General features: G+C 41.3%; 5 protein-coding genes across 9 annotated transcripts; 2 read left to right on the top strand and 3 right to left on the bottom strand.

The window, feature by feature from the left end:
• Positions 1-32458: 32458 nt before the first annotated feature.
• On the top strand, positions 32459-33627 carry atoh1c (atonal bHLH transcription factor 1c). Its single transcript, XM_038735088.1, has one exon. The coding sequence runs from the start codon at positions 32525-32527 to the stop codon at positions 33155-33157; it is 633 nt and encodes a 210-aa protein (XP_038591016.1). The 5' UTR covers positions 32459-32524; the 3' UTR covers positions 33158-33627.
• Positions 33622-67560, bottom strand: LOC119915530 (wings apart-like protein homolog). The gene is made up of 20 exons (XM_038735087.1): positions 67233-67560; positions 65979-66484; positions 58391-59114; positions 56771-57144; positions 56067-56188; positions 49617-49712; positions 49202-49372; positions 48347-48483; positions 48101-48212; positions 46955-47206; positions 45954-46065; positions 45748-45845; positions 44485-44561; positions 40839-40975; positions 40592-40707; positions 40341-40514; positions 38430-38652; positions 38223-38311; positions 37635-37730; positions 33622-36384 (listed from the first exon to the last, which is right to left on the bottom strand). Exons 2-20 carry the CDS (start codon positions 66460-66462, stop codon positions 36319-36321), a joined length of 3660 nt encoding a protein of 1219 aa, XP_038591015.1. The 5' UTR covers positions 66463-66484; positions 67233-67560; the 3' UTR covers positions 33622-36318.
• Positions 67561-69609: 2049 nt separating this feature from the next.
• Positions 69610-71972, bottom strand: LOC119915461 (tripartite motif-containing protein 35-like). The gene has a single exon (XM_038734995.1). It carries the CDS (start codon positions 71563-71565, stop codon positions 70159-70161), a length of 1407 nt encoding a protein of 468 aa, XP_038590923.1. The 5' UTR covers positions 71566-71972; the 3' UTR covers positions 69610-70158.
• A 6175-nt stretch (positions 71973-78147) lies between these two features.
• Positions 78148-106858, top strand: plekha1b (pleckstrin homology domain containing, family A (phosphoinositide binding specific) member 1b). Of its 5 annotated transcripts, none has more exons than XR_005447065.1 (13): positions 78148-78234; positions 83650-83835; positions 86635-86691; positions 87055-87100; positions 88163-88260; positions 90021-90146; positions 91386-91523; positions 93094-93162; positions 97697-97761; positions 97890-97953; positions 98332-98421; positions 101103-101277; positions 104391-104527. XR_005447065.1 is itself a non-coding variant. In XM_038735929.1 (13 exons), the coding sequence occupies exons 2-13, from the start codon at positions 83695-83697 to the stop codon at positions 104629-104631; spliced, it is 1176 nt and encodes a 391-aa protein (XP_038591857.1). In that variant the 5' UTR covers positions 78148-78234; positions 83650-83694; the 3' UTR covers positions 104632-106858. The 5 variants fall into 5 exon arrangements, 4 of the variants coding, with proteins under 4 accessions (XP_038591857.1, XP_038591856.1, XP_038591854.1 ...); XM_038735929.1 differs by lacking the exon at positions 101103-101277 and adding an exon at positions 100002-100042 and having other exon boundaries at positions 104391-106858; XM_038735928.1 differs by lacking the exon at positions 101103-101277 and adding an exon at positions 100002-100075 and having other exon boundaries at positions 104391-106858.
• A 23416-nt stretch (positions 106859-130274) lies between these two features.
• LOC119916272 (ecto-ADP-ribosyltransferase 5-like) lies at positions 130275-132280 on the bottom strand. The gene is given in 4 exon segments (XM_038736231.1): positions 130275-130837; positions 130840-131449; positions 131913-132012; positions 132147-132280. Coding segments are annotated over 3 exon segments (819 nt in total). The 5' UTR covers positions 131991-132012; positions 132147-132280; the 3' UTR covers positions 130275-130706.
• Between the last annotated feature and the right edge of the window lie 11899 nt (positions 132281-144179).

Raw genomic sequence — 144179 nt, 5'->3', positions numbered from 1 at the left:
TTAAATTGAATTCAGTGATGGAAAGTAAGTGGGCATATTTGCTTTAGTACAGTACAGCTACAGTTAAGATTGTAGTTATAAATAAATGAGTTTATAATTATTTATTACAGGGAACTGACAGACGCTTTCTTTTTCAGTACTTCCTTTTGGATGTTTAATAGAGAGTTTGAGAGTGAAGTTCCTTTCACACCCCCCCGTACAGGTCACCGCTCAAAAAAGAGTTAGATTATGGGCTTTGCACGCATGTCTCTACTTTTACATAAGTAGATTTGGAATGCAGGACTTAAACTTGTGTTTTTATTTTGCAGTATTGCTTATTTACGCCAGTAAAGTGTTTCTTTTCTTTTTGATGGTCAGAATATCAGCTGATAAAAATAAGCTGTGGTTTATTCTTTCACAGAATGTAGGTTTTTGTAAAAAGACTCCAGACAGCAATAAAACAAAGATCTAATCCTTCAATAGCAAATCACTTGGCATAAATGCGTGTTAAACCTCTGAAAATACTTCCTATTTGCTATCCGTTTCTACTGTATTAGCGCTGTGCTTGGCCTCTAGTAAATAAATTAATGTTGTGTGTGTTTTAGTTCCCACCGGGGACCAACAGCATCGTCTCAGGCTGTTATTTCTATGTAAACAGATTAAACACAGGTTGCTGCCACAGTCAAACAAGATACTGTCGGCTTTGCAGAGCAGAACAAATCCTGAAAATTAATTATTGATTATTGCACTCGTGTAGCCTCAGCTCTGTGTGTGTTTACTTCCTCTGTGGTTCATGAATCCTCCACCAAACAAGACGCTTTGACGTTTTGTGTCAGTTTCTATTTTAGCTTTTTGATTCACCGACAGCTCTCTTTACATTAAACAACAAGTTAAATGTGCCTCGCCAATCAATCCATCATTAAACATGATGTTTTATCACACCATAATTGATGATTTTATCATCATCCTTTATATAACGATGATGTTCATTAAGAAGTTACCGGCTGTCAAAAGTATAGAAGCAGCAGAAGAAGAAAATTCTGTTCTTCTGTGATCTTTTGTCTGGATCCACCGTCAGAACAAACCATCACTGAGAACAACAATATGATACAGAGCCAAGTGTCAGTGGGAACATTTTGACAAGTAGTGAACTTGTTATACTTATTTCAATCCATGAAAGGCCAAATTTCAATCTTCAAAATATCAAATCTTACCCTCAGATTCTTTAAAACTGTATTTATTGACTTTTTCGGATGCTTGGAGGCTGAAAAACAAGCTGTTAGCAGGACACTAACCTATCATCTTATAAAGTTTAACATATGAGGAATATTTTAGAAAACACTTGCACATTTACACATCCAGCAGACATAGTAGCAACATAAGCATTAATTTTACTCACCAAGTAAACATAATTCCCATATTAACTCTCCATTTTATATTGGTAAAATATCTGGCCGCTCATCTGCAAAATGCTCCACTATGTTTACCCACTGGTTGGTTTGCCATTTGTTGTCATATAGTCTGTTTCTCAGCAAAAAACAGCAGTGAAACTAGAGCTAGACCGATAAGTCAGCAAGCCGATTAATGAAATTTTTTTTTAAAATTCATCAGAAAGACAGAAGAGGGATCCCTCAATTGTGTTATGCGTGTTGTCGTTGCATAGTTTGTCCATCAGAGGGCACTCTGCAATGCTTTCGTAATGCTGCAAATCCGCCACAAAACACCGCAATCAGCTGTACTTTTGTTCAAAATAATATTCATAACAACAAATAGTTTATTTTTTAAACTATTATATCATGTTATCTTGGTGAGGTCTCATAACTACACATAAGAAATGTTAGTGATAATCTTTGTTTATGTTATGTGTTTCTGAAAAGAAGGAATTTTAAAATCTTCAAATATAAAAATCTATGGTCTTAATAATCCCATATCAGTCGGGCTGTAGATGAAACACAAGCAGTAAAGTTGTGGGCCCAAAAACCAACACGATGATCAGAAAACATCTGAAGAGCTAAGAGGAACTGCAAGTGCAGCTTTAAGTTTCCCCTCTCGCTTCTGTATTTAGGGAGGCAAGAACAGACTTTTATCAAAGGTTGTGAAAGAATACACAACACTGTGATAATAAGTGTCATTAACAAAACATGCACTTTGTTTTTGGTGAAAGTACTTTGTGAGGTAGCGGTTTGAAAGAATGAATAAATGAGAGCCGACTCTGAGCTCTGAGTCGGCATCGAGGAGGATCAGAGCGAGCAATGCCGGTTGGCTGGAGCTGCACTGTACTGACTGACAGGTGAGTAGAGCTGCAGGCCTAAAACAAGCACAACTCCAGATGCACGCGCGCACACACACACACACACACACACACACGCGCGCATCACAGTGAGATATTGATGACACCTGTGAATAGAAAATCCTGACCTTTCCTCGGCACCACCACTGAACTCATCCAACAAATCATCTATCAACCAAAACATGTCAAAGCAAAGGAAAACACAGCGCACACACACACACACACACGTTACTCTGCTGCTGTTCTTCAAGTATAAATCCACTTTATAAGAACACAAAAGTTAATTGCAGAGATCTGTCAACATGGTGACATCAGTAAATATGGGTCCAGTGGATCAAGAAATGCGAGCAGTCTGACAATCAGACAAACAAACCTGAAAAAAAACTTGGTACAGGTAAGTGCCTTGAACTAGGTCTTTCTGTAGCCTGTGATGCATTATTACCAACTAACAACATCTAATCGTTGTTGTATAACAGCTATAACACTGAAACAAACAAATTCAAAATGAGTCTTTAGTTTCATTCAGTGATCACAGCTGCTCTTCAAATAAGTTCTGCCAATCAGGTGATATAATTAATCTTGTTCACAGTGCAGTTTCATGTGTTTAGGTAATCAAAAAGAGAGAGCGAGAGCTAGAACCCTTAAACAAGACTGAAGGCAGATTTCTGCTCTACAATGAAGGAAAAAAAAAGACTTCATTCCATTCCTTCTTATTAGGAGTTGGGTGAGAAAATCTGTTTCATTTCTGTATGTCCAGTAGGTGGGGGGGGACTACCAGAAAAAATATACTTAACTTGTTTAACTAACCAGTAACATATCCAAGAATCCCCAGTAATTTAATTTGTGAAAGTTTGCAAATAACTGTAGAAGTGACCTTGCAGACATGCAGACTTTTACCGATCTGAAAACAGCTCCACGGCATTAGATAAACCTAACTTTGTTTGTTTTTTAAAAATTCATAAACAAGCAAATGAGGCTTTTGCAGCATGTGCATATCTGTATTGTTGGATTGCATATATTTCCCCTTACTTCCATTTATGTGCAAATAAAGGCTTACAAAATATTTCATAGATTACAGATATTGTGAAAACGTAATAAGGTGCCAACACTGTTTGACACAAAATATGTTAATCTGTGTATCAGTAACAGGAGCAGTATGTGCAGTTTAAGCTAAAAGGAACAAAACGTCTTAAACAGTTAGTTTTAATAAAGACAAATCTGCCTGCGTTAAATACCCAGAGCTCGTTAAAAAACACTCTGCAAAACACAGAAACCACCCTGGACTCACAGTATACAAATTAATAAATCTCTCGCAGTGTGATGAAAACACACACAAGCTCTCAACTTCATTCAAAGAGAATACAATGTTTGATATTGTGATATTATTCAGGCTCAAACCTACAGTGTACAGTTAGTGTTCCAACCCGACCGACACTCGACTCACATCTCATGTTTATTTCATGTGAAGTAGCAGTCAGTCAACACAATGATGCTGTTTTTCTGCAGGAGTTGAAAACAGAAAGTGTTTTTTTAACACCATCTGTTGGTTGCATTGAAAGAAAAACTTAAATCGAGGTTCACTCTAGTGTTGGATTATTTTAATTAAGTGATATTAACGTTGTTACTTGTTTATTGTGATAGAGATTGTTTGGCACCAAGGCAGCTGTCCTTTTTGATGGAAATTTGATGGAAGTGGAGGGTGGATGTGACTGCATGTTCGACTAGTTTTAGAGAATTTCAACATAAACCAGCAGGACTACAAAAAGAACAAGAATGTCGTCTTATGTCAGCATAGTATCTCTATGAATCACTATTATGTTGGATGAGTTAGAGGAGACACGTCACTAAATCGCATCCTCAGTACAACTCTATGGGGAAAGCCTGTAACGGCAAAGATGGCTGGTTATCCCGCCCCTCCTGCTAGAAAGCCAATTGTCTGTTTTTAACAGCCAAAGCGGGAAACATTTTAGCCAATTTTGTGGTTCCCCTGACGTAAGGGTCAGTTTTACTTTTACAATAAATAGTATAACCGGTCAGTTTTTGTGTCCTGGTGACCAGTGAAAGTGCAGTTCTGGCTCTCTCCCCATTCATTCAGATAGGAGCCCTGTCTTGTTTTCCGAAATAGCTGCCAAGATGGCTGCTGAGTGGCATGACTTGCCTATAAGGACTTTGACGAGTCCATAGTATACGATTTATGTACAACGCCAATGCAGTAATGTGTCCTTTATGTAACAAGGTGTAACCTCAAGGGTCAAGTATGCTTTAAACAAAGTGCTTTTTAGGTTCCCCATCCTGACATGTGCATTAGGAGGCTGCGTCTGACAATCTTTCCGAAACAGACAACCAGACAAACATGCCAACTTGACACAGTGATCAGCCAGGTCTGCAGACGTGCAAAAGTAGGCACGGTTTGAACTAGGGTGACCATACGTCCTCTTTTTCCCCCAGAAATGTCCTCTTTTTGTGACTGGGATTTCTAAATCGCCCAAAATGTCCGGGATTTGGATTTTGCAGTACAATAACTTTGTGTTAACATACAGTATAAAAAAGGTAAAGCAACGCTCAGAAGCAAATCAATTCAGAGTTCTAATTTAACATGAGCACGGTGCAATTTACAAGGCCCTTGCTTTTTTGTTAGTGAAGCTACAAGAAAATTGAAAAACAAGAAATTACACAATAACATGCATGAACAGTTTTTAGAGAAAAATGCTCCACAAGTACGCAGTTGAAGACGGTTGAGGAGGGTTTACACAATACATAATAAATTGAATAGTATTTTTGAAGCAATGATCATGAACACAGGCCACACAAAAACACAATCTGCTCGACTGATAAAAAGCCAAAATCTTTTCATGCAGTTTATGGGCACTGCCATAGGAACAAAACCCATTCGACTTCTGAGCTCTTTGTTTCCCTCACGCTATTGACACCTTAATTATACATGAACACATACCTGAGACATGCAAACACACACACAGGCACTAAGTACAGGTTGTTTCGAGTGGTGTTGGATGTGTCATACAAGCATTTGTGCGCTGATGTCACTCTCTGTGAAAGCTATTGTTGTAGCAGCTTTCAGGAAAAATAATTTGTTTAGACCATTTCAATTACCACAATCAAGTGTATTCAAAGAGCTGCTGTGGGAGAGTGGTGTGTGTGTGAATAGAAATCTGAAAAACAAAAAAAAAAAAAGACCTGCGAGAGAACAGCAGACAAAGGAACACGTGTAGATGTAGATAAATGGGCAAATTATTAGTTTTCTTTTGTGAACTATGGCTTGTTGAATTAGAAAAGCTGAATGAAAAAGACAAAATTATTCTTAGAAAAAACGACGACTACGTCCCTGAAAGCCTTACCAGTAATTAAATCTCAAGTTTGTCCTTGTGTCACTAGAGAAAAAGTCATTCAAATTAAAAAGGGTCGACCTCAAGGGAGCATAAATGTGATCAGTAAATTTCACAGCAGTCAAACTAGGGAACGGATTTTGAAATTTCCTGTGTACAAGAGGCAAGAGTCCAATATTTACTCCCCCTTTCAGCTCCAACAACCACTGAGAAAAATGTCTAGCTCTTTGGCAGCCACCTTCTCCATCAGCTAGTCAGGGAGTGGACAGAGCCTTTTCTCTAAAAACAGATGCATGCTGCTGAAAACGATGCTGATGAGAGCTGTGAGACTGAACCCAAACACCAGGGTTGAAGTTTGTAAAACCAAAAAATAAAATAAAATAAAAAAACACTCCATAGAGATGAAGAGAACTGCAGAGGCAGGTGATGAGTTTCCTTTCACATTACATTCTCTTCTGTGTTAATATTAAAATATTAATCAGCTTTTCAAATGCTCATAATGTGGGAGAGTCTGCACTGGAGGTGATGCTGGTTTCTACTCACGTATGTGACGTAGACAAACAGATGTATAAACTGATCTTCGGGCTCGGCCGACGCGTGCTGTTCAGCAGTCAGTGAACGTGATTGGCCGAGCAGAACCCTGCTGGCTCGTCAATACTACAGAACGGATGAGACGGAACGAGAATGCTGAACACATCACCACAACAGTATCTGCTCTTTTCTTCTCCGTGAAACAACACACTCCTACACGTCTTAGGACCCTCACTGTCATGATACATTCACTAAAATCAAACCCCAACTTTAACCACTGAACACAATTCACTGAACCAGCTGTAACACCCACAGTGTGTAGACTGTCTGTGGTTGTACTGATGAGAGTACTGGAGAATCAGGTGGTATCACAGAGATGCCACATGCTGAGAAAATTCAACAAGAAGCTTCAGCTCGTCTCCTTGGTAAGTGTGTGCGCGTCGGGTTGGCAGATGAGAGAGCTAGAGTGCCAATGTGGGTGTTGTGAACTTGCAGGCTGTGAAAACCTGAGCGAAGAAGGAGGCAGAGGAGCAAAAACCTTTAATAAATAAACATATTTATTGAATGACAGAAAGAAAGATGAAGACAGATATCTGCTCGCTAGTAATAAAAAAATAATCATTTCAAGGCGGCAGGCCATGCCTAGAGCAAGTTAGGCTTTCAATGATAAATTTATCTTTACACCAGTAGTGTGCGTGTGTGTTGCCCCATCACAACCCCCACCCCCCCAGGCATTATAGTGAGCATGCAGTCCCATATCACAGAATGCACATCTGCATACATGATTTATAGTAGATACATTGCGCTCATTTAGAAGATAGGGCTGAAAAAATCACACAATATTTTCTGATTTCCTGTCTGTGGTTCTCAACCTCAAGGCCACTGGATCCGACTGAAGATGTAAAATCTTCAACAAACACCTCACACATAGTTTATTATAGTATCTAGTTATAGTTTTTTATGGCTTAGTAATTTCCTAAAAGTAGTTTTAGAACAAATTACACTCAAACAGAAGGAAACATCCTTGCATCCTTTGGGGACCATTTTCAGCGGTGGATGAATCCAGGTGGCGCTCTGAGTGTTTGGGGCAGCAAGACGGTGTGTATGGGACTGTGTGTGTTTTCATGGTGGTAAAGGAGCATGTGAGTGAGGCTCAATTATGCATTTTTAATAGCTTTTTGGACAACAGTGGAGCTGGCTCAGAGGAAGAGGATCTATTCAGGCTGTGATGCAAATACATAAAATAAATAAGAGTCAATTCCTCCACCAAGGCTGCACCATCCACTGAATGTTATTTTAATAACATGCACAAACTTGCATGATATTTTTGATCTACACCTGGATCTGAATCAAAGTACACATAATGATGACTGAATCATGGCGGCCATTATTATCCTCACTCAGAGCCTGAAGCTCAAACTGCTTCATATAGAATTTGAAGTACAGGAAGCACAGATCATCCTGCTGCTCTGTATCTGGGATTTGTCTTACCTGGAGTGCAGCTCTGCTAAAACCTTATCCCAAAACAAACAATCAGTGGGCAACCTCTGTTTGACAGCCTCCTTCCAGCTCACCTTCAAAACTTCCCTCTGCTTTCGCAGCACCGCGGCCGTCCTGCTTACAACACTCGTCGTCGTCCTCTGCCAGGGGTTGAACTTCTCTCTGAAGCTTTTTCACACTTTTCACATGAACAACTGACTGCAACACAATGAATATCTTTGAGGAGAAACCGTCTGAAAACGTCCGTTGGCATTATCCCCATATATTTAATTACCTCAACCCCATCCAGCTCCTTTGGGATGAGCTGGTGTCCACATATGGTGTGATTGCAATGTGATTCTCTCTTTCCAGTTCAGCCTCACTGAGCCACCGTTTCACTTTTTGTTTTTAACCTGACCTCTCTATATATGTTCTCGTAACTTATTCTTCTTGCAACACTTTCAAACAAAGTTTAAGAATTCCCTCGACTCTTCTCGTCCTCGTCCTCCTCCTCCTGTCTGTCTGTCTGTCTATCGCTCTGTCTGGCCAGGCTCTCCCTCTTCAAAAACCATGAACAGGTGGGAACCTACTTTTCCCCCCACATGGGGGACAGATTTCAACATTGCATGTTAAATTATTAATAAGGCGCCCCTTCCTCTTCTCTTCTATCCCCTGAGGCTTTGTGCTGAGGGATGCGGAGAGAAAACAGAAATCTCAGAGGACACCTTCTGCATCTCAACACACTGTAGTGTGACTGCAGACACACATATGGACAGGCTTATCTGGCCTTTACAATGACAACACACTCACAAATACACAGTATTTACTGTAGAGTAGATAAAAAAAAAAATTCAACAAAACTTTACATGGTTGAATGATCTCTGAGGAATCAATTCAAATCTCTCTGCAAATTCTGACTTACACACACAGACACACACTTGATGGTTGGACAGGATGAGGTGAAGTTTAATGTCCCAACAGTGGCTCCTACAGGCTGCAGAGGTCATTACACTTAAATAAAAAAAGTGTTGACAGAAAAACTTCAAGCTCCACTTGTCTCCATCTGCATCTCATGGGAGGTGGCTCTGTTGAAATGTGAGCTCAGTAGGTTTTATAATTTCATACACAGCACTTCCTTCCTGTTTGCTTTAAAGCTAATCATCAAAGTTCATTCTTGACCTCAGAAACGGTTTCCCAAATCAAGGTCCACTCACTAGCTTTTCTAGATCTTTTTGTTCGGTGTGGTACTAAAATGCACTAGATTTCCATGAAGCCATTCATTAAAGAGTGGATTAATATGGAATATGAATATGCGGTCTCAAGAGTTCTGCATTACAAAGTTTCTCACTTTGTTATTTATTTATTGGAAATATGAAGCCCATCAGGCATGTGTCAGGAAAGCTGTCCATGGTGCTGCAAGGACACATGGGCTGTTCAAATTTATATTTCAATATATTTGTATTTAGAACTGGTATTACCTCAGTCTGACAGAAAACCAATAATTAGCCCAACCTCAGACTTCACCTGGAAAAATCTTTAATAGGAATGAAAACCTGCATCTTATCGCCACTCTATGTCTGAACGTTTTTATCACTTTATGTGAAGTTACCCTCTTTTTAAGAATAATTCAGCTGATTCAAGTCAGGTAATATTTCTACAGCCCATCACATTAAAAGGTAGTTTTCAGCTAAACCAACTTCTACCAGAAAATTCTTAATACAGACGGGAAAACATGCAGAAAGCTGCAGGAGATAAAATTCAAAGAAAGATGCTTCTTCTATCACATTGTTGAGGTCATTGAATCTCATTGGCCGGTTTGGTTTCACCGTTTTGGTTATTCCCCTCGCAAACCAACAGAAGACAGTATTTAACAAGAAATAGCATACTGCTGCCTCAACCGTTCCAGCCGGTGCTCACCAGAAAAACGTCCCTATCGGTCGATTATGCAGCAGCTTATTAGGACCCATATTTAAGTATTTTGTTGGGCTGTGACCTTTAGTGGCGGGAGAAGTCATGCAACTAGTCTAAAGTAGGGCAACTAACAGTTATTTTCATTTTTATCAACCGCCGACTATTTTCACAATTAATTGACTAATTGTTTAGTATATAAAATGTTAAGATTAAACCAGCATGTTTCACATTTTTGCTTTAAAAAAAAAATGAGCAAAACGATTAATCACTTGTCAGAATAGTTGTTGATTTAGTTTCTTTCAATTGACTATTCAATTAATTCTTGCAGCTCTAATATAAAGAGCAACAAAGTCTGTAAGGAGGTGGTGGGGTGAATGGATGAATCAAGTAAACTCAGGACTGTCAGCGCACTGGTACTCGCCAACGCTCGTACATGTCGTTTTGGAAAACGGTCATATAGGACCGTGGGAAAGTACACTGTCTTTTTGGGACAACTGATATTCGACCTATTTTGTTGTTCAGGTATGAGGACGTGTTGACCCAAACTACAGAGTCGCTCATTATGAAGTTGGTGATGCAGGTAGTTGTAAACACCTACTGCTGTGTTCACTGTACAGTTAGTCAGTCAGGTGTCAGCAAAATCCCTAAAACAGAAACTGGTGCATTTAGACCAGCGTGTGTGCGTGTCCCTCCCTGCTGAGTATTAAAAGTGGAACAGCAGCTGGTTTGAGGTGCTGTCTCAGCCTGGTTATTAGACAACACTGCCTGACTAACACACTGCTGTGCAACAGGGGAATACAACACACACACACACCCCTGCATAGACTTCTTCTTCTGCTCTTATCAGCACAGAAATAAAATTAAAGTAGATCTCTTATTCTCACCGTGCAAACACATTACTCCACTCACTTTTAAAAACACTGTTCCTTCAGCAGACCCACTGCGTGTTTATGTGTAGAAAGTTGTTGGATTCATTCAAGTTTACAGTAATTCATCATAAAAATATAGAAGTAAAGAGACTCCGCTGACTACCCTGATCATCATTTTACATTCTTTCAATAAGCCATCAGGTCCTTCATTTACTGTAATTGTTGCCTCATACTGTCACTTTTAGCTCTGGCAGCTTCAGACCCAGAATATCACGTAGATCTGTGAACAACACTGCAGTTTTATTCTAATCTTACCATCAAAAACGTGGTGAAAACTGGTGATAGACACAAGCACATAATCCCACAATTCAATGTGGGGTGGTGATGGGGCAGTGGATAAGACATGTCTTTGGTGTGAGAGACCCGGTTTTGAATTCCACTGTGAGACACCACTGTGTCCCTGAGCAAGACACTTAACCCCTATTTGCTCCAGAGGCATGCGACCTCTGACATGTATAGCAATTGTAATTCGCTTTGGATAAAAGCGTCAGCTAAATGAAAATGTAAATTATCACAAAGTCTTGTTTGCTGTTTTGCCGGGAGAGGCTGCTCAGTTTTGCATAACTGTTGGTTTGGTTTTGGAGAACCAAATCAATGCAATCAACAACTAATATTTATATTCAGTATTGATTAATCGGCTGCTTATTTTTTTTTAAATTAATTAATGGTTGTCTATCAAATGTCAAGAAATTGTGAAGAAATGCCCACTACAATCTCTGAGAGCCCAGGGAGACATCTCCAAACTGCTTATTTTGTTCGACAAACTATCCAAAACCCAAAGATATTTAGTTTTAAATGATTTATAAACACAGACAAGCAGCAAGTACTCTCACCAGAAGCTTAAAATAGACTGTTTGGAATTTTTGTTTGAAAGATGACTGATGTGGCTGTGTGATCGACTAAACAATGAATCCAATTGTTTCAGCTTTAAAGTACTTCAAACAGGGGCTAAAAGGTATAATCAGCACTACAATTCTTCCAACAGCATCTCTTTCTCATTATTAACTCTTGTTGAAGCATGGACAACTGCAACTCCAAAATAGAATGAATTATTCTCAGTGATTGGATGTTGCAACTCAAAGCGACCGTGCAGTCAGAGAGTCCAGTTTTTATCTTGAAGGCCACATGTGGAGGTCAGTGAACCTCCACTGTATCATCTCTCTACAGTATAGAAACTGTTCAATTGTCAAAAAATCTACGATGTAAATGACAGCAGCAGGAGAGAGACTCTAGGAATTCTTTAGTCAATGAATAATGTAGGCTTTGGGGAATGCTTTTGACAGGATGTCAAAAAAATGTAATTTTGAATTCACCTAAAGGTTTGCTTCGACTGCTGAAAAAACACCAGCTCCGTTTCCTTTGTCGCCACCTGACAGACACGTAACCATCCGAGCTACAAAAAGAACAGTTTTCAATCAAATCTTCTGGACGGTATAAAGTCAGTCAACACAACCGAAGCTGCAGGAACCAGACCCTGCAGTCTGAAACTTCTAAATCATCAGCAAACATGACAACACTTAGTTATCTACAGGAAGAAATTAAGATCTCTCTCAATCATCTTTTTAACCAAAGCACTGTTGATCTCAAGTAAAATCCTAAAGTCAGGGTACAAACTGATGGGATGTCTCACAGTCCACTAGGAGCACAGCAGAGATGCAGTCTTAACGCCGTTTCTTTTCAGATTAATCAAATCATCTGAAAATATACTGGGCCTAGGAGGACACACCTGTTGATGATTATGTCACGCCCCTCGTGTGTGGTTGCAAGGTTTTGAGGACCCAAACGCAGGACACGGAAACAGGCAGGTAGAAGTCCAGAGAATCTCTGGAGTCCAGAGAATCCAAAACAATAAAACAATCCAAAACGGAACAAAGTAAACCAACAGAAAATACAGCAGGGCACAGATCAGAGTGGCAGGCTGAGGAGGAACAGACAGAACACAGGTTACAACACACAAGACAAAAATCCAACTGGAACCCAAAACACATAACAGACGAGGCAAACTACTGAGACACACAGGCAACGCCACAACAAGACAGAACAGACCAAGATTGAAAGAAAATGGCAAAAAACCCAAAGACCCTGCCGAACTTAAGGGCTACCAATTGCTCCTATCCTCCTTCTCAACAAGCATCAGTGCTGCCAAAACAGAATTAGCAGTGCCACTGAATCAAGGAAATTTTCCACTTTTAAAGCACTACTAAATCCTTCTCCACAAACTTGTCTGCTGATACCTTTACTGCCTTCTTCACAGGCAAAGTGGAGGCTATAACTAGCCAATTCTCTGAAACATTCAAACTCAACCATTGTAGCAGTCCTACTACATATTTTCCCCTGCCCTCCCAGGTCAGTGGTTCTTCACTCTCCTCGTTTACTCCTCTCACAGAGAGCGAAGTATCAGAACTCCTGACCCATAGCCGTCCAACTACATGCCACTGGACCTGATTCCTACAATTCTCCTCCAAGCCATATCTTCTACCTTGGTCCCCGCAATCACTCATTTGATAAATACTTCTCTGGCTTCAGGAACCTTCCCAACCACTTTCAAAAGGGCTCGGGTTACACCCTTGCTAAAGCTTCAGCCTAATCCTTGGTTCTTATCCTGCTTGACCTATCAGCTGCCTTTGACACAGTCAACCACAGGATCCTCAGCAATGGGTATCTTGAGTAAAGCACTCCTGTGGTTCGAATACAACCTCTCGGGGCGTTCCTACAATATTTTGTGGCAAGGACAATTATCCTCTTCCCACTGCCTCTCTACAGGGGTACCCAAGGCTCAGTCCTAGGGCCCCTTCTCTTCTCAATTTACACCACCTCACTGGGGCCGATCATTTGCTCGCACAGCTTCTCTTACCACTGCTATGCAGATGATACGCAACTCTACCTATCCTTCCCGCCAGACGACCCCACCGTCTTGGCGCGGATCACGAACTGTCTCTCGGACATATCTGCATGGATGAAGGCTTGCCACCTTCAACTAAACCTCTCTAAGACTGAACTCTTGGTCATTCCAGCCAAGCAGTCTATCCACCATAACAGCAAACTACAAATTGACTCCTCAACCATCACTCCAACCTGACAGTTTCAGCAGACCTGCAGTTATTTGGGAGTTTGTACCAGATATACGGAGCATAATAACTAAACGCTGCTTCTCCTTGTTTAGTTTTGACTCTGGGGACAGAAAGCAGACTTGTCCCAGATGACCTGAGAAGTCTGGATGGTTCATAACGAAGCAGAAGATCAGAAATGTATTTTGGTCCTAAATCATTTAGTGCTTTATAAACTAACAGCAGGATTTTGAAATCAATTCTTTGACATACAGGAAGCCGATGTAAAGACCTCAGAACTGGAGTGATGTGATCCACGTTTTGGTCTTAGTGAGGACTCGAGCAGCAGCGTTCTGAATCAGCTGCAGCTGTCTGATGGATTTCTTAGGGAGCCCTGTAAGGACACTCTTACAGTAGTTGAGTCAACTGAAGATAGATGCATGGATAAGTTTTTCCAGGTCTTGCTGAGTCCTGTAATCCTTGATATATTCTTCAGGTGATAGTAGGCTGACTTTGTAATTGTCTTAATGTGGCTCCTCAAATTTAGGTCTGAGTCCATGACTACCAAGATTTCTGGCACACCAAGATTTCTGGCCAGGGTGGTGAGAAACTTGGGTGTCATGATTGATGACCAGTGGTCCTTTTCAGACCATGTTGCTGCTGTCTCTCGGTCGTGCCGCTTTGCTCCACATAACATAAGGAAAATCACTCAGTATGCCACCCAGCTTCTGGTACAGGCCATGGTTATCTCTCACCTCGACTATTGCAATGCCCTCCTAGCAGGTGTTCCAGCTTGTGCGGTGAAACCCTTACAAATGGTTCAGAACGCAGCAGCGCCTCTGGTTTTTGATTAGCCCAAAAGGACTCATGTCACTCCATTACTCAGTGACCTCCACTGGCTCCCCGTGGCCTCCAGAATCAGATTCAAGTCACTAATGCTTGCATACAGAGTGACTACTGGGTCTGCACCCGTTACCTAAACTCCATAATACAAACTTATGTGCCTTCTCGGACACTACGCTCCTCCAACAGACGCCGCCTGGCTCTGCCATCCCTTCACACAAAACAATCACAGTTCTCATCTGTGACACCATGATGTTGGAACGAGCTACCACACGGGGCGTCCCTCTCTAACTTCAAGAAGCTCTTGAAAACTCATCTCTTCTGAGAACACTTCCTCTTATAACATCTCTAACTCGTAACCTTTAACAAGCACTTGTGCTCTTCTTCTATCCCCTTACAATTATCTTGTATTAATCTTGCCGCGGGGCGGCTGTGGCTCAGGAGGTAGAGCGGGTTGGCCATTAATCGGAAGGTCGGTGGTTTGATCCCTGGCTCCCCCTGGTTGCGTGTCGAAGTGTCCTTGGGCAAGATACTGAACCCCGATTTGCCCCTGGCGGCTATTCCGCCAGTGTATGAATGAGTGTGACTGGTGAATGCAGATGTAGTGTAAAAGCGCTTTGAGTGGTCGAAAAGACTAGAAAGGCGCTATACAAGTACGGAGCATTTACATTTACATTTAATTGCACTTTGTTAACTTACTTCCTTTCCTAGGTATTTACCCCATTGATGTCATATGAACTATGAGCTCTTACTAGTATTTATTGTCAGTTGTAGATCTGTATTTGATGCTCTGTTGATGCTTGTATGTTGTTCCTCAAATGTAAGTCGCTTTGGATAAAAGTGTCAAAATGAGTAAATGTAAGGTAACTGAAACAGAACAGACTAATACAGAATGATCAATAATAATCAAATCAATAACAAATCAGGCATAGATCACAAATTAACACCTAGCAGACAGAAACCAAGCAAACTATTAGGGAAACTAATAAACAGAAGACAATAACAGAATTAAACAAGAACTAAGACCGGCACAGATCGGGATGAATGAAACCTAACTGGAAACACAGAACTAATACAGAGCCAAAACCCTATCCCACGTCAGACTGAGACAAGAAACACAGAACAGACTGACATCAAACAGGCAGAGGTCAATAAACTAACACTGCACAGACTGAACACAAGACAACAGATGGACGGGACTGAAACTGAAAACTGAAACCCAAAACACAACGGACTTAATGACAGATGACCAAATAACTACAAAACAGGTGGAGAAATAACTTAACGGAGCAGACAGGCAGAATTGTGACAGAATATACCACACCTGAAACTAGTGTTCAGTCCCCACACTCTGGACGTGGATACTTTTACTCTCACCTGTCAGTGTGTAGCCGCTACAAGCCAAAGTCTGATTGGTCACCAAGCAGCCATTGGCCTTCTGCTAGTGGGTGGGAGCCAATCACATCTCATTAAGCCTTCTTGCTTGTCAACTTGCCGCAAGACACTCACAAATGTCGACAGACAGCCTATCACACAAATCACACATGCACAGAAGCAAACACACAATGACCGCCAAGGCTATTCAACCCTGTGCACACACACACACACACACACACACACAAGCTGCCAGTGCAGAGCCACAGCACACTTAATGAGTAGGTGTTGTATAATTTAGCAGACATCATCGTCTCTGTGTGTATACAAAGTAAAATGATCCCTGCCTTTACCAGCTGCAGCATTAAAGATATACACCGAAATACATCACTAATTGTAATTCCGTAATTTCATACACAGTATATTATTCTGAAATGGGCCATTCTGCATGAAGAGAACTTTCAGTACTTTAAGTATATATTATGCTAATACATTTGTTCTTTTACATGAGTAAAAGTTTGAGTTCAGTACAGAGAAGAGAATTATTTTACACTGTAGTATTAGTGCTTTTTCCACCACTACTTTACTGACACATTACTGCATATCTTGGAGTTACCGCCATCTGTTGATTGCTGAAAAAGTGTGAAACCATAGGAAGGAATGTGTACTGCGCATGTGGACAAACAAAATGGGGACCCACTCAAAAACCCAAAAGAGAGGGCTCTTCCATTAAAGTCAATACAAATCATGTAAAATCAAATATCTCCTATCTCTCTCACCAGCTGGATTGATGCTCAGGCCGTGAGTTCATTGCTGCCAAATTAAGCATCGTAAAGTTGTATCAGCAATAAAAACACCACAACAGCTGCAGCCCACAAACACACATAAAGACAAGAAGAGCCTGCACAGCACATCATGCAAACAAACTGTTGATATGAGTTGCAACCAATCAGCGACAGGAAAGAACCACTGTAGTACAAGTTTGTTGTTGTACTTACATTCTGCAAGTCATGCGTTCAACAAAGTCCTCCGCAGTCTGTCAAATAAGATCTCTGCTGGTTCATTCTTTGGTTCAGCTGCTGGAAGATCCACCATGAGCTGCTCAACCAGACTCTGCAGTCACCTGTTGGCCATGGAATTACATCAAGTGTGTGTTTGGTTTGTCTCACTAAGATTTATCCCTAATTTTATTGCATTGTTTTATATTTTTACTGTGAAAACTGCTAAAACCTTGACTCTAAGCTGCGTCACGCACACTCCCTGACATGCTGGCTTTCTGTCACACAGTAGCGGTTTGCTGAGACACTTGAATAAAACTGAGTCATCGTTACTGTTATTAGTAACACCTGCACTTTTCCTACTATGACAAGTGAAAAAGGGCAGCTGTGAAAAAGACCAATTACCCACAGTCTGCACCTGCACACACCGCTGTGAGAAGCTCGTGCCTAGATGCTAACCCTAGAGTTTTGAACTCATGCACTTGATTTAGTAGGGGAGAGCTGGGACGAATGAAACATCTGATATGCCAAACTACCTCAGCACATACAGTCCACAGTACTTGACAGAACTGTGAATTAGTGATTAGTTAGTACTTTAACACATCCTGAAGTTTTAAATGTCAAAGTTTTACAGTTTAGAAACTAGTTAAGTTTAAACGTCAGGAGTCACTGTCGGGACGATTGAAACACCTGTTGTTCCGACACGCAGCCATTCTACCTTATTTAGATATGGCGCGAGGGGGGCAGAGTCCAGTAGGCTGCAGGCTGGACCACCAGGATACTCAAAGCCAAATAACAGGATCTTCACAGTAGACCAGGAAAACAGGCTGCAGATGTGCATAAAAAGGGCAGCCGATATCTGATCCAAATGTGCGTTAGCTGTTGGATGTTCAAGTTAGCTAGCTAAGTTATATTTATACTATTCTTTATTAAGAAAAAGGACATTATGAGAAGAAGGGCAGTGTCAAGCTTTCTAAATAAAAACAAGAATAACACAAACTATTTAAATGTATATCGTGTTTCTTCCATCCCGCACAGTAGGGACGAATGAAACAATGCGCACCTTTCGTTCAAAGTGAAATTATACTGAAGTCGTTCCACATTTTAACAAGGTAGCACCTGGTATTGATAGAACACACACAGTTGTTGATGACAAAACCAAATGATTTCTGTCTGTAACGTTATATTTTAAAATGACGTATATCTGAAAAGTGTTTCAATCATCCCGGCTCTTCCCTACACTGTGACTCTGCAATGGCACAAACGGGGAGCCGCTTCAAAATATTCTTGGCTTGCTGAGTTTGATGCACATCTGCAGTTGCACAACAAGAAAACCAAGGCTATATTTGTTGTTTTTAAAGTCAAATTGTTGGGACTTTCACCCAGGAGACTGGAATACTTGAATTTTTAGACTCAATTTTCAGTTGCAGTTTGGTTAAAAAGATCCAAAACACCTGTTAGTGTGGAATATATGTGTGCAGGGTCACCTATGGCTGCACAATTAATGTAAATATTTTCAAAATTGCAATCTGCAATATCCAAATCACAGAAGCTGCATTTTTAAATAAACGTCACATCACCATGATTTTAATAGTTGTTTTATTGAAAATCAAAATTATAATGCAAAACTGATCATTCCCACTAATCATGAATCATAATATCTGTCAAATAATGGCAATATGCAATTGTAGCCCATTGGAATTTAAAAATATTCCCCTTTAACTGATGTGTTTCTATATATCTTTAGTGAAAATAGTTTTTATTTACAATGCAAACAGAGTATTTCAATTTATCAAACTTGTTTTCCAGTTTCTGATAATTCAGTCACCCCCAGTTAAAGGTTGAGTGGTGGGGTTCAGAGAGGGAGAGATGAAAAGTACAGTATGTATTAAGTGAACTGGTAAATCAGACTTGGACATGGACTTTGTGATTCTAACTTGACCTTGGCGACTCTCTGTGACGTGGACTTGGAGTGGTGTTTACTCAGTATCTGATACTTTTACTCAGTATCTGATACTTTGACATGATATTCATGACTTTATTTTACAGTTTGCTGATTGGATTTGAACTTGAACTTATTCAAGTTAACCTTTTGACATGGACCTGGATGTCTTTGACCTTAATTCAGACCTGACACAGTGAATCTGCTTTGACTGATGTTACTCCTGCTTCTTTGGAGACTTGGACTTGACCTCAGAGCTTCAGAGCTGACCTCAGTGTCTTTGACCTTGGTGACTTGGGTATTACTTTGCTTAACTCACACTTAGACATGGCCGTGGTGATTTGTATTTCAAGTTTGTGAATTGGATTGGTGACTCACTGTTGGACCTGAGGTTTGTTAACGGAGGTTTTCAAAACAAATAATTTACCCATCACAACCTCCACATTAGATTGTGAAAAATGTAAGTTGGTTGGTTTTTAAAATTAACATTTTGAATGCTGTTTTTGCTAAAATGGTTTCTCGAATTGCCGCTGCACACACACACACACACACACACACACAAACAGAGGATTGTTGTTGACCCCAGCCAAGTGATCACTCCAACGATGCGGCTTGGTGAGCCACTCTGCTAATTAATCACCATAATTCAACAGCTAACACTCTCATTAGACCTATGGATGTGTGTGTGTGTAGCTGTGTGGAATAGGCACCCAGAGGCTTGTATGGTCCACTACTCCGCCTGTGATGTGTGTGTGTCATAAAAAAAATGACTCAGCAAACACTGTGCCTATTAAGGGATTTCTGGACTTAATGGGAGGTTGTGCAATTACATCTCCTATTTTTCTCTCTCCCTCTTTTGTCCTGTGTGGCTCAAATGGTCGAGCAAGGCCCCAACACTACCGCGGTTGTGAGTTTGATCCCACTGTCTCCCATAAATGAGAGTATAACAAACACAGTGTAATTGGTGTTCTGCCTGTTTTTGACACATCTGAGTGTGTGAGTGTGTGTGCTTGGTTCCCAATATTCTGCATTCCTGCTGAAGGTTAGTTAAAGCCAGCAGGGTGGCTGAAAGCAGTGAGCCAGAAGCTGTGTGTGTGTGTTACCTGCTGCCAGACTCCAGCTGTGAATGAGATGCTCATTGCCTGACAAAACTACCTCTGTGTATGTAAGTGTGTATTCTGAGGAAAAGTGAAGCAGGAAAATCTTCAGGAGTTCTGAGGCGACATTTTGTTTTTTGAGAGGACAATCTAACAAATCTAAATTTGTATTGAGTGCAGCAGTGTTATTTTCTGTGATGAAAACAGAAGATTCAGTGGAGTGTTTTACAGATCTCTGAAGGTTTAGACTTGAAAGGTCTGAGCCCTAATGTTCAAACCAACAACAAATTCCATTTGTATATGGACAGATTTTGAAGCCTGTGCAAACCACTGATTATGAATTATAAATACACAGCAGCCTTCCTCTGCATAGTCTCACTACAATTAACAAGAAAAAGAGACAATTAAACACAAATGACCGACAATATATCAAGAGTTATGGACACAGCGGCGGGTGCAACAATTGTTATAAACCTACAGGAATGAAATAATTGCTACTTTAACAGCTGAATTAAAACAAGCAGACATTTAAAAATAATCTAATCTCCACGTACGCATACCAAAGCAGAGAGAGCTGCACAGTTTTTACACACCGTAAAGCCCACACACACACACACACAATGCTACGTTGGTAACGCAGTAGTTGTACTCACCTGTCTGAGCATCATTATGTGAGTCTCGTGCGCCCCAAAGTCCACACATCTGCTCTTGGTTCAACTTATATGCTTGGATCTTTCTTAGTCCACAATAACCAGTCTGCTCAGCCTCTGTGTCCCAGTATGACCTGTCCAGCTCTCTGTCCCACTGCGCCCCTCAGAGTTTCCTAACATGTAGCGCTGATGGAGGCTCCACAGTCACAGAAAGCACAGAAAGGCCTCACACAGCTCACTGAAGGCAGAAGATCCTCAGCAATATCGCAAATCAGCATGCACTTGTTCATCACGCAACAACTTGGGTGCGTTTGATTTTAGTGTCATTTAGCGTGGTCACCCTGTGGTGCATTAAATCAGTGATTAATTAAGGTAGATGCAACCTTTTTTTTTTACTATGCCCACGGACAATAAAAAATACCCAATATTACGTCTTCCTTAATTTTAGTTGTAGCTGCTGTTCACAAACTGCCCCAAAGGCCCTGCCCAGGTGAGACTGCATGCATCCCCCTGAAGCTCTCTGCAGCCACAGACACACCAGCAGCTTCAGACAGACAGACAGGTGAGCAGACAGACAGATGGACAGCAGCAGCTTCTTCTCTGCTGCAGCTGCGGATTTAACAGTGTGAAATTAAAGCAAGATGTTCAATTAACCCCGACCTGCCTGTGAGACTGACGTCAACTTTTCAAGACACCAAATCCAGTTCTCTAAACTCACATATGAATTACTGTGTCAACAGCGTGAGACACAGAGGTCACCAGGATCTACCTCGACTCATCAAAGTCATTTTCATCAAGGTAATGAGGTGTGAAGCGGCCCTGAGATAGCAAGTCATCATTCATATCACCAAGGTCATGTTTTAGACACTAACATCAGCTCTGAGGCACTGAGATCCTGCCAACAAGGACAATGTGGAGTCACAAAGGTTGACAAATCTCAATTAACACAAACTTCACCAAGGTTGTACTTGATGCACAAACGTCAGCTCTGAGTCATGGAGGTCTAGTCAGTCACTTAAGAGTTGCTGTGGTCATGTCGGAGTCACCAAGGTCGAAATCTCATTTGATCCCAAACACACTGAAATCCCAAATGTTTTAGGCACGTATGGCGTCACATCCACTGAGTCTAGACTCAAACCTGCATTTGAAACGAGGACTGCAGCTCTGACAGTCAGTGAAGGCATCTTAGGTTTTTAATCGTTGTATATCAATTATAATAAATATAAAAACAACCTGCATTTCATCATCAACTTTTGTTCTTTACTAAGACAACATCCAGCTCTACCAGCGGAATTACACAAATACACACAATTACATAATGAGACATGATTATTTAATATGGACACACACACACACATCGGATAAAAAATAAATTTTTCTTGAACTTGATTTTGATTAAGAATAACTGCATCCCCATAAACGCTTTATTGGAATCCATCGATCATAACTCACTGACAGTCGCCCAAGGAAAGGTTGCCAAATATCAGCATCACTAATCCTCATATGCTCAGCCCAACAGTCAGAGGGGGCTCACAAGTGTCTCATGCATTAACTCTGAGGAAACAGTGCCCTCTATTGACCAATAACCAATAATGTGTGTGTGTGTGTGTGTCCAACACACACACACACACACACACACACACACACACACACACACTCTCTCTTTTTGCCTCTTACATTTTAGTTTAATTCAACTCAGTGCTTTATCAGCATGAAAGTCAATGAACAGCGGTTTCAGGTTAATATACAGCAAATACCTGTTTGCGTGCATTTAAGATTTTATTGCTTCTACGTGTATGTGGATAAATGTGTGTGTGTGTGTGTGTGTGTGTGTGGATCAGAGTCATTACATATTTGGTTTCCATATCTAGAAGAAAACATTTGAGTGGTAAATATTTAACTGTTCGTTCATTCATTCATTCATTCAGTTCCTTTTTTGATTTATTATTTAAAGAGATGACATTTGTGTGTATTTAAAGATGTACACCTTCAGTAGGAACCACTGGGCTTTGGGATTGAGAACCATGGGGTGGGTGGGTACATCAGAAAGCATGAACAGGATACCAGCAACCTGATTCAGCTACTATTGTTAGACGTCACAGTTCGTAAACATAGCACTTTTTTTTTCAGCAGCTGACCCTTTTCAATCTTAGAGTTTTAAAAATGGTCCAGGCTCACAAAGACAATGTTAATGTGAATTTGACAAAATCAGTGTCTACTTTATTGGATTATCTGTCCCTCTCTCTCTCTTTTTTCTCCAGACTCTCCTGTTTTCAGTTTCTCAGAGCCACAGCTCCATCCATTGGATCATTGATGTGCAGCACCAAGCAGCGCGTGTATCTGTACTTTTATGAGGGCCTCTACTAAAATATGCATTAATTCAGTAGGGCTCCTTAAGCCAAACTCTTAACCTCACATCAATCTAAACCTCATTCTAAAACCATATTTCTAACGCTCAAACACAGACTGGTCGAAATGTTTCAAAAATGACCTCACTTTCCACTTTCTTAGAGAGCCGGACTAGCACAGTCCTGGTTTTGGTCTTTTCATGGGATTTGTTGACACTAAGAGAAATATTAGCAACAGCAGCCGTACCTTTTTAAAATAAGACAAAATGTCAAATTGGACATTATCTTTTGTCTTTTCTATCTTCCTCATCTGGTAATCAGAGAAAATCTTTTGTCTTGAACCCAAATATGCTTCATGTCTGTTGTAAATGTTTTTGTTTTCTTCAGCAGCAAATCCCTGCATATTTAATAGGAAAACACAACAGTGTGTACTTGATACTCTGCAGGACCCGCCTGACACCAGCAACCTGATTCAGCTACTGTTGCTAGGCAACCAGGGGAAACACAGCCATTGAAAAACATGATGGGAAGTTGTTACCAAAAAAGGTTGACCATCCTTGAAGGCTAACCCAAAGTTCCATTAAAAAAATAACAACTGAGATGTAAGAAAACAGTAAATAATCTTCTAATGTGATAAAAAAAAAAAATCTCAAACAAATTAACAGAAACTGTAAAACTCCTACTATAACAAAGAGTATGATCTACACCTGCTCTGTATGAAAAGTGCAGTAAGATAACTTCTGGTATGAATTGGTGATATATAAATAAAATTAACTGAATTGAAAAAGTGTTATATTGACCTGCCGGGACACAGACACACACAGATTAAAGAGGATGGATGTTCCTCTACTACACACAGGGGTCATTATGAGCTCACGTTCAGCACAGTATCATCATTTAAAAAAACTGTGAGGTGAAGGAGAAGAGGTTTTGGATGTTAGTCCTATTTGCCATTAGCACTTACTAATTTTTTCTATTATGCTGTACATCACTGCCAAATCAGTTTGTAGATTGATTTCTTTAGTTCCAGGCAGCCAGAGGTTACTGAAAACTGTCCATGTTGGTGCATTCAAGGACCTTTTGATGCTCACAATTTGAGATTTGTCTTTGACCTTTATACTGCAAGAAATGCTCAAATTCTCTTTTACAAATCCCTTCTTTTGTTTTCTTATTGTCGCTTAGACGTCACTGTTTGTGAATATAACACTTTTTCAGCAGCCGACCTTCTACACTTACAGTTTCAAAAATGGTCCAGGCTTACACAGACAAGGTTAATATAGATTTGACAAAAAATAGGAAATACATTTTTATGAATCAGTGTCTTCTTTGTTGGATTATCTGTCTCTCTCTCTCTTTTACTCCAGACTCTCCTGTTTTCATTTTCTCAGAGCCACAGCTCCATCCATAGGATCACTGATGTGCAGCACTAAGCACGTGTCTGTACTTTTATTCTTATGAGGACCCCTACTGAAATATGCATTAATTCAGTAGGGGTCTTAAAGCCCAACTCTTGGTCTCACGTCTATCAAAACTTCATCCTAAAACCTAAAACCTTGTTCCAACACCCAAACAATGACAGCATGGACTAGTCAAAATGTCCTCACTTTCCAAAATATTTTCTCACTTTCCAAAATATTTTCTCACCTTCCAAAATTTCTCCTCACTTTATTGCAGATCTGGATCCAGATGCAGATAAAAATGTTAAGGCAAGTACAATGGAGGTATGAGTTTTTTGTTTTAATTTAAGGCAATGCAGACTGAATAAAATGTAACATGCCAAAATACAGATTGGACGTGACTTACATAAATTTACCTTGATGTAAGAACTCTGTCTCACTCTCCATCCTCCATTTGTTTATCACAACACCTCACCTCTTAAGCAGAAACTCATAAAGAAACATAAATAGAAAGGTGTGTGTAGTAAGTTGTAATCTATGCTCATCCTCTGGCGTGTCTTCCTCTCTCTCCTCCCAGGCAGTATTCATAATCCGACCCGACGTCTCTGACATCTCCTCTCCCCTCCTGCCTCGTGCATCTATAATTAATCATCAGTCTGTGGGGGTTACAGGAGCAGAAACAGGTAGAGGTCGGAGGGCCAAGTTATCACAGTGAGAAAAACATGCCCGAATGGATCGTCTGTCAAAGCCGCAGACAGCTGAGAAAACCAGGAGAGACACAAGGTGCAGAGCAGCAGGGAGGAGGTCTGAAACCAAAGAAAACTGTAAGAAACGAAATCAGATACAGCAGTTAGGCCGTGATTTTAACACATGAAAAGATGTGATGTGAGCTGCAACATTAGTTAGGAATATAAATACTTGGCAGGCAAAGTTTTCATGATCTTAATCTTGACCCAGGGTCAACTAACTAGCTTTCAATCACATCTCATTGTTATATTTTGAGTTTGCTCAATTTTCATGTAAACGCACACTGCAGTTTCTTCACCTGCGGGCAGATATTGTTTAATAATGTTATTGTTGTGTTGCTCTTCTTGATGCTTCTGCCTTTTTATCCCTGTTGAAAGGGCATCGAGGGTCTAAGGACAGAGATGTGTGCTGTATAGATTGTAAAGACCCTTGAGGCAAATTGTGTTTGTGATATTGGGCTATATATATAAATAAAATTTACTTGACCTATTGATCGCTGTGTGTTTGTGCAGTGACACGTGTTCAGTATACGGGAGAGAAACACAACACACACACACACACACACACACACACACACAACAAGCAGAGTCAATAATGACTTCTGATCAAGATAAACAAATCTATAGACAGATAGATAGACAGGCAGACAGTGGGCTCAAGAAACTGAAAATGAAAGATCAAAAGAAATAGGAGGCAAAGAAAGAAAGAAAATGACCGTTTATTGAGAAACTGGCTATTTCACTGTAAACACACACACACACACAAATACACACTGCAGCTACACTAAAACATTGCAGAGAAGATTAATTTCCCGACGGCCTTGATGGAAGAGTCTCGTGGTGCTCAGTGGGCAGATTCAGTCCAGAAGAGCTGAAACTAATAAATCACATTTCCAGTTTTTGAAGCTTTTAAAGAACCCAGTAAAGTTTGGACTGTTCATTAAACATAATAAAGCACAAGTGTAGTTTCTGAAGTAAATGCAATTTATTATTTTGAGCTGTTCAGGAGGTTGTAACGGCACCACAAGACTCTTCCATCATGGCCATTGGGAAATTAATGTTGAACAAATACAATAAGGCAAAGAACCACAACTGGAGGGCATTTTTGGAAAATGAAGATGTTTTGTAAAGTGAGGACATTTTGGAAAGTGAGGAAGATTTCTGGAAAGTGGGGACGTATTTTGGAAAGTGAGGACGTATTTTGGAAAGTGAGGAAGTTTTTTGGAAAGTGAGGACGTATTTTGGAAAGTGAGGAAGTTTTTTGGAAAGTGAGGACGTATTTTGGAAAGTGAGGAACTTTTTTGGAAAGTGAGAAAGTTTTTTGGAAAGTGAGGACGTATTTTGGAAAGTGAGGACGTATTTTGGAAAGTGAGGAAGATTTTTGGAAAGTGGGGACGTATTTTGGAAAGTGAGGAAGTTTTTTGGAAAGTGAGGAAGTTTTTTGGAAAGTGAGGACGTATTTTGGAAAGTGAGGAACTTTTTTGGAAAGTGAGAAAGTTTTTTGGAAAGTGAGGACGTATTTTGGAAAGTGAGGACGTATTTTGGAAAGTGAGGACATTTTGGAAAGTGAGGACGTATTTTGGAAAGTGAGGAAGTTTTTTGGAAAGTGAGGATGTTTTTTGGAAAGTGAGGAAGTTTTTTGGAAAGTGAGAAAGTTTTGTGGAAAGTGAGGACGTATTTTGGAAAGTGAGGACATTTTGGAAAGTGAGAAAGTTGAAAGTGAGGATCTTCGTGAGGATTTTTTTTTTAAGTGAGGACATTTTCTGAATGTGATGATATTTTTAAAAGTGCTCCCCACTTTCCAAAATGAAAGAATGAGGTCATTTTTAGAAAGTAGAGGCGAACAGCGACAAACAGTTCAAATGTGTTACAGGAGAGAAACGCCTCAGAGCACAGCGGAGAAACATAACATCAAACACACATTTACTCATTATAACAAACACACAGTGAAGGTCCTGAGGGGCCGATAGAGGAGGCCGATCTTTCATTAGTGAGGCAACACGCCTGATTAAACTCCTCATGGCCACACACACATGCACCCACCCACACCCACACAGCCTAATCAATGATTAGTAATTGGACCTGCGGGGAGAGAGCAGGAGGGTCCTGTGATGTATGGTCAAACAAACGAGTGTGCGTGTTTGTGCCTGAAGAGAGACACAATGAGGGAGGAAGGAAGGCTCACTGGTGTGAAATGAGACAAATGAGTGTGTCGGGGGCTTTGTGTGTGTGTTTTTGTGTTCATTCTTGAGTGCGGCCATTTGAGTGTATGGCCATTGATCTGTATGTTCTCTGTGTGTGTGCGTCATTCCTGCTACATCACAACATCAAAGAGTTTCTGTCACTTTGGAGTCCAAACTCACCGAGCCGACGGTCAGCCGTCACCTTTCCAGGGCGTCCAGGTGGCTGATTCAGCATGTCAAACCAGTGAGAGCCCTCTGAATGGCTGTTCAGACTGGTGAAAAGGTGGTTTTATTCTTTTTCCACAAGCAAAACGTTACATGCTGGCAAGCACAATCAGTCCCTGGGGCCATACCGATTACATCTTTACATCACACAAGTTTTGAAAGATGGCAAGCTATGATTGATCAGGGTCCAGCATGAAGTCTGCCACTTCGACAAGAATTTATAATTCTTTGATCGCCTAATCTGACAATGACAATCTACTCTGACTGTGACTTTTTTTTTGCCCCCCCCCCCCCCCCCCCCCCCCGCCCGCCAGCTTGAGAACCACTGCATTAGAGCGACAACAGACAGAAAGAGGAGGTCAGAAGATTCCTGCAGACTGGACCTGGTCTCTAGAAGCTTTAACCTGCACTTTTACATGTCTACATCAAGTTTGCAAAAGACCAGCTCCCTGTTGACCCACGACCGTGTTACTTGCTGTGGGCAAAGAGAGAGATAATATTTCATCATCAGAAGGCAAAACCAGCCAAACACAACACTAACAGCATGTGACCAAAATAGGAACGAGATGAGAACCGTAACTTAACTGCTAGCTGGGTTTTAATGAATCATAAATGAGGTTCTGCTCTGCTCTTAAATTTAAGTTTTGCCAATGCAGCCTGGATAATATTAAGAGAAAGAAAAGTCACTAATATGAATTACTTCTATCATTGTTTGTGTTATTATAATATACAGTGATAACTTTTAAAACAAATGACCTTTCCTTATGAAATACTTTGTTAGAAGACATGAAATATTGGTTGATGGATTTTCGAGCAGACGGCAGATTTGTTTTCGCAGATAAAAAAAAAACATTTTAAGCATTTATCAGCTTCGTAGTCTATGATGCAAGACACTGAAATGAATCAGAAATATTAAACATTTCATACTGACATCTAACCTGCCTGACATTAACAACACTGAGAATCTTTCATTTTAAGCTTTTATGTTCTTACTGCTGATATTTGTTTGAATAGAAAACCCAAATGAACTGAAACCAGTGAACTGGAGGGGAGAAAAATCAATGTACAAAGTGTCCGTATGATTTGGATTTGTTTTAAAGGGTTAATATGTAACATTTCTCCATGAAAATGTCATAAAAAACAAAACAACTAGACCTATGTTATACACTCCCCTTTATGAGATACACCTGGTCAATTGTTTATCAATACAAATAGCTAATCAACCAATCACATGGCAGCAACTCAATACATTTAGGCATGTAGACGTGGTCAAAACAACTTGCCGCAGGCTCACCATAATTGGACAATGGAAGATTGGAAAAACGTTGCCTGGTCTGATGAGTCTTGATTTCAGCTGCAACATTCAGATGGTAGGGTCAGGATTTGGCAGCATGAAAGCATGGATCCATCCTGCCTTGTATCAAAGGTTCAGGCTGCTGCTGCTGGTGGTGTAACGGTGTTGGGGATATTTTCTTGGCACACTTTGGGCCCCTTAGTACCAACTGAGCATCGTTTAAACGTGACAGCCTACCTGAGTATTGTTGCTGACCACGTCCATCCCTTTATGACCGCAGAGTCCCCATCTTCTGATGGCTACTTCCAGCAGGATAAAGCACACAGTCACAAAGCTCAAATCATCTCAAACTGGTTTCTTGAACATGACAATGAGTTCACTGAACTCCAATGGCCTCCACAGTCACCAGATCTCAATCCAACAGAGCACCTTTGGGATGTGGTGGAACGGGAGATTCACATCATGGATCTGCAGCCGACAAATCTGCAGCAACTTGGTGCTATCATGTCAATATGGACCAAAGTCTCTGAGGAATGTTTCAACACCTTGTTGTTGTATGCCAGCAAGAATTAAAGCAGCTCTGAAGGCAAAAGGGGGTCCAACCTGGTACTAGCAAGGCGTACCTAATAAAGTGGCCAGAGAGTGTATCTTTTGTTGAGTTGCGTACTTACATTATCCCAAATGTTTCCAACAATGTTCGAATCCAGAAAATACCATAATTTTATTCAAGGTAATGTTTCATTTGGTCGCCTGTCAGTGGCGTCACATCACCTTTACTATAACTTCCGGGGGGAAACTCAGAGAACTCAGAGAGTGAGGAAGGAAATGTGCGAATGTGACTAAACCTAATGTGAATAAACGGTGATACATTACCTTCTCAAGTGAGATTTTTCATCAGCCATGGAGGTTTGTTTAACAATGAAGACATGATCCCACGTTACTTCACGATGTCATCAAACTACACCTTTTGTTATTGTTTTGATGTGAGAGACAAATTGCCTGAAATGTGCAAAACAACCACGTCTCTGGATGAGGGTTGAAAACTCGTCGCTCCGTTGCCTCACTGACTCAGTGGATGAAAGTGGCGAAAGACAGGGGTTTGATCTGCAGTCTGTGTCCATTTGCTGGCTGCAATGAGCCATTTCATTGGGTTTAATAAAGCAGAGAGTGTTAACAACTGAAGCCAAACCCAACTGCTCGCTAGTCAATTGTATTTTTATTTCCAAAGCAGAAATCTGCCTTTAGTTGGTTTCTCAGTGAATTACAGATCAATAAAAACCTATAGGCCTGTTTTATGTTGTGTGTTGATTTTTAATGAACAAACATTTACCCTTAAAGGATAACTCTGGTGATGTTAGATGCTTTTCATCATTAAATACTATGAAAAGACCAAAACCAATCTAACAAGTCTAATGTGTGTATTAAAGCCTGATTAATGTTCTTCCTGACTGTAGTTTATTCTGACCCACATTCACTGTCCTGCTGTCACGAATACTCACTAGAACACCACATGTGGATTCATCCGCCGCTGAAAATAGTCCCCAACAAACACACAACTTTCCGACTGTTTGAGCGACATTTGCTAAAAACGACAGTTAAGCTCTTTATTTGTGAGGTGTTTTTAAAGATGTACGTCTTCAGTAGGAACCAATGAGCCGAGAGCCACAGACAGCGTAGGGAAGTCAGAAAGTATTCAATTCAATTTTATTTATATAGCGCCAAATCACAACAACAGTTATCTCAGAGCACTTTTCATGAAAGAGCAGGTCTAGACCGTACTCTGTGATGTTATTTACAGAAGCCCAACAATTCCCACCAAGAGCAGCACTAGGCGACAGAGGCAAGGAAAAACTTCCTTTTAAGAGGCAGAAACTTCGAGCAGAACCATGACTCAGGGTGGGCGGCCATCTGCCTCGACCAAGTAGAAAGAAAGTATTACGACTAATAACACTTTGTTGATTTGGTGTCTTTTATGACATTACAAAAATAGAGGAAAATGCCAGCCTTCTTCTTTAAAACAGAGCCAAAAATCTAATAAGTTGTCAAACTCACATTATTGTCGTCATAGCGCAGCAGTGCTACAACAATCTGAGTGACAGAAATAAAAGCAGACGTGATGTCTAACAAAAAGTTTCCAAGCTAAAGTTTATTTCTATGGAAAAAAAAAAAAAAAAAAACACACTCAAAAATTAACCTGACTTGCTCTGTGGTCAGTTTGATAGAGAAGAACAGAAGGTCTGATACGGTCAGAAGACTAAACAGTTCTGTAGGTGTCATCTGGATGGGCCCATCATGGCGGTGTGAGGGTTTGATCTGCGGCCCGTGTCCGTCCGCTGGCTGCAATGAGCCATTTCATTGGGTTTAATAAAGCGGAGAATGCCAACAACTGTCATCTGAGTCGTGAAGCCAAACCTCCCCACGTGCTCCAGATTGTAGAGTAAAAAGAAACGAAGCAGCAGCCTCAGACAGCGTGAGTCCTCCTGGCCATAAGGAGTCTATTATGTTCCTGTGTCACGCAGCCATCTTTGCGCCGGCTCAGTGCCACGCTGTGGCGTTTGTAAAGGCCTGGTCTGGCAGAGTGCTGGCACACAGCGGTCAGGACACGCTGCTAAATCCCATTAGAGTCTGTCCAGAGGATACGAGGCTGCCAGTTACTGTCAGTCATCATCAGGCTTTTCCCTCAGGGAGCCGCAACGCTTTTAATTAACATTAAAAACAAGAATCACAGTGACAAGCTGATGAGCTTTAATATATGAAACAAATATCACAACCACCTGTAGAGGGCACAGATCTACTACAGGCCTGAAACGTAACTTCCTTTATGTGGCGCTTTAAACTTTAGTGCTTTAGGTTAGAGGCACTGAGATCCAACACAGCAGGACTGAACGAAGAGAACAATGAAAGCTTCAGAACATGTGGGTGGCAGCCAGGATTTTCCAAATATTAAAATCATAAGCCCCCCCTAACAACAACAACAAAAAAAAAACTCCAACCAATTACAATTTTTATTGTTACACTAGCTAGAGTTGAGGAAAATTAAGTTATGCAGCCCTGGAGGAAAGGAAACTAAATAAAGTTAGAAACAAATATAAGTACAGAAAATTATATTTTAAATTACTACAGTTCATCTTGAGAAACACACAAATCTGAAGTATAACTTAATATTCGGGACCACTCCCACACATCTCATTTTTAAACTGAAATAATTTTAATAGGGATATAACCATAAAAAAAAAAAAAAAAAAAAACTTAAAATCACTGCCACATGTTTCAAATAACCTTTGTATTAGCTGAACTTCACCTGTTAAAGAATAAAAGTTGAGTTTCATTATTCATTAAACATGTGATTTCATAAATTATTTGTACCTACAGCTTCACAAGTTTGGGGGCTTTTATTTTTGTAAATTAAAGTTTTTCTGTTGCACTTTTTCATACAATTTATTTTTAATACTTTTTGACGCCCAAAACAACCCAACCCCAACCCACCTGGGTAAGATGCAAATGGACTTTTCATTATTAAGGAGTTGCTTGGTTTGTAGTCACAAGCTACTGTACTTTGTTTCTCTAGAAAATCCGGGTGGAGGTTATAACTCACACCACCTCACTCATCCTTCCTCCCCTCCTTGACTCTGATGCTCTTCTGCTTGGCCACCTCCGTGTGTCGGCCCACAGCAGCGCACTGAGACGCTTCTAATCCTCTTTTGATGAACTCTGTTAATAGACCTCCTGCAGCGGACTTTGGCTCTGTTCATTAGGCAGCACACGACCCTCTCCACGCCCCCGGAGCACGCACTGCGCGTCCCCGCGCATCCCATGTCCATAAATTCACCCATCAAAGTGAAGAAAGTTGTTGAAGTTCTCGTTGAACTGGCCTTGTTTGGTCTTTGGTGCACGTTTTGTTCCGAGGAAGAAGAGGAATGCCGCCGAGTAAAAGCCTCTTTGCGCCTTTCATCTCTGTGGATCCGGAGGGAGGAGTCGGACCTGCAGCCCCGGTGGCTCTCCACGCCGACATCCACGCTCTGCTGCAGCGGAGCAGGGGAGCAGAGCGCACGAGACGCGGATGCGACCACAGAGACCCTCCATGCGCCATCGTGGAGCTCCGGCTGGGCCCCGCCGGAGGCGCACTGCACTACCTCCAGCCGGACAAGTACGCTCTGGAGCGGGCGCAGAGACGGCGACGCCTTGCTGCCAACGCCCGGGAGAGGAGGAGGATGCTGGGCCTCAATGTCGCCTTCGACCGGCTCCGGAGCGTCATCCCCAACCTGGAGAGCGACAAGAAGCTCTCCAAATCTGAGACGCTCCAAATGGCGCAGATTTACATCGCCACTCTCAGCGAGCTGCTCCAGGAGGGCGCATGCGGAGCGTCAGCAACGACCCGCGCACCGCGGCCCCCGGGGCCCGCTACGCCCTCACAGGGACTGGCAAGTGAGCCGTCGGGGCCGGTCAGGGACTTTCAAACCGGTAAAAGCAGCGGAGGCCCGTTGCGCACAGAGGAGGAGCAGAGGAGTTATGATGAGGACATGTGGGAGAGAAAGAGTGGGAGCAAGTGACATTTAAAAACTTTAATCAGTTTTTCTTTTTTAAATTAGACTTTTTTTCTATTTTCCTACAAAACTAATTATTTGCCCTGAAGCAAGAAAAGACATTAAGCTCCAATACGTCTGTCTTCAATGCAACTTTTCATGATCTTCAATTTACTTCCAAAAGAATGGCGTTTTTGAGATGATTGACAGGTCCTGGTCTCTGTCTATTCCTTGAGTTAAAATATATTTTTCTTGCCAACAGTACAAAGAATGAATTTGTGATATTTATTATGCAACATATCTTTTCCCCCTTATGACCAAGCAGGTTGTAGCAAAGTTTATGGTCTTTGAAAAGAAGCAGCAAAATTGTTTTCCAAGAATTGGGGGGGTTCAGATAAAAGAGAAACTGAAATTCACTTTAGTAAGTTTATCTGGCCAAATGATTCTTTGAAAAATCATCACCAGAGAAAAGAAAGACAGAGCAGGAAGTACTGAAAGTAGCAATTTTTATTATTTTAAAATTATTTACAGGTAACCAAAGACATCAGTCTGCAAATTGGTACAAAGATCAAGTTTTCCTGCAGTTGGCTTGTTAAGAAGCTCTGTTTGTCTGTCCAAAACAACATCACAGAAAAGGCTTTAGAAAATGAAAAATAGAGTCAGATTCAGAAAAGTAGAGTCTACCAGTCTAAATTTAAATTTAATCCACCCCACCCACAATCCCCAGCCTCCCCCTATTACCCATCAGCCTCTCCTCCTACATGAGGAAATTAATCTATGTACAAGAACTATGTACAAAAAGCTCTTTCATTCATTCTTCCAGACGTCTGTGAATAAAGCTCTTGTAAACTTAAAAAAAAGGAGTGTGAGGGTTAAACTCTGTGTGTGTGTGTGTGTGTGTGTGTGTGTGTGTGTGGTAATGATCCCAGAGGAACAGACAATTAACGGGATGAACGTGCTTGATGACGCGTGCTTCAAACTTCAACAACTGATGAAATTAAAACATATACAATTATATGTTAAATTTAAAGCCTACACACCAAACAGAAACTGACACCTCTGCCCCACCCTGAAAATACAAACTACAGGGTTTGAGAGTGAACACAGAGACACACGCGTTTGTTTGTACTCTATGGAGAAGTTGAGGAACAAATAATTAAAAATTAATTTAAAAAAAGCGTTAAAATGTGACTTTGCTCAGACAAAAGGTGTCAAGGTGACGATAAAAAAAAGTAACACTGCATTACATTTAATTTAGTCAAGAGAGATCATTTTCATTCTGTTTGGGAAGTGAATCATTGAAGTGCCACTGCGACCAACGAACGGCGCTATTCCAGTTGTATTATGGGACACGTAGGATCCAGTGTTTTTGGCGTTTCCCCTTTAATAAAACCAACTTTTACTTTGTCTTTTCATCTGTTTTTACAGCCTTTATTGATAACTGTTTAGCATTTATAAGCGTGTACACGTCTAATGCTGGAGGAGGAGAAGAAGAAAAGTTTAGGCTTTGAATTCCTTTGAGTTACAATTTTGGAGTGATCGGCGATCATGCAGGGACAACGGAAGCAATCAGAATTTGCACTCTCCTCTTGGTGCTGCTGAAATGCATTCTGGGAACAACAACGCAGGCTAAGGGAAATGTGAAATACAGCACTTCACCAAAAAAACTCTACACCTGCAACGTGTAGAACAGATCAGAATTGACAGTGTCCGTGAAGTTTAAACTACAAAGCGAACTTTGGGATTTAACAGCTACAGCCTTTGTCAAAATACAATCGAAGAGGAAGAAAACAAAGTATCAACTCGATGTCTGAAAGCCTCTCCGCTGGTGGTTCGCTTCAAACCAAAGAAAAGCTGCTCGCCTTCACCTCTCAGACCGGGGCGCCTCGGCTGCCTTTGTAATTGAAGGCTTTTCTCAGAGCGGCGAGAACACATGAGGGCGGTAATTGAAAGGACCTGAAGGAGGACAGGTTCTGGTCCGGAGGGCTCGGGTCCTGCCAAGACACAAAGCTTTGATGTTGAGTGAGAAGGCGATCGATTCTTTGAAAGGAAAAAGTTTCTACTTTTGGGGGCTGGGGCGTTCAAAGTTTCCAGAGCATTTTAACAACCTTGACAGTCCTTCTGTTTTTAGTCTCAGGTGTGTTTGTTGGGTTTTGACTGACTGAGTGGGCTTGGCATGCTGGGAGAAGCCCCTGTTACGATAACAGCACGAGAAGAACAAGCTATTTAAAATCAGCTAGTTTGCTACGGAGGTTTAAGAGGGAACAAACGCTCTTACATCCAAAGAGAAAATGGCTGCTACACCTAGAAACAGACCTCACACAAACATTTACAGGCAGTTCCACCTTAAAATACCACCTCAAACTCACAAAAGCCTGCAATTCGGGGTCTGGACTGGTCATGTCTGTACTCTTCAGCCAGAAACGATCAATACTTTAGATTTCTCTGATTCAAACCACCTCCTTCCGACAGAGTCGAGAGGTCAAAGCAGCAAAAAGAGAAGAAGAAGAAGATCACAGCGTGTAAAGCTATTATTCTGGTCAGCAGTTGTTTTTTTTGTTTTTTTTTTGAAAACCACTTGAGTTGTTTTGGCGATTATCAGCTCCAGAGGCAGAGCTGAGGGGCGCAAGGCTTTGATGACAGACGGGGGAAAATGGCAGCTCCCCTCCAATCTGTCAGCGATCAATACAAAAGGGGGAGGAGGGGGGGAGCAGGTGAGGGAAGAGCTGAACTGTGAGGAAACTTTGAAAGGAAACGAATCAAAAGCAAAAGCTGAAAGAAAACTCAGCGTTCTGAGCTGAACTTTTATAAATAGAGGAAGAGAACCAAAAAAATAAAAAATACTGACTCGGATTGAATCTTCAATAAGAGTTAAATAAAATCTGATCACAGCTCGGGAGGGGGTGCCACACCTCATTACGTCATAAAAGTTAAATTCATCTGAGGAATTTCAGGAAAACACCCTTTTCGTTCAGTTACCATGTTCCCACTTCTGAAACCATAAACAGTTGCTTTAACTGGAGGACGAGGAGGACGAGGTCTGGTCACGACACGGAGAGGAAGATGTGTGTTTGTAGTTTGTGTGTTTCCAGCAGTGAACTTAATCTGAGGTGATGATGAAGATGAAGGAGAAGGTTGTGGGTGTCAAAGTGTGTTTGTGTGAGAGAGAGAGAGAGACGGGCTTCTCTCTAGCAGTGCTCCAGATAGTCAATGATCCGGGAGATGGACTTCTGTCCTGTGGTGCCGACGTCACACTGCAGAGAGAGAGTAGAGGTCAGTTACCACACACACACACACACACACACACACATACACACACACACATACACACCGTGCTGAGGACGCGAGGTTGTGATATTCACTGACCATCTCATTGTTCAACAACTCATCCTGTCTATATCTGGGACGGGCCTTTCGCTTCGCTTTCCTTTTGAGAGTGAGAGAGGGCGAGAGTCTCGCCAAGACCCTGGTCCCTCTCGCTTCATCTCGTCTTCTCAAAGACGCCCCTCCAGCGCTTCGCGGCCCAGGGGCAGAGCGCCCCAGGCTTCAGAGGCAGCTGCAACAACATCTAACAGCAGGATGAGAGGCCAGTACACCACTGCTCCCCCCTCAAAAGTTATTCCCCACTGTTTGTCATCACGTCTCTTTGCCACTTGTCGATACGAGCTCCATGACATCAAACATAGTGGGGCCCAAGCTCCATGTGGAGCCGGGACGTGTTCACGCACGTGTTTTGTACTGTACGCTGTTGTTGGCAACCAGGGCTGGGCACTTCTTTCATTGCTGCTGGCTGTTTATCAGACGTTGTGTTTGCAAAACCTCTGAAGTCGCGCTGAAGATATTGATCTCGACTGATTGAGAGCAGGCACGGGGAGGAGGGCTGCGACTGTGCACGAGCATTGACGGACACTGCATTACACACTGGTCTCTGATTGGTTGTTCTGACAGTCAGCAAGCAGTGGGATTTTTTTTTTCTGTCTCATGTACTAATCAGGAAGCAGTTTCAGCAAGTATGCTAAGATTTTATTTTTATCAAAGTTACTTACTGAACCTTTAAGAAGTTTTATATATGCAAATAACTTCCATAAAACAGAGATTTAGTGTTTATTTGACTAGTCGAAGTTTTTATTAGGGCTTTGCTTTTAATTCAAACTGTAGAGTATTTAGCTGATCACTTAAATTCATCCACTCATAACCCATGCATACATCATGCTAATTATTCAGGTAATTAATTCATTGACATTGTGATTAATAAAGTGATTATTTCACTTAAGTAACCTGCTACTACACTGGCCATGTGTTGCGTAACATTAGCATTTACTGCAGTTTTCAAATTAAACATTTACTTCTGGATGTTTTGTAAAATATTAGTTTTTCTACTTTATATTTCCTGAACTGTACCCGACTTATCCTTGTGTTCGTAAAAAGATCTATGATTTGTTTTTCTTCAAGATCATTAAGGACATTCCTAATATGACAAGGTATTAAAACAGCGGTGACTCACAGTGAGGTTCATGAAGTTGAGGAACTTTTTCAGCATTTCTGTCATGATGGAGAAATCCCCTTTAGGCAGGTTCTCCCTCACAGTAGTCACATTCAACTGGTGGAGAGACAAAAAAATTTTATACACACAAAATAAAGAATCAGAAGCAGGAATTTGAAAAAGAGGATGCTGATATTGAACAACCAATGGAACCTTTTAGAGAAGCATACAACGAAATAATGAAGTATCATTACACAAAAGCTCACTGTGGTTTCTTCTGTTGTTACTTTCACATATTCAAACGGTTAAAAATCCTCACGAGGTGGAAACTCCAAGTTATTTAAGGTGTGAAGCAATAATGATGGGAAACCAATGCACCTGCTTGTTGAGTCAGATTTTTGTTTTGGACTTTGAACAGAGCTTCAGTGTTTTACTGGCTGCTGATCAGCACCAGCAGCCGTTTCTCACGGTCATTTTTCAGCTCATTGGCTTTACAGGACAGAGTAAAAATAGAAAGCCGACAACTGGTCAAACACAGGGTTGGGAGAGTATCGATGCTTCACTTCTACATCTGGCATCGGTCTTGTTTTGTACGTGTGTGCGACTCACCGAGCTCCCCTGACACAGGCAGCCCAGCAGCAGTGCTGTGTAGGAGGCCACGATGCTGTCCTCCATGTGCTTCCCTGCATGTTGCAGAGCTGAGAGGAGGAAGATGACGACATGGAGGAAGAAACATTTTCAGTTATAATGTTCTCAAATCAACACACGTAAGCTGGTAACATCTTAAAAAACAAACAAACCCCAACATGGTTGTACCTTTGTTGAGGTCCAGCTCCTCGTCCTCCTCTTCCTTCTCCTTCTTCTTGGCTTCTTCCTGTTTATCGGAGTCGTTGTTGTTGTCGTTGGCGACCCACTGGATCTCCCCGCCGGTCTCCTGCCACTCTCCGCTCTGGTCCAACGCAGGTTTCGGAGCTTCCTTGATGAGGTCATCTGTCTGCGCCTCAGCCTGGATGGCGGCCCGCTCCCGCTGGAGGAACAGCTGAGAAGGACAAACAGGGAGCCAGTGCATCTTCAGTACATCTTTTGATCTCTGTACTTTTTATATATTTAGATTTCTATTTAAGTTCATGTGTACGGTAAGCACCAATTTATACCAAGACAAATTCCTCGTATGTGAAAATGTACCTGGCAATAAAACGGATTCTGATGTTACTGCCACCGGGGGGCGCCAAAGTCAGAAAGGTTAAAATCCTACATATGAGAGCTTTAAACTTAACGTGGTAACTGTAGAAATGTGACAGTCGGGCATGCATTTCTTTTGTTTATTTATATTTAATTTAAAGGTGCTACACAAATACCTTTACATCTACTGTAACTCCACTTAAATTCAACCGTCATCTAAAAAAACAGATGTGTTAAATTTGTCTCGAATTCTGAAGTCAGGACAAGTATTAGATCTTTTATTAATCCCAGTTTCATGAAGCACTCCATATTACTAACACACATTACTAAAGTCACATCTTGCTGGACTTTTTTACCCTAAATAAATCATTTGCACCCCCCTACTCTTTTATTTTCAGGGTACCCTCAGGATTCTCCAAGTTAAATTTAAGATTTAAGACCTTTTTAATACCACCTAGGATTAAATTTGATGCCAACTTCTCGGTCATACAATGTACAATCAGCTAGAATTTTAAGCCCGAGAAAAGAATAAGTTACCTGAATTTAATAAAACATTATACACAACAGCTTTGTGGTGTGTTTGTACTTTGATAACATAAAATGAATAAAATATTTGTCACATTAAGTTTTGAAACAACAAAAAAAAAAAACCAAACTAAATAGAAAATAAAAAAATTAATCTAGTGCAATATGAGTTGCTGCAATAAGTTATACCTTGGCTAGATAAGATATGTAACGTAAATGCCAGTTGCTTCAGTGATTATTCATCCCGTGCTGCTTTAACGTAAGGAGACATCGGGGTGATGTAGCTGAATGCGCGTTACTACAACAGTGGAGCATCGCTGAAACCCAGACACGGACCTCGTCCAGTAACGTTACCGGTGCTGCCGTATAACATCCTACAGTCACAGCAAGCAAAGGACAATGTAATGTCACAAAAATATGTTTAGAATAAATTTTAAGACTTTTTAAAAATACTTTTAAGACGCCCTGTATTTCTTCGTTCTCGTTAGTCTCTGCATGTCATCAGGCTGCCGCTGCTGATTCTACAGTTGACCTCACTGGAAGTCAGTCTGGATAAGCGCATGAGGCAAATCTGATTATGTGGGATGATTTGATTTAAATAATTTATGGTCCTCATGGGAAACTGAGCTGCCACAGCAGTCCAGAACACGCAGACGAGATGAACTGAGACCAGGATAATATGAATATTAATTTACAGTCTAACATGTAAATGTGATCAGCTTGAAATATTTCTCATTCAGCACCTGCTGCATTAATTACTCTGGTGCTGCTTGTGCTGCTCAAACCGTGTGCAGAGGAAAGAGAGATACTGCAGGACGCTGTTCACCGCTGTGAGCACCACAAACTTCATTATTTTTGGGGTCGAGGCAGAAAAAAAAAAAAAAACTAACTACATAAAACTAGAGGCAAGTCAGAAAACATCCATAACAAGGTGAACCCAAAAAACAAAAATATATGTCTTTTATTCTGTTAAATCCGCCCGCACTAAAATAAATCTGATATAACAATGTATTCACGCACCTGTACAAGGGCTGCGATGGCGCTCAGTGGGCCGGTGCTGGTGATGTCCTGGTGCTGAGGGTTCAGCAAGACGGTGGAGTTGCAGGGACCCTGACCTCCCTCCATCTCCATCTCCATCAGACAGTACTTGTTCCTGGCACTGTACTCCACCAGGTTGATCAGCAGGCCCAGACCCTGAACACAACACACACACAATTAATTTTTGGAATAAACACTAAAAGTATGTGTGTGTATGTGTGAGAGATACTCACCAGCACTCGGATGTCGAACCTCTGCTCTTGTGGAAGATACTGAGGAACTTTGAGAACACAGTTCAGAGCCGTCACTATTAAATCCTCCTGTTCTCCTGTCTTCGTACTGCCCCACTCTGAGCACACACAGACAAAAGTACATACAGTAATCAAGCACAGATCAGCCAATAATCCGCTTGGATTAATGAACATTTTAGTTTCCAGTAAAACTAAATCTGTGTGTGTGTGTGTGTGTGTGCGCACTAACCGTTGTCGTGTGTCAGGTTGAGCAGGACTCCTATAATGGCCCTCATACAGTCCTCTACTGCTTTCCCCACCACCGCTCCGTCCAAGTTCAGCTCCCTGCTGTAACGCTGGATCATCTCCTCACACCTCCTCAACGCCCTGACAGACACAGAGAGAACAAACATGTTTCCAGTGTTCAAAGAGATGCAACATGGAAAAGAAGACTGAGGATCCAAAGACCTTTTTTTGGTCGACCTTCATCATATTTCTTCATCATATATACACACACCTTTACAGGTTTATGAGCCGAAACGTTGTAAATACATAAACCAACACTAAGCCAGGCAGTGTGCAGAAGTTCGATTCTTCGTGGCTTTTCCTGTGGACACTTTGTCTTATCAGAATAAAAGTAATAATAATCTTATAGTGTCTCGTTTCTCACTAACACAAACAAACTGGATTCTCATGCAGATGTCATCTGGATCCATCTCTACTCGACTCTCATCTTTCCTCATGAAACAGAGCAGCATTCAGGGGAACGCACACACACGCCGGCTGCAGCAGCAGGAGGGGTGAAGCAGGTCAGCCGCCTGATGCAAATAACTTGATTACATCTAATGACAGCGCTGACCGAACTGAGAGCAGAAACCAGAGTCTGAACACCAGGACGGAGTCAGAGGAAGGAAATAAAGGAAGAAAAAAAGAAAAGGGAGAGAGAAAAGAGGGGCGTCGCGTTGGTATTAAATTAAATGTGGCCTACGGAGGGCAACAGTCAGACAGGATGTGACAAAGTGAGAGTTAAAGGAGGACGGATGAGAAAAATACAGGTTGTTAATGAAGCAACAATATTTTCTTCATGTTACTATGCAGCTACGGTAGGACTAATGGACAAAACTATGAAAATAAGGCCAGCTGAAGTTGGAAAAAGTTTGGATCCCGCTCAGACGCTGATGAGGATTGTCGCTAAGCAATTGGGCTTTTGTTTGTGTGTGTGGTGGATTATTGAATTAGTCCTGCAGACAGCTGAAACACTCTGAGACAGAGGGGTGAGTTTGGGTTGAAACAATAAGGGAAGCGTGTAGAGTAACAAAGAGAGAAAAGTGAGGTCAGATGAGGAGGAAGAAAAGATAAGAGCAGGGAAGAAGAGTTAAAGACAGAGGAGAAAGACCTGGAGTCGGTGTGTGCGCAGAGTTTAGGTGGCGGTGCTCGCTCGCTCTCTCGCTCACCCTGTGGTTCTGGGGGTTAATCGAGTTACCGCAGCGGACAGCTGAATGCTCAGACTGAGGCCTGTGTCACCCGCTGAAACAGCAGCTCTTTGTCAACCCATTTAGCCTTCATCCTCATCTTCACCCCCCCCCCCCCCCCCCCCCCCCCCCCCCTCACTGCAGACGTTCTGCAGGGAGCGAAAGGTCCGGTCACACAGAGGGTGAAGGAGGAGGAGCGAGAAGGTAAATAAGCCCAAACCACGTCCTTCGAGCGATACCGGATTCTTTAAGCCGATTTAATATTTGAGATATTTAGTTTTTTCAACATACACATTATGTTAGTACAGAATGTACTAAGTGTATAGTTATTCTAATAATTGTTCTAATATTACTGGGGTTGTGACAAGATTAAAATGACAAAAAATGTTTTGGTTAAAAGCCTCAAGACTCAATTTTCTCAAGCAGTGTAAAACAAAACTGTCGTGCAGTGAGCCCCTGCAGCTGTGACTGAGTGGTAACGTAGCTGGTAGACATCTAAAAACTGAGGCCCAACCAGAGCTGCTGATGTTAACGTGGGGAGTAGTTTTGGTTTCCAAACTGAAGGAGAAAATGCCGCAGAGCATTAACGTAATGCACAGCAGAGGGTTGGGCAGGTAGACTTAAATATTATGAATTCTCATTAAATGATGACGTCTCGTAATATTACGACTTTTGTCTGGACTTGTCAGAGTAGGGCTGGACAATAAAACAATAATAATTATCGCAATATAATTTTTTTCAATAACAATATAACAATAGTTCAATAAATGTTTGATTTTATTCACTAGCATCATACACAAATTAGAACTTTTTTTTATTAAGCTGTTTATTTTGTTGAGGAAAAAGGATAGAAAAAAGCTTTTACCATATTTTACTCGATTAGATTTTATCATCATTGTTTTGAATGTTTGGTTTCTTTAACTTTCACCCAGGAGCAAAAATCAGCCTTTAAAACGATTTGATACTTAGCGTGATAATTATCTTTATCGAAAGATATGAAACTTTTTATCGCAATCACATTTCTGGCCGTATCGTCCAGCCCTATGTCAGAGAACAGAACAGAACAGATTCTGAACGTGCAGAAAGTTTTGAACATGAGCAGAAAAGCTGCTGAAACACAGGAGCTGTTAAAGTCCAGGAGTTTCTAAGTTAATTAAAATGAATTAATTTCTTATTGGAGGTGAAAAGTAGCCACAGTCACATTTAAAGAGGTTACTTCTCCAAATAAAGACACAAGGAGGAGGGAAGACTAAACCATGACTCAGCAGGGAGGGATTCAGAAAAGTTGCCATATTGCATTATATTCCGTTATATTGGTAGATTTTTGAATTGTCACCCGCTGCCTGAATTTTGTTTCCCTTTATATAGATAAAAATATTTCCACCATAAATTGGCGCAGGAAAAAAAATTAAAAAAATCCACCAGAATGCAGGAAACTGCATAACTGTTTAAAGCTCAAAAAGTTTCATTTAATTCAGCCTGGAAGATTTCTAAAAATTATTGTTAAAATCTCGTCTCAATCTTGTGAACCCAAATCTCGTGTCTCGTCTTGTGTAGCAGAATAAGGAAAAAGACAGCTTTGTGGAAAGTCACAGAAATGTCTTATGTATGTAGCAGGTCAAGAATTAACGACTATTTCTAAAAACAAAATGAATAAATAAAAAATAAAGCTGACTACCAGATACGATTCATACACAAAAACACTAATATGTGCCTGAAACACTCGAGGGCAAAGACGCAAAAAAAGAGTGAGTGCAAGGTCAAGTTTCCACAGTGGACTCCTCTCTCTCTCTGCTGATGCTCTCCCAGTGGTGGGGGCCGAGGTCAGAGGCGTAAGGTCGCTGCTATGATTGACAGGATGTCACGACCAGGAAATTGAACAACAAAACCCTGATAATGAAATGCATAATAACCATCAGGCAAACAGAGTCAGGCTGACGCACACACACAAATTTATACAGACAGTCTATACTGTAGAGACGTACAGCTGAGTCAGTCTGGCTTTCTGAAGGCGGATGTTAATATTTTTACATTTTAATCTGCTGTCAGTGTTCAGCATTGTTTTATTGGCAAATTTTCATAATAAATAATTCAAGGTATTCAGTGTGTGTGTCCCCTAGAATAAAAAAAACTCATTGTGGGACACTAAACTTGTCCAGTGAAAAGACAAGATGCATAACAAGATGATGATAATGAAGATCAGATGCAATTTGTTCACCTTTGAAAAAAAAAAAAACATTACCGGTGGTGTCGTGTTGATCAGATCTGTCAATTTAAAATTAATCACACTAAATCCTATCAGAGCGCGTCTGGACACTTGTTCATGTTCAACAGAGTCAGACAGACTCAGGCAGGGCGGATAGACGTTAATGACACCTCTGAGGTCAGAGGTCAAAGACCGAGTGTGTATGTGTGTGCGCTCACTTTGCAGAGGAGATGATAAGTGATGAGTCTTTGTAGGCGATCAAGTAGCCCTGGTTCTCTGGGTTGTGGACAGTCACCTGTATGTACACAAACAAAGATTACTACTTTCCCCCTGAACAATAAACACTAGAGATGCACCGATTGGCATCTTGGCTGATTCCCATTCAGACACACACGTACAGAACTGACGTGTGACACAACGATCGGCCCCGGTTACAGACGATTAAGCTGAAAACCGGCCGACTCCTTTATATTTCATTTTAGGAAATAGGTGACAACTTTTTTTGTATCACGCGGGTTGATGCAGAAGATCTGGAGTGGTTTGTGTCATTTGTGGCAGTGGATCCATCTGTGGCCCAAAACCTTATACCTGCCCTGAACACAAACATGTGACCGATCCAGCTAAACCCAAATCTGAGATGAACCTCTTCATTTGAATATAAAAAATGACCAAAAAATAGGGCAATCAGTACCTAACTGGACTTCAACAGTTTCACACTCATAACTGTAATTCCTTCTGTGTGAAGATGTTTGGCTTCTGGGTCAGAGGACACAAGAGATTATAACAGTATCAGGACCAACAAATGTTGTCGTGTCCCCCAGCAAAGGTAGAACGATAGAGTTCAACTAAACCTCGATAGTGTGAACAGTGTTTTGCCGAAGTATTTTACTTTATACAAGTGGTTTTTGTTGTCAAATAAAAAAAGTGAAACAATTTGTTCTTGTTCCTCTTTCAGTAATACAGACTTGTAAAGATATAGTTGATCCTGACAGTACTGGACCTAAATGCTACTCCCATGTCCGGGTCTGTTTGTTAGTTATCCGTTTTCCCAAACTTCCCCTCAATCTGTGTTGCACTTTCAATTCAATTCAAATTAGCTTTATTGGCATGAATGTAATAACAACATTGCCAAAGCGTCATATATACACAACATAACAATCAGCCCCATACATTTCATTAAACAATTAAAGCGTAAAGTAATCAAAGTGTATGTGTGTTAAAAAAATAAAATAAATATATATATATATAAAAAATAAAATAAATAAAACAGTATGCATGTGTGTTAAATAAAAAAAAATTATATATATAAAAAATTAAAATAAATAAATAAAACGGTAAGTGTGTGTGTGCGCGCATAAAAAAAATAAATATAAAAACATAAATAAATGAGAAATAAATAAAAAAATGTTTTTAATTAATTGATTAAAAAAATAATAAAAAGAAATCAGTATCAAATGTAAAAACAAAACAATTACACTTACACTCTCTAACACCCGTAAACACCTCTCAGCTCCCCACAGAGACGACACCAGCTTCTCCTTATCGTCTTCCTGGTTTAAGTTATTAACACACTCCTTCACTGTGGAGGGGAAACAAACAGAGGGACACAGAATCAGAAACCAGATTCATCATCATCATCTTTTTCTGTTGTTTTGAGTCAATACAAATTCTTTATAATATCTTTCACCTTTATCTACTATGTGGTCCAGTCCTCCCAGTAGCCGTAGTTCCTCTTTGAACCAGTCTCCCGCTCGCTTTGAAGTCAGAGACAGTAACGTCTCCATGGCTAAATGACCCGTCTGCAGGGAGAGAGGAGGGACAAAAAAACAAAGAAATCAATCAGCTTAAATCTGCACTGAAGACTCAGTGTAACAGGTTACAACTCCAGTTATTTTGTGATAATACTGCTGCAGTGCATTCTGGGATGTTTTCACAGATGGATTTTATAGCAATAGCAGCTCTATAAAGACAGTTTCCTTCTTTGATTGTAAGAGACCAACACCAAAACCTGATATTTAACAAGGGGTGTAACGATACACCCGGTAGGAATTTTACATTACGGAGTGACAGTAAACGCACCACTGCAGATGTCACTCACTAACGTTACTTTCGGTTTCGATCTGAAACGTGTTTGCCGTGAGAGACCAGAGGTGCAGGCTAGGTGTGTGTGGGGGGAAAGAGAAGAGGAGCAGCTTCAAGTAGTAAATAAACACTAAAATAATGACCTACAATAACCTACTTTTAATACAAATACGATCTACACAGCGACCGAGCCCCCCCCCCCACAGGCCGCCGCTGCCGCCACAGTTGCACCTCATTCATGTCTTAATGAGAGCTCAACAGTCCAGGGAGCGGGTGTGTCACAGTTCTGCCTCTTGAATCTTCAGTCTCAGAACCGTTCCAGCCCTACTATTTACTGTAGATGTTTTAGATCACAAAATACATTCAGCGCCGAGCTGCTAGGAATATCTTGACACATGTGGGTATGTGTGAGTCACCCTGACTGAAGAGCTGCTGAAAGAAGATCATTACTCAGAGGGTTCAGAGGAGAGGTGCAACGGTCTAAATGCCTTTTCAAGGTTTTTCCACCTCGACAGTTCTGCAGAAAACACTGAGCACATGGAATTAAAATGATGCAGCGTGATGGAAACCAGCCGTTTTAAGTAAAGTAGGATCCTTCTTCAGTACCGTTATGTTCTGTAGGTCCAGGTGCTTGTTGTGTACGGTGTCGCAGAGCTTCCTGATCTTCTCCTTCATCTTGGCAATTTCCCTGGCACTGAACTGAGTGCTGGAGTCGGTCCCAGCTCCTCCCCCATGGTCCTGGTCCTGGTCCAACTCCAGCAGCCGGATCATCAGGTCCAGACATGATCGGTCCAGATCCATGTTCAACCGGTCTCTACTGAGGATGTACATCAGAGATGCCGTGCACATAGCCAGATTCTGTAGAAAGGAGAGTCAAACCAAATTCAGTTCTCAGAGATTTCACTGTGTATATTCCAGAAATGTCTTGTGGCTATGTTATTATGCAGATAATGCTGAATTTCTCCTGCTTTGTAACCTTCAAGGATAGAATTTCTAACACTGTGTCTCATGGCAGACATCCACTCAAGCTGATTTAAATTACAGCAATTACAGTTACAATTTTCCATCTCTGTATTTTCACGTTGTTCAGCCATCAGAACAGATGGCTTTTCAGTCTCAGTCTCTGTTTAAATTGTTTTTCTGAATTCAAAAGGAGAAAACAAACAACCATCATGACCCCCATGCTGTACCATAAAACACAGACGCACTATAAATTCCTTCTAACTCCTGTCATCACCGGTCGGGATGCATCGAATGTTCGCCCACCGAAATTAATTGGCTGAAAATAGCAAATAAAGCACTTTCGGTGTCAGTCAAAAGACTGAATACATTTCACCGAGCAATCACGTTGACATGTTGCCAGTGTGGAAGCATTTTAAAGTGTCTGAGAAAGATGCAAAGATCGCCGTTTGCAGGCACTGTTCTGCTGAATTGTCTCCCAGCACATCCACACCATCTGTGGCTGACTTCTTAGAAAAGGCAACAAACGGTCTGACCGGTCTGAGTGTTTCTGTCACTCGTTTCTGAGAAGGCGATTAAGCTAGTCTCTCCAAATCCTGTGGGAAACACTGAGTAAAAAGCACATTCGGCAATTATTTTCATTATATTCGGTCTATTTTAACGACACGACGCAACAACAGACCTAGCAGGTTCAGCAGCTTTAAAAATGGGACAGCGTTCAGTAAAGTAGGACTAGCTAAATGAACAGTCGAGGTTTGTTGAGTGAACTGGTTCATCTGTACTGATCCTTACCGGGTGTTGCGGAGCGTCATTGAGTGTTTTAAAGACCTGAGCCACCTTCCCTCTGGCCCGGAGGTGCATCCTGAAGCTGGGCATGGCACAGCGTGTAGCCAGGCTGATCACACTGGAGACACAGACACAAATGGCATCAGCATATGGTGCAAAGAATTGCTAGATATTTATATGTTTATGCACAGCAGCAGTGCATGGGGAGGGTGCGCTTCATTCCCTCCATGGGGCGCGCCAGCGGGTTCTTACCTAAGGCAGCGTGTGTTGAGAGGTTGTCCACTCTTCAGACCAGTAGCCAGATACTCAAAGTCATCAGTAAACTCCTGGTTCTCTCCAAACTCCACCACGTCATTGAAGTGCTTCACATGCTGGACGACCGTATACAGCTGGAAAACACGGGGGCGAGGATAAATTAGCAATTGTTTTCTTATTATATTGACTTTAACTAGTAGAGTGTGACAGGGAATGGAGGAGAAGGGATGACATGTAACTACAGACAGATCGTTTTGAAGCCTCGAGTTTGGAGCTGGGGAGGGATATACATTGCTACGCTTGTCAGGTCAGATCACCGTGGTAGCGACTTGTCAATCACAAGGTAGCCCCGCCCTAAAGCCTCCCCTGCATCCTGGTGTCTGTTCCTCTAAATGGGACCATAACTTACTAAATGAACATCATGCTGTGTTGAAGAAGACTTAAAACTAGCGACTGAGACCATAAACTCATCAGGAAAGTGTTTACTGAGGGAATAAATCAGCTGAGAAGTAGCCTCATTTTGTCCCAGACTTCTGTAAAATAACTTCCTTTTTCAACCAGTGGAGTCGCCCCCTGCTGGCAGGTTTAAGATTAGGGATGTTTACACAGTAATGAATAAAAGAACAATTAAACACTGCACGCAAGGCTAAATTTAAGACCTCGCCCACCAGGACTGGGACATCAAAAGACAGACAGGCGCCACATGCCTCTAAGTGTTTAGACAATGGCAGCAGTTGAAAAGAAAAAAAAAAACATTTTAAGAAGACATTTTAGTTACTATATATTCCTGCATATGCATTTATATATAGTGGATTCATTCAGGTTTAGGATATAAGAAAAATGTCCATGTACCTCCTTGTGCTCTTTGCGGCATTTGAGTGCGGTGACAGTGTCCTGGTAGAGATCTGTAGGGAGGGTGACACACTTTGTGACCTTGGGAGGAGGGGGAGGAGCCTTAAAAACACCTTCATCCTTCTGAGCATCAGAGGGCTCCTTACTGGATCCTCCCGCTGAGACTGGCACCTGGTATGATGGAGGAGATGTCATGTGAAATGGGGAAACAACACCTGGATCCTAAATTATTTTTGTGCAACCGACCAAACTTGTCCGTAACAAAAGGGTTCTGAAAACTGTATTATCAAATAATTTTTATCATGATGGATTTGAAGCTGTGACTGTGAAAAGGACGTGGTGATTTTTACTTTTGTAGCCATCATTAAATTACTTTAGGCTGAGCCTTATCGTGTGTGCGGGCGTGTACACTTACAGGAGCTGTCTGTGATCGTGAGAAGTAAGATGGTGGGGGCTCCTCTTCACTCTCCAACGTCCAGTGTCTGGCGTTGTACACAGCTTTGGTAGGAGACTGTAACATGAACACACAGAAAAGCCAGATACATCATCACCGACACTGGAAGCGCAAATATACCCTGAACAAAATTATAATCCCAACACTTTTGTTTTTGCCCCCATTCATCATGAGCTGAACTCAAAGATCTAAGACTTTCTCTATGTACACAAAAGGCTTATTTCTTGCAAATATTGTTCACAAATCTGTCAGAATCTGTGTTTGTAATAATCCATCCACCTCACAGGTGGGTGTGCCTTAGGCTGGCCACAATAAAAGGCCACTCCAAAATGTGCAGTTCCATCACACAGCACAACGCCACAGATGTCGCAAGATGACGCATTGGTAGGTCATTAAATAGTTTATGAAAAGTCGATTTTGGCTCTCTGCTTTGAGTTCTCTGCCATCTAGGCCGTTACACTAATGAGCCATTCTCTTCTAATCACTTTTTACATACTACTGTGAAGCATACTTGATTCAGTTTTATTCAGACGTGTATTTTATTCCACTGCAGCTTCTTAATCTTTAACATTTTTACTATTTAATCTGAAGTCAAATACACTTGTTCCCCAGTGAATGAGAAGTCTTCAATGTACAATCAATATAGAATTTAGATCAATTATGAAATGATCTCCCGCAAAGTTAAATAAAACTTGAATATATAATGTTACATAATGGTAAGATTATTACATTTTCAGACTCTTTCAAACTAAAAAAATCAAATGATATTTAGTTAATCAACTATAACATTGAATAGAAGACTAAGGAAATTATTTACATTTGAGATGTTGAAGCTGTTTGATTGCACTCTCTTGTGTGGTCCCCACATAAAGGTTCAAAACTAAAAACTAACTCTTGATGAACTTGGCTAGAATGGGGAACAAAGGGAACAAAGAAAAAACAAAAAACAACAGACGGCGTTGCAGATAAAAACAGAATTGCAGAGGAAAAAAAGGAGATGAAACACAGGAGTGAAGGAGAAAGAGAGAGGGGTGGAAAGTGAAAACAGGATAACTGGATGTGGATTCAACTGGTGAGAGTCGGCCAGCACTGATCAAACAGCAGGATGCACACGCACACACCCCCACGCCACCTTCTACCCTCATCCTGCCATCCTTGGCTCGTCTCCGGCCCTCTTTATATATTTTTGCCAAACCTGTGGTTGGTGGTTGCCGGGGCATTCATAATGAAAAACAAAAGAGGGAAGGGCAGGACAGAGAGAAGAGAGAGAATTGGCTGTGGAGCAGAGCACTGAGGGAGGTGAGGGGGGATTTTGCACCACAGGGTTAATATGCAGAGACAAAAGAGGAGTTTGGAAATGAGCTTTGCTTTGCTGGAACACCAACACACCGAATTAAAGCCTCCTATAGTAATCTGAATGACACAGACGGACACCTACCCCACCCGCCCCGCCCACCTGCCGCTAAGCAGCATGGGAGGGATGAGAGTGAAGGAGGAAGATGGGCGAGCGCAGCCGTGTTCCTGCTATGGCCAAAAAATAAATAAATAAAAGACATACACAACACAACTGCCTTCTCTGTGTGTCGACGACACGCTTGGGCATGGGTAGTGAAATGAGTTTAATCTATAATTCAGTAATGTCTTCGGCGGCTATGGTCGAGTTTTCTAAACTCTCTGAAGATGCTACAATGGTCTTTATAACAGAAAGCCTGCATTACAAACTGGGGGTGCAACGGCAACTGGACTTTGAGTATCTTTACCCAAGTCCAGTTGATTTTAACCTCCCTTGGAAAACCATGACCTGGACGACTGAGAACATTCACAGACATCTTGCTAAGCATTTTGGTGGTTGTGGAGTTTGGTGGGCATTGTGCAAAAAAGAGAGGAAAACATATCGGCCCATAAAAGTGATACAGACTGGATTTTGTGTAATCATTAACATGAGATCTTGAATAGGCCAATATTTGTTCGGTCATTATTGGGTAAGTCAACACAACTGTAAAATTGCCCGTCTGGTGGGATCCAGACAGGTGCAAATTTCCCCTGGTTGTGCTGAAATGGATCACAAAACACACGGTCTGGATCGATCTGTGGTTTTGAGCAGATCATTGTCAGATCGGCGAAAGAGTTGGGGTTAAATTAATTTGAAAATGCACCACTTTGGCTCTGATGTAGCTGTGTCGGAGGGAAGGCAGCAGATATTACTGAAGCGGGAATAAAGATCACAATCATATCCTCTTTTTTTTTGTGTCCAAGTTACACCACTGAAAATGCCCGACGCCTCAGCCTGCAGGGTTTCACTCAGTGGAGGCGAAAGCAACGGGTTTAAAAAATAAAATAAAATCAGTCCTCCGCCACTAAACCAATCACTGTTCAACAGAGCATGCGCCTGTCTTTAGGTATTTATTCATTTAAAAAGTAACAGCGGCATACTGTGATGGCTAAACTTTGTAATCAATCCGTGGTTCACATGCACCACTTGTTGTCAGAGATAACACGGGTTATATCAAACCTCCTTAACATCCAAAAACACAGAGCAACACGCAGCGCACTGAAAACGTTCAAATTCCAAAAGCTGGCAGTGAATTGAAAAGTTAAAAGATGCCCGAGTTAGATTTACAAATATGATGGACAGATGAACAATGAACAGAACGTTCTAAAAAAAAAAAAAAAAAAAAAACACTAGGTACATCAGTGAAAAGAGCCTCACTGCAGCACCAGAGAGGGTCACACTGTTATGGCTGTAATAACTGCTGGTCCCATAAAAAGACATTCCCCAAATAAACCCGACACCATCTCCTAAATGTGGATGAGTCAGTCTACGAGCTGTCATTATGGAAACATCTAATATCTCCCAGCGTCCTTGGCGTAATAACCTACCAGCACTACGGCTATGCTGATGCCGCCAACACACCGTTTAGTGTAATTGAGACAGAGGTTTGACAACTTCTCCGTAAGCCGGTCACTTCCAAGGGCTTTTCTAATGAGCTCTACTCGGCTCTCACTCTCAATTATGTTAACGGAAGATGGAGTGAGAGAGCCAGAACGTACAGTGTAGAAAGAGAGAGAGAAAGGAAGTAGAATATTAGAACACGGACGGAGGAGGGAAAATATATAGACGAAGTGGTCAAGAGGATGTGATGGAGACAGAGAGGAGAGCAGATTATCAACCAGGCGGGAGGAAAGTTATTGTGAGAGTCAGAGCATGAAACTGGAGAACAAGAGAGAATGAGGGAGTACATTAAGTACATTATTACGCTCCCATGGGCGATGTGTCTGCTAATACTCTTACAGCTGGGCTGCAATGAGCAGACGCAGAGGAAATTAACTTTACATGCCGCACTTCAGAAGTTCCCTGCAGGAGCTGAGAAAGAACTTCTCAACAAAAGTTCTCTCTGCCTCTGCTGAAGCTTCTGACGACGCAACCAGACAGCATGAAACACAGTTCACATACAGTAGTGCTAAATAAGACTAAATCTTATCTATACTGTTGTTCTGGTTTAGTAGTTAGTGCATTTTTAAAACACCTTTCCGTGTGACTTCTAGGTTGGATATACTGACTTTCCGCTGATGAAAGGAGCGCGCACTCGTCTGTGAGAAGGCGATTAAGCTAGCCGCAACAAAATTTGGAGTGAAGCCTTTCCGGTAAATGAAGCGGTCCAGAGCGAGCTGACAGGCAGGTTAGAGACTTTATCCTGTCAGTTTGTCTCTTTAGTATGAAGAGAGGCTGTGAAGTCTTCATGTTACGCCGTACAAGAACCACATACAACATTATTTATCAAACTGGGTCGGATCGGATGGATTTAGCGCGAGGAGGAAACATGTGACAACATCCAGTTTTCAAAATAAGGCGTCTGTACAGGATGGAAATAAGATTAAGTGGATTCGCAGAAAGTATAAAACATATTACATGTGTCCATTAAAAGGAAATGGACACATGTAATTTACTAAGCTCACACTATTTTTTTTGGTTGCTACACAACTTATTATCTACAATTATAGGAAGTAACTAGAAGCTGCATGTCACTGGTGTTGTGCACAAACTGTACATCCTGAGTTTAATTATATTTCAGAGTCTGACAACTGGTTTTTAGGAAATTAAAGGATGGTGGTGACTATGGGGGAGCAGAGGTTAGTAAAGCAAACTAGTCCTTTTAAGCTAATGAGGAGATGTTTCTTTTGGATTTAATGTACAAATGAAATGCTTGCTAATTGTACAGAAGGGAATAAATTAAGACACAAAAAGTAAACATGAATAATCTTATCTATAATGATTCTGAGGTCATATTAACATTCTCCCTGCCGTTATAAGGCTTAGGATGCGTGACCCAAAACAGCTTGGGTGCTGTGCCATGAATGTAAAATAAAAAAACTAACTAAATTACTTTTCCTCCCCAGTGGACTTCTTTATCAAGTTTAGTCGTTGAGCTTTTTGGGGGTTGTTTATTTTTTAGCAGCTCTAGCTTTCCAACTACTTGTTCACAGATATGGTAATAAAGGCTCAAATGATGCAGCAGCAGTGCTGCTGTGCCCATGCACACGCACACAACAGCACTGCTGCGAGAAGCTGAATTTCAGAGACATGTATTAGTGTGTATTTCACTTCACCTCGACTGCTACAACTCCATCCTAGAGGAAACACTGATTCTTATTATTACATTTCCTCTTGAAGCCTGAACGATTCTCCAACAGTTTCTACACTGAGCATTATTTTGTCCTGTATCGTGTTTATCGAGCGTACCCACACGACTGACACGGCATCTTTTTTTCTGCACCAGGTCTTCTTCATCTGCACCTGCAACTCAGCTTGAATCTCTTTATGCAAAAATGATGACTCGACTTCCTCCGTTAGGAACGAACCCACACAAAGGACACATGCACCTGTTGACAGATGGTGACTCGGGGGGTTTACTTACTTTTGGTGAATTAAAGATGTGTGCTACAAATGACAGCCTGTTTGAAAGAATTCAAAATATACCAACACACTAATTATAGGTTAGAGATTCATATTGTAAGTTTGATAATATTTTTGGCTGATACAAGCCCTACATTTGGTGGTTACTTGATGTTATGAAAACCCTCTAAACCAAAGAGTAAGAAAAATATAATATGCATATGTAATACAGACGCCAAAGGCAGTGACTCGTGTCTAAATTACTAGCTAATCTTGTTTTCCATCGATGAAACTAATTTAAATTAAGAAATGAATCTTGCTAATTACAACAATCATGCATAACGTTTCCCTAACAAAGTTAATAAATGCTGCAAACTAAAAAGAACACATTTAACAAGCAGCTGTGATGAAGGGAAGCCTCGCAGAGGAAACTACAAAAAAACTGCACTGAGATCTAATTAACAACCCTCCCCAAGCATAGCAAGAGTCAAATCACATTATCAGTTCAATACAAGTTTTTCACCTGATGTAAAGCTTTAATTGCAGCGAGATTCATGCAAGAACTGAAATGCAGCCTCAAGAAGGAAACGCAGGCAATTCATAAATGGTAAATATGAGTGACGTAGGACTTGCATTTCTGGATTGGATTCTGGTCTGGATTGATGACATTGGTCAGGCCCCTACAATAAAAAGGCTCCTATGAAATCAACAGTCTGATATCCAGTCAGCCCAGTCTGAGAGCCGGGAGTGACGGACCATTAGCACGCTGGCAAATAAAAGAGAAGCAGTTCAGAGATGTTCAAAGACGACTCAGTCTCTGCCATGAAAAACCAGAGCCGACTGCTCTGCCCACACACACACACAAACACACTCAGTGCTGAGTCACACTGGGCGTAGGTGGACTGGTCCCCACAGGTACATGCAAATCTCTTCCTGAAATGTAACGAGGGAGGGTTTAACACCGTTGAAATATTTCACATACACAGTATTGTGACCTAGATGTGCTTCTATACCATTTCCTGTTTGTTTGAACTGTATAAAAGTCACAAGTGAAATGCAGCTGATTCTGAGACTCATGATGCTTCAGTTAGATGCGAATCCCAAGACCCACTTCTTAAATCCAGTTTAGCTGTAGCACTTTGTTCATTTCCATCCACTAAATAAACTAAACCCAGAGGATTTTACTGCATGTTTCTTAAACTGGAGGAAACAGTACCTTTGTCTAGGCGCACTTTCAGTTGTGGATTTATTAGGTGCTTTGGTGAGTATTTTTGAGCAACTTTTCATGGGATTCATCAATAATAAGAAAAATATTAAACACATTGAGTCTTATCCTTCATTTTAATGATAACATTTGACAATATTCAGCTGAGTAAGGATAATCTAACAAGTGGTATTTCATAGCAGTGTTAAAAACAATCCCAGGCTCAGAGGGTGCGGCGTGAAATACCAGTCATGCATGCAGTGTGAACCTTCATGTGACGGCAGTGATGTGGGGAAACATGTTAGTGTCTGACCTTCTTGTGTGCGCTGAAGATCCTCCGGAAGGAATCTGGGTTCTTCTCGGCCAGTTTGCCCTGAGGCGGCCTGGGAGCCCTGGCCACTACTCTGAGGCCCTCCTCTGAGAAGTCCAGGACGTCTGCAGACAAAACATACAGTCGCCATCACTAAAACTTCACAGTCAGTCAAGATTACTGGTCCCATTTCTCTAAACAAAATTAGAAGAACAGTTCTATGTGTGCACAATTAGGGCAACTAAAAACTAAAGATTAGCTGGTGATTAGATCCTTAATGTAGATAATATCATTGTTATTTTGAAATGGAAATAATGATAATAAGTAACAGACATTCAGTCCAGATATATTTTGACTTTGTTCAGCTGACAGACAATCTTTTACCGGCTGACTGGCTGCTGAGGTTGAGCTCAGATAAGACAAAGGATGAGACATGGTTTGTAATGTTTGTACAGCATTATGCCCTGTGTGTGTGGGAGGACGGGTTCATGGTGTATGCTGGTAAAAACAAAGTACAGCATGTTATTGATGGTGTGGGTGCGCTGTGTTTCTGTCAACATTAAAGCACCTAATGACCTTCAGCGTTCTCTAGAAGTGCAGCATAGTTAGACTAGTAGCCCTGTTACACAAACAAAACCTGTTCAAAAGTTACATTATCCAGCAAAGCACAAAGATTTTCCATTGTAAGGGAGTGGGTTTGTTTTAACCTGCTCGTATCCTGCTTTCCTGCCTCTGAGAGTTTTTCTTGTTCTCCTTGGCGGTCGGTCTTGTTTGGCTCATCGGACTCTCCAGCCTCTCGAAGGGATCCGGCGGTTCGGCGGTCGGCGTGTCTTCCACGGTAACCAGCGGGGTTGCCTTGTTGACGGCAGTCTTCTTGGCCCTCCTCTCTTTAGAGCCGCCGTCGTCGTCGTCATCGTCGTCTTCTTCTGCGCTGTCGCTCATGTCATCGAAGCCGAAATATTTGATCTTGTAATTGGATTGGCCGTCGGTGTTGTCTCCGCCGTCCTCTTGATGGGCGTCTGCATCGTCGAAACCGAACAGTTCCAGCTTACTGTCCTTCTTTGACTTGGTCTGGCTCACCCTGAGGCGAGGACAAGCACACATTAGGAAAAACATGGTTTTATATCCTGCAGTCATGGCAGTGAACCTGATTTATGAATTTCAAAACTTAGAATACATTTTTATAAATGATGCACTGTGGTGGCATCCTGCTGTGAGCCTTTACACTTGTAAAGTACATTTCCAAGTTTCCAACTTCAGGCTTCGGTACAATCTGTTTGACCTGCCAAATTTTAATTAACACATTCACAACATTCCTCCGCGTTGAGGAAACTGTTCATGTCAACCCAGGTAAGAAAAGCCAAGTTTCAAAAAATCCAGAGAGATATTCTTACTTTGATGTGCGACTTTGGCAGTTTCCCCCAAATGAAATTGCTGTGCATGTATTGTCCTCAAGCGAACATTCATGGAGATTTGAAAGCTAAAATGAGCCAAAAGGAAACACTGCTTTCACCTGAGAGATGAAAATGTGTAAAAGATGTAAAATGATGTGTGAATGATAAACTGTGCCTGTCTGGGACCTTTATACAAAACCTGTTCAAGCCATTTGCTTTATTAATTTTTCCCTTTAGATCAAGTTTCTCAGTGAAACCACTAAGAATTTATTTGGAGAGAAGTTCTGAAATCAGACAGCAAGGAACCTTAAACGTCCTTTGCCTACTTGAAAAAGCCGGGTGTGATCAATCGGATTCCTTTGCTCAGAGAAAGATGTAATGATGTTTGGTAAAGGAGAAATATTCTGGATGTTTTGTGCATCATTTATTTAATGTTTTTGGAAACTCCAGTAGAAGTGGGAGAAGTTCTGTGCCTTTATGAACCTACTATACAAAAAGAAAAAACCACAGTTCAAATTTAAATTATTATAAAAAGGCCTAAAAGACCGATTAAAGGTCCGGTCACAGATTTGTGGAGTCGTGTGTGAATCACTTTCACTCAACAAAAAACTAAAATTTATGTTATCTGAACCATTAACGGTTAGTAGCTGTACTGGAGCTTTCAATCATAATCGTCAGTACAGATTCAGAATAGTTTATGTACAGGTCTTATGACAACAAAAGTGGCGTTTATTTGAACCTCAACCTTCATCAGCTATAGGCTATTGATAAAGCTGATGAGGTCGCATAGCAGGACTTTTGTTTGATTGATGTTGCCCTCCGATGGACGTGTCTCACATCCAGAAGTTCGGATACTTTTATTTGTTATTTGACAATATTAAAACGAAAAAATTAATTCCCCAAAGCCTTTCAGGCCACCTTGTGTTGATCTACCTTGTGATCGGTTGCTCCGTCTTCTTCCGCTGCCACCCCGCATCTCCCAGCTCAGTCGTACTGCCAGACCCAGCACTACTGCTGCCACTAGAAGGAGCTGCATCAGTACTAAACTCCTCCACTCCTCGGTCCTGGATGGTGACGTTACACATCGACACGGAAGAGGGGTGCAGCACCGTGTAGTCCCTCGTCCTGCCCCGCCCCCTCCCACCACTTGTCTTATTACTGCCGTCAGATGTAGATTTGGGAAGATCTGCGCCAAAAACAGCGTTGGCAGAGCCGCTGGAGTCCGAGGATTTGCCAGAGCCCTGTTTGTTAGGCCTCCTGTAAGTCCGACAGTTAGAGTTTCTTATAAGCGACGAGGAGGAGGATGTCTGGGAGTAGCCGGACGTCTCGACAAGGAAGTCCGAGTCACCCCCGAGGTCCTCGCTGTCGCTGGGGCTTTGGAGCTGTGGAGGAGAGGGGGGCTTCTCATGCCGGACTCGCCCTAGGTCATAGCTGTCCACAGTGACGCCCACTGTAGCCCAAGACAGTGTGGGGGCGGGGTTGCGGGGTTCTTGGCTGGGCGAGGGCGGACGAAGACCCATGATGGTATCCCAAGAGTCGTAAGTGGACTTCAGGGTGGTGGTCTGCGCCAGAGGCTGCTTATCGCTCTCAGAGGCGTTTTGATACCACGAGTAACTGTGCCGGTTCTCTGCCAACAAGGAACTCTGCTGGGGCTTGGCTGTGGAAAAAGCAAACCAGATTCAGAATCAGTACTTTCAAATATCCAAACTGGCATCAAGGTTTAAGTAAAACTTTTAAAACCTCAGTTCTAGTTCATTAGCAGGTCGGTACCAAATGTCTCCCATGAGACAACATACTCAATTAGAACAAAGTTATTCTTTAAGTCTTTCCTAATTAAAATCAACTTTAATTAATTTAACTCTTCAGTTTTGTCAAACATGAATACACGTAGGCAGCAGGCATCTCCCAAAAGCTGAACAGCCTGTTGCAGATATTCGCTGTGACACTCACTCGTAGTGCAAAAGTTGGGCCCTGTAGCCTAGATAACAATGTCACTACTACTACTAGAGCAAAATCTTTTTTTTTTTGTTTGTGGTTATATAAATATAACTTATGGTGCTGTTAGATTGCTTTTCGACGCCCCGTTAATACAGGAGCGGGCCCCCTGTAATGTTTGGATAATAAAATTGTGTGAAATGATTACATCTCTATTTTTTTCTGTACATTTTGACTTTTGGACTGAACAAGGCTCTACGGTTATTTGAAATGTTCCTACGCAGCCACCACTGGAATCTAATTCTACTAACTGTAAATGCTGTGCAGCATTCGAATGTCGACATTATGACTCTTGGAAACTGCTAATAACTTACATGATGCCTACCCATTTGCCTTCCTAAAATGGACCACAATGGAAATAAGCCGTCTGGCTTTATTGTGTTTTTATCCTTGATGGCATCTGTAGCTGGGGCATCTCTTGCTGGAGGCGCCACTTTAACATTTACAAAAAAATCAATCAATGAAACTTCGAAATATTCAGTACAGCCCTATGAATTATTATGCAATAAACGGTTCACATATTAGAGCATCACATCACAGTTCAGTAATTTAGAAAAAACGGCCTAATAACTGGCCTCTGAAACGACAACAATACGAACTCTAAAAAGGGAATTTTAAGGATTTTAAAAGGGATTTACATACACAGGTTTACAGACTCAGCCATTACCAGACTATATCCAGATTATATTTACAGGTATTTTAAATCCACAAGACAAGCAATTTATTTTAATTATCAATTCATCTGTATATCAACCCAAAGTTGATTAGTTAACAAAGATATAAAAACCAGAGAATGTTGACTGACTAACCAATTAATCAAACTGTTTCAGCGCTAATGTCAACAATCAGTGGCGCTCCAGTACCGTGTTCTCTGAACTTACTGGCATAGTAACTGATCAGAACAAACAGAAGGACAATTTAGTAATTAAAAAGTTAGAGGGGGGAAAAAGGCATTAGGTTAATGTGCACAATTATCATGGGTGCTGGAAAATTTGTTGCAAACTTATTTAATTTTTTCACAGTGTGTTTGCAGAGACTTTAAGGAAGGCATCTTAACTTTTATAGCACAACGACAATTCAAAGCGCTTTACCTCCAGGGAGGCAAACATCTGTCTATAATTTTCTAACCTACAAAGTTTTCCAATCTTTTCACACTTTTTAAACAATCTAAATGTATTTATACTAAAACAGTTGTGAGTTGCAACTTACAGAATACCATCTGGTACAACAATGAAACAACGCCGTGCCCACACTTGAGCTTCTGACTAACCTCACATGTTTCTCTGTAGAAGAATGGTGTTCATAATGATTGCACCATTTCAAAAAGTACCTCTACACACTGAAAACAGGTCTCTCACACACACACACACACCCCCCACCCACACACACACACACACACCCCCACCCACCCACCCCCACCCCCACACCACCAAGCAGCTGGAACTGCGACAGAGCTTCACGTCAAATATTCATTTTGCCAATTGGTTTTATTTCTTCAAGAAAATCAAAAGGGTCTAGACCCACTTGCTATGAGAACATGCACGCTCTGGTTATTAGCAGCCTGTGGCCATTTCTGCCTTCCCCGATAATAAACGGGTGACAATGCCGGACTCGGTACTCTGAGCAAACACAGGAAATTGCTTCACAGTGTAACATCAAAGAATATCTGTATCTGCTCTATAAAAAAAAAAAAGAAAAAGAAAAAAAGAGCTGTGGTTCTTTGGAAGGCTGTGGTTTAGGAGAAAAAGCGTCGCAAGAAGGAGACCCATTTTGTTACTTCACTCTGACGAGCGAAAAATAAAAAACTCACAACTGATAAAACATTTAGAGAATGAGTGAGGGCATTCCCAAAGTATCAGCAACAGTCCTGGTCTTTAAAAGAAAAGAGGATTTGACTTGATTTGCTGAGAAGGTATGAGACCTTTAAGTGCTTTGTGCGCACCTGAGCTTTTACAAAATTAGCTGTTAGAAATTTTGCAAGGATGGCGAAGCCCAACTATGAACCTCTAGGTGAAAGAGGCTTTTGGAGTTTCCCCATTATCCCGGTTGTATTTGCACATAGAGAAATACAGAAACTCTGTATTTTGAGAAACCAATAAGCCGTTTTTTAAAATAATGTGCTACGTTGGCACTATTGCAAAATGTGCCGGTGATTTAGAGGTTAGACTTTCAGTTCTTCTTCAGATTGTTCACATAGCACATATCCAGTTAACATCAAGGCATGTCTGCTGGAAAATTAGCTGCACTGCTCATGACAACTAGAAAAGATTCATCCAAGCGACACAATCATCATTAAATAGCGATTTAAAGCTTTTAGAAAATCCAATCCAACAGTATCATATTCAAATAATTCAATAAACTTAATTCACCCTTCACTTTAAATGGTCAGATAGATAAGAGCCTGGATGGGTTAGGGTTTCACCTTAAGTACCTGTAAAGATGGCATTTTGGGTGCCTGGCTTTGCAAACAGTATGATGTCAGCGTGTGTCAGGAGTGTGAGAGTATAGGGGTAAACACCTACCAAGCACCAACCATTGGTACAGTAATCAGGTTGAGAAATCAGTAACTCCCTCATCAGAGCATCAACATGTTCAAGCTCTGCTAACCACTGTAGTCTGACCCGATAACCACAGTGTGCTTATGCAACGGTGTTTTTCATGATCAGCTACTCGGCCTACTTATTTTAATTTGATTGATTGATTGTTGTTTTGATAAATGACCTGAGCCCAAAGTCTTAACGCTGCCACATGCTTCAACTAAATACTGATCATGCAACAGTCACAAAATGACTGGGTGTAGTGTTTCAAACAGTTAAACCTGTTAAATAGAAACAGTTTTTCAGCAACCTTTATATTTAGCCTAAACAAGGCCTAAGTTGTAAAGCAATTTGTATTTGTTTTACAGCTGAATTTATCTCCATCAAAAACTACAGCAGCCGGGGGTGTTAGCTGCAGCAGCTAGGAGGGAAGGGAGAGCCTGTGGCGGAAAAACCTAAGAAGTGTCCAAGAAAAGTTTCTTATGCGCCAGATAAAAAAGAAACTCTGCGTTCAGAGGAAGAATTACAGTTGGAAGAAAGAAAGCGATGGACGGAGAGGACAAACCATTGGTGCAGCTTTTCCTGAGAGAAGGGAAGGGACCGAGGGCAAACTCGATGTGGTGATCCTGCTCTTGAACAGGTTTGTATGTATAGAATATTTGGAGTTGGCTTTGTTTTGGGTTCACCCCCCTCCTCATACATCGTAAGTTCATGTCAACAGTGTTACTCACTGCCGAGACGGGTGAGAAACGTTCCACACTGCAGGTTTTAATACAGGAGGAGACCATTTAATGACAGATTAAATGGTCTGTTACCTATGTGGGTCAGTCTGTAAGTGCTGTTACTGGAAAGTCAGACAGAAATTGGACAGCCCTCTTCATATCTATCAGGAGAACAACAGTGACGTTCAAAGCATTTCTAAACGAGCAGCAGTATGAGCAGCACCTAAGAAATCTCACTGAGACTGTGAAAAAGCAACTGTTCTCACCCAGTGTGGCTCTGCTCACATGGCTCCCTGTCTCTGCTGGCTTCTGTTTATTTTGCATTTCTCTCTCACTCACAATACTGTGTCATGTTAGTTACAGTGCTTTAAAAGGGAGGACAAGGAGGTGTTTTTTTAAAGCTGGATTACGAGGGGCAAACCATTATTCATTAATGCAGAACACGGTGAACAAAATCAATATGATTAAATCTTCATGGGCAATGTCAACACAGATTCAGACGCATCTAAACAAAACTCACATTGGCCCACAGGCTGCAAGGATTCAATGTACGATGATTTATATGCAAAGTCTGAAAAATAAACTCACTGTTAGGGTTGGGTATCGTTTAATATTTTCCAATACCAGTACCCTTAAAGTGATAAAAAAATACCAATAGAGTACTTCATTCGATACCTTGCATTAAACGCCACCTGTTAAAGCCGTAGTAGTTTATTGGTAGCCTATTATTATTTTTATTGTTGTTATGGACAAGCAAGGTGATCCGTTTTATTTTATTGGTGCAAATAACTGTTACATAAAAAGTATTGGTAAATTGCATCAGATCCTCCTCATCCTGATTGGTCATCCTCCTGGGTAGTATTACACGGGCAAGACTACAGCAGCAATTTTTATTATATTTGAATGAGAGAGGAGGAGTGAAATAGTTTAGTGACCAAATACGTGGGAAACAAGTGATGTGAACAGCAAATTTAAAAAAATGTACAGAGATGTGTTAAATGATACCAGAAGATGAAACCAACGGAAAGCCGAGCTTGCGGTGATAAACTGCATCAGTGACGAACATGTCAGACGCAGCCGAAGGTGAGCGGCTATTAAAATGCTTTTTTTTATATATATATATATATAAAAATACAGTTTATGGTGCAGGCACATCAGGAAAAAAAAAAAAAGGTGCGCTCTTCTCTTTCTTTCGGTGTGTTGCTTGCGTGTGTGGTTGCAAGCAAAACTAAAGTATCGAATGAAGTACTGGTTTGACTGGAGACGTTTTGATTCTACTCGATACTGGGCTGTTTCAGTAGCGACCCTACTCACTGCTCAATAAAAATATTGCTCTTAGTTATCTATGTACATTTTGTGGATTGATGAAAGACTGACAGAGGGGGATATTGTATATCTTTAGCCAGGCTGATTAAATAAAGGTTAAATGAAATTGCTGCTGTCACACCTTTAAAATATGTTATATATAATTATAATATGGACGGCATCAATAGCTTAAATGTGTTATTTCCTGATATTTACAGGTAAGTGACTCAGTAATCTTAAATACAAACACCAATGTGAAAGAAGCCAGCTCTACAATATTGGTGTATTTTAGAGTTATTTGGTCAGGGATTAGGTCATATTTACTGAGTCAACATCGCCAGCCAGAGTAAGCAGATAACACTGCTGTTGGTGGCAGCTGAACTTCGGTGTCGCTCTGGCTTCTCTTCAATATGGCTCAGTGTCCTGACACAGTGGAAACGTCACTCTGAGCCCAAGTGCTCACTGAGGCACAGCTTGATGTTCAGAGTCAGTTGGAGTGATCGCGTCTCTGGCAGGTGGCCAGCAGCGGTCACGGAAATCTGATGGCAAGTCAAGCTGAACGCGACGACACTGACAGCGGACGGCTGTGAGAGGAGGAACAATAAAACTGATTTCTGCGATGATCTTCAGGCCAGAGAAAAAAAAAAAGAAAAAAACAACAGTCCTGGAAACCACAAGCATCTCTTGGTTTTTCTTGAGGCTTAAATAATTGTACACAAAGCAAAACACGGGACATTAGTCCTTCAGACTTGTGGAGTGTGCTGCGACGACTGCCCACTGCTGTAATATCACTCAGTGAAAACTGTAGATGTTTTGAGGCCTTTAGCTTCGAAGGGCCTCAAAAGGGCACCAATGCAAAGTCACACCGGAGGATTTAGTTTTATAGAGGTCACGGAGTTTGTCATCTGAAGGACCAGAATATAGTTTAGCATCTGTGAGCCAACTCATTTCATCGCAAGTTTAACAGGATTTTTGCTTTGTGCTTTGTGTGGTTAACATGAGCCTCAGGGTGCCAGAAAAAACAGCCACGGTATCTGTCCAACAAAGCTAGTTTCCAACCCCTTTTTAAGGAAAATCAGGACTCAGACTGGCTAGATGTGTTTCCATTTTGACTGGGAAAAAAAAGTTAGGAGAGGCTAAACTTTTTTACAACTGACAGAAGCCATTCAGAGTCGACATTTAGTCAACAGATTCAGCGGAACTTTGTACTTCGGCCATTACATCAAAAGCAAAGTGTGGAACATTCAAAGAATCAAATTTCAGCCCATTCAGCGACCACACAGTCGAACAAGAATATTTCATATTGCGGTCTCTAATGCCATAAATAAATAAAAAGTTATTGTTTCCTAAAGGATATCCTGGTTATTATGTGCTTAAAGCAGCAATCGATAGGTTGCTGTTCTAAAACGGACTATTGACTTTGCTTAGTCTTCCACTGTTTTATATAAATTGAGTATCTTTGAGGTTTTTTTTTTTACTGTCCGTATTAAATTATTAGTACTGCTAAGAAATCTGGTAACCTCTTTTGGGCATCTATCACTGTTTTGACATTTTACAGATTAGCAATTAAATTAGAGCTGGGGTGGGCCATTTATTTCAGGCAGTTTTGTTATATTTGTTGAAATACTCTCTACATGCCATCAGCGATCAATATATCAAATGCTCTGACACAAAATCCTGTTTCTTTGGCAGGATTGTAATAAGCAGGGCCAATCAACCAATTGGCAGCCTACCTGGCTGTGCGCTTGCTGGGTATGAAAGTGTGTTTTGGGGGAAGTAGCTTTCGAGTGAAGCTGAACGGAAGGGGGTGAGATTTTTACATTTGGACACTTTCAAAATCTTGCCGCATGTTTGCTAGTTTGTCCAACACCATCTACCCGAGCTTTATTTAATAGATTAAATAAATAAGTCCTGGTCCAGATGTACTACCCAAGCTTAAAGGTTTCAAAGTCTGTGTATTACCTATGCTAGCACTGCTGTTGAAGAACCGAGCTGTGTCCTCCATCACGCTGGGCTGGTTCCTGTCGTTGACCAGCAATGATGCCCCTCGAGCGGACGCCAAAGCGTGGGATCCTCCCTGGAGGCTGGACCTGCTCCCCGTGTCCAGAGAAATGCCCGGCCTTTCAGCTTGGGGAGGCTCTGCTGAGGCTGGCTTGGCGGGTGACGACTTGCTGCCACTGCGAGATGACACCGGCTTGGATTCCTCATCGCTGTCAAATCCAAACGGATCCTCCAAGCCATCTCCGGATGGACGGGGCCTCTTGTACACTTCCAGGACAGAGTCGTTCTTGGGAGCGCCGATGCGCTTGGAGCCCACCTTGGCCTTGTAGGTGGTGTCACCCCATTTGGTACTAAGGGTGCCTCTCTTAGTGGACAGAACCTCGTCAAACTTGGACATGCCCTCTCCTCCCTTGCGGCTGTAGGTTTTACCGAATCTGGATGTCATTGTTGCATCTGGGTCATATTCTCTGAAACAAGAGAAGCAGAAAGAACCGAACACAATTTACACGTTTATAAGAACATCTTGACTCCCAGTCATTTCCCCCTCAAGATCTATATATTGGGTTTTTATTTAAGATTACAAACTGAACAGCATTAGCCAGTGTCAGTCAAGTTCACTGCTTAATTGATGAACTACTTGCAGAATCATGGACTTAATAAACTCCACAGGAGATCAGTGTCCTGCTTCTGTTCGCAAACAAACAACAAATTCGGCTTGTTTTTTTTCTTGATTTCATCTCATTTCATTTATAAGTCAGTTTAATAGAAGAAGCGCAGCTAGGTGTGCGAATTACTAGTCAACAGCTTGCGTTCTTCTCAGCCAGCTGGTTTGTCAAACAAGGCTAACATTAGCTTTCCAGCCGAGCTAATGGCGCTAACTTACTCCTATCAGCACTGGGATGATGCTAGCAGAAGAATTCATGGGAACACAACAAACCCCCCACTGGATTAGACAATCGTTAATTACGAGATGCCTGTTACGTACAAATATAACACGTTTACTCAAGTTACTGTTAACGTTAGCTCGAGTTTTAGCCGTTAGCATTGGCATAAAGATCAACAGAGGACCCGTCACTCCAGTAAACTGCTAGCCTGAAGCTAACGGCTAACAATAACTACAACCTGACATCGTGTCGTGCCGCAACCTACAAATACAAATACAGACCAGATTATATCGGTAAACGAACATTGTCTGTTATCAGTATTTCCACTTACTTGGTGAGCTAAAGGGCAGATCCGCACAAAACACACTCCAGCCCCGCAAACGGCCGTTGAACTCGCACAGGACACCGGGCCTGCTTCCCCTGATCCAAGCTGCTCAGTATAAACAAGGCCCAAGTGACGCCGTTAACGGCAAATTAGCGGGGTTGAAACACAACGTGGAGAACCGCAGACACACACGGCTGAGAAAAGATTCAGTTTATAGCTTGATACAACGATATCGACTCCGATTTTCAAGCTAAATCGCACTCGATTGTTTCCTCCGGCTTGCGACGAAGGCTTCCATTGGACTCCCCCGCTACGTCAAGTTAACCGGAGAGAGCAGAACGTGACCGGATACAGGTAGTCGACCTTTTAAAATAAAAGCACACATTGAACATACGGAGAGAGCATTCTGGCTGAAGCCTAAAGGCCTTAACTAGTATTGACATGTTATATATAAAATGGCATTTGCAAATGTGTGTTTGATACAGACCCCTTCATCTACATATGAGCTAATATATAAAGTCCATACATTGTTTTGCTCTGTTTTGGCAGGTTGTAATGTTTTTGCCTTATTTTGTTTTATAAAATCATGTCCGGATGTGTTTATGATAGTAATTCCAGCTTCACACTGGTGGCTTCATCAATCTTTTCATTACAAATGTCGCGTTCAGGTGCTCCCATTAAACTCGTAAAAAGTTCCATTTCAAATGACTGACAGCAAATGCGGCATAAATGATATGCAGTACGTTAGTCACTTGCCTTCAGTTTATATAAACAAACTTGATTTTAAAGGAAATAAATGTACAAACAAAATTTTAAGGAGCATACTCACTTCTACACTCTCCATTAGAAAGAAAAGAAATTATTAATTGATTTTCCTAAATAGATTGTATTTAGAATTAGTAGAATTGGAGACCTGACTCTCACCGAAAGCTAAAGAAACTCAATAAATTACATTTATCCTTGTAATTGCACATATTCGTTGTTATTATTGTTCAGTATCTTTTATACAAATCCTACCCCCCTGTAATATGTTTGCACAACACAAACCCAGAGTAATGCACATTTAAATATCTGCCACATTGTTGTTTCTCTACAATTAGTTCTATTTTTCTTTTATAACTTGCATCTATATATTTTTACATTTATTTATGTAAATTGTATGTTTGTCTACATGAAGCACCTCAGCAAATTCTTCATAAGTGTAAAATACTACTTGGCAATAAAGCTCTTTCTGATTTTTCATTACTGATAATGAGTTTCTGAGACGAAGATAAAACACTGATAAAAACAATTGTTTGTTCTGTGACTTCGCATATCCATCATATGAAAGGGACAAGCGCCCAAATTAGAATATTAGGATATTAAATTTAGAGTTATAATGCAGGACCAAAAAAGGGAAATGTTGTATAATTGCTTGATTATTATGGCTTAACGAGTTATTGACAGACGTAGATTTACTAACACCCAATTTTTGTTCTTAATCGTCATGAATTGACTAATTTTAAAAAGCATTGCATTGTATACAAACCAAACATGCCTTGGTTATTTTTAAACAAATTAATAAATAAAACCTTTAACTGAGTTACAGTGTAAATTGTGCGTTATTTCTTTGCTGAAAATATAAAACTTTATACACCATAAAATGAACATGATAAAAAAAGAAGGTAGTAGGGAGGGTTGTTGAAAAATCAATGTTCCAACCTTTATCAGGCTTCACATTATCAATAGGCAACAACATCAAACAAGGGAGATCAAACAACAACCAGTCCAAGTATACGGTGCACCTGTACTGTAACAAGGTTAAGGCACAGGCAATACTGACAGGTGTTTCTAATATTTTGTCCATCTCAGTTATATCAAGGAACAAAAACATGTTTTAGCTGGATCTACTTAAAAATTGGGCAATTGAGTTTGAATTCCACTTTGTCTGTGAGAGCTGCTGCTAGTCCATCTTTCCTGTCCATTGTATACACATGTCTCCTGACCAGTTCATTTCAATGGAAACAAGAAGACACAAAGCACTGTGGGGAGATTTTATTCCAGACTTCAGATGTTAGTCTGTGTTTACTGCCGGCCAGGTAGGAACTTTTCAGTGTGAAGTTTGCATGTTCTGCACATGTTCTATGAATGTTGCATGCTAGATTTTCATTTTCAATTTCTCATGTAACCCATTTCTATACATATTACATAGTATGAACAGCCAGGAATCCTGTTTCTAATGTTCTTTCTCATATGTATCCTCACACACGTAATGCATAACTGTTAAATTTAAAGTTAAGAAACTGTAGAAGTGAACATGAAATGATACGCAGTCACTATCTGTCAGGATTCAGATGAGCGCAAACAGGAGAGAGCCCAAACACAAGACACTAGAGAATCAACGTCAAATTCAGGGATTTTAATCCAAACAAAACAAGTAATAAAGCTTAGAGGTTGCCTAGACTAGTAAATCCAAAATGATTGAAACGGTAGTTCCAACAACAGACAGAACATACATCACACTACACAGGACAATGACCGGACAGAGACTGAACAGAAACAGCAAACATTTAACACTAGGGACTAAGGAGCAGGCAGGAGCAACACAGGTGACAGGGATCAGGACTAACGAGACAGGCAGAGGGACAGCAGGGGAAAACTGAGAGTCAGGCATGCAGAGGGATTACTGGGGGAACAGACAGAACACATGTTACAAAATACCAGACAAGGATCTATCCCATACAAACAGAACCCCATGTAAACAGACAAACACCGACCGACTATAACACAGGGATCATAACAGGAACTAAGGCAGGCACAGATCAAAACCAAACTAAACAGGAAACAGACTGAACAGCACTAAAGGCACAGAGTAGACTACAAACTAACAGGGAAAACAGACTGAAACAAGAAACACACACCAGACTGACACAGTCTATCATTGTCTTGTCCTCTAACTGATCTCTGAACTTCCCACGGTTACAGAGACCTTTACCGGCGATATCTTCAGAGGGAATGTATTCCTGGTGCAAAGGTACGGGCACAATTTCTCTGTGAAAGTGTGTGTGAAGGTGTGTAAGTGAGTGTTAGAATCAGGATCAGAAAAGGACAGCTCTCCTTTGTCCCAGTCCAGATGAACTCTGATCCTCTGGAGCTTCTGTCTGACTGGGAGGTCAGTGTATTTATCTGTTGGGGAGTACGCTCTGTATCCAACATCACTGAAGTCTACACTCCACACTGTAGAGCCCACAAATCCCTGCCTACAAATGGACTCTGTTAACACCCCCAGCTCCCAGTCTTTGTTGTCTCCAACCTCAACATCCCAGCTGTGAGTCCCTGAGGTAAATCCTGAGCCCAGGACAGAATCCCAGTACTCAAACCTCTCTGGGTTTTCGGGAAGCTGCTGTCTCTTTCCATGTTTGACACTGGTCAGATCTTCAGACAGAATGAGTTCTGGATTGGCAGTGTTTGGATCCAGAATCACAGGACTGTAAGAGACTACGTCCTTCATCTTATTCCAGATGTTGAAGGTCAGGTTGCCCAGGTGTTTGGCCACGTCTATCAGAGCTCCTGAGGGCAGCTGTGGATCATCGAGTAGGGGGCACTGCTGGACTCTTTTAACTGCAGCCTTGTAGTTCTTCAGGAATGATATGTCGTCAGATTTCAGATCCTTCCCTGTGGCTCTGACTGTGTCCGAAAGAGCTGCTATATTTCTGCTCAGACCTTCAAACTTCTCCTCCATCATCTGTCTCTTCTGCTCCTCTTCCTCCCACAGTGCAGCCATCCTGGCCTCCTCTTCCTCTTGTAGAAACTTGTGAAGCTTCAGAAAAGCTTCCTTAATCTGCCTCTCTGTGTGTCGGGCCTGGACCCTGATGTGTTCTGCTGTTTGATTAAAGTTCACTTTAACTTCCTCAAACACCTTTAACTTGTCCTGGAAGGGTTTCAGGGATTTCTGGAGCTGCTCTCTTTGATCCTGTGCGGCCTCCTCGATGGGCCTGAAGCTGTGGTCAGTGTGTATTTTCGCATCTCGACAGACGACACACACTGGCTGCTGATGGTCCAGACAAAACAGTTTGAGTTTCTCAGAGTGCAGACAACAGAGCGCCACAGACCCCAATGAGGTTCCTTGACCTCTCTGTCGCAAAAACGACTCGCACACATTCTTTAACGCCAAGTTGCGAGGTGGATTACTCCACTGAGATTCTGTTCGACAAACTGGACACTGTAGGATATGTTTCCCTCTCCACCAGCTCTGCAGACAGGCTTTACAGAAGCTGTGGCTACATGACAGGAGGACAGGATCTTTAAAGATGTCATGGCAGGCCGGACAGCAGAAATCCTCCTCTGAGGTAGTAGCCATTGTCCTCTGAGTGACGCTGAAAACACAGAAAGGCAGACAGGAGATGGTGCTACTCCTTCCTCCGAGAAACTTCCTTCAAAGTTACTTTCAGTTCTAGCTGGGATTTTTTAAAACTCTTATTCCGTGTGTGGAGTCAGCTGCTGGTGTGAGTGGTAGTATTCCAGTCCCAGCACTCCCACCTGAAGCTCTCCTTTGTCGGTGGATGTCTGATGTTGGTCCGAAGGGGAATGTTGTTGTGGATTTCTGTCTTTCTTGTCAGGAAGGAGGTTTAACAAGCCCTGGGCTGTTTCCTTGTTTGTCTGCCTTGAGTCACACAAAAGGTGGAGCTCTTAAGGATCACAGCACCTGTCTCACATTGCACTTTTTGAATTGCAGGTGCACACACAGTCTACTATACGTTTTTTGGTAGTTACATTTTGGAGGGAAACAAAGTGAATCTTGAGTCCTGCGTGAAGTTAGGTTGAGGTAACAACATCACCTTGGTTAAATTTAGAAAAAACACACGGTTTTGGCTTAAAAACAGGGTAAACAGGTTCTGTCTCATTCCTCAAGTCAATGTGGACTTTTTAAAATACTTAACCAAAGCTCTTTCCCTAACCACGGCCAAGTGCAAAGTTCAACCATGCTATCTTTACAAGCAGATATTGTATTGCTAAATGAAACATTTTACAAGGTACAAGGTAACTTTATTATTATGTGACTAACAAAATGTGTTTGTTGTTGCAAATAAGTATAATTTCCAGGAAACATGGTTGCATATAAGTATGATTAGCCCCATCTTGTCTCTTCTTGTAAAACTTAAATATATTTTAAATTATATTTAAATATAAATACACCTACTTGCATGTTCCATTTTACTGTACATAACTTTAATTACTGAAGCTAAACACACAAATTTCACTGTGTCTCTGAGGTGTATTCAAATAAAACCAATGTGCACATTCGGCCAGAAGTCAGTCAGAGCGCAGAGAGAAACTCAGAGTCATGCTGTCATACAAAATGCTATAAAACCTGAGAATTAAATACAGAGTTACATCTGGCTTCATGATCAATTGATCCACTTCTGACCGCTCTCGCTCTCTGTCTATGAATACTAAGAGATTCTGCATGATTTTGCATCTTAAATTTCTCATGCTACTATTTCTATACATATTATGTAGTATGAACAGTCCAGAAACACACAGTCTTGTATCTCACATACTGTTATATTACAAGTTGAGAAACTGTAGAAATGGAATTTACATGATACGTAATCTAATCTATACATCTAATCTCAATAATCCAGATCTATAACCGAACCCGCAGGCTGGCTGTGACCTCTCTGTGTGGAGTTTGCATGTTGTCGGCGTGTCTGTGCACTCTGGCTGCCTCCCACAGTCCAAAGACGTGCAGGTTAATAGGTCAGTTGGTTACTCTAAATTGCCCATGTGAGCATGAATGGTCATCTGTCTCTATGTGTCAGCCCTGTGATGAACTGGTGACCTGTCTAGGGTGTACCCCGCCTCTCGCCAAATGTAAACTGGGATAATAGATAATGGATGGATGGATGGATGGATGGATAAGTAGATCTATTCATAAACATACTAATGGCCTATATGTGTCACTGTACTGTGGCAGTAATTGCAGGTACCTTGTACACTCTAGCTGGCTGGATCGAACTCTCTGGATCTGTCTGACCATGTTTGCCTGACGTCTTTGGTTAAGTTTGAGTCAGTGGGACACTCCCTCAAGTGTTCACGTGTGATAGATCCAACCCTTCTCCCATTGCCTTAATCTGGGCTGAAAATTACATTGTTGCTGTATTATAGATTAATAACATATTAACAGTCAAACCTCTTTCCTACCACAAACACTAGTACAACATAAATCCCAAATAAAAAGTAGAAAGTTATGTAGTTTTTTAGCTGCAGACGCCTCAGCATCCTGATTTCCCTCTTTCGTGTGCACAATAGCTCTAACTGTTCAAAATGAAGCTAAGATGCATCAGTACAAAGGAAAATTAAATTACTGAAAGGATCTACAGCCACATCACAACACACATTTTCAGCCAAAGTGGTTTTCTCATGTAGTAAAAGTATTGATCCTCAAATTGTCCAACTCTGTGTTGTAACACATTCATTACAAAACGAAAAAAGACTTTTTACTGTTTTTGTGGACAAATGTGTCTCCATCTCCCTGTTTTTGAGGCGAGATGGGGAAATGATTTGCCACAGGGCCTGAAATGATCCCAGTGCTTGTTGACACGATGGTTGTCTGTTTCTTCAGGGCAGTCAGGTCATCCTGGCATCAAGCCTTCCTTCTTCAAACCTCAAAAACCTGTTACTGCGGAGCTCTGAGCCTGACTGAAATCCCTGCGTGGCATGCTGCGGTCCCTGTGCCAGCACCAGCCTTCCTGCCAGCCCATACACTGATGTTACTGTAACACGAAGGGTTCAATATTCTGACAATAAAGAACAGATCTGAGTGTTTCGCAAGAACGCAAAAGCACCCTGAGCAGGGGTTGGTTGTTGAGAGCCTGGCAGAGCTTCTTGGTGGCACCTGCAGTGTTCAGGGATCATACAGTTTTGAAGAATAGACTGGCACAGGGGCTGGCATTGGTGCTGGCAGTGCCTTCTTTAAAAACAATTAGGCCTCTGACATTCAGCAGACAGCAGCTGTATGATGAACTCTGGCAAAGACAGAGAAGAGGGAAGCCAAAAGACTTACCACCCCAATCAACTCACTTGGATCAGAGAGTGGGGGGGGGACCCAAAATAAAAACAAGATGATCCTTCAGGGCTCCTTAATCGTTTGATGTGGCTGGTGAGGAACAAAATAACATCATCTGCGTACAAAAGAAACTTGTGAATGTTACTGGCTGTCGTGACACCGTGTATATTTGCATATTTGCATTCTCCCATATAGAAGGAAGGACTACTAGAACAAATACAAGAGGGGTAGTCCTATGGACCTAAACACTATTTTATGTAGATGTCATGGCGGTTAATTAGGCAATCATTGTGCAACAGTCTATAAGGGCTAGGCTACTGCAAAAACAGCCCAGTCTCTTTAAAGGCAGATTTACATTCAACATTTAGTGACAATGTAAGAAGTATTATGTATTTTACATAGTGAAGTGGAAGGTTTTTCCAACTGAGTGTGGGCTGATATAGTTGAAGGGAAGACTAACGTGACCATGCCTTCAGACTACTGCTGAACAAGACCATTCTGCAAAACCCCAAATTATTAATATTTTGCTTCCTTCAATATCTGCACATGGCAACTATGTTATAGGGCAAGATTGTGACAATGGCAAATAAATTGTGGTTAAAGTATGTTTGGGGTTAAACAACTAGAACGCCCGGTTAAGGTTAAGAAACTTCGATTAAGTTTAGGGACAGATAGTGAATACAGTTTCAGGTCTGTAGCACAATGTGAACTCTGGTGTCCTAAATGAAAGTTGAACTCACTACACATTTCCATGTCACTACATCCATCTGCAATGGCACTGAACATTGGCATTGAACATAAATTATGAGGAGCAAATTGTCCAATATGTACAGAATTCTGAGATACTGACTCTAAGGTACCTTTAGTGGAAAACCACTATAGTCATGAAGATATAAATTTGAGTAAGGGCCCTGATCTACTGTAATATTCCCCCTTGTCAGACCTCATTATCGTGTCATGTGAAACAACAGTACGTGTCGTTATCTCCTTTTTTTTTTTTTTACATGGGCCGACATTTTGGCGGACGTGGCCAAAACAGTGCTCGTTCTAATGTTTTTGTTTTCCTAACTTTATATTCGAGTATGATATTGAAGAATAAGTCCACTTCGCTGTCAGTCCACACATTTCATTCACCCTTCCTCAATGCACCATTGCTGGAAGCCTACCGGAAAAAGTTGTGTTCAGGTTTCTGATTGGCCAATATTGCTTTAGGGTTAGGGTTAAATCATTTTTAAACAAAGGAGGAAAAACTCAGTTTATAAACATACTTGTGTACGTGTGGACTAGGCCTAAGGCAGGGATACCTTTAATGTTCTTGGAACATCTCCTGAACTGCTGCACTGTTGTCTGATGGCACTTTCCATTGTCCATAATGAGGCAGTAACAACGTTGGACAACAGCTTTCCCACCATTCACATTTCTACATTTTCTGCTCTTTGCTTACATTTTCCATTCCACGTAACTCACCAGGCATGTCCCCTTACATGTGACTTCATACTGATTATTCTTTATTGGGAACTAGATTGAGAATATTGTGAGCAGAAGACTCTAGTGAGAACAGTTTTAGGGTTTCCTGTGCTGTGTTATTTTTATCTGTCACCACCAGATGTCAGAATTTACACATAAACTATCTCTGCTTCCTTCATGTCTTCCCTTTTTTTCTTGTTTTAGCTCTCATCTCCCTTTGCCTTCTGTTTTTCTGTTGTGTTTACTTTTTCTTCTCCCCCTCCCTTCTCACCTCCTTTCCACTTACCCTTGACTTGTTGTTATTACATTCTAGAGGAAGGGATGTTTGACTTTCTTAAATAGTGATTTCACAAATGTGGACATGACAGAACACCTGTACAGTGATGCAAACATTATATTAGGACTCACAGACAGACAAAGGGTCTATGTGTGTTGGAATTAAAGATGAGCATTTGATTATTGTGTGCATTGTATACAGCGATAACAGAAAAATAATGCTGAGAAATTATAACATAAATTTGAAATGTTTAAGCTTGTGCAATCAACACAGCTTTTTCCTGTATAAAACACCTGTGAGATGTCCTATGTACCGAAGATTTGACAAAGGAAGGACAACAAACTGTAAATGCCATTTTAGATTCATGGATTTGAGAATTCAAACAATAAATACTTGGTTTGAAAGGGGCTTGGTTTCATCCTCTGCACGATAAATATATAAATATTCTTTAGTTGGAACCTGGGAAATGGGTTTTAAATGTTTTTTCTTATCGACATGTTAGGTTAGCTTTAATTCAAAACAAAACTGATTCAGAACTTTATCTCAGCATGTCTGTCACAGTGTGTCTGAGAAGGCTCTCAACCGAACAGCCTGAACAGAACTGGAGGAGAAAAGACTGAGAATTCACAGAACCTGATCACAAGGTGCAGCCTGTGAACATAGCCTGACCTGTTTTTACCTGTCAGTCAGTTTTTTCTGCTCTGAAAGTTGTTGTTTTTTAAAAAAAAAAATCTTTCATCAGAAACACATAAGGTGAGTTACAGCTCGTGGGAAGTCCCCTAGTTTTGAAATGCGGTATCAGATGCTGCTTCCTTCTCTGAAGGTATGCTTGCTTTGCAGATTTCTAGATAAATTGTTCCCTCCAATAAGAAAAAAGTGTCACCATGTATGCAGATTTACAACAACACACTGTTTTTTAAAATCAACATACTCTAGGCCTCAAAAGTACAATGTCGGTGAGAATATTTCCTGTCATGTTATATTTTGAAGTTAACTGAACGCTTTCCCTTCAACTGACCTGCCGCTGACATCCTTTTGGAAGGAAGCACAGGTAGAGACTGCATTTACCATCATCCTTTGTAAAGAGATTAAGAGGTTAAAAACGCCTTGTAGTAGATTGGTTAAAAATCTGCGAGTTTTAAACAGTAAGGCCGTGAGGACATGTATTTGCTTGTAAAATAAAAGCGGTTGAGGCAAACGTTGCCCCCTGATCATAACCCATGGAAAAACAACATGCAACTGGCGATGATGTGTCAGAAGAAGACATTGTTTGTTTTAAGTGGTCACAAGCAAAATTCTCTGAAAATTTGTGAGTCAAATATTTAGATTTTCACACTTTAATTTAGTAAAATACATTGATTTGCTTTCTGGTGGAGAATTAGATGAGAACATCAACGCTACTCTCATTTTTCTCTGTTAGATATAAAACTATAGCCAGCAGCTGGTTAGCTTAGCTAAGCATAAAAACTGAAAACAGGGGGAAACGACAGGCTCTGTCAAAAGGCAGCAAAATCAGCTCACCAGCTCCTCTAAAAATCACTAGTTAACACGTTATATCCCATTTGTTTAATCTGTGGATGGTTTTGCACCAGACTATTTCTAGGCAGTACCATCAAATTCCTGCAGTCTCCACAGATCGCTGCTCAGAACTGATTGTGAAAAGGCAGATTGTAATTTTTACACTTTTTAAACTTTGACACTGGTTCATTATTGTTTAGATCAGATAAACATCTGTTGTTTCTTTCTGTCCCAGCAATATTGTTTTTTGCACATGTCTGCCAAAAATGTATGTTGTTGCTATTGTACCATGTTTGTTATATGGTCTGACAGTTTGGCTTGGTGTGTGTGTGTGTGTGTGTGTGTGTGCTGTTGTTGAGACTGACCCACTGTTTTTGTTTCTTTGTTTTTTGTCTTTTAGTATGATCAACCTTTATTGTGTTAGGTGTTAAATATGTTCATATTAGCTATAGCTTAATCCTTTTATCTTTTTAGGCGTGACATATTACCACTTTCTTCGTGTAGCAGTTAAACATTTTTCTTTCAAATCCGAAACATGTTGGTGTTTTACTTCGAAGTCCACACGGAAGTAGCGCCGTTATCGGAAAACGCTTTTATTTTTAAAGCTAGAACCGGAAGCGGTTGAACGCTCTTCTTGCGTGTAACTTTGCGCTGGGTCCTGACAGCTGCCACACTGGACTCGGACTGAGCCGAACTGTGTAAGTACGAACCCCCAATCCGCAGCGATTACAGCCCGTGTGCCGCCCCACGGCAGACTGCGCTGTACGCGGCCTCATATCATTTATGAAAATAATAATTACTAAGTTGAAAGTGTCGATCAGACGGCTAATGGAGGCGGGAGAGGAGCTCGGTCGATGTGTTTAGGCCTGGGACAACAGTTTGATCTCCACAGGGAGGAATCGTGCACCGATGCCCGTTTAAATGGATGCTATGCTTGTGTAGATGTGACGCTGTGTACGTGGATGACATCTAAATGAAAGCTAACGGCGACAGGAGTGTAATGCACGGTAACAGTTAATTCAATGAGATTTCCAGTCATCTTCATTGTGTGTCTGTGTTGCTCAGTAGTGAGTTGCACGCTTTAATGCATTTCAGATCTCCTTATCTCCCCATAGAAATCTGTAGTGGTGCCTGTGATTGATTGAAGAGTTTGGGCTCTTGTATGTTTGTTTTACACTCACCATCCTGTTGATATTATATTATAGACTTTAAAGCGTGTCTCTTATTCTGAAATGGTGTTTTGTCAGGAAAATACCTGGTAGATTAATCAATAATGAAAATAAGTGTTGCCTTGCTGTCATACATGGTGAGTTTATATACTGATCTCAGTCATGCCGTTTTGTTTCAGTAGCTGCAGGACGTTTTAAAGGTTTCCTATAATAAATGTGCAGTTTAGTTTTGGATTGTAAGAAAAAGCAGGTCTATTGGTGGGAAACCACAACTCACTGGCTTCCCAGTCCTCCACACTCACCTGTAAATAACCATCCACTGGAGGAGAGCTGTAATATTTTACATTATGCGAGTATACCACAGTATACTGTATGTTTTGCACAAACTGGGTTTTCAAGGCAGATCAGATCATTTTCAGATCATCAGACTAAATATTTAAAAATATGACTTCTGTGAGTTTGTTAGTTGGTTCCACAATATCCAGAATCACAGTTTGATCTTCTCATCTGACTTTCGAAAAGAACACGATTAGGCACCTCATCAAAAATTTCAAACCCAATTTAGTAAATTACTAGTTTGAAACTAGCTCATTGTGACGTAGGACATCATAACTACAGAAGTTACAAAGAATTACACACGATATACAAATAGCTGGTGGAACCAAAACCAAATAATAAGTAGAACTGAGGTTTCTTCTGTAAGTTTGTAAGTAAAAAATTACAATTTAAGGACACACTATTCCCCATAGTTATCAGGCAGTGCAAAGAAACACTTATAATTTACAGAAGATATAACTGAAGTTAAATTAAAAGGGATTTTTGGGTAATCCTTAGAAAATAACGTAATAAACTTCAAGCTTGGTTGATCAGAATCAGCCGGCCTCCATGTTTGATGCAATCACCATGTGTCCTGCAGTGTGTGGGAGTAAACGGCCAATGAGAGCCAAGCCAACGAGGGAAACAGATGCAGAAGTCACAACAATGGCCTTTTAAAACATGGCAGTTGCATCCAGATCTCCCTTTTCTCCATTGTTACCTTTTTTCCCATGTGTAACGAGTGTACACGCATCAAGGCCAGTGCTCGAGTACCACCGGATCATCCACGTTCCTTTTGCTCTGCAGGATCCAGCTGGTTGTGTCTGTTTGAGGGGGGGCATTAATGAAAGAATCACTACTCGTTAGCCAACGGCTCTGATTGTCTCGCCGTAGCCTGTTGCTGGCTGCACAGCAGGGTTGGGTATCGATCAGTTCCGATTCTACTTACCGAATCTCGGTTCTTGTCAAGTCTCGGTTCTGGTTCCTTCACCGCAGATCTTGTCAGCGCTCGGTGATCTTCACCCTCTTCCTCCTCGCTCCTCTTCCCCTTCATGGCTGAAAGGAGTCTCTGGACTAGAGGGGCGTCTCTAGGGACTCGTCTCTAAGGAAAAATCTATATTGAATCATCTGTAGACATCATTCGTTCCCCTTCAGTATAAAAGGTGAAAATCAGCTCACCTGTGTTTTCTACCTGAGACGTTGCTACTGTCAGTGTAGCTGGGAGAGCGTGACACGGTGAACGCGGTGAAGCGTTCCTTCAGATTCACGCCGTGTTGAAGGAAACTCGTCATGTTGGAGCTGCTTCCTCCCTCGCACCAAACCTCCTTACTGCAGCTGGTGCATTTTGCTGTGGCGTTCTCTGTTTTAGTGAAGCTAAGCCAAACTTTGGAGCTGCGGCCCGCCACGGTTCAAGACTGGAAACAGAAGGATTATCTTCTTCATGCTTTGTTGACGTAACAAATGAGGCAACGTTTATAGACTGTATCCAACGAAGGTTAAAGTCAAGAGCAACTGGACTTGGTTGAAGATACTGGCAGACGTTTCGTCCCTCATCCAAGGGACTTCTCCAGCTCTGTTATAGACTGTAAAATGCTCACAGCAGAAATATGCAAAAAAGCTATGAACTGATAAGCAGAATCGAAATGCTAGCGTTCTTGGAAATTTGGTAACGGTTCCAACTTGGAACCGGTTTCTCCCTATTTCATCATACCATGACAGAAACCATGGCTGTTCAACCAGACCACATGTGGCAGTACACACACCCGATTCAGAACTAGATGTTGAGTTGCCTCCATCAACACAAGATAAATCAGGTTGCCCACAATATCCAGAATCACAGATGAGGATGAGCGCTGGGTATCACTTCAGATGAGTCTATCAGAGCCAGGCTAGAAGTTTCTTAAGCTTAGCTGACCGGCTGCAGGCTGGTGTCGATCCTCTCATCTAACTCTCGGAAAGAACGCGATTAAGCGCAGAACCAAAAATGTCAAACCGAATTTTGTAAATTACTAGTTTGAAACTAGCTCATTGTGACGAAGGACCATCACAACACCAATAGTTACAAAGAACCACACACACACACACACACACACACACACACACACACACACACAGTGATGGATTTATGAATAGCTGGTGGAACCCGAGTCAAATAATAGTAAAATAAAAGTAGAATTGAGGTTTGACACCCAGAGACTACTCCCCTGCTGTCGACAGTGTGAAGACACCCACTGAAAGTCTGCACACAGCCATTGATTTCAAGTGTGCCAGTTAAAGTTTGCAGAGATTAACAGCAATAAACCATAGCTCACACACACACACACACACACACACACACACACACACACACACACACACACACACACAACCTCAAGTGACAACCTCAAAGGAAACTGTCAGTCAAACATGCTACGTGTGTGTTAGTGCCTTCATTGTTTGTCGGGAAGCAGTGACGTACTGCATGCCATCTAACACTAAATATTTGTGGTTTTACACACACAGAAAAGGACATTCCTGTTCTGCAACATAGCATGTTTTAAAAAAAAAAAGAAAGCAAGAAAAGCTTCAAACGGAAAGTTGAAGTAGAGAAAGAGGCTGCATTCAAATCCTCCCCCAAGTTTTTGAATCGTGTTTGTAGGCGGTTTAGCCTGCTAGTTGCAACACGTTTTGTCTGAGAGGGAGCTGAAGGTTTTAAAAGGCATGAAGCTCAGCAGCCCGGACAGTTTCTCACTCGCATATTAGTCAAACCTCTCCAACACAGAGCAGTCAGAAAATATTATTGGAGATATTGTTTCATTGTCGTGACTCTAAATTCTCCCCGGAGTTTGGGACAGTGCATGTTTCTCGCCTCACTCACAACATCTCAATCATCTGTGTCATCTGCTGAAGACCAGAGGGAAAGCAAAAGCCCCCAAAACTAGCATCACCGGGCATCACCGGGGAGGACACCAAGAGCCTGCTGATGTCAGAGACTCCAGCTAATGTTAAACATGATTTACTTTGTGTTAAAAGAGCAGTTCAGCATTTAGAGACACGTGTTTTGTTTTTGCTTTCTTTCTGAGAGAGAGATGAAAATATCTATAGAAATTTCATGTGAGGAACGTGGTTAGCCTAGCTTAGCATACACTCCAGAGCTGTCTTAATGAACCGACGTGTAAAAACAGCAATTTGTGATTTCACGAAAAGTAACGTGTTGGTGTTTTTTTTGTTAAAACAGTGTTTGCATCCGTCCAGCCATCGGCAGCTAAAGCACAGGTTGCCAGATAAGGTTGTTAAATACATCTTGATCTCTGAGGCGCGATTGGCTCAGTTGGAAGGGCGAATACTCCTGTATTATATAATATTACTGAACTGTAACCATGCATTTTGTTAGGCCTACATCTTGGGAGGGTTGGCTCATCTGGACTAACATCCATAAGTTAATGAAGAACATCTAGTGCAGGCATGATCTTGGCCACTGACAGATAACATGGAAATGTAAGCCAGTGTCTTATCATAACGCTGTTTGCAGAAAAAATAAATGTTTTCCACCAGGGCTGGAAAATGTGAAGTTAAGCTGTCTGATCTGAGCTTCCATGCTGTACAGTTTTAATGCCAATAATATTCATCAGCTGTCTCCCGAACGTAACCGGCACATTTTTCTGTCCACGTAACAAAGCCAAAACACAGCGCTGGAGAATAACGTTACATGAAATTACAATCCAACCACATATTTTACAGCATTAGCTAGAGGAACATGTTACTTCTCTCAGTGATTATGGCCCATCGCCAAAACTGGCAGACAGCAGTAATATCTGGTAATTTGATCTTGAAATAGATCTCAGTCATGACTGCAACAGTTACTCACATTATCACTTCCTCTAGAAGAGTCCACAAGAGTGTTTCCTTTGCCTGGAGATACTGGGGAAATGAAAAAGCATCTGTAGGTTGATGGATGCGTATCCAACACCGGACACATTCTTTACTGTGATCATGTGAAACAGTCCTTCATTATCAATTTGTTGAAGAGATACAACAATAAGAGCCGGGCTTTCCCTCTGCTTCCAATCTATGCTTTATAGGGCGGTTGTGGCTCAGAGGGTTAAGCGGGTTGCCCACAGATTGGAAGATTGGTGGTTAGAACCCCACGGCTCCTCCAGTCTGCATGTCCCAAGAGTCCTTGGGCAAGATACTGAATGAACCCAAATTGCTCCATTGGCATGTGAAACGTTCATTTCTGTCTCTGATGAGCAGTTGGCACTTTATCCTCTGACATCAGTGTATGAATGTGTATAAAACAGGTTAATGTGACATTGAGAAAAGCACTTACTGTGGTCAGAAGACTAGAAAGGTGCTGAGTACAGACCAATTACCATATCCACACAAACAAAAGATTAATAATAAATGTTGACGATTCATTTGCACAGCTATTTTCTGTCCCTCAATATTAGCGGACTGTTAATTTTTTGTGGGTGTTCATGCATATAAATTTGTGCAGGAATGGGTACAGTGCCAGCAGGACAACATGTGTCACCATCAGAATATTTTCTGACAGCAGTGCATTAAACTAACTTTATTACAAGCATACAACCTCACTGCAGCTTTAACCTGAGGTAACATTAAATGTCGATCTGTCCCGCCTCCTGGCAGCGTTCCTGTGATGCCCCAGGGTGGGCTGAGCTGGTCGGGGTTGCGATGCCTTACGTGGACCGACAAAATCGCATCTGCGGTTTTCTGGACATCGAGGAGATTGAGAGCAGCGGCAAGTTCCTGCGGCGATACTTCATCCTGGACACTCAGCAGGGCAACCTGCTGTGGTACATGGACAACCCTCAGGTGAGACTGTGTGTGGATGGTGTGTGCAGATAAATATGATACACGTGATTGAGAACACCTACTCCCATGTGACCAACGATGACAACATCGAATCCACATGAGTATGTGTGTCTTTATGTAGTGCTCTGGTACCATGATGCTGATTCTGGTGCTGATGCATTTATTTATTTGTACTTTTAATAAGGAAATTAATGTGACGCATCATTTTAAAGTTCAAAAAACATGTTCGCTGCACACTATCAGTTAGTTTATTCCAGTTTACTATGAAAATCCACTTGCTTCTGGGAAATAATCATCCGTTTAGTTGCCTTTTTATATTTTCAAGTCAAAGTCAACTCTCAAATGCACAAGACAATCAACTCTGTATTAATATTTATTATTATTATTTATATGCATTTTAGTTGCAGACTCTCAGAAACCTGAGAAACCAATCAGCCCCTCGTCCCTTGTCTCCTACTGAAGACATAAATCTCACACGATGGTCACAAATAGATATTTTTTTTAAATGCTCAGTAATTTTCCAAAACAGCTGGTCAAACAGGAGGAAATAGTGCATCTGTTGGGGACTATTTTCATCGGTGGATTAATCCACATTTGGCGCTCTAGTGAGTATTTGGGGCAGCAGGACGGCGTGCGTGGGACTGAGTCAGAATAAACTACAGTGTGCGTGTTCATGGTGATGAAGGAACATGTGACCCAGCGCAACAGTGAGGCTCATTTTATAGTTTTTGGATGGAGTTCCACAGATCAGATATATGCAGTATACAGATACACTGATCAGCCAGAACATTATGACCACCAACAATCAAATAACACTGATTATCTCATTACCACAGCACATGTCAGTGGGTGGGATATTTTGGGCAGCAGGTGAACATTGAACACACACAAAGAAAAGCGGTGAACTGATGACAGGGTCATGGGCGGCCGAGGCTCATTGATGCATGTGGGGGAGCGAAAGGTGAAGAAAAGTGTCAGAACACACAGTAGACCAGGTGGTCATAATGTTATGGCTGATCAGTGTATATCTTGATACACACACACACACAATCAGTTCATTGTCCCACTTTTCTTTGGACTTGTTGGCATTAAGAGTTGTTAACTAAATGCTCACTGTGATGCTCTGCCTCTAACTATTTAGCTTGTCTCTGCTCTCTGATTAAGTTGATCTTTAATGTGAACTGAGGTGAACTGTCCTCTTCTCTGTAAACTGCATAGTCACACAAGTCTCAGTGCTCTTTACAGTAAAAAGAATAAACCAGTAGTGAGGCAGAAGATATGTAACCAGAGGAAGGTGTGGTGTTTGCAGTGTGACCTATACAAGGCCTTAACAAAGGAAAGCAGAACTGCGCCCCAACACAGATTTGAGTGCGGTTGGTTGAAGCTGTAAAAGGAGAGTGAGTGAAAAGGTTTACCGCTCTTATCAGATACATCTGACAGGTTTGACAGATCATCTGTGCCAAACCGAGCAGAGAAACAGGAACCAGAACAGAAACTGAAAAGGTTAGTAGTAGCAGTAGCAACATTCCCCACAGCTCAGGAAATTCCTCAACCACAACAGCTTCAGACAGACACCAGGTCAGGTTTTTGGCTTCAGCTGCCAGTGCACAGAGTTTTGATTGTTAACTAAAAGTTGCTGCTGGTATTGATATCTTAAAAACATTTCAGATTTGTCTTCTGAAACATCCTGAAGACCTGCGTTTCTCGAGCTTTTTTAGCTTGTGACCCCTTAAAATGAAGCTATGTGGACTTGTGACCACTCAGCGCAGATTAAATATCTATTTTAATCATTTAAACCATTTATTTATGTTTATATTTTCTTGAGGCGTGATGTGGTAAAATAGTTTTAATAATGCACAAATGCATTAGAGGCAAGCCTGAGGAAAGAAACTGCTTCCATCTCCTCTTGATCTTCTCATGATCTTTCAGATATATAACTCCTCGTAGGGTCCTCATGTTGGGAACCACTGTCATAAAACCGTTTTAAAAACAAAACTGCTGTTTTTCACAACTGGAATTAATGTTATAGTCGTAGTAAGCTAAATTGCAGCCTATACTATGATCTGAAATTATAATAAATCCACTAACATTTACCCTAATCAAAGCTTAACCACAGGGGTGTAATATCAGAAAACAGTTTTTTTTGAGAATCAGTTGAATTTGAACTAATAAGCTGTTTAAATGTTACAAACACTGTACAAACTATAGATTAGGCAGACTATCCAAATCAAATGTAACCGGTAAATATAATCAAATGGCCAGAAATAACTAGAAAATTCATAGTGATCAGCTTATCAGCTGATCAGTTTTAGGCTCTAGATTTTGTGTTTAAACTGTCAGGAAACGTTTGCTTTTTAACCAAAACTACGACGCTGCGTTCAGCTCTTAGGTCTTGTCTTGTGTTTTTCCAAATGAATGATTCTGAGCAAAATCCAAGTGGAAACTAACAGAAAATGTTACTGAAGTTCATGTTTTATGCATGAAGATCTTTGTCTGAACAGCGGAACATTAATTCTTTCATTGCCTTGAACTTGTAGTAAATTATTTTGCATACAGTATTGTGTTATACGTATATAGACATTTAAAAAAAATACTAATTATTAATGTTGTGATATTGATTTCCATCATCTCACCAAGCCCCGGCAGCGTTTTTTAAAGGAATGAGTAACAAACCCGGTCCTTGTTTTCCAATAAAACTACCTTTACTACTGCTGTTATTTCTACTTGTACTCCAACTACTGTTACTACAAATAACAACAATAATGACGCTGATGGTTGTACTTTTGTTTCCTTGTTCAGAATCTGCCTAAAGGTGCAGAGAACGTGGGATCTCTCAAACTCACCTACATCTCCAAGGTTTGTCCTCTCTCTGTCTCTCTCTCACACAACATTTCAGTGTGTCCATTACTTTGATTTCTCACCAAACACCTGCTAAGCTAATTGATTCCCAAACAGTTGTTCAGTTGTACTTGGGTTTAATGCTAAAGATGCTAAACTGAGACGGTGATCATGGTAATTATTACAAATGCTAAGCATCAGCATGTTGTCTCCTGGTTTCTGGCTTCTTCTTCTTCTTCTCTGCTGTCTCTAAATGGTTTTGGTGATAAGTGGCAGTAGTCAGGTTTTCATTTAAGTGTAGTGCAAATTTTAACAGTATTTCGTGAAAGTATGCATAAGACAATGTGAAGTAACGTCCCCTCTGCTCTCTCTCTCGTTCAGGTCAGCGATGCCACCAAACTCAGACCAAAGGCAGAGTTCTGCTTTGGTAAGTTCATCTTCCTTTTCTTCTCCCTATCTGCCTCGCTGTCTTTATCTCTCCCTCCCTCTGTACCTGCACTCTACCTCTGGTCACATACTTTTCTGTACGTCGGTCTGTTTTTTCCTGAATAGGTTCCTTATTTCCACTGAAGGGAAATCGTGTGGCTACAATATACAATGATATTTGAAACAATAGTGAGCTTCCACCTTCGTGGCTACAGTTTGTGTTTGTCTCTTTCCTGTTTCACTACGACAATGCAAATCTGTGCAAAAACAGCCAGGTTTTCCCAGTCTGGTGCAGAAGAACTTGACTGGCCTGCACAGAGTTCTGATTACAACCCCATCCAACATCTTTTGAGTGAGAGCCAGACCTGATCACCAACATCAATGTTGGACCTCACTGATGCTCTTAATGGGAGCAGGTCCCTGCAGCCAGCTTCCAACATCTGGTGGAAAGAGTGAAATCAGAAGAGGAGAGGCTGTCAAAGCAGCAGATTAATGTCCGTGGCCACATATGGTTGCAATGCTCAGGTGTCCCCTTTGGCCATGCAGTGGACTGCTTTTCTTTTCCAACTTTCTTTTACTTCCTTTGTCCAACCCTCTCTCCTCTATCCTTTCTCATTCATTCCCACTCCTTCCTTGTTTATTTCCTTCCTTGTTTCTCCCCTTCAGCCCTTCCTTGTCCCTTTTCTCCTCTTTCCCTCCCCGTGTTCCTCTCCCGTTTGGTTTGTTTCCTCTCTTTTGTCCCTTGCTGCTTGTTGTTGTTCCGCTGGTGGCCAACAGTAGCTTTTTGTCACTCAATAGGAGGAAACTGTGCAATAACCCTGACCTGACCTCTGTGTATGTGTGTGTGCGTGCGCGGGTATTTGCGTCTGGATGGGATGTTGACATACACATGCACACACACACACATCCTCTGCCTCTGAGAAACCAGAAACAAACTGATATTTTTAGATCAGGATTTGCATGAAGCTCAGAGCTTTTGTGTTTTCTGGCCTAGTGTTTCAAGTAAGAAGAAGTTAACACACAACACATTTAAATTTCGCTCTGTGTCTTTCCCTCTCTGCAGTTATAAATGCGGGAATGAGGAAGTTTTATCTGCAGGCCAACGACCAGCAGGATTTGGTGGAATGGATCAGTGTTCTCAACAACGCTACCAAGATTACTGTGAGCCTCACACACACACTAATGGATCAATAGGTGACCCTGTTTCTCCCATTGTTGTAGCCTGCTCTGCCTCAGGCTGCAGCAGATGGAAAATTACCCATCAGGCCAGAGAGATAAAGTTCAGTTCAGGCTTAACAGAGTGTGAAGGGAAAAAGAACAAGGAACAGCAGGGTCTCATGTCCACCTGCAGCGGCAGAGGTCTGTTGTCGCTTGGGGAGTGGCGGGAATCTCGGTTCCTTTTACATTTTACATTAGGTCGCACGCCTCTGGAGCAACGAGGGGTTAAGTGTCTTGCTCAGAGTGGGAATCGAACCCGGGTCTCCCACACCAAAGGCAAGCTTTTTGTAGAGAAACTCAGCTGTCAGTGTCAGTCCCTCCAGGTTTTCGCCGACCTTTTCTGTGATTATTGCGGCCTAAAATGGCTGATTTTGCAGCAGCTTTTATTAATTAGTCATTTAGCTCACGCATTTTATCCAAAGTGATTTACAATTGCTATATACAGGTTCAAAATGTGGAACTTTCAGATATTTTAGATTCATTATAGTTAGAGTGAAATATTTTAGGCCTTTAATCTTGATGTTTACGGCTTCCAGCTCATGGAAATCCAAAATCCACATCTCAAAATATGAGAATAAAGAATGTGTAATACAGAAATGTTGACCAGAGAAGATCTCTGTTTGGTTCAGTTCACACAACCACAATCAAGGGGAAGACTAGTCACTTGACAGCTGTCCAGAAGATGCTCATTGGCCCCCTCCACAAAAAGGGGAAGCCACAGAAGGTCATTGCAGAAAGGGCTGGCTGGCTGACAGCGAGCCTGATCCACTGCGCCAGAGTAGTTTCGTTGCTTTCACAGGTGACAGGCACGGACGTTTTCAGGCAGGCCGCCGAAATCCTGAAGGGACCATGAAAGCTGCGATGTCCTTGGCCATTTTGAACTTGATCTGATGGGTACAAAACCACTAAGTAACCTTCAGTAACCTTCCAGAAAGAAAGGCAAAACAAAGCAGTTAAAGTATCACAACAAAATATGCTTCATTTGTACACAACGTTACCCCTAACCCTGCATATTTAAACCAACTTACTTTGATTCTTTTAGAGCTTAGGACGCAGCCGCCCGTGTCTATGTGTAGTCAGTAGACGATTTCCTTTATGTTCGACCACAAACACGTTACCCCCGCTTTCATAAAGAAGATCTGGATTCTGTTTATCACGGTCCTTTGCTGTTATTTTTCTAGGTAAATGTGAGACTTAGGTTAGATAGTGGATTGCGTCTGTTGCTTTTGCAGCTAAAAGGGTAAATGTTTTAATTGAATTTTGTACTATTATTTCATATTTGTACTGATAGATTTGCTTTCCTGCTTCTCTTTCTTGGCCAGGGCGCCCTTGAAAAAGAGATTTTATCTCAATGGTTTTTTTTCCCCTGGTTAAATAAAGGTTAATTAAAAGAGCAACAGTGTAGTTGGTGTCATTTGTGTGTTTTAAAGAATAAGAGCGGTGATATTTATATTTTTCTTATTTTGGGTGCAGTTTGGAGACAAAAGCTAAGTTAAAAGATCCTTGAAGAGATAAAGAAAAAATGATAAGCTAGTTTAAATATATAAATAATATATATATATATATATATATATATATATATATATATATATATATATATATATATATATATATATACACACACACACACGCACACACACACACACACACAAGCCATGTGATTGACAGACAGGAGTTTTGTTAATCTCGTGCTGTGTTTTTAGGTGCCAAAGCCAGGCGAGGGCCACACCGCCCACACAGAGTTTCCCCAGGAAGGACTTGGAGCCATGAAACAGGTCTCCTACAAGACTGAGATTATAGGAGGAGTCCCTATCATCACCGCCACACAGGTAACACACACGCACTGTTGTTGGCAGCAGCAGTTCCAACAGGTCTGGTCCTGTCTGTGATGGTATGCAGCCTCAAACACGTGACCCAACACGCGTCAACACAGACGAGTGACGGCTGGTTTAAATTTTATGACTGGAAAAATAAACACACCTACACTCAGCTACGAATGTTATGCAGCGTCAACGGAGAAATGCATCAATTTTAAACGTCAAAGTCTGTTTTAGAGGTTTTGAAAACTACTATTACCTTCCTATGCACTACACAGGTAGTAGTACTATAAAGTAATAATATAGTAGTATTAAGCCTTTTGTGTCTGATAAATGTCCTCAAGTGATGTCACTTGAGTCGGTGTCGATTGAAGACTACACATGCGAAATTGAAACAAATCTGTTGGTGTGGAGGTAGAAAGAGAGTTGACGAGTAGTAAGAAAGATATTTGCTTCTGCTGCAATGATTTTGAACCTTTGACAAATTAATCTGAAGAAGTAAACTGAGGCTGGAAGACAACTGTGAGTTATTCTTGAGAATAAGTTGATGTTTGAGGGCAAAATTCAGTAATTTTAGACAGCAGTCGTAAGGCTTCCTGTTCAGAAGAAAGAAAGACATGTGAGGAATATACCTCCACATTTCTGCTTCTTGTTATATGCAACTTTCTCCGCTCACCCTTTAAAATACCGTGTTATTTATTGGATGATATGTTACATGTTGACATTGTGTACAACTGATAAGATGTGTGATGACTTTAAAGTGCCTATAATCAGCATTTTCATATAACGATGAATCACATGACTACTTGTGTAGTGACAAACTCGCACATAATTACTCTGCAGCTCTCCTCAGCTCTGTGTGGAGTGTTTTCGCATCCTTCAGCTCATTTTGGTTTTAAAGCCTGCTACTTAGCTGTGTTCAGTGAAAAGGCTCTTGTTAAACTCACTGTGCTCTACCTGCCCAGCACAAAACAGAGTTAGTAAGTTAGCAACTAGCTGGTGAATATAGTGGAGCATTTAGCAGCTTAAAAGCCAGATATTTGTCTCAGTAGTTTGTAGAAACCACACAAAAGCTTAAAGGAGAGTAAATATTGGACAGAAACACGACTCCACATGGATGCTAACGTTGCTTTGTATATGCTGGATGTGTAAATAAGGGGCTATTTGTTATAAGGTCTTCCAAATTAAATGTTCTGTTTTGTCAATATTACGAGAAAATGTTCCGTATAACATTATATTTGTGTGTTTTAGGAGCAGGGCGAGGGGCAGAACGGGGCAGAGCGTGGGGGTTTGAAGCGGGGTCAGAATCAACTGCCATACTTCCTGTCCAGGGGAATGCAGGACCAGGCCATGATCAAGGTTGGATACTGCGTCAAACAGGGAGCCTTGGTAAGGGTACACGCACAGTTGTGGTTATTGGTCCTGATTATATTTTAAACATTATTAGCCCTCACCCATTAGCATCCAACTTTAACCTTTAAGCCAATAATGTAGGAGTTGCGTTTGATCAATGCCTCAAATTCAATCAGCTCATTAGGAGTCTTGTTCAGTCGTATTATTTATAAATCAGAAATACTGCCAAAGTTAAACTGATGCTCCCTCAAAACATAGTCAAACAACACCTTCATTTCCTCTCTCCTGGACTCCTGTACTTCAGTATTTACTTGTCTGAATGATGCAGCAGTTGCCCGTCTACAGTTGGTGCAAATGCAGCGGATGATTCCTAATGTTAATGGCGATGACTTAATCTTTCTCTAGCCACATCAGTAGGCTGAAATGTCAACTTGTATGAAGAAATAAGAAAGAACGAAGAAGGTCTTGTAGGGACGGGTATCGCTGCTCGGTACCTTTATGATATTGACCGAAACAGCCCGGTCAAACCAGAACTTCATTCGAAACTTTTTGTAACCAGATTGCAGCAAAAAATTACTATTTGTGTAGTTTTGCTTGCAACCAAACACGCAACCAACACACCGAAAGAAAGAGAAGAGCAGCCCTTTTTTTCCCCTTATGTGCCTGTTTGTTTTGATCGGCTGGACCTGCAGATTCTCTTTACTCTGTTTGAGAGTCTTTAGTTTAGTGACTTTTTTTAATCTGACTGCTTTCTCTTTTTATACTTCTGACAGTCGTTTTTGGAGGTTTACGACTCACCACTAAAGGAAAAAGGAGATCTTTCAATTCGCTTTATTTTCAACACGCGTATCAAAAAATTACCTTTAAATTTGTTTCCTACAACTTATTTGGTCACTAAACTATTTCACTTCTCCTCTCTTAATCAAAGATAAAAAAACTCCCAAGCTGTCGTCTGTGAGGACGACCTAATCAGGATGAGGAGGATCTGATACAATTTCCCAATACTTTTTTGTTACAGTGTTTTGAAACAAAAATATAAAATAAATTAGATCACCTTGCTTGTCCATAACAACAATAAAAATAATAATAGGCTACCAGTAAACTACTGAGGCTTCAACAGGTGGTATTTTATGCAAGGTATCAAATGAAGTACTCTATTGGTATTTGTATCACTTTAAGGGTACTGGTATCGTAAAATTTGAAACGATACCCAACACTACCCAACTGTCATGATTTCCTCTATTGCCACCCTCAAGACAAACTTTAAAAAAAAATCCTAAATCATTGAGATGTTGTTTGTTTTGTCCAATACTCTAAATTTATGGGGTGCTCTAGTGCACACTGCCAGGATATTAAATATTTTCTTGTTTACTTGATCCCTTATTTAGTCTTAAAAATGTCAAACAAATATTGTTAAATGTCAAACAAGTCATCAGAGTCCAGTGTGATGTTTCTTCTGACCAACAGTGAAAGAGACCCAAAGATATATTAACTGACAACAGTCCTAAAGTCATTATGTGTCGTGTGTTTTTGTGAGTTTTTGTGAGTTTCAAACATAACAAAACTTAAGTTACAGTGGCTAAACTGGCAATAATATCTTCCTCAGATGAAGAACTGGAAGAGGAGATACTTCATGCTGGATGAAAACGCTCTGAGCTACTACAAGTCTGACCTGGTGAGGAAATGTGTTTTCAAAGATATTTAAGTGAACTGGTCCATTAAAGAAATCATGTTACAGCAGGAAGCTGGCTGCAACCGGGTTACTTAAGTACATGTTAGCACACTGACTGTTGGCTTAATACAGCAACACTGTACAAAAGTTTGAAAGCAGCAGAACACCCAAAGTGTGTGTGTGTGTGTGTGTGTGTGTGTGTGTGTGTGTGTGTGCGCAGCAAAGCTTGTTTTGCCCTCAGTTAGTGGTGTGTGTCTACTTGCAGCGGCATGTGTCCTGAATACCTCCTCAAATGATCCACGTGTGGACAGATTAGCGAGTCCTAACCACAGCCTGTCTGTGCACATAAATGGACACACCCTGTGTGTGTGTGTGTGTGTGTGTGTGTGTGTGTGCATACTGTGTTCATGCCTTTTATATTTCCCATCGTAGGTATTAAACAGTCATGCATGTAGAGTGGCAACTATTGAATCAAAATCTTAAATAATACAAGTCAGTGTCGGAGACAAAAGTAAATGTGTAACTTTACGAGGAGACAAAGAGAAACAGAGAACAGAGCTGTGAAGCGTGAGCTGCTGCTGGTTTCAGAGGTATTTCTACCCACCGCGAGTTACCATTCGAAACTTGGAATCACAGAAGCGCTTTGGATCATTTGAGAGTATTATAGGTTTATCTTCTGATCAGATTGAATTGTTTCAGGATCGCTTCATCATGGTATTTAAAATATATATAATTCATCCAAAACTGACCCAGAATCTGAAAGTGAACTGATTTAAATTACTGGATGTTTTTTTTTAACGTGAAATCTTTGGCTTCTGCTTACTGAATTTCCTTTTTTCATTTCCTTTTTTTTTATTTTTATCAAAGATATTTTCTATTAATACATTTGTCCATCTTTTGATACTGATGATTCAACCGGGAGAGTCTTGTGTCTACTTACGACCTACAGCACTACTGTCAGCTAGGGCTGTACGATCTGACGAAAAAAATCATATCCCGATTTTTGGAAATTCAATGAAAAATGACATTTCTAAATGTAACTCAGGATATTTCTCTGCATTATAAAGGTGGGGTAAGCTATTCTGGAGAAATCCAACACCATGACAAATACCATACACAGCAAGTAATGTAACTAACGTTAGCCTGTTTGTGGATTCCTGCTCTAGGATCGATACTCGTATAAAAGGATCGATATCTAAACTTTATCATAAGTACTGTCTAATTATACTCGGTTGATAGGAACTACTCCTCCTTCCGCCTGTCAAACTGATGCTTGCACTACGGCTCTGTGACGGAGCTTCTTTCAAGTTTATAATTCCCACGACTGAAGAATGACTCTGGCTGACTGTGAAAGCAGTCACGTCTGGCTGTTTTGTTTTTTTTTAGCCGTGAAGGTAATTATGACGCTGTGTGTGTGATGTGTGTGCAAAGACGGTGAAATACTTTCGCAACACTGCAAACTTCCCTAAACATCTGAGACTAAGTCCAAATTATATGATGATGTTATGAAGAGGCAGTTCTGAGCAGGATATTTTTATTATAATTAAAAAATATGACAGTAGTTTGATGTCTTGTCATTATGCAGCTCTTATTTTGAATTGAATTATAATAAAATATGTAAAAATCGGCAGTACCAGCCTGGGTATTACTTGGTATTGGATTGTATAGGAATTAAGTGGTATTGCACATCACTGGTGTTATGTGGCTCGTCCATTCTATTTAATGCAAATTTCTTCCCTTCAACATCGGCACGTGTGGAAGAACGTACATAAAACTAACTTCACTGCGTTCACTCACCAAAACATTATGTTTAAATGTGGAATTTGCGACACAATACATAAATATAAATTGTAAACAATAGACGTTTTTCTGTTGTCAAACGACAGATATCATCATATCGCACAGCCCTACTGTAAAATGAAAGGGAATTTTACTGGATGCCCATATATGCACAACTTTTTCCCCCTCTCTTGTTAAACAAATTGATTAGCCTATAAGGACACTTTTTCACATGCTCACAGTAAAGCATGTGCTGCACTGCGTGTGCGTCCCGGTGTTTGATCCACATCCATAAAGCTGTGGAAACTTATTTTCATTTCCCTGAGGAAATTCAGGGGAATCCAATCACACGTTTACTGTCTGCTTTTTCAGAGGTTTGTCAAGAATGAAGTATTCTTTCGAATGTCCTTCAGAACTTTTCAGAGTAAAAGCTCTCAATAAACTTTCTTGCGCTTTTATTTTGGAGGCACAATCACTTAAGAGGAAGTGATTATGTGAGGAACTGTAGCTGTCATGACTGAGATCTATTTCAGCATCAGCCGCTATGATTTTATTCATTTTTTATTTTTCTGCTATCAAAGCAATCTGACCGCGGGCCAGATATTATTGCCGGAGGGCCAATTGTGACCCGCGGGCCGCCTATTGCCGACCACTGCACTATTCTATTAGTTTGTGTCACTGAAGATGTACGCTATTTCAAAATATCCTGAACTGTGAGGAAAGCTAGCTAGCTGGTGGGATCCCTGCCATTTCTTTGTCCCACCGCTTGACAGACAATTAAAACTGTGAGGTCATGATTGGTGCTGATCACTTTAATGTTAAGAAAACATACTGTTTATAGCCTGAATCTAGTCAAAAATACCCTGATATCACTTACAAAGTGTCGAGGCACAAGCTGAATTTAAGATAAAACCTTCTTAACAGCTACAGAAGACAGAGCGTTGCTGTAAAGATCACATACCACATCTGAAGTGAGACAGGAAAGGCAAATGCAGTACACCACACATCATTTAAATAGCCTGTAATTTTCAGCTATTTTTAGTCAGTAACCACAGCTAGGTATGCTGGGAACACTAATAACAAGTACATTGTGAGCCTCTATTTCACTTGTGCTGGTTTGGGTTGGACATTGTGATCATATGTTCTGTGAGAAAATAGGTTGGAGTATTTTCTTTGTACAGTTTATATAGAGGTATATATCTCTGTATCTTGTTTGTATAGGCAATTGTTCAGGAGTGTTGGACTATGGCAAGACCTGGAAGAGGTTTGATAAAGTTCAGGAGCTGTAATCCAGTATGCATTTACTCTCTGCTTTTGTCCCCTGAAGATTAGATGAATGCTTTACCTCTGATTAGTGTTGCCAACTTTGTCACTGTGAAATAAGGGACAAAAACTGATCTAATCTCTTAATTAAATATTTGGTAGGTTTAATAATAGTTTATTTACAGCCGGTACCTTTATCACAGTTCTTTAATTGAACCACTACCTGTTGTCTTTACTTTCTGTCAAAACACTTGTGGCTCTTGCATTGTATACGACAAACTAAAAAGAACATAGCTTGTGATGTGTTGGTCTTAAAAGGTAACTTTTATTGGTAACCAGAGGAGCAGACCGCTAACAAACACAAACAGACTGCAGAAGCTAACCAACAAAGTACTTACTTCACTACACTGAACACAATCAACACGCACGAGGCACACAAGTCAACTGCTTGTGACAAGCTGCCCAGAGCAAAAGGTGGGCTCTCCTTAAGAGCAGGAGGTAATGCTGAGGTGGTGACGAGCCATTGGTTGAGCTGGAACAGAGCGGACCAATGGGTGGGACTGAAGTCAACCTGACAGAGCTCCACAGAAACCAGGAAGTAGGCGGGTCTTCATTCCACATGTAGACCTTTCTTCATTACAGGGTCGCACAGCCTGCTTGGCATAGGTGAGACAGAACATGGCAGTTCATCAGAACTTGATGGATACCATTTGCAGTTTCATCACTATCTTCATAAAAGTGAAGTAACTTGCATCGCACTCCCATCAGGTACAGAATAACATCTCACACACACTGGAAACATATTTCTGTTTCCCTTTGAGGCGTCGGTGGCAACACAGGCTCGCCTTCAGTCGGGGATAGATCATTCAGGATACCCCGCACAGTCTCTGGTCCTAAAACCTTCATTGTGATCATCTCAGCTTCTCACCAAGTGCATATTTGTGTAGTTTAACAAGACTGTCGGTGCTGAAGTCCATGTTTGACCGTGTCACTTCACTTGCCGCTATTTTGTCAATTTCCACAGTAACTGCATTTAACGTTACTTAACTTAACAGGCCTACTGAGGCGCGTGAGGCAGGGGGGCTGTGATTGGATGATGACCGGTGTCGTGATCAGCACTGCTGCTGTTGTATCAGTCAGTGGTTAGATCAGCGTAGTGGTCAAAAAACAGGACGAGAGAGGTCACGTATGGGACAAATCAGTCAGGCCTAATATAAGAGGCTTCCCGGCTACTACGGGACGGTCGGTAACCCTACCTCTGATTCATCTGCATACCTTTTTCTGACTGACGCAGGTGCAAAATATTTTACAGAATGTTTCCTGTTGATTCAGACAAGAGCGAGAATCTCAATCAAATCAGGAAACGTAGTAGAAACATGGCAACCAAGCAGTTAGAGAAGTCACGCGGGTTTTAAAGAACCACACCTGTGGATATGCACGTTTTAGCTGTTGTTGTTGTTTTTTGTCTAATTCTTTCCTCTCTTCCCCCTTGCAGGAAAGGGAGGCTTTGAGAGTCATCCCATTGAAGGAGATTCACAAAGTTCAGGAGTGCAAACAGAGGTCAGTGAGCTTTCCTGTTAGCAGGTGTTAGCATGTGTTGCTGTCCGAGCTTTTTGGGCCGACTCGGGCCATCGCGTCGCAGGTCTTTAAATGTTGCTGCTGCTTGGTCCCTGTTGTTTTTTCTGCAGTGAGCTGATGATGAGGGACAACCTGTTCGAGATGGTCACCAGCTCCAGAACCTTCTACATACAGGTAACACACAGGAAGGACGAGTCTAAACATAATTTTTTGCTCCTTTCTTATAAGCACTTCACATGTGTGTTTTAACTTACCAGGTCCCCACATTATGAGCCAGATTACTTCTTCGGCATGGTGGTTCAGATGTAGCACAAACAAAAAGCAAAAGTATACATTAACCTCTCTCTCTCTCTCACTCACTCACTCACTCACTCACACTCTCTCTCTCTCTCTCACACTCTCTCTCTCTCACACTCTCACACTCTCTCTCTCTCACACTCTCACACTCTCTCTCTCTCACACTCTCACACTCTCTCTCTCTCTCTCTCGCACTCTCTCTCTCTCTCTCTCTCTCTCTCTCTCTCTCTCTCTCTCTCTCTCTCTCTCTCTCAGGCTGACAGTCCAGAGGACATGCACAGCTGGATTAAGGCCATCTCAGGGGCGATCGTGGCTCAGCGTGGCCCCGGACGCTCGGCTAACACTGTATGTATGCTGTCAGGCTCATGTTGTATTCATGTTTGTCGTTGGAAATCAACGTCTAAACGGCCGTAGTTTACCAAGGACTTTGGTAATATTTAGTCACATTTTAGTTATCAATTTGAATTAACAGATTATAACCATAGACTGTATAAAAGAAGTGGATGCCCTGAAGCCTCCCCTGCTTCCTGGTCTCTGTTCCTCTAAATGGGGCCATAATTTACTAAATGAACATCATGCTGTGTTGAAGAAGACTTGAAACTAGCGACTGAGACCATAAACTCATCAGGAAAGTGTTTACTGAGGGAATAAATCAGCTGAGAAATAGAAACATTTTCTCAGACTTCTATACAATCACACTTCTTTCTGCAGCCGCTGGAGTCGCCCCCTGCTGGCTGCTAGAGAGGATGCAGGTTTGAGGCTCTTCAGCACTGGCTTCACTTATCAGACTTGGAGATTTGATCATAAGCCAAGACTAAAAAAATTTCTGTAACTTTATTTTTATTCTTTTCAATTTTACAGCAGAACTTATGAAAGAGCACATAGCAACACACGTGCACACACACACGTGCATATCCCTGGCAGCCACAAAGATAAAAATAAAAAGATAATTTATCTTTTCCATCAATAAGATAAACAATTTATTTTGTTGAAATTTCCTTTACATTGAGCTCTGTTGTGTGAAGTGGCTCCATATGTGGCAGAAAAAGTAACGACAGCAGACAAACCTCTTGCTGAGGTTTAAAACGTGGAACATTTTAATTAGATTATCTTAATTTATTCAGGGAAAAACAATCATAAATGCTAAACTTCTGTCTCATCTCATTTGTATCCCACATCCCGGAATATATTAATTGTAAATCAGTCGTTCTGTGATTGTAAGTGTTATAGTAATAGTAGAATATTTGTTATTTAGATATAATGTACATTGTACCTCACATATTGCACAGATTCAGCCAATGTTTTATCGTGTTTCCCCCTTTTTATTTTAGGACTTTCACAACCTGATGATGATTATGATGTCAATGGTTGAAATGTGTTTCACGCCTGCAAAGTTTTCTTTTGCTCTGTCTGCCTCAACACACCTTGCACACTCAGTCTCTTCTCTCTCTTTGAACAGTTTCCTTCCAAAACCACACAACAAATCCACCAGAAGAAAACAACTAAAGTAGTAAAAACTAGTAAAAACTAGTCTTTTGGCATTTTACAGCAATTACTATACTATACTGTCACCATTTTTGTCAGCCTTGAAATTAATTTTTCTTTACTGTTCTAACAGAGACAAACAGGAGAATCTGTAGAAAAGATCATTACACCAGAGCCGTACAGTTATCTGAAACTAATCAGCCACTCGTGTTCAGGCAACATTTTGCAGACATGTATAATGTGAATATTCTGTCTGCTTTACTGACAAAACATCTGGGCTGTATTACATTTCCTGCAAAACGGCACAAGTTCATGTAAAATGGTAAGAGGTTAACACTGGACTCTCTTCAGTAAGGCCTCTGTGGATGGATGTGTTGTATTTTGGAAAGGAGCTCTTCACATTACTGTAACTGAGCTGTGTTGTAAACTGTTGTTTTCAGATCCGTCAGGCCAGAAGGCTGTCCAGCCCTTGTATACAGAGGTATACACCGTTCTGCAGTGGTGAATGCAGCACGTATGTGACCCCATGCCGTTTTCCCCAAAGTCCCGATTCGCCCCATCCACCAGCCTCCCCTTACCGAGCATTTACCTCGCACACTACAGGAGCTCTCTGCTTCTGTGTCCAACTGAGGTATTTTTATCTAGCAGCACAAAAGCCAGCGTGAACCCTGTAGTGTTCATCCATCTTAAAGTGACTGCTAGCTTTACAATTTGGATAGCCTCGCCACCTCGTAGCTGAGTCTGTGGTAACAGCAGGAAGATTCATAAAAGTCTGCTCCTCCATAGAGGCAAAACCTGACGATTTAAGACGCCATATTTTCCTTTGCACCTAAATTAATAAGCGTCTTGAATCCAGAGTACAAACTGAAATCTCTTTAAACTGCATACACATGTATGTTTGATGTAGGTGTAAAGTGAGGCCTTAATTGGTTCAGGAACTATCAAACTGAGTGCTGCATGAGATAGACCTGGTAATTGACCTTTGACCCAATGGGGCCAGGTGTTTGACCAGAGCTTGTTGGCAGATGTGTTTGTGCAACACTGATGATCATTTCATGCCTGGATGCTGTTTCTTGGCAGCGTCCTCATCCTCCATCATAACTCGTCCCACCCAGGCATCACGTCTTCTTATTAATCTTGTTGCTTTAAGACACCCCGGCTTCTCGTCATTTTGTTTTTTCATTTATTATGTGTGTTGTGCAAGCAGCCAAATTAGAGGTCATCCATCGTTCCATCGTTTCAGACAGGTCAAGCTGTACTTTCCCTTTCATTCCCATAACATGACCAATCATCTTTTGAACGTTTCATGTCTGTCTTCACTCTTTTCTTCCTCGTCTCAGCTGTTTTCTTCACTTTGTGTGTCATTATTCATGTCTTAATAACATTTACAGCGTTCCTGACCTGCAGCTGAACTTCGGAAAACCAAATTTATCATGAGCTACTTCTTTTTTTTCCCGCTAACCCTCTGTCATGTTGTCTTCCTGTTTTTCCTCTGTGTGTGTGTGTTTGTGTGTGTGTGTGTGTGTGTGTGTGCTTTTCAGAGAGTGAAGTGTGACAGTGACGTACTAACTTTCCCCAAATGAGCCCTGCTGCCTACTTCCTGCTCCTCCCACCGCTGCTCATCGTCCAATCACCAAGCCCCACTGCCTCTCCGCTTCCTTAGCAACTGCTGATCGATCCCGCCCTGCTCCTTGGCAACTGCAGCATCACTTGTTCGTACGTGTTGCTTGTAACTGCATGAACCCTTGTGTTACGGTCACAATTCACAGCATTTCATTTGGATGGATATTCTGTGACGCCATATCTCAACTATTAACACGGCAGGTAAAATGTTATCATAACTGAAATAACGGGCGAGGTTGTTTTATAAAAAAGAGTAACAACAAATCCCTCCTTTTTAGTTTTCCAGTTCAGTAGTTCATTTTATATTTATAATCTTTACTTTACAATGTGTTTATAAAGTGGGAGCAGTTGGTTTGAGTGTCCAGAGTTCATTTTCTGTATGTTAGATCGTCGCGTCTGGTTGGATCGACGGGGTTGTTTGTCAGGCTTGGCCGTGTGCTCAGGCAGATTAACAGCAGTGGTTCTCAAAGTGGGGTCAGTGGGACCCCATGGGTCTTTGAGGGGGTTCCAGGGGTCCCCAGCAAAAAGAGGAATCTTTATTTTCACTATAATTCAATCCACAAATAACACAGTAACAGACTGTATGACTGTTTTGGTCATGGGTTTCATACACTTTCTGTTATAAAACATCTAAAAGCAAAAGTCAGAAAGGGAACCCTGGAATAAATTCTTACCCATTGGGGGTCCGTGGTCTAATTTGTGTCAGTTTAGGGGTCCTTGATGTGAAAAGAAGTCCCGTCCAGATATGGCTGGACGATATGGCCAAAAATGTTATCATGATAAACAGTCATTCGATATCAATAATTATCACGATAAGTATGAAATCGTTATTTCTTTCAAGTTTAAAGGCTGATTTCTACTCCTGAGTAAAAGTTGAAGAAACCTGATGGTTAATTGTGGTCTTTTCTTAATGGTCAACACTTGATGCCAAACAGTGGATCACTTCACAAATCTGAGGTAGAACATTCAAAACTATTACGATAAAATCTTTTTCAACAAATATGCACAAGTAAAATCAAGTAAAAACTTTTTTCAGTAATTATTCCTCCACAAAATAAACTTCTTAATAAAAAAATAAGTCCTAATTCGTATGATTCAAGTGAATAAAGTCAGACATTTATTGAATATTTATTGAACATTTGTTATATTGTTATTGAAAAAAACTTATATTGCAATAATCATTGTTATTGTTTTATTGTCCAGACTAAAACGGTGAAAACAAAGACCTAAAACGGAGAGGTTTGAAAACGCTGCCGACTTTAGAAACGATGACGCAGACGCTCACGCTCGGCTCTCTGATTGGGTCTTATAAGTCATGCAAAGCAGAAACACAACTGAGAGTTTTTTTATTTGGTATTTTTATTACCGTGCAAATAACACACCTACACTTGTACTGCGCATGTCGCCGTAATTACTTTGCAACGACTCCCAGTCTGTTTTCCGCCGCCACAGCCACATTTATCACCGCCATTCAGTAACAGTCCCAGCTCGTTATTGGTCCACGCAAAATATAATCTGGTGCGGTTCTTCATCTGCAGTGCTTTAGTCTTTCGCCAAATCTTCTGTAGACCATCTGTTTCATGTTTACACCGGCACGCGCACACCCAGTGTACGTGAACGGCCACTAGATGATTATATTTAATATAGACTGAGATCAACTCTGAAACGCAGCTAAAACGCTGATGTGGACGGAGATCATATTCATTTTAAAACTCGAGTAGTGCGGATGGGGCCTTACGGCCGCAATGTCCGGAATTCAAAGTGAGGTAGTCCAACAAGCAAAGAAAATCCAATGAGGCAACATGAATATCCAAGTGCACAGACAAAAAACCCCCACAAATGATCCATAGTGTCAGGCAGGTGAAGAATACATTTAAAACTAATAGATCATCACCAACAGGCAGGGGTTTAGTCAGACGCACAAGGAACAGAACAACAACGGTCTGAAAAAGACTTCAAAGAACTGAGAACTATAAATGCAGACTCACACAAACAGCGAGGGAACAAAAAGGTGAAACCCATTAAGGCTAATCGGACCAAATTAGACTGGACAGCAGAGAAAGACGACTTCAAAATAAAACAGGAACGAAACACAGACCAAAACAGTGACGATTTTACAAAATATCTGGTTTTGATAAAAAGTTAAAGCTCAAGGAGAGAAGTCAGCAACGACTTCCAAGTGCCCTTCTTTAAGAAACATCCAGTCAGAGTTTTATTAGACAGAGTTGAGCTGAAGCTCCAGATTCCGCTCTGTAGAAATATGAGAAAGCGTTTAAATCTGTTCCCTTAAAGATTCTGGCTCAGTGTTGGATTAATTTAAAGGCTATGGTGTGGGGTTTTTAACATAACCTTATATTACTGAGTTCTTAAAATATCCATTTCACATTGACAACATAAATTGAGAGCACATGCAAAACATTACAGGGAAAAATTTAACACTAGTAGAACACAAACAGAACAAAAAAAGCTGCCAGACAGTTAAACAGATGTGAGAGATGTTATCACAGTATTCACATATTGGGAGCACTGAAGTAATACAAATACCGGAATTGATTGTGTAATCACTAATCCATCAAATGTCTAATATGGTTTTGTCGACCAGCAAAGTTATGAAAGCTGCTGTTTTTACTCACCTTACTAAAACAAAATGTTTGCTGAACTTAATTTCAACCCATAAAACCTGATATGCATGCTGTTTTCTTTTTATATCAACAATGGATGCCAGACACATAACATGTCAAAATGTGCAGGTAAATGTTTCCTTGATCACCTGATAACACGACTTTGTAATCATGAAAGTCATCGGTGTTTTTTTTTTTTTTTTTAATGATTGCCGTTAAATAAGAGTTGGATGCTAATGAAAACTATTACTATTATTACTTCTTCAGACCTAAAAGCTTCTTATCTATTACTTATTACCTGAAATAATTTCCCCAGATATCAAAATTTACCTTTAGCGAGTGTACTGGTGAACAAGGTGACCTTAAAGTCTCATATTTTGACCTGCAGATTAATTAGATGCCCTTAACTGCACAATCTGAATCTGCCAGATGTTTCTTAACCTTTCACCCACAATGCATTTCATCACCCATCCACTGAGTCATTGCTGTGTCTTGTCCATGCACCCATTCATCCATCTGTCCCTCCATCATTCATACCCATCTTTGTCTTCCCCCTCTCACTTCCTCTCCCTCCTCTCTCTGCAGGAGCACAGTGACCTCTCTTCTGCTTCCACCTGCTGGTACCCCTATGAGGAACTACACCACCCACAATCCTCCTCCAGCACCGCCACAACGGGCCCTCAGCCTCACGCTGGACACGCACCACCAGGACAACTTCCTGGGCCTGCTACCGTGGAGGCTAAGCGGCGTCCAGTCGGTGATGCTGCCCCTCCCCTCGGCGCGCTCCCGCCTGTCACTGCAGGAGACGGTGCGGTCTTCAAAGTAACGGATGTGAATGAGTCACCGTGGAAACAACACGGCGAAATCAACCAGCTGGGCTTTGTTGGTGGCGGGGAGAAGCTGAACACTCGCCCCACTGAGAATTCTGACCTTAATGTGACCCTAATTTGACGATGACGACCATGATGGTGACGATGATTGACAATCTCTAAAGGACACACACACATATACTGCACACACTTCTACATGAGCTCCGTGTGCTGAGGCTGAGTTCTTAAAAACTACCCGACTGGCCAAATAATCCTTCAACAAAACTTCCTGGGACCATTTTCTATATGTGTAGAATAGGACCTTCGTCCTCTGCTGTTTTTTTCCTTCACTTACGTCTTCCTGGTTGTTATTAACAAAGTATGGCTCCTGGCAAACAAAAAACATCTTGTCGTGCAAAAAAACTAACTAATTGTTATTGTACAGTGAAGTTTTGTTTCGGTAGGGTGAAACCTGCTCATTGCGCTGCGATGGGCGGCTTTCATGATTCTTGTAAGAAACAGACAAACCAAAGTTTGTTTTTCTACAGCAGCAGCTCAGATGTTGCCAGCTGTTTAAACTGTCTGTGTCTGACTCTGCTGAGACACTGACTAATCCAGCTTCTCAGTTTTAAGACAATCCCGCTCGATGTTATAAACTCTTTAACCCAGAATTGTCTCTCTCATCTCCAGTAGAAAGGCTCATCCTGTCAAACGTGTTTTAGCGATTTTAGAGCTCCAAAGTCCAGATTCACTGAGGTTGCATTTCTGGGGATGTCTGCACAGTGTTTTCATCTTATTTACCAAGAAATGTACTGCTGTTGTCGTCCCTAATGTCTCAAATGTCAGAATTTCAAAAATAAGAAGGAATAAACTTCTTCAAGACATAATGAAGGTAATTAATGGATTTAAAAAAGTATTTTTAAGCCCAAGGGCCTGCTCACACAAGCATTTATAACATGCAGGTTAATTTCAGTGTAATCGCTGTGATTCATCAGTGGCTTCACTTATAGAGGTGAAGTTATTCTGCATGGAGCTTCTGCATAGAGTTAAACTTTTGTGAGTTTTGAGACGATGGTACATCTCTCTTTTGAATGCACTCTGGAAACATATTCCATAGTCTGTGATTGTGCTAACTAGCTTGCTAACTGGTAGGTAGCTTCCTGGTTCCAAGCCAGCTAGTTTAACGGGCTTAAGTGGTACTTTACCGAGCTTCCAGCGCCGCCCTTTCTGCAAGCCACTTTCTGGTCTGCCCGTGCACTAAGATGCATTTAGTTCATAAGCTGAACATTAAAAGTGAACATTTGCAAAGTTTAAGTGCTGTTTCACCCAACTGCGGCATCATTTTGGGTTTATTCTTTGTTTTGATATCAGGACTGAAAACCTAGTTGGTGTGACTGTGATTTACTCAGTCTATATCTCCAGCAGTGAATTATTTAAATTTACCGTGTACAAAATTGATCTCAAACAAAGAGAAGAGATGCAAATTTAGATTGTCAATCTTTCAACATTTAAATTACCAAAGCAGTGCCACGGTACATGACTTTGATAAATAACTTGACATTGTGCACTTTTCGCTGTGCAAACCACCAGAGAATCTGAGCTGAGGCTTTTTAATGTTTAAGATAATACGACTTAAAGCAGCATTAATAAAAGGACCTGCTGCTGTGGACTGAAGTGTTGAGGAGCTGATATTCATTCTGCTCACCACCTTTACTCACCTCACTCCTGTACATTCATTTTACCGCTCCTTTGTAACTCCATCAGATGTTGATGTGTTTGTTTTAGTAGTTTTAGTTTAAAGACGTGGGAGACAAGAAACCAAACTCGTATTGTGTATTTTTTGATCTGTAAATGTTGTTTTCGGAGCTGCAGGCAGGGTTGGAAGTGTTCTTCCTGTTGGCTCCCAGGCTGCACACTCTTCGTTGGAAACTGGTTGTGGGTGTTTTTTTCTGTTCTGATGTGCTTTTGATTATATTATTTACAGTGATGAGATGTTTTTGAGGAAAAAGAACTACATTTATATGTTGTTTACTGACTTTTATAAACACGTGTGCATACTGCATGCACACAACCACCCTGCACCCCCACTGCTGTTGTTCCCTGTTAAACGTAAGCTGGGTTAAGTGCCTGCATTGTTCTTTCTAAAGACTTGATGAAATATGACGAGCTGTTTTGACCCTTTTTAGTGTGTACTTGATTCTAAGACCATGGTTCATCTGTTTATTAAAAGATATTTGAAAATAATTTTACCTGGATTCAGGTTTGGTGGATGGAAGGAGAGTAGTGGTGGCGGGTTTACACTCAATCATTTCAAATTTTAGGGTTCATGGAGAAAAGTAACAGAGAGCAGATGAAGGAAAAAGGTTGGAAATATTCACTTATTCTCAAATATCACAAGAGAAGATCAAAACCAACAACTTTCTGACTTCCCTGCCCTGTCTGTGGCACTCAGCCATAAGGCCAAATCTCACAAATGCTCACAAATGTATAGTTTCATATTTTTCAAAATGTCCCCGTCCTGAAACAGCTTGATGCTGTAGCTTTTAGCAAACGTTACTCAAACAGGAGGAAGTAGCGCATTTGTTGGGACTATTTTCAGCGGTAGATTAATACACACCTGGTGATCTAGTGGAGGGATGCCCAATCAGAGGTATTTTTAACCAAGGAGATAGTAGAAGTAGAGCTTGCGAATGCAAACTTGAACTTTAAACAGAACCTACTGAAAAGAAGAATGATAACAGTCTTAACTAATATCCATTTTGAGTTTGAGCCAAATAAATGCATTCGGATCATAACAGGTGGGTGAGTTTATGAGTGTTTGTGGCAGCATGATGGCGATTGAGTCAAAATAAACTACCGTGAGTGTGTGTTCATGGTGATGGAGGAACATGTCACCCAGTGCAACAGTGTGATGTGTGTTTATAGTTTTTAGACAACAGTGGAGCTCTATGGCACAGAGGAACCTCATATATTAGGTTTTGGATACACACAGTACTTTTTAGTAGATACATTCATTGTTGGTTAGTTTTGCTGTGTGTGTTTGGACGAAACAGAAGCTAATATCTAATCTAATCTTTATTCATTTATAAGGGTTGCAAATTGTATTTACATTAGTGTACTTTAAATAGTAACTTAACACCATGATGTCATGCAGAGTCTCTTGCTGAAAGTTTTATGCTTGTTCCACCTCTGACCTGCTGGTGGGTGTGTGGGGGCTCTGTTAACACCCAACATGTACTTCACTGCAAAAATGTGAGACGTTTTAACTGCTGGACTGGAGGTCTGCAAGAATGAATTTGAGCGAACAATCCCAAGATCTGGAGATCAAACCAGTAATACAAAGTGATTATTTAGAAACCCTCAGAGATTTATAAATTTATGTACCTTGAATTTGTCACTGAAGTACTGTTTCTTCAGGGGTTTCTGAAGGTTTACTGGACATAAAAGTGAGGCTCTGCTGCCATCTTGTGGGTTTAAATCCTTCAGTGAGGAGCAGATCTGTGTATGTCCACTAGATGTCACTGTTTCTAAATCTTCTCATGTTTCCTCATTTCATGTGTCCTGATTTATGGCTGGAGGAAGCCTCCATTCTTCATGCTGCTCCTCATCGGGTGGAGGCTCTCCAAATAAACTCTTCTGAGGCGGTTGTCGGCCGTTAGCTCATGATTTCTGGACGACGGCTGCAGAGCGTCAGTCCCTTGGCGTCCTACACCTCGAGGAGTTGCGTAAGATGAACATCATGGAGGCAGAGTGTGATTAAGACATCTATCTGAGCTGATGCAGAGTACATGTCTCTGTTGGATACACAAACACTTTAAGCTATTTCTCTTTCTTCCACACTGACACTGTGATCCTGTGTTAGTGTATTTTCTATTTTGTACGTTCTCTTAGTTTTTTTTTTAATTATGATTATTCATTTTTACATTACAGCTTTTATCAGGTTGGGAGGAAGATGTTTGCCATTTTCCCATCATTATCCTTTTGAGTTGAACCAGACAACATGTTCCTCAGTGGAACAATGAATCATAGAGCGCAGAATCAGTATTTAACTGCTCTCTGGAGCCATGTTTCACTTTCGTCCATATCCTAGTCCGTGATCTCAAACCTGACCTGGAGGCTTCTGCTTCAGCTTCATTCCTCTTCTATTAGAAGCGGCAAATTCCCACTCACATCCAAGATATTTATTGTAAATAAATGTTATTTGCACTTTATTATACAATTTTCTTATTTTTAGCTGCTTCACTTTCAGGGTCTTGTGCACGCTGGCTCAGTGTCACACTGTCATAGCTCACTGAGACACTTGAATAGTAACATCTGTGCTTTTATTACTATGACAAGTCAAAATCTGTCTGTTGTGAAAAAGGCTTAGCAGTCTCAAACAACCTTGTTCTTCAAATTCATCTCTGACTTTGAGTCAAGGCAACTTCCCGTGAAACTTTATAAGAGGACACACTACTTGGCCAAAGATCTGGAATATGAATGTAAGTCGCCAAAACTGAATATTACAGGCAACATTACTACTACTACTACATTATATATTTTTCAATGTGTGTGGGTGTCTGTGTGTCCAGGATGTATATGTCTAAACACTGCCTTCACTTATTATGAAACAACTGTCCTTCTCCAGCTGTTATAGTCAGCTCTGTTAAAACAGCCACAAAAATATTTACAAATCAGGTTCAGTTTACGTGGACTCCTGAGGCCTTAAGGAGAAACTCCCCTAAATGACCCTCACTTATTTATTCCTTAGGGTAACCGGCCAAAAGTAGAGATGATGACGTCTCATCCAGATGTTTTCAGCAGCTAGAGTTCACTGTCAGAAAGTGTTACAGCAGTACTATAAAGATATTTGATGATGGATGGAAGAAAATCAACTCCTTTACCTTTCATTTTGCTGTTGAAGTACAGAATATCTGCAGCTCAAAATAGAAACAACGTATTTTGGCAGACAACACTGACATCGCATCACCCTACTGGACTGAACTATGACCCCAACAGTTGCACTGTGAGAGCCATATCAATAAATCCTTAAGAAATGAGATGGTTTATTTCCTATTTTATGAGCCAAGAATTTTCTCTTGTCTTAGGTTTTCCTACAAACAAATGTAAAACTGCCTGCCTCAGACCATGCATACTGTTACGGGATTGCGTGGTGTGTGGACAGAGAGGACCCAAATGCAGCACTCTGAGGGAAGGAGGTTTATTGAGGGAAAAGGGGTGAGAGGGACTGTAGTGGAGGGAGAGGAGGACGTCGGGGAAGCACAGGCATGGGGAACCAAGGAGACAGGGGGCCAGGGAGCCGGGGAACACAGGGGCCGAGGAAGCGAGGAGAGGCAGGGGAACAGGGAGGACGCCGTGAGGGAAGTCCGAGGAGGAGTGGGCCGGTGGATGAGCCCAGCCGAACGGAGGACGAGGGTGAGTGTACCTGGGAGGGAAGACAGCGACAAGGCACAGGGTAAATGTGAAAAAACAAGAAACATGAAAGCCTGAACGTGGGGATGGCACCGGGTATGGAGCAACGATGATCAAGCGAGGATGGTGTGGAGAACCGGGGTTGAAATACAGGCAGTCATGAGGTGATTACTGGCAGGTGTGGCAGGCTGATGAGGTGGCTGATGGGATGCAGGTGCAGGTAGTTGGCTGGGCTCAGGAGCAGAGGGAGAGAGCACACAGGGGAGAAAACACAGGGAGGCAGGCAGAGAACAGAAAACCAAGGAAAAAAGCAGAAAAAACCAGGACACTCACCGTCAGCCGGGCTGCCACCACAACACATACAATTCAATCCTATAAGCTTTATTGGCGTAAATGTTTAGGTTCAACAATGTTGCCAATGCAGAAAGTCACATATAAACACATAAAAACATAAAGGCTATATATAAAGTAATTAATAAACAATAGAATGAAATTTTAAAAAAAGAAAGAGGAAAAAACAAACTAACTAAAAAACAAATATATCTTGCATTGAATGTCTTGCTTTTTGACTTGCAGTATCATTTTCTCCTGCCAGTATCCTTACAGTAAATGATGACTTATAGAAACTGTAAAGACGCATCTTTTATCTAAATCTAATATATATAAACAGAATATCTTATATACTGCAATGTGCCTTTTCTGGCTTCCACCTCAGACACTATTATTTCTTCAGTTGTGAAAGTTTGCTTTTGCTTTTTTGCTGTAGGGGCCATGTGTCGCTCTTTTGGAGTGAGCAGCCTTGTTTTTAGTTACTCTGCTCATGTATATCACCTGCTTCTCTTTATAAAAAAGCTCTGAAAGCTCCCCCAGATGAGGACTAAATATAGTTCCGGGATATAGTTTTAGGCCCCCAAAAGGTTTCTGCTATTGGATTAGTACTTTCCGTTGACCCAGGATCTTCAGTTCAGATGCTGTGGAAACAGAAACATTAACATGCAGAGACAGAGACTTTATTACAACTCTAGTTCCTCAGTTCTTGGGACTAAGGAACAAACTGTAAAAAAAAAAGGGCCTTTGTTGATTTGTTACGATGTAGTGAGTTTTCAATATCAGTCTTCAAAGGAGAGACAGACCCTGAATTATAATGCAGCTCATAAAGATAATGGTAGTTTTTATTAGACGTAAGTTTGTCTACTTATTCCACTAAACTAAACAATGTGTCAGCACCTTTCTCACCTCACACGTTCCCACGTCCCACCCTTCCACCTCAGGTCAAGTCTTCCAGTCAGTTTGCCATCATCTCAGTTTTCATCTCACACTCCTGCTGAAACACCAGAAAGCTGCTGTTTCCTCCGTTACACAGCCAGCCATCTCCATCCTGTGATTTGGATTGATTGAGGCTTTATCAGGGCTGCACTTAGGACTGGACTCTCATCTGTCTGATGAAGCCACCCTGCACTCTAGCAGCTAATAAGTCAAACGGGAGCAAGGGAGTAGCTGGCTCTGAGAACATATTTTAAATGGGCCCCTGCTAATAGACTTCAGGGGAAAGAACCATTTGTTCCTTCAGAGAGAAAGACAGAAACCAACCGCTGCTGCCAGTTGAGGATTTAAGAACGAGCTGTGATGCTGCCAGTAAGAACAACATAAGAGCAAAACAAGGAGGCCTGCTGCTGTGAATACAGTCCAAAACCCTCTATATCAAAGTGAAAGCAGCTTTGTTTGCTTGTAAGTGGTGCAACATGTGTGTAATATAAAATGTTAATCCCAAGTGTTTCAATCTTTACACTTTGATTACACATTAATTGATGTAGCTACACCAGGTTTACTTTTTCTCAAAAGATGTCAGTGTTGCTTTGAGTTTTTAGCGAACTTACTCTGTCTGACGAGTGCAACGCTGCCCAGAGAGTAGCCTAATAAGTTTTGTTCTCAGTAAGACGCCAACAGATCTGGCAGCAACTGGACAAGAGACTGAATGGACCAAATGGAGTCCAGTAAAGGGCATTAGCACACATTTGACAATGCATCATGTTTGTTTGAAGCTCTGACTCTGACAATACTGTGACTTTGCAGTGATCTCTAACAAGCAATATTCAAGTCAGGATTTTGCTGCCTGATGAAAGATACCACATGCATTGCTCATGTTATCATCCTTTCTCATGTTTTCGCAAGTCCTGTCCAATCCAAATTCTGCACACACCTTAAAGGCAAGATGGACCACCAACAGACCTAATGCCTGGTTCAGGTCAGGTCACATTCTTGATCTGCCAAAGTTATCTAAATCCAACAACCTGGCAAAATAAAACCAGGAGAGGGTTTGCTACAAAGGATTTTGAAGCCACCACTGTTTTCATTTGGACAGATATCCACAGAAAAAGAACTGTTTCCGGTTCTTCCGTTAATCTGCTTTAGATTTGTCCTGATTTGACCGTCTGATCTGGAAATGTCAGATTTGTCATTGTTTGTCTTAATTTCGAGCAAAATCAGCAGATCTGATGTTTTCCTGATCACTCACTTCCCGCCAGTATCTGAAACCACAAAATGATGCAGTGGGGAAACTAAATGCTAGTGACATGAGTGGCTCTGACATGAGGACTTCACCGGACTGATGGGAGGAGGCCTGAGTCATCCGGGAGACAAACACGCATTTACAAACGCACTCCGATACACGAAAGCACACTCTGTACAGGCTGGCAGCTGCACGGTAACATACGCCAGCTCTGGCTTTGTTGCTCTCTTCTGTCTTTTTCACGCTCTCTCTCTCAAATTTGGACACGTACAGGCATAAATCAAAACATTATCGCTGACTGATGACTCAACTTGAGCGGAATTAGATTTATATTCACACACACATTCTCTGCTTCCAGGAAAAGCAGAGCAGTGTTTGAATGGCCTCCAGCGGACTGCACATCATAAACACGAATGATGAGCAGTCCAACGGACGCTGGAGCCGGGGAGAGGCAGGCATGCAGAGGACGACGTGTCCGCTGGGACTGGAGCTTTTGTTCATTTATTACATTTTAAATCTGTATAATGTTAATTCTGACTCATTTTACATGCATGACTTGCCATAAACATTTTAAAATCAAAAATAAAATGTTTCCAAGGTCATAGTGAACTTTTAATCTTAACTTTTAACATTCATCATTAAACAGTCATTAAAGCGCAGCGTCGTTCTCCTGAGGAGATCATTCAACGACTGAAAGCTCTAGAGCAGGTATAAAATAAAAATCATGTGGTGAGATTGAGTGACATGAGGTTTTGTCAACTACTGCAAAGACAACATCTGTTTTTACAAACACCTCTAGCTCATTTATTCCAATTCCAAAGTTCAGTTCCAGGCAGTACAAAAAAACTCTGGAAACTTCTAATTCGCTCAGTTAAAGTAAAATGGTAGTACCCGGCCTTTCTGTGTGGAGTTTGCATGTTCTCCCCGTGTCTGCGTGGGTTCTCTCCGGGTCGTCCGGCTTCTTCCCACCATCCAGAGACATGCCGGCCAGGTTAATTGGTGACTATGAAATTGTGCTTAGGTGTGAATGTGAGTGTGAATGGGTCTTTGTATATGTGTGGCCCTGCGATGGACTGAAGACGTGTCCAGGGTGTAACCCGCCTTTCGCCCGATGTCAGCTGGGATTGGCTCCAGCCAACAATGGATGGATGGGCGTCTACACTTTGAGACAACTTCTTATTAGTGTTTCATGTGGATTTCATCTGAAAATACAATAATTACAAGAAATTAACTGTATTATAAATATTGCTAAATAGCTGCACAAAATAACATAATTTATAATATTTGTTTCATTACTCAGCTCCTTGTGGGTCACGAATATAAACTTATAACAAAATGCAGACTGCTTTATTGTTCACAAATGCACATAATTTGATTAATCAGAGTGGAACAGTTTTTGTTTCATGCAGCAAAACTTTCTCTAAGAAACATTCTTTGCTGTTACACCACAGTATCATTTGACAGGAACAGCCAGTGTGTGAGAAGAATCACATCATCATATATTATGTAACGGAGCTAAATGATGTTTAATCAAAACATTAGACCACGTACAGTCTTGGCAAGGCCTGTGTCTGTTAAATTAATCCTTATGTTGTTCTGGGAATCCCTTCAAGGGCCTGCAGAAACTACTTCAAGGATCCTTGAAGACTCCTTGAACTCACTTCAAAAGCCTTAAAAGCCCATCAAGGGCCAGTGGAACATCTTCAAGCACCACTGGAACCAGTTTGGAGTCAATGGAACTCCAAAAAAATCTCTGTAACTCCTTCCAGACCCCCTACTCCTAGAATCCCTCAAGAACTATCACTGACCAAATTAAATGCCCACAAGAAGCCATTCAGGGCCAGTGAAACAAATTTAAGGACCTGCTGAATTACTTCAGAGGCCAATAGCACCTTTTATACAGTAATCCCCTTAAAGCCCTTCAATGATCAATGAAACTATTAAAATAATCCCTTGGACTCCCTCAAAGACACTGGAACCCCTTCACTGACCACTGGGGCCAGAAAAAAAGTCAATTCAAGGAACACCAGGCTCCTTCAAGGAACACTGATTCGCCTTCAAGGATCACTTGAACTCCAAGAAGAATCCACAGAGTTTCTTCAAGATTCATTGAAGTGCCTTAAGGACCAGTAGAGTCCCTTTAACCACCAGCCCCTGCAAGGATCCATAGAATTCCTCCCAGGATGCCTGAAAGTCCTTGAAGGATCCCTTGAACTACTTCAAAAACACTGGAACCCTTTCAAAGATCAGCAGATAAATATCCACATAAAAGATCACTAAAATTCCATCAAAGACCCTTAAAGCCCTTTAAGGTAACATTGGTACCCCTTCAAGGACTCATGGACCTCTTCAAGACCACTGACTCACCTTCAAGTCCAATTAGAACACTGTCATGGGTCCCAGAAAGGTCTCCAAAGACCTGTATAATCCTTTCAATGACCACTGGAAACTCTCAAAGGATCACTGGAACCCCTTCAAGGACCATGTGAATCTTTCAAAGACCTCCATCCATTTAAAGAACTTTGGAAGGACCTTTAGGAACTCTATGAACATACACACGCCCTCCTCTTTATTCAGTCGATGAGTCTTGAGCTCATCAATGCAGCTCACTCTCCCTTAGACCCTCTCTTGTACGTCTCTATGGTGATGAGGGTGGCGACGGCAACACATACAAACAGAGAGACAGAAAGATGGATGAAAATCCCCTCTGCATCACGTCTTCTCTCAGACTGATGGGCTGCAGCAGGAGCAGCTGAGTGGCCCTGAGGGTTCAGAGTAATCAAGGAGGCCAAGCTGCTCCTTACACCGAAGTGTTTGACTGACCAGTCTCTGACATGTTTTAAATCCCTGTGTTCTTGTTTCCAAGACTAAGAAAATCCAATCCAATATGTCACCGGGGTGACGTGTGTGTGTGTGTGTGTGTGTGTGTGTGTGTGTGTGTGTGTGTGTGTGTGTGAGAGAGATTTGGAGCAGCGTAGGGTCACGCCCCCCTCGTTAGTGGTGAATGGCTTCCGGTGTGGGTGTGGGAAGTCTGTTGCCAGGTGTTCCTTTATAAGAGAGATGGGAGAATCACAGGAAGGGGACGCAGAGGCACGGAAGAATTGGGCCGAGGGACCGAGAACGGCAGTGGCGCCAGAGGAAGGAAGCCGGTGCGACGAGGTGGTCACCACAGACGACGGTAGACGGAGAGTCAATGTAGACAGAGACAAGACAGGGACCGAGGTAGACTTCGGGAAGAGAGTCAACCGCACTGCAGAGTAAAGTGCAATATATGCTTCTGCGTCAAATCGACAGCGTAGGTGACGGCGTAGGCTACGGGGCTACTCAGAGGCTACGCCGTCGCCTGACGTGTACCTCCTCCAAAATGTAACTACACGTCGAGTCGACCGCGGACCATAAGCTCTGTGATTGGTTGGCTGGGTGGCCTTGTGCCTCCGAGCGGACCGGAAGTACCCCGCACTTTGAAGTAACATTTTCTAACTGCCAAAACGGCAGCTGTAACACAGTGAATCAGTATATTTGACCGTTGCAACCCGAGCGAAATGACTCGCTATCAGAATATGATCCATTCAGTCGGTAACATTTGAAAAGGCTACACCAGCCGCACGTTTATAATTTACCCCCATTTACGTTAGCAGAGCGCTAAACCGGAAGTTAGCCTGCTCGGCCGGCAAAAGTCAAGACAGTGGACGCTGTAGCGCTACCATTGACTAGCATTTGGGGGTGTAATTGCAGAATGACGGACACAGCTACGTGCGTAGCCTATGGCGTAGGTACGCACGTAGACCCTACGCAGGAGTATAAATGGGCCTTAACCCTTTGGGTAGACGCAGCAGCCCGGAGCCAAAGAGGAGACATTGCAGAATATCTGGAGTAAGAAGCGGCCTTTGTGGAAGTGCGTGGGGGGAGAACGCCATCGGAGACACGAGGAGGGGTCGGAATTCGTTCCCCCCTCCTTCCCTATAAGTAGCTCTCCCACGCCTTTTTATCTGCGATCTGCCTGTTACGACGTGCCCAGCGAACAAGCTGTCAATTTTCAGTCGTAATTTGAACTTGTAGTATTTGGAGGAGCGAGCCAAGTACATTACAGAGACTCCCAGTCCTATTTTTAAAGTATACTCTGATGTTATGTGTGTCACGCTACAGGAAATTAAGGACCAATAGTTTGTTTGTACAATGTTATTGTGTGTGGTTTGGGGTTGATTTTCGTTTTGTTGCACGTTGTGATTTCCTCTATATATAATTTAACAATTCCAAGCGGGACTATTGGGGAAGAAGGTATTGTGTGGAACTTTGTGACTGCCGTGAACCCTCTGTCACCTAGGCTACTGCTGACCACTGCTGAGTTGGGGGAACGAGCATTGAGAGCAGTGGAAGAAAGGCGGCGGGCCAACGGACTGATAAACAGGGATTTTAAAGAACAACTACTAAGGACTGGACGGATTAAGGCTTGCCCAGTGACTTTTACTACAAGTTTTATTACAAATGACTGAGAACCCCTTTTTTTCCTACTTTAGGTCTTTTAATTGTGTTGCTTTGGTTTTGTTTTGGTGCAGCCTGTTCCCCAGCGGAACCTTACCTAAACATAAGTTTTATTTCTCAATTTTATCATATCAGACAACCCGCAAGGAGCAGCGGCGTCACACAATACACATCTTTTTGTTAAATTCAGCTAATATCTCCTCACAGTTGGCTAGCTGTCCGTTCTGTGTGTGTTTGTACATTGGCCCTGGCTCTGTAAATATGAAACAAAGTCGGACCAAGACACACAACACTGTTCTAGCCATATTTTGTGCATTGTGTAACGTTAAATGACATGCCCACGGACATTCAGTTTACTTTCACCAAGTTTGCTGTTGTTGTGATGTTAGCTATAGTAGCAGGAGATTTGTGAGTATCGCTCTCTGGAGCTGGTGTGCTGGCTCTGGGACCATCTCGTCCTCTCTGCATGTTAGCATCATGTTAGCTTTACAGCAGCAACTGTAGCAACAATGTGCTAACCCACAACTTTCATTGCTGTGTTGTTCGCTCTATATCTTGGTATTTGTAACGGTTTTGGATTTTTTCAGAATCACATACCCCACCTTTAAAAGGTTTGCATTAGATACTCATGCCAGGCTAGCTCTTTACCTGTTTCCAGTCTTTGTGCTAAGCTAAGCTAACCAGCTTGCTGTAGAGAGATGAGTGTGGTATTGATCTTCTCATCTAACTCTTCACCAAAAAGCAAATAAGGATATTCATTCCCAAAAGGCCACAATGAGTTCTCTCAATTATCATCAACCCCTGTCAACATGTTGAGCCGCTCGACAAGTAAGGTTAATCTTTAATACATTATCCATCACAGTTCTGCTTTAGGCCATATTCCAGATTCTCTTTTGCCTGGAGGATTTAGAGCTTCCTTTCGGATGTTATATGTGTCCATTTGAAACACAGGTCAAGCCATTACAATTCAATTAAACACAATGCAGTTTTATTTATGTAGTTACATTTCATGGCAAAAGTCATCTCATTGCACTTTTCATGTAGGCTAGAGCAGGTCTAGACAGAACTATCTTTAATATTATTTACAGAGATCCAAAAATTCCCACCACGAGCAAGCAACCGGCGACAGAGACAAGGATAAACGTCCTTTTAAGAGGCAACACAATATCCACACAAAAAATAAAAACCGTAAAAGTAGCATTGGTACAGAAAATTTATTATGATACTGATGATTATAGTAATATCAATGATAGAAGTAGTAATAATTATTTTTTTTAGTTGCAATTAGCAATTTTACATTGAAATTTGCTTAAAGTGAGAGTTAAAGGAGGTGTCCTGATCAAAGATAACTCCGAGATTCCTCACGGAGGTGCCTGGGCCCCAGAACAATAACTTCAGTTTTATCTGAGTTTAACATTAGAAAATTATAGGTCATCCAGGTTTTAACATCCTGAAGGTACATTTGGAGTTTAGCTAACTGATTAGCTTGATCAATAGATATAAGTGAGTATCATCTGCAAAACAATGAAGGTTTACGGAATGTTTCCTGAAAATATTGCCTAAAGGGAGCATATATAAAGTGAACAAGATTTGTCCAGGCACAGACCCTTGTGGAGCTCTGTGACTAACTTTGGTGTACATGGAGGATTCATCGTTAATGTGCACACACAAGCATTAAAACACATTCATATAGACTGAGAACACAAACAGTTGATGCAAAAACATTACAATTATTCATTTGGTTGGTATGAATAATAGATTTTACTTTCACTCTGACTCTCATCCTTTATCATTCAGATGTATATATGTCATCACATTTATTCTAGACCCACACAAACACACACTGGAACACACACACACCCGTCAGGGACCAAACTCTGGGTGGATTTCTTGGCTCCCTCCTGCAATAACTGAAAACTCAGCAGTCAGCAGTAGCTTTGTGGTGAGTTCAGTGAGACAGGAAGGAAATGAGCCTTACAGTCATATCACACAGCATGAACTTTGGATCTGATTGTAAGTTAATTATGTACAAATATTTCCCTACCAGACTAGAAAAAGCGAGCTAAGTGAAAGCTCAATGGTCTGATTGTGGAGTTTTGTTGCAAAAAGTATGGTGGACAAAAGCTGGATTAAAGAGGCTAAATGTTAAGATTAGCTGTATGGCTTTCCAAATTAATTTACCAGCTAACGCGACACATATTACTATCCTGTGTACCACAGGTAATACATCGAATGTAAATGCTCCGTACTTGTATAGCGCCTTTCTAGTCTTTCGACCACTCAAAGCGCTTTTACACTACATCTGCATTCACCAGTCACACACATTCATACACTGAGCCTAAGTGCTCAAACGGAAACTATCATTCATACACTGGCGGAACAGCCGCCAGGGGCAAATCAGGGTTCAGTATCTTGCCCAAGGACACTTCGAAACGCAACCGGAGCCAAGGATTGAACCGCCGACCTTCTGATTAACGGCTAACCCGCTCTCCCTCCTGAGCCACAGCCGTCCCAAATCAAACAAAATTATAAACGCAACACTTTTGTTTTTGCCCCCATTCATCATGAGCTGAACTCAAAGATCTAAGACTTTCTCTATGTACACAAAGGGCCTATTTCTCTCAAATATTGTTCACTGTCAAAATCTGTGTCAGTAAGCACTTTTCCTTTGCCGAGATAATCCATCCACTCACTGTATTCACTGTATTTGGGGTGTCCAGAAACCAGTCACTATCTGGTGTCGTTGTCTGCCATCTGCCCTGTGCAGTGAAAACCGGCATTCATCCATGAAGAGAACACCTCTCTTAAGTGCCAGACGACATAGAATGTGGCATGTAGTTACAGAAAATGTTTTTTTGCATAGACAATTTAAAAAGTATAGTAATCACAACTTAGTACAGTAAATATATAGTATACTGTATTGTAAGTACTGCAGGTAATACAGTATTGAATATATGTATATTCAAATCCAGTAAGCCCAAAGAACAAAGAAAAATATAAATGAAAAGTACATTACAAATGTGTAAAATGTTGTGCAATTGCAAAATCAAAGTCAATACAAACTTTTTTCACATCATATGCAACCTTGTCCCTTGCCAAGCAAAGGAGGAAAACCCTCGGAAGTGCTGGACGCAGCCTGAATGTAACAACACTCCACACCTATCACAACACAGGCCTATTCCATTGCCCGTGAGAGATTTTCCATAGTAAAGGAGTTTGTCATAGACCTTCCACCATCAGGCAGAGAAAATTTCTTCTGTTGGATTGAAGTAAGGACTGTAGGTTGAAGGTAAACATTTATGAATCACTGGTTGCTGGTTTACGTTGAACCACTTGCTTAGCAGGACACCGAAGTGAAAGCTGGCATTGTCTGCCATAGACTGCCATAGACAGGATGTACTTCCGGCTGATGATCCAGCTGCTCTTGCTCAAACACAAAATTCCAGTGACCACCCAGAACAGTAAGAAGATGTTCAGTGTCATATGGCCCCAAAGTGAGTGAGAACCTGTCCCTTACTTATAGCTTGGTCAAAGGGTGACATTGCCACTATGCTGGCCAGGGACTTGACCACATTTTGGTTTGATCACATCATTAGAAACCAGTGAGCAGAATTATGAGTTGTTGTGTGTAAAAGATGACAGCTTTGTTGTAGTTGTGTTTAACTTTTGCTGCATGTATTTACCATTTTGCAAAAAGAGTGGATGAGATTTGCAAGAAGTGTCTTAACTACTTGAAACTGATTCAATTAATGAGTTTAGGCCATTAAGCATTGGGTTCAGAGAATGGGGTTTAGTGTTTTAGCAATTGTGAAAAACTGTAACTACTTGATGCAATCACTGTCCCCATTGGATGCGAGATATGATTGAGTGTGATTTGTTATTCTCTCATACAGAGTTCTTCCTCTGCACATGCTAAGTGTAGGCCTTGAGTATGCCTGTATGAAAGCCAGTTGATGTCTTGGAAGCCGCCAAATAAACAGCACAGTTACAGCACGTCGTCTTATGAATATGCTTTTGTGCACAATGTACAAATAAGACACTAGCTTGAAGACCCTGGAGAGACTGGCTCTGGATCTGCTGTGGCCCATGGTCAGACCTCTTCTGGACCCCCTCCAGATCGCCTACCAGCCAGAGGCCAAGGGAAGCCTGGCTTCCCCTGTTTTTACCAGACTCTATTTATCATTTTAATAAAAACAGAATGTATTTAGTTTGGATAAATCTTAGGAGCTGTTGCTGTCGTCTCTTCCCCATTTCTCACTGAGTATTTTACAATAAGTGAAACAGCGCCCCCTCTGAATGCGTTGGATGTGTGTTGAAACACTATATTGCACCACCGTAGACTGACCTGCAGTCTGACTACGCAAGGAGGCCAGGCAGGGTTGGCATCCCTTTGTGAAAAAAAGTAAATGATTAACCAATCAGATGAGGCCACTGCCTAATTGTGATTAGTCAGGATGATGTGAAGGGAAGCCAGCCGCTGTCTGGCTTCATGCCAATCAAATCACAGAAAGCGATCAACGCCATTCAGATGAAATGACGGAAGCTGTTAGCCTTTAGCTGGTGCAGTAATGGAGGTTGGAGATTTGGAGTTTTTAGTTATAATAAATAGTTTTACTAAACTACCACTACAGCAGCAACTTAAGATTAAATCTGACGGAAGACCAACGCCAAAACTGGAGCTGCGTGTGGAGAGGAAAATGAGGAAAACTATATCTGTACAGAGTGGCTAGCTGGTAGCACCAACCTTTAATTGATTCTGTTGTTGGTCCATGTTTTCTGTTTTGGGGTTTTGTTCCTGTGGCTGTGGCAGATGCGAAGCAGTGGGTGTGGGAGAAGTTCGGAGAAGTCATGGAGAAGGACTTTCGGTCGGCACCAAAGTGCTTCTGGAGAACTGTCCGCCATCTCAGGAGGGGGAAGTGGGGAACCGTCCAAGCTGTGTACAGTAAGGATGGGACCCTGTTGATCTCAACTGGGGAGGTAATTGGGCGGTGGAAGGAACACTTTGAGGAACTCCTAAATCTGATTGACACGCCCTCTCTAGTAGAGGCAGAGCTGGAGGCTAATGGTGGATTCTCATCAATTTCCCTGGAGGAAGTCACTGAGGTAGGCAAACAGCTCCACAGTGGCAAAGCCCCAGGGATTGATGAGATCCGCACAGAAATGCTAAAAGGGTATGGAGGGGCTGTCTTGGATGACATGTCTCTTTAACATTGCATGGAAGTCGGGTACATTGCCCAAGGAGTGGCAGATTGGGGTGGTGGTTCTCCTGTTCAAAAAGGGGGACCAGAGAGTGTGTGCCAATTACAGGGGTATCACACATCTCTGCCTCCCGGTAAAGTCTACTCCAGGGTGCTGGAACAGAGGGTTCGGCCGATAGTCGAACCTCAGATCGAAGAGGAACAATGCGGTTTTTGTCCCGGCCGTGGAACAACTGACCAGCCCTTTACTCTCACAAGAGTATGCCCATCCAGTCTACATGTGCTTTGTTGATCTGGAGAAGGCGTATGACCGAGTCCCACGGGAGATACTGTGAGAGTATGGGGTGAGGGGGGCCCTTCTCAGGGCCTGTACATCCAAAGCGAGAGCTGTGTCCGTGGCCATGGTTATCAGCAGGAAACCGGTGGAGTGCCAACTCCAGGTAGGGAATGAGTCCTTACCCCAAGTGAAGGAGTTCAAGTACCTCGGGGTCTTGTTCACGAGTGAGGTGAGATTTTAGCAGGAGTTTGGCCGGAGAATCGGAGCAGCGGAGGCGGTATTGCACTCGCTTTACTGCACCGTTGTGACGAAAAGAGAGCTGAGCCGTAAGAGAAAGCTCTCGATTTTCATTCCTACCCTCACCTATGGTCATGAAGGCTGGGTCACGACCGAAGAACAAGATCGCGGGTACAAGCGACCGAAATGGGTTTCCTCAGGTAGGTGGCTTGTGACTCTTAGAGATAGGGTGAGAAGCTTGGCCATCCGCGAGGAGCTCAGAGTAGAGCCGCTGTTCCTTTGCATTGAAAGGAGCCAGTTGAGGTGGTTAGGGCATCTAGCCGCCTCCCTAGGGAGGTGTTCCAGGCACGTCCAGCTGGGAGGAGGCCTCGGGGAAGACCGAGGTGGAGAGATTATATCTCCACACTGCCATGGGAACGCCTCGGGATCCCCCAGTCAGAGCTTAGTAATGTGGCTCTGGAAAGAGAAGTTTGGGGTCCCCTGCTGAAGCTGCTGCCCTCGCGACCCGACCCCAGATAAGCGGTGAAGATTGATGGAGATGTTCCTGTGGCCTGTACTACGAAGGGAGTTCAACCTACTCAGAGTTAACTCTGGGTTTTCCGGTTAAACTCATACTCTGACTGCCTACACTGGAGTTAAACGGTACTACGAAGGTGGATAAGATGTTGGTTACTTGAGTCCGTGTTAACCCCGTGTTAACTTAATTGGAGTTGGTGCGTGTTCGCATAAAAGGGTGGACGTTCGCAACAGTGTATGCTCTATATTTCTCCAGAGGAATGCACGTTGGTAGTGTCAGGAAATTATGAATGTAAAGACATGTTAATCTAATATTGTGGCGGACGACAAAGCCAGGGAGGCTTGTTGGCATCGCATTGAGTAAATTTGTAGTCTAATTATCTTCACAGTGTTCTTATTGTTGTGCAAATCTCTATTATGTATTTTATGGGCTCTTCTTTTATGTGTAATATGATTAAGTTGTAAAGGTACAACTGCACATAAGGTCCATTCTAACAGATAAAAAGGATACAGCGGAGAGGGGTAATAATCCGAGACAGAATTTCCAAGATTAATCTACAAGTAAAAAACCTGAATATTCTCTGAGATTATAGTCACATTGCAATCGGCTTTAGCAGTGAGGAAATACTCCTGAGTTTAGCCCACAATCACTATCATGCACCTTAGAGACTTTGCCTTGGATTGGGCCTATTCAGAAGAAAACAGAGTGATTTTTTATGACATTAATTTCAGGGAATTTCCCATTTTTCTTGTTGTAAATTTTACACTCATCTAGGAGGTTTTTTCTCGGTTATTAACACGTGCAGAGTAACCTCGAGTTAACCACAAATAAAACCTGCTCGGAGCAGTTTAGAGATGCAGCATTAATTGCCATGGCAACAGACCTGGGGCAACACCTATCCACCTTTCGTAGTACGGGTTAACCAGGAAGTTACACCCTACGTCTGTAGCCTTGTTTATTCCATTGTTTATTTGCATTTTCAGTTTTGCTCATTTGTACCTGTCTGTCTTGTATCTTAGGTTTAGCCCTGCATTTTAGTTCTGCGTCTTAGTTAAAGTCTTTTGTATTTACTCCTTGTTCTGTGTTTACATTATTTTCGGCTTTGTCTGCTCTGTGTTCTGTTTAATCCAAGCTTCAGTCTGTTTTTCCTGTTGGCTGTAGTTTATTTGTAATCTGTCTGCTTGTGTCTGGATTAGTTTGTTATTTATGTTATTCTGATCTGTTATGTCTTATTTTGATAATGTCTGTGTTTAGTCTTTTAGTCCTGTATCCTTTCTGTTACTCCAGAAACCCTCTGCCTGCCTGTCTTGTTAGTCCTGATCCCTCTCACCTGTGTGGCTCCCGCCCTGCTCGTTAGACCCTGTGTATAAATGGTTGGTGTTTCTGTTCGTTCCCTGTCTGGTCATTGCAGTGTGTATACGTTCTGTTGTATGAAGAGTGTTCTTCTTGCTTTGGAGCTATGTGTAGAGTTGTTTTGGATCTTGTCAGCCACCACTATCTCTAAGATTTGTTTTTCCATGTTTTGGATTAAATTCCCTGGAACTGGATCTCTGTTCTCAGTGTCTTGCATTTGGGCTCTCACCTGCTGTGCACTCTCAAAGGTGACAGATTTTTCACGTGGTTATATTGTTTGTTTTGCTTTGCTTGCCTGGATTTAGCTGTGAATGAATAGAACCCAGGACTAAAACTAAACTAAAACGTGAACACGTGAATGAATAAAATAATAAACAAGGCTACATAGAGAAACACAGAAGACTTAAACAGGAAAACATGAACACAAACCACACCATGGACAGAAAGTGTTTTAAAGATATCTACTATATCAACATTTTAACAGTAAATATTGCTAAAATATGGACACTCGCCTGGTATATTTTGAAAATATTGTATGATAACTATTGTATTTTAGTTTATTTTCATAAAATTTACAAATGCATTCCAGGTGTATTAGAAGATATTAATTTGCATTATAAGCTTCTTTATGATGGTTTTCATGGTTTATTGCATTAAATATAGCTTTTTTAAGCAGGCGACGACGAAAATATCATATTTTTTCTTTATTGCATCCATGTAGTCTGTAATAGTGGGGTTAGGGTTAACCCCCTAAACTACATGTATTCTGATGCAGACAGCACATCAGTCGCAGGAGTAACCCTGACCGATAAAGTCATGCAGCTGTATAAAATGTGGGTGCCACCACACGTTTCCCTGTACAAAAGCAAAAACCTGCAGTGGAAAGATCTGGGAAAAATGGTGCAGCAGGGAGAGAATGCGACTGATGGGTGGCCACATCTGTAAATACGTGGTCAAGTGCTAAAACCGCATTGACCAGGAAAGCTTTGTTCTGGTCAGCCCAGGTCCAGGAAGGACTACACCTCCATTCTATAGATGAATGAGAAATAATGGTGTTAACGCAGGAAGAGGAAGAACTGCTACAAGATGTCCCAGAGAAGGTGTGGTCTAAAGGGCCTAGTGACGTAGGTCTAGTAGAGGGCGTGATCCTGTAAAAATAAGACCAAAATCAGATTATAGACCCCACGTCAGACAATATCCTCTAAAACAGGACACACAAGATGGAATAAAGCCAGTAATAGAAGATTTACTCCGAGCAGGAGTAATAATTAAATGTGAAGACTCTCCTTGTAATACTCCCATCTCCCAAAGTTTTACTGTAGTGGACATTAGTAACGCATTCTTCTCAGTACCAGTGGACAAAGATAGTCAATTCTGGTTTGCATTCACTTTTGGGGGACAAAGATATACGTATAGCAGGCTCCCCCAGGGTTTTTCCGAAAGTCCAACTGTTTCTTCACAAGTTATGAGTGCAAGTATGGGAAAATTCCAGCCACCTGGTGATAGCCAGATTCTGCTCTATGTGGATGATGTCCTGTTAGCATCCCCTGATGAGAAAACCTGTAAGAAAGACACTGTAGCACTACTGCAACATTTGGCTAGAGAAGGCCACAAAGTGAGCAAAAATTTACTTCAGCTGTGCAAAAGGGAAGTGAAATATCTAGGTCATAGTCTGAGTGCAGGGGGAAGGACACTTATCTCGGACAGAAAAGCAGCTGTCCTCAAAGCACCCAAACCGCAGACCAAAAAACAAATGATGTACTTTTTGGGCCTAACCAATTACTGTAGAACATGGGTGCCAAATTATGCAGAGATAACCTCACCTTTAAACAAGCTGATGTATGAAGAAGATCTTAAAATGAACGCATTACTAAAGTGGACAGAAGAAGCTGAAGAAGCTTTTCGTAAAATAAAACAAGTCTTGGTGTCTAGTGCAGCACTAGCACTACCAGACTATAACAAACCCTTTGTCCAGATGGTACACTGTAAGGGACAGTTTATGACATCAGTACTAACTCAACAACATGGGGATAAAATGAGACCAATTGCATATTTTTCCTCTAAACTGGATAGTGTGGCATGCGCATTACCACATTGTGTACGCGCAGTAATCGCAGCCTCAGTGGCAGTAGAAGTAAGCGCTACAATAGTACTCTTTCATCCCCTGACCTTAAAAGTCCCGCATGCGGTTTCAGCTCTACTTCTCCAGACAAACATGATGTTTTTGTCACCCGCTCGACATCTTTCCTGTATGTCAGTTTTACTGTCACAACCACATGTGACTATAGAAAGATGCACCACCCTGAACAGCGGACGACGGAGAAAAGCATGACTGTCAGACAGTAGCTGAAGCAACAACTAAAGTAGACTTGACCTTAAAGATCAACCTCTCCAGGAAGGGGAAGTTATCTTTGTAGATGGTTCTTCGCGAAAAAATGAGTTCGGAGAAACATTAACAGGTTATGCTGTGGTGACAAAGACCGCAGTACTAAAAGCGGAACAAGTACTACCCAGTTGCTCTGCACAGGCAGCCGAGCTAATAGCACTAACTGAGGCATGTAAACTAATGAAAGGAAAGACGGCCACTATATACACAGACAGCCAGTATGCATATGCTACTGTGCATGTGTTTGCCCAGTACTGGAAAAACGGGGGCATGATAACATCTACAGGGAAGCCAGTAACACATGCCAAAATTCTGACTGAACTGCTTGATGCCGTACAGCTCCCAGAGACAGCAGCCATCTGCAAATGTGCAGCACATACATCTGGAACGGATGAGGTGTCTGTAGGAAACGCTTTTGCAGACAGAATGGCTAAAGCAGCAGCTACGGGGAAACACAATGTTCTTGCAGTAATAACACACGACGTATTAGACCATTCGATTCTTAAAGACATGCAACAACAAAGTCCCCAGACTGAAAAAGACGTCTGGTTATGTCATGGCGCACAGTTGAAAGGTGACCTGTATGTCTGACCAGCTGATAAACCTATACTTCCTAGGAACAAATGGGTGGCGATATTGAGCCATGGAGTAACTCATGTCTCAACAGGAGAGATGGTCACTCAAGTACAACAATACTACACTACCTTTGGTTTCAACACCTTTTCAAAAAATTTCTGTAGAGCATGCCTGACCTGCGCTAAACATAATCCACAAGGTAATTTACGCCCAAAGAGAGGTCGGTTTCCTGAACCCCAGTATCCGTTCCAAATAATACATATGGACTTCATAGAGCTGAGCAAGAGCGAAGGTAAAAAGTACTGTCTAGTGATAATAAAAAATGGATAGAACTGTTTCCCACCCAACATCCTGACGCACTAACAGTTGCGAAAGCATTATGCAAAGATATCATTCCAAGATATGGTATCCCAGAAACAATCTATGGTGATAATGGAACACACTTTGTCAATCAATTAATCGAAAAAATAGGAACAATGTTCCACATGAAGTTAAAACACCATTGCGCATGAATGGAACTATAAAAAATAGATTGAAAAAGTGCATGGAAGAAACAGGAAGACCATGGACTAAATGCTTGGATCTTGTGAAAATGTATATAAACATCACGAGCACAACAGGGTTAACTCCATACAAGACTATCTTCAGGCGACCATATAGACTACCACAGTTTAAAAACCAATGTCTGGCTGATTATATGAGAAAAATCATAGAAAAACAACAACAAAAGAATGTTAATGACGTATCTTCTGTCTCCCACCAGGCACTTGAATTAGTGGAGCCAGGCGATTGGGCATTAGTAAGAAGTATAAAGAAGAAGCACTGGCACTCGCCAAAGTGGGAAGGACCTTTTCAGGTACTGTTGACCACCCCCACAGCAATTAAAATAGCTGAGAGGTCTACCTGGATTCATCTCACTCACTGTAAAAAGGTCATTTCTGCTGTTACAAGCTCCAACAAGGAAGGCAAGCCAAAGTCTGATAATAGGGTGGATTCAGACGTTTAGAACCTGGATAGGCCCGAAAGTCAGTGAAGAAAACCACGGGCTGCCAACCTTAGTAGGTGAGCAAAGCGGGAGGAATGGCCCATAAGGCGTGGATGGTAATGCTGCTGACGTACCTGGGGGTTTGGCCTCTACCTGTATCAGAGACAGGGTTTTGCCAAGAAAACAATTATTACACACATGGACTACAAGTGTGCATTCCAACGAATACCAGCGTGTCAGTTGTGATCCCCTTTTCTAGTCTCACTAGTAAGGGCATAAAAGGCAGTGAGTACGCCACCTATACGTGGTATATGACAAATGATCAGAAAGACAGGAAGTCATGGTGACCTCAGCCCTAACATCGCTAACAGTCCTCGTTGTGGTTCTGACCTTATGCGGATGTTGTTTTATCCCCTGTTTGCGGACGTTTTTGCATCGACTCAGTACCACCGCTATATCACCTGTTGAACACAGAATGTCTCAGTTGTATCCACTCTTAGGTGATATGGATCACTCGAGTGATAGTGATACAGATAATGAGGATAGATTATGAGCGTGTCTCCTTTGTATAAAATACAACATAACTCTGAGTTTAAACATATTTGGGCTCATAAAAATGACCTTGCAGTCGAAAATCTTGAAACGAAGTGACTGAGCTCAAGTGAAATGAGAATGTGAGCAAATATGTGATAAACAGGAGGGAAATGTTGGAACCAGTATGTATATGAGTTATCTTACATTTACACTCGCTCATGCAATCTGAAACAAGATATATATATATATATATATATTCTCCAGACGTGTACTAATGCAAGTGTGTAAGTCTGTCTGCAGAAATGTACTGACAGGAAGTCTACAGCGGATGGTGTGACTGAAGGAAATGACATACGGAGCAGACAACAACAACAACAAAATAACAGCAACCCGAGTCCTGGCCCTGAGGAGCGACTGAGCTTAACGTACATAGTTCCTGGAACAATACTGTACAATAATGTATGTCACGTTGATCACGTTTCATGTTGCTGCTGCACCCCCCTTTCCCTTAGAGCAGCAACATGCATGTAACTAGGAACGCCCTGAATATAATAAAAAGAGAGGAAACGGAAGAGATACCTCAGAGCGGTTGGAGTTTGTAACTGAGTACATCTCTGTCCGTTCTCCTCGCAAGTAAAAAGCCATTAACTCTCGTCTTTCTTCCTTTCTGCCCAACACTGTTTTTGATAGACTTAAGTGCATAATGGTGGTTTTGCAGGTGTCACCCATTTAAGACAAACTCCATAATAGGATTAAGAAATAACAAAAAACAGGCACACATCTGGTTTTAATCTGAAAACTACGAGGATACAACATGTAAATAAGGCAACTGTGGAGTTAGCGGAAGGCAACCCACCCAAAACATGGTCGACTTCTGTGTACAGCGTTGTACCTTAAAATTCTAAAATGCCCGAAACACCGTCAATGTGAAAATGGACAAAACCCTGACCGCCCAGTATATTCTCTCCAACTTTGCCACTCTGTTTGAAAGGATAAAAATTTTATTTGATGATGGGGTTCACTGAAAGATTTTAAAAATGTTCCATTTGGAAAATGATTGTCTTCCATTATCTTTGACTGTAACAGAAGCACCAGCTATTAGTTTTAGGTTTCAAGGTCAGTGTATGTAATGAAATAAACATTACACAAAGAAATAAGAGCATACAAGCAATAATATTGCATTAAGCAGTTTAATGATAGAATTCACTTTACAAAAGCAGGAATTTTTCCAACAAATTCAAGCAACTTATCAAAAATGTCTTGTACACAGTAACATGTTGCTAGAGGACTGCGTAAAACAAAAGCCCACAATGATGAAACAAACTCTGAGCAAGTTATAGATTGAAGATAATGTTTAGATATGTTATATATCATAATTAATTAAGTTGTGAGAGCGTTAAAAGGTTTGAAGATGGCAGGATGTTTTTTTCACCAGTTGGAGAAAAAACACTGGACGAAAGAGGGTATGAAGGTAATACTAGATATTTTAATAAGTAAATTAAGCAAAATATACAACTGTAGGTGTGTATGGGTGTAAAAGACAAAGAAACAAACTGAACAGAATCAGTCGGCAGGCCAGGAGAAGGAGCCCCGCATGCTCAGGTGTGTTGCATCTCACACCAGGTATCAGCTCACAAGCATGCACTTCAGATTGCTCTCCTGCCCTACACTTTCCACTTCATAGACAATTTCACAATCATTCAGACCTTGAATTGTACTCTGACCATTAGTTGTCTTAGTTATTTTGAACTTCTCATAGGGGGAATGAGCACTTCTTCTTCCTCTTGATCATAATATGAATAATTTTTCAAATAAGCACCGTAACAGGTCTTAATTTTAAAGCAGGTCTTGTTACCAAAGTCTTTCAAGTTTGTTTTGAGAGAGCTGGAGGCAAATGACCCAAAGCGAAATATGTCGTTGACTTTGCCAATAAACACAACTTTGGTTCGTCTGTAAGTAGAGTAACACAGTTTGCCGGATTGTTTTAAGATCTGTATGGCAGATGTCAGCAGGAAATGTAAAGAGTGAAATTTGAATGAGGAATTGTAATTCCTTCCTTCTGTCCGGACTGCATCATTAAACTCCTTGTACAAACACCTAGATGTATAAACACAGATTGCTTGCATGTGATCTTTGGTTAGATTCTTATCCTTTTTATCTCTATTTCTTAAGCTATTTTCACTACAATTTTCTGCTTCCTGCCAGGCGACTCTAAATCGTGACGCATTCTTTTCTTCCTCAAAGTATGTCTTGTAGATTTTTTCTGCCATTTCTTTGTTGCAGCCGATGTAGCTGTCATCAACTGACTCTGTAACCATGCTCAACGTGGTGTTCATTTTGGCATCTTGTAGAATTAAGTTGGAACGGATCTAAAGGGGGAACAATGGAAAGATGAAGAGAGGTCATTAAATGAACAGACACTGTTAAAACAGTTCTTTATTTTTATGTCTACATAAAAACCCGGCCTTGATGACAGCATGTATGTCATTGCAGTTTTCATGTATCCAAGCAACATTGCAGCCAAAATATTTAAGCTAACACTTGCACAATGTCACTGTAAATAACAGTAGAACAAAAGGTACCCATGCAACAAATGCTATGTGCAAAATGCAGGGTCTGTGCTTATAACTGGTGCCTCAACCTATTTGATTGCATATAGAAGAGCTATTAGCACAAATTAACTAAATTGTATTTATGCTTAAATGCACCTGATCTCTAAATTAAGAAAATTCATTGCTAAACCTTTTCTGATGTGGTGTTTTTTAAAAGTAATTTTGTAAACACCCCTGACATTTTGGGAATGTCCACTGATTTTTCACATGTTCCACTTACCATCATGGAGTCTACAGGCAGCATCCAGCAAAGGAGCAAACACAGTGGAGCAAAGACCATCATGTTTCCCTTCATCATTGCAGGCAGAAAAATAGTTCCTCTATAAACGCACATACACAAAAAATTCTACAATAATGAACACTGTGTTACGAACATAAATTAAAACATTGGCATGGTAAATGCCAAAATGTCCAGAAATTTTATATCAAAAGTTAATTAGAAAGTTAAACTCACCAGATTTTGATCAGACTACTGGTCCTCAGCATGTGTTCAGGACTAATGGTCTACTATATATACCTTGCATTCGTGAATAAGAAAGTCACAAGTCCTCACGCACAATTTGCACATTTACACATCCAAACTATGTGGGCGGACTGCAGTTTCATAGCATGAGTGTGCTTTTTTATGAGTGTGTGTATGCATGTAACATACGTGTTTGTGTGGTGTGTATCCATGAACACTTATTCACAAGGTCGTGTGCATTCACCTGTGTTGGGTTTATCTCCCTAGTCAAGGAACAGTTTATTCAGAACCAAACGAACAGCCTGAAAACCAAAACCAAGTAATAGAATCACAAATGCACAAGTAAGCCAGTTTACATTAAATGCTAGCTGGCTGTGTCTGCCAGCATTAAACCAGACATAAATACTTATCAGTATGTTTTAACAGAATACTTCTGGTCATTTCAGTACGTTATATGAATCCCAAATACTTGCATGAGCATGAAGCAGGAGGAAACTCTGACATGACTAAAGGCCTTAAACTTTTATAGATTTATAAAGAAATTAGTTTTGTAATGTTTTAAAGATATCTCTTATCAAAGATGTTCTATGACACATTGTCAGAAGGGAAGGACTCATCTATGTGAGAGGCTGTAAATGTGTGAAGATGCTTCACACATTAACAGTCTCTCCTCACTCACACACACTCTAACCACAACCACAAGCTCACTCTCCAACACTCAAACCAGTCAGCACTCTAATCTTATATCTTCTTCACTGAGGGAATAAACTGCTACGGTGCAATAGTAGTAATAATGAGCAGCACTGCGCACTCCCGCGTGTAGTGGGGGCTTATGTTCTTAGCTGTTACTTAACTTTCTTGTAAATGATTATGGCAGGATAATAATGGCGGACTTGAAACAAACAAAACACCCTACTCTGCCTCTGATTGGCTGACAGGTTTAAGCTAATTGTTTTCAGTAGTGGCTTTCACATGAAACTAGGTTGTTTCTAAAAGAGGAATGACTGCAGCTTCAGAGAAATCACACATTCACAACTCACTGTGTCATTAAAAAGAAGTCATTGTGAGAAATGGTTCACATTTTTCTTTTGTTTTAATTAATTACTTAGTTTACAAAATGTCACTCTTACTGGAAATACTAACACCTGCACATTGGGACTGAGGAAAAGATCACATTTGATAACATCTGTAACTTGTTAAAAATTATAAGATTTTGTGGCCGATCCAGTTACACCACATTCTGCTGACTGTCTTAAATTCTTAATAGTGCAACATATTTTATGAGCATATTGTAGTTTTTGTAAAACCTTTATTAAAACATTTATTCATTTAGCTGGTGCTTTTATCCAAAGCGGCTTACAATTGCTAATTTATGTAAGGTCGCACGCCTCTGGAGCAACTAGAGGTTACAAAATTACTTCATCTTTAGCATTTAAATTAAAACAACAGGCATAACAATGATAATACGATGAAACATAAAGTATGTTCTTTGCACATTGTGACTTTCCAACTAACATTTCTTATTTCTAGGGGTTCTTAAATTTTCGATTAAGAAATTAAACTTCAGGAGAGTTGAAACAAACATGACAATTCAACTAACAAGAATTTCAGAAATTTCACTATGCAGCTTTTGATATTATTCTATATTATTGATATATTCTGATATTGCAAGTAGTAAAGTAGAGTTCCAGTTCAGCAGTAACTGAAGTCTACCAGAGTGAGTGTACAAGTGCTGGTCATATAATTAGAATATCATCAAAAACTTGATTTATTTCAGTAATTCCATTCCAAAAGTGAAACTTGCATAATGTATACATTCATTCCACACAGACTGATATATTTCAAGTGTTCATTCCTTTTAATTTTGATGATTATAACTGACAACTAATGAAACCACAAAATTAGAATCTCAAAAAATTAGAATATTGTGAAAAGGTTCAATATTGAAAACACCTGGTGCCACACTCTAATCAGCTAATTAACTCAAAACACCTGCAAACGCCTTTAAATGTTCTCTCAGTCTAATTCTGTAGGCTACACAATCATGGGGAAGACTGCTGACTTGACAGCTGTCCAAAAGACGACCACTGACACCTTGCACAAGGAAGTCAAGACACAAAAGGTCATTTCTAAAGAGGCTGGCTGTTCACAGAGCTCTGTGTCCAAGCACATTAATAGAGAGGCGAAGGGAAGGAAAAGATGTGGTAGAAAAAAGTGTACAAGCAATAGGGATAACCGCACCCTGGAGAGGATTGTGAAACAAAACCCATTCAAAAATGTGGGGGAGATTCACAAAGAGTGGACTGCAGCTGGAGTCAGTGCTTCAAGAACCACCACGCACAGACGTATGCAAGACATGGGTTTCAGCTGTCGCATTCCTTGTGTCAAGACACAGCGTCAGAAGCGTCTCGCCTGGGCTAAAGACAAAAAGGACTGGACTGCTGCTGAGTGGTCCAAAGTTATGTTCTCTGATGAAAGTAAATTTTGCATTTCCTTTGGAAATCAAGGTCCCAGAGTCTGGAGGAAGAGAGGAGAGGCACAGAATCCACGTTGCTTGAAGTCCAGTGTAAAGTTTCCACAGTCAGTGATGGTTTGGGGTGCCATGTCATCTGCTGCTGTTGGTCCACTGTATTTTCTGAGGTCCAAGGTCAACGCAGCCGTCTACCAGGAAGTTTTAGAGCACTTCATGCTTCCTGCTGCTGACCAACTTTATGGAGATGCAGATTTCATTTTCCAACAGGACTTGGCACCTGTACACAGTGCCAAAGCTACCAGTACCTGGTTTAAGGACCACGGTATCCCTGTTCTTAATTGGCCAGCAAACTGGCCTGACCTTAACCCTATAGAAAATCTATGGGGTATTGTGAAGAGGAAGATGCGATACGCCAGACTCAACAATGCAGAAGAGCTGAAGGCCACTATCAGAGCAACCTGGGCTCTCATAACACCTGAGCAGTGCCACAGACTGATGGACTCCATGCCACGCCGCATTGCTGCAGTAATTCAGGCAAAAGGGGCCCCAACTAAGTATTGAGTGCTGTACATGCTCTTACTTTTCATGTTCGTACTTTTCAGTTGGCCAACATTTCTAAAAATCCTTTTTTGTATTGGTCTTAAGTAATGTTCAAATTTTCTGAGATACTGAATTTGGGATTTTCATTAGTCTGTTTAATCATCATAATTAAATGAAATAAACATTTGAAATATATCAGTCTGTGTGTAATGAATGAATATAATATCCAAGTTTCACTTTTTGAATGGAATTACTGAAATAAATCAACTTTTTGATGATATTCTAATTATATGACCAGCACCTGTAAACTAGTTTATGGCAGCTGTTTACATATTGTGGTATGGTAAAGTGATACTATAGAGTACTGTTAAGTCACATAGTTGAGATCAGATGCAATAACCAAAGGGCAAGTAAGAAAGTATTCCTGTGTTTTGTATAACCACCAACTGCCTTAAACCCTTGACTTTACATGATTAACGCTGTTCTCATTTGAGTCCAGTCAGGAAATAAAAACCCATAAAATGTATTGTGTGTTTGGCCTCATCATTCCTGGCCTGGCCACATAATTAAAACAAAAGAAAAATGTGAACCATTTCTCACAATGAGTTCTTGTTCATGAGACGCTGGGAGGTGAATGTGTGATTTCTCTGAAGCTGCTGCAGCGCTGTCAATCCTGTTTTAGAAACAACCTAGTTTCATGTTAGCTTAAACTGTCTGTCGGAGTTTTGGGCCTGTGCAAGGCTCTACTCCACAGCCCCTCCTCTATTCAGTCTGGTTTAATCACCCCAAATGGTCTGGGGACAGTCACCGTCACTATGGGCCTCTGGGTGGGATGAGTTTGACAGCTGAATGTGTCTTTTGTGGTAAGGGGCAGCGGGGGGGGCAGTGCTAGATGGAGGACTTATCTCTGCGGCTGTTGGGGTAGAGTGAGAGCATGCATGCAGAGAGGGGGTGTGAGGTGTAAACAATCACGTGGAGCACACTGCACAGCGTGCTGGATGTTAGCAGCCAACATGTGGCTTCCTTGTCTGTTGGGGTGGACCCCATCAGCCCTGAAGTAGGACGAACGGTATCAGAACAAATTAAAATTGTCAATAAAAGTAAAACCGTGGATTCTGCAGGCCGACTGGAGCCATTCGTGGAGGGAGAGGAGTAGCGAGAATTCTTCAGCCCCACGATTCAGCGGGGCCAAACTAACAACAATCCATGATGAGACAGTTTCGGCCTATGCATTTATTATTTCTTGGACTTGGATTCAAACTATGTTTGAAGTGAATATGTTTGAAGTAGCCATAGTAGAGTAACAGTCTTATGAAGTAAATGAACATATGAAGAAACTGTTACTAGCTCAGTGCTGTGAAACAGCCTTAAGAACGAGACTACACCAAAGGTCATATGTTACCAGTGACATGTTTGATACCTGAAGTATGTTTGGAGAGGCAGAATAAATCCTCCTGCCTTGAAGTTAACACCACCTCAATGTGTGTGTATTCTTTATCACAGTCAGATTGAAGGACCTACTGCCACCCTGGCCATCAATCTAGGGAGGCAACAGATTTTGGCGCCTCCTGGTGGACTGGTGCTAATCCTCCAAGTTCTGCGGTATCCTCATTCCCTGTTTCCTGAGCTGATGGACTAAGCGACAGACTTATGATATACATATATATACACAGATGGCCACTGTACAAGAATTGTGATGGGACATCCAACAACGGCTTCATTGGCTGACCAGCTCTGCCAACAAAGATCTACTGTACAAGCTTGCAGTATCATGCCAAGAAGAGGTGGGACAAGCTTTTCCAAGCATGGAAGCGACAGATGTGGAACTCTTTGACTTCATTGTTGACTTGAGAAGTAAACGAGGGATCTGGAGGACCAAAGGCTGGCGCGCCTGCTTGTCTTTTGTGACCTCATTGATGAACTGCATTCGCCTCAGACAGCTGATGGACATAGTCAAGCATCTGGTGAAGAGGACACTGATCTGCTGCCAGAGACAGAACCAGTAGTGGTAGCACCAATAATGATTAAGAGCCACTGGGTGCTGTTTAGGCATGTTTTAGCCAGATAGTGGTTAGGTAATGGTTTCTTGTAGCTTTGGTTAGCATTAAAGAGTGCTAAGAGTAATGGGATGAACAAGATGTGAATATGCTTGAAAGTAGTTATTACCCCAGATTATGTGTAAGGTAAAATACACATGCTTATCTCTCTCTCTCTCTCTCTCTCTCTCTCATATACTTCCGGTGCGGGTGTTTGGCGTGAGTGGCAGGGTTGAGTGAGATCTGAGCTGTGTGTTTTCACTTAGTATTATTTACGGGGACTTTTGTTCTTTTTTTTCTGCATGGTTAAAAGTAAGTTTGTGACCTAGGTTTTATTTGTTGCGGTTATTGCGCGGGAAGAGATGGCGTCTCATGAAGAGATGCCGTCTTTGTCCTTGCATAATGGCTTCAGGTGTGTGCCAGAGGATGGCGTCACAGTGGAAGATGTGCTTATTTCGTCTGGAGGGGAAGTAGGACACGAGGATATAGTGTCTGCTTCTCGTATGAATAAAGCTGTAGTGGTGTTCTTGAAAGAACAAAACCTTGTTAATCGTTTAATCGAGAATGGCCTTGTTATAAATGACACCTTTGTTCAGGTTAGCCCGTTATACGCGCCGACAGTTAAAAATACGGTATCGAATGTTCCACCTTTCATTCCGAATGAAGCGTTGGAGCGGGAACCAGTACGTTTTGGTAAATTTGCCAGTGGTTTCAAAACAATTGCGTTAGGCTGTAAACACCCGTCTCTGAAACACGTCAAATCTTTCAGAAGACCGGTGTTTATGTTTCTAGACTCCCCTGAAAACACGCTGGATGTTTCATTCCGAGTACGAGACGAAGGTAAAACGTATATGGTGTACGCAAGCACTGGTAGCTTAAGGTGCTTCGATTGTGGCGATTTAGGGCATAAAAGGTTTGTATGCCCACACAGAGAGCGCGCACCAGAGGATAGGCAGGGGCCCACTGTCTCTGGAGAGGGAGATGCGGCGGTGCGCGAGCGCGCGGCTCCAGAGGAACACGCAGGCCCAGCTGAGGTGAGCGATTCTGGTGCGGCGCCGTCTCCAGTGAAGTACATGAGAATGTTGTGACTAATGTGTATGAACGTCAGCAAAATGAAAATATTGCAAATACTGTTCAAAATATCAATGCTGATGAGCAGCAAGATGATGGTGTGGAAATTGCAGGGCCAAGCAGGTGTGAGTCTGTTATGTTGGCTACAAGAAAAAGAGAGTTGTGTTTCAGTAACGATGGTAGTGCAGTAGATGATGACAATGCATCTGACGAAAATGTTTCTCTTCTCGATTATGAATGTGATTCCCAGGGAGGGTCTGTATGTGGACTTGACGGTGATTCTCAAGATATGTCTACCAAAGACCCCTCTTTATATACATTAGAGGAAATTAATGGGTTCCTTGATGAGACATTTGGAAAACAAGTAAACATTAAAGAATTTTTCCCTGATGTAGGAAAATTTGAGAGGTCAGTGGCGGTTCTTCAAAAGACTGTGAATCTTGATCAGTTGAGTGAAAAGAAACGTTTTCGTTTAAAGAAACATGTTACAGTCATTAGAAAAAGTAGAATGGGGGATAAAAAGAAGAGGATGAAAGCTTTTTTGTAAACGTTTAGCCATGCATCAGGCGGTGTTCTCTTCTTTGTTTCTTCTGTTTTTTTCTGCTGTTGTCTTTTTTCTCTCCTCCCTAAACTTATATATGGATCTTTTGAGGGTGGGTTCATTAAATATTAATGGTGGGAGGGATAGTCACAAACGAGTTTTGGTGTCTGAAATTATGCAAGACAAAAAGTTACATGTCATTCTATTGCAAGAAACACATAGCGATATGGATAATGAAGTTGAGTGGGGAATGTGGTGGAAAGGTCAGCATGTACTTAGCCATGACACAAATTTGAGTGCTGGAATTGCTGTTCTTTTTTCTCCAGCCATAAAAGTTAGTATTGAAAAAACTGAAGAATTTGTAAAAGGTCGCTTGTTTCTTGTAAAAACTATTATTGAAGGGATGAAAATTTATTTTATAAATGTTTATGCACCGAATGTAGGAAATGAGCGATTACAGTTTTTTATAAAGCTAGCTAATGTCTTAAAGCAGGATTTTAGCGATGGTGACATTATTATTGGTGGGGATTGGAATTGTACTGAATGTTTCAATGTTGACCGTAATAATGTGGAGCCTCACTTGCTTTCATCTAATTATTTGTCAAGATTGGTGAAAGAGGCTGAACTTTTAGATATGTGGAAAATTAAGCATCCAGCAGATAAACAGTATATGTGGGTTAAAATTTCTGACAACAGAGTTAGTGCTGCTCGCTTAGACAGAATTTATGCTTCAAAAAATTTTAATAACAGGATTATTGATTGTGTTATTTCTCCGGTAGGTTTCTCTGACCATCATCTGGTTAAGTGTTTATTTGAATGAGAGGGTGAAAGCAGCTTTGGTGAGGTCACGCTTTACATCGGTCACTGAAATGGATGCCCCAAGTGCTTTCTTTTTTAATTTAGAACGCTCAGTGTCGCAATCTAAGCAGATGACATGTTTACGTCTTCCAGGTGGGAAGATTACAAATGACATTATATGTGAAGGTCTTGTAGCATGCAAACAAGACGAATACCACAACGCAACAGTCCAACCAAAGAAAACCAAACTAAATGGAAAACCAGGGAGCCGGCCGCAGGGAGGTCTGATCTGGTCTTGACAGCAGCTCCTTGCCGAATGAGAAAACAGTCCCAAATACTCTACAGGGCAATTATCCCAGGTGCTCAGAGCCACTGCAATCAGCCCCTCCTCCAAGAGAGAGAGAGACAGGCCACACTCATGACCCCACAGGGCGTCACACCCCGAAAACCCAAATCGGTCGGGCTCTAGTTGTAACCATATAACAGATTACATGTTTGCAGTATATGCAATACGTTCTTTTGCACAAATCAAAGTTTTGTATATTTCTTTATTTCCCATGTACACTATATTTCTTGTTGGATCACATGAACGGCCAGGCTGGGCCAGTTAAAGCCTGGTCCCTGGTCCCCACCTTCACCAGCGTTTCTCAAAAAATACTCTATTAACTTTCTACTATAGTCAATAGGTTTGCAGTCAAAAACTTCTCGGGAGACGGTCAAGAGTCGGTGCAGAAGAATTTATTCCAATACAGGATAAACCTGTACAATATCCCTGCAGGTTGGAGGATGGTGTCAGTCCTGTGGTCTGCAGACAGCCTGATATATCCTCTCTGGCTGGTTTGCCCCCTCCTCTCCTTATGGTGAACTTCTTATCCTCTGCTGTCATGCTGCTTACACGTGTTGTTTTACCATTTAACACTGTTTTCCAGCTGTCATTCATTACTATGTTGTTGATTTTTCTATATTTTTGACATTACTGGATAAGAAGTTCTAGGTAAAAAGACGATCCTAACTTTATACAATAAAATAACACTTTAAAAGATGACAATGTAGATTGCTCTAATAATTAGTGATAACAATTTAGGCTATAATGCACAACATTCTCTTTTTGCAATAATGATATATATCCAATTTATGATGGAAATGTTTTTTTTAATATAAAGGGAAACACTGACAATTCAAATATATCAATATAATAGAATATAATGTAGTGATGCTCTTAGGCATTCTTAATTGCTTTTACATATGTTTCCCATGTAGATCACCTTATTTAATATCATCTCCACACACATGATTTAGTCATCCATCCTCTTTTGTGTCTTTTGTTTGGGGAAGTAACCTCTTTAAAAGTTGTGGCACCTTTTCACCGAAAGGAAATTAACACACACACTTGTTTCATGCACTGAGAGTAGCCAACGTGACAAGACTGACTAGATTAACAAGCCGAACTAACAGGACTCTGGATGGCCTCCATTTTATCATCTAGTTATCTAGTATATAAAGTATTCCTTTGTATAGAAATACACTTGTGATACATATTGCATAATATGTATACGTTGAAATGAAATCACTTGCATGCACACATTGTTATGGTTTTCAACAAACACTTTGATGTTTATAACAAAAGTAATATTTAGTGTCAACATAATACTCATCATTTAGGGAAGAAATAAGGCAGGATAGGATATAAGGAAATGAGGGAAGGATGCAGGGATAAGTTAAGGAAGAAAACAACAAAAGAAGAAGGGATGGGAAAAGAAAGTTGGGAGGAAGTATGAAAGAAGTAGGAGAGTAACAGTTCTAGTAATGTAACAAGGAGTTGACCTGATTCAATGCATTTTTTTGGCACCATCTGATGGTCATATCAATAGTTACAGGGTTAGACAGCAGTAAGTAAGTAAAGTATCAGCTACTATGCTTTTCACAGATTGCTCACATTAAAAGATTGTTCAAGCCATGAATTATATTACCAGAAAGGAAAAATACCATTTTTGTATGATTTACATACTGCGTACTTTAACGAACTCCTCCTAGAGAATGAGTCCGACCAAAGTGAAGTTCCATGCTTCGCCGTGAAACAGGAAGTCGTCGTAATCTAACTGTATATGCTCAAATCTGTACCAGACTTTATGTGCTTGATAACTGTCCCACCTTGAACACATATACATGCCATTATTCTGTAATTGTTGTAGCGCCAAGTGCGCAGTAGCGCCACAAAGAGGACACAGGAAGTGATGATTAACACCTTTGTGCAGCATCCAAAGCTCGTGGCAAATTCACAGCTTTAATTTTCTTTATATTTAATATTTATACCATTATATTTATTTCTTTATCTACCTTCTTTCTATTGTTATTTCTATTCCTTATGCCTTAATGTGCAATGTGCAACTGTAACACAAGAATTTCCCCTCGGTGTGACAACGAAGTATTTCTGATTCTGATTTCTGATTCTGAGCTTGTAGGGATGCAAGGCAGAGGCAGCCATCTACATTTGCATCAATGGATCTGCCGTTGTTTGCTTTGTAATGTTTCTATTTCGATTTATTGTTGTTTTACTGATACTCAAGTACACAGCTTCTCCACCGTCTCAGTCGCTGTAACTTACTTAACCCACGTTTTACACAATGCATAACGACACAGGCCAACAACACAGAGGAAGTCCCATTCACTAAATTAAAGTTAGTTACTGCAGTCTAACTGTTATACTGAAGTGTGGAAACAATCTCATTTATAATAGTCTAGCTCACTAGCCAACATATTACGTGGGCTTAAAGCAGTCAGTGTAACATTTTCATGCAACAAGCATGGATTAGTTCAACATCAAGCTAATAAAAGATATTACTGTAACATTGCAGTGGTAGTTTACAGATCTCATGAGTTCGAGCATCCACACAATCACATGCTTGGATAGGTAGTGCTTGCAATCTGAAACTGCACTGTTTGATGCAAGGTTCATTGTACCCTACAATACAATGGTGTTGGACTGAACAAACAAAGGATGTTTTAGATATTCTTAAAGCCTTAATAGTAATAGTAATACAGAGGGAGAGAAAGTAGAGGAGAGAGGAGCTCAGTGCATCATGGGAAATCCCCTGGCAGTCTAGGCCTATAGCAGCATAACTAAGGGATGGTTCAGGACTCACCTGAGCCAGCCCTAACTATAAGCTTTATCAAAGAGGAAAGTCTTAAGCCTACTCTTAAATGTGGAGATGGTGTCTGCCTCTTGAACCCAAACTGGAACCTGATTCCACAGGAGAGGAGCTTGATAGCTGAACGCTCTGGCTCCTAGTCTACTTTTGGAGACTCTAGGAACCACAAGTAACCCTGCATTCTGGGAGCGCAGTGCTCTGGTGGGGTAGTAAGGTACTATGAGCTCTTTAAGATAAGATGGTGCCTGACCATTAAGAGCTTTGTAGGTAAGAAGAATCATTTTAAATTCTATTCTGGATTTTACTGGAAGCCAATGCAGAGAAGCTAAGACAGGAGAAATATGATCTCTTTTCCTGGTTCCTGTCAGAACACGTGCTGCAGCATTCTGGATCAGCTGAAGAGTCTTAATGGACTTTTTTAGCTAATAGATATAACTGAGTATCATCTGCATAACAACGAGTGTTGCGTGTTTCCTTCATGACTAACTTTGGCGTGCATGGAGGACTCATTAACATGCACAAACTGAAATCGATCTGATAAATAAGACTTAAACCAGCTCAGAGCGATTTCTTTAATACCAATTAAATGTTGCTGACTAGGGGTAAAACTTCTTTAAGCAGCCTTGTCGGGATGGGGTCTAGAAGGCAGGTTGATGGTTTAGATGAAGAAATTATTGAAGTTAGTTGGTAAAGATTGAGGGAAGCAAAACAGTCTAAACATATATCTGGTTCTACAGCTGTTTCTAAGGTTCCTGAGTTTAGAGATAAGTCGGTGCCAGTTGAGGGCAGGTCTTGGTGAATGTTGTTTCTAATAGTTAGAATTTTATCATTAAAGAAGCTCATGAAGTCGTAACTACTGAGAGCTATGGGAATACTTGGCTCAATAGAGCTGTGACTCTCTGTCAGCCTGGCTACAGTGCTGAAAAGAAACTTTGGGTTGTTCCTATTTTCCTCTATCAATGACGAGTAGTACGCTGCTCTGGCATTACGGAGAGCCTTCCTATAAGTTTTAATACTATCTTGCCAAATTAAAGGAGAATTTTCCAGGTTGGTGGAACGCCAATTCCTCTCAAGTTTCCAAGATATTTGCTTTAATTTGCGAGTTTCAGTATTATACCATGGAGCTAACCGTCTTTGTTTTAGTATTTTCTTTTTTAGAGGGGCTACAGAGTCCAGTGTCATTTGCAGCGAGCCTGCAGCACTATCAACAAGATGATCAATTTGGGAGGGACTGAAACTAGCATAGGAGTCCTCCGTTACTTTGTGACTTGATAATGAATTTAGAGCTGATGGAATCGCATCCTTAAATTTAGCTACAGCACTATCAGACAGACATCTTGTATAGAAATTTTTGCCCATTGGCGTGTAGTTCAGCAATACAAACTCAAAAGTTATCAAACAGTGGTCGGACAAAGA

The sequence above is a fragment of the Micropterus salmoides genome, unplaced genomic scaffold (genome assembly GCF_014851395.1).
Source record: "Micropterus salmoides isolate LMB-PRFRI ecotype aquatic unplaced genomic scaffold, ASM1485139v1 Ms_hic_scaffold_21, whole genome shotgun sequence".
In the NCBI taxonomy this organism is placed as follows: domain Eukaryota; kingdom Metazoa; phylum Chordata; class Actinopteri; order Centrarchiformes; family Centrarchidae; genus Micropterus; species Micropterus salmoides.
The sequence above is the reverse complement of the archived record's forward strand: the minus strand, read 5'-3'. Positions and strand labels throughout refer to the sequence as shown.

Bases quoted from the DNA above. Each gene is read 5' to 3' on its own strand.
- atoh1c (XM_038735088.1), top strand. From the start codon at position 32,525: ATGCCGCCGAGTAAAAGCCTCTTTGCGCCTTTCATCTCTGTGGATCCG.
- LOC119915530 (XM_038735087.1), bottom strand. From the start codon at position 66,462: ATGACATCCAGATTCGGTAAAACCTACAGCCGCAAGGGAGGAGAGGGC. The intron at 48,213-48,346 runs GTAAGAACCCGC...CTGTGTCTCCAG, and splicing joins CTCAACACACGCTGCCTTAG to TGTGATCAGCCTGGCTACAC. The intron at 37,731-38,222 runs GTGAGTCGCACA...TCTCTCCACCAG, and splicing joins GCCTGTGTCAGGGGAGCTCG to TTGAATGTGACTACTGTGAG.
- LOC119915461 (XM_038734995.1), bottom strand. From the start codon at position 71,565: ATGGCTACTACCTCAGAGGAGGATTTCTGCTGTCCGGCCTGCCATGAC.
- plekha1b (XM_038735926.1), top strand. From the start codon at position 83,695: ATGCCTTACGTGGACCGACAAAATCGCATCTGCGGTTTTCTGGACATC. The intron at 83,836-86,634 runs GTGAGACTGTGT...TTCCTTGTTCAG, and splicing joins GGTACATGGACAACCCTCAG to AATCTGCCTAAAGGTGCAGA. The intron at 98,422-104,390 runs GTATGTATGCTG...CTCTCTCTGCAG, and splicing joins CCGGACGCTCGGCTAACACT to GAGCACAGTGACCTCTCTTC.